The 120395-nt window shown below is 46.2% G+C and overlaps 11 protein-coding genes and 1 long non-coding RNA gene across 29 annotated transcripts; 9 read left to right on the top strand and 3 right to left on the bottom strand.

The window, feature by feature from the left end:
- The first annotated feature begins 7315 nt into the window (after positions 1-7315).
- On the top strand, positions 7316-8498 carry LOC120959059 (replication protein A 32 kDa subunit). The gene is made up of 4 exons (XM_040382204.2): positions 7316-7413; positions 7499-7720; positions 7805-8231; positions 8306-8498. Exons 1-4 carry the CDS (start codon positions 7401-7403, stop codon positions 8385-8387), a joined length of 744 nt encoding a protein of 247 aa, XP_040238138.1. The 5' UTR covers positions 7316-7400; the 3' UTR covers positions 8388-8498.
- Positions 8499-10422: 1924 nt separating this feature from the next.
- Positions 10423-15372, bottom strand: LOC120956903 (GATOR complex protein Wdr59). 2 transcript variants are annotated; one of them, XM_040378712.2, is made up of 5 exons: positions 13319-15372; positions 12950-13248; positions 12743-12875; positions 11999-12028; positions 10423-11127 (listed from the first exon to the last, which is right to left on the bottom strand). In XM_040378712.2, the coding sequence occupies exons 1-5, from the start codon at positions 15218-15220 to the stop codon at positions 10543-10545; spliced, it is 2949 nt and encodes a 982-aa protein (XP_040234646.2). In that variant the 5' UTR covers positions 15221-15372; the 3' UTR covers positions 10423-10542. The 2 variants fall into 2 exon arrangements, with proteins under 2 accessions (XP_040234646.2, XP_040234647.2); XM_040378713.2 differs by lacking the exon at positions 11999-12028.
- Positions 15373-15602: 230 nt separating this feature from the next.
- On the top strand, positions 15603-17827 carry LOC120958256 (guanine nucleotide-binding protein-like 1). The gene is made up of 4 exons (XM_040380919.2): positions 15603-15804; positions 15899-16251; positions 16316-16462; positions 16550-17827. The coding sequence occupies exons 1-4, from the start codon at positions 15726-15728 to the stop codon at positions 17732-17734; spliced, it is 1764 nt and encodes a 587-aa protein (XP_040236853.2). The 5' UTR covers positions 15603-15725; the 3' UTR covers positions 17735-17827.
- A 733-nt stretch (positions 17828-18560) lies between these two features.
- On the top strand, positions 18561-21082 carry LOC120956992 (40S ribosomal protein S5). The gene is made up of 5 exons (XM_040378885.2): positions 18561-18669; positions 19363-19561; positions 19678-20016; positions 20326-20424; positions 20625-21082. The coding sequence occupies exons 2-5, from the start codon at positions 19367-19369 to the stop codon at positions 20691-20693; spliced, it is 702 nt and encodes a 233-aa protein (XP_040234819.2). The 5' UTR covers positions 18561-18669; positions 19363-19366; the 3' UTR covers positions 20694-21082.
- Positions 21083-25283: 4201 nt separating this feature from the next.
- Positions 25284-27289, top strand: LOC120956993 (uncharacterized). Its single transcript, XR_005751886.2, has 4 exons — positions 25284-25644; positions 25944-26036; positions 26296-26358; positions 26593-27289. It is a non-coding gene; the product is annotated as an uncharacterized LOC120956993 (long non-coding RNA).
- Positions 27284-42486, bottom strand: LOC120957711 (keratin, type I cytoskeletal 9). 10 transcript variants are annotated; one of them, XR_007452512.1, is made up of 6 exons: positions 42343-42485; positions 33685-34199; positions 33418-33602; positions 32873-33347; positions 29122-32252; positions 27284-28929 (listed from the first exon to the last, which is right to left on the bottom strand). XR_007452512.1 is itself a non-coding variant. In XM_049608130.1 (6 exons), exons 1-6 carry the CDS (start codon positions 42391-42393, stop codon positions 28902-28904), a joined length of 1836 nt encoding a protein of 611 aa, XP_049464087.1. In that variant the 5' UTR covers positions 42394-42486; the 3' UTR covers positions 27284-28901. The 10 variants fall into 10 exon arrangements, 9 of the variants coding, with proteins under 9 accessions (XP_049464087.1, XP_040235985.2, XP_040235984.2 ...); XM_049608130.1 differs by having other exon boundaries at positions 31665-32249; positions 33418-33599; positions 42343-42486; XM_040380051.2 differs by having other exon boundaries at positions 27284-29315; positions 31665-32252; positions 42343-42484.
- Positions 42487-42888: 402 nt separating this feature from the next.
- Positions 42889-44951, top strand: LOC120957969 (dnaJ homolog shv). Its single transcript, XM_040380462.2, has 3 exons — positions 42889-43250; positions 43339-44204; positions 44290-44951. The coding sequence occupies exons 1-3, from the start codon at positions 43102-43104 to the stop codon at positions 44352-44354; spliced, it is 1080 nt and encodes a 359-aa protein (XP_040236396.1). The 5' UTR covers positions 42889-43101; the 3' UTR covers positions 44355-44951.
- An 877-nt stretch (positions 44952-45828) lies between these two features.
- LOC120959108 (uncharacterized) lies at positions 45829-52751 on the top strand. The gene is made up of 3 exons (XM_040382277.2): positions 45829-47358; positions 50255-51054; positions 51121-52751. The coding sequence occupies exons 1-3, from the start codon at positions 47342-47344 to the stop codon at positions 52377-52379; spliced, it is 2076 nt and encodes a 691-aa protein (XP_040238211.2). The 5' UTR covers positions 45829-47341; the 3' UTR covers positions 52380-52751.
- A 187-nt stretch (positions 52752-52938) lies between these two features.
- LOC120955639 (rRNA-processing protein UTP23 homolog) lies at positions 52939-53974 on the top strand. Its single transcript, XM_040376686.2, has 2 exons — positions 52939-53151; positions 53244-53974. Exons 1-2 carry the CDS (start codon positions 53032-53034, stop codon positions 53919-53921), a joined length of 798 nt encoding a protein of 265 aa, XP_040232620.2. The 5' UTR covers positions 52939-53031; the 3' UTR covers positions 53922-53974.
- LOC120955637 (enhancer of mRNA-decapping protein 4 homolog) lies at positions 53943-61574 on the bottom strand. 3 transcript variants are annotated; one of them, XM_040376683.2, is made up of 9 exons: positions 60551-61574; positions 60278-60483; positions 58563-60200; positions 57479-58132; positions 57061-57363; positions 55896-56989; positions 55662-55827; positions 55047-55584; positions 53943-54963 (listed from the first exon to the last, which is right to left on the bottom strand). In XM_040376683.2, exons 1-9 carry the CDS (start codon positions 60775-60777, stop codon positions 54774-54776), a joined length of 5016 nt encoding a protein of 1671 aa, XP_040232617.2. In that variant the 5' UTR covers positions 60778-61574; the 3' UTR covers positions 53943-54773. The 3 variants fall into 3 exon arrangements, with proteins under 3 accessions (XP_040232617.2, XP_040232618.2, XP_040232619.2); XM_040376684.2 differs by having other exon boundaries at positions 57479-58129; XM_040376685.2 differs by lacking the exon at positions 57479-58132 and having other exon boundaries at positions 60551-61573.
- Positions 61575-65758: 4184 nt separating this feature from the next.
- On the top strand, positions 65759-93293 carry LOC120956394 (protein PALS2). Of its 6 annotated transcripts, XM_040377824.2 has the most exons (10): positions 71336-71567; positions 72815-72890; positions 76463-76584; positions 89449-90117; positions 90783-91040; positions 91112-91322; positions 91402-91572; positions 91636-91799; positions 92000-92074; positions 92191-93293. In XM_040377824.2, exons 2-10 carry the CDS (start codon positions 72848-72850, stop codon positions 92365-92367), a joined length of 1890 nt encoding a protein of 629 aa, XP_040233758.2. In that variant the 5' UTR covers positions 71336-71567; positions 72815-72847; the 3' UTR covers positions 92368-93293. The 6 variants fall into 6 exon arrangements, with proteins under 6 accessions (XP_040233753.2, XP_040233754.2, XP_040233756.2 ...); XM_040377819.2 differs by lacking the exons at positions 71336-71567; positions 72815-72890 and adding an exon at positions 65759-66394; XM_040377820.2 differs by lacking the exons at positions 71336-71567; positions 72815-72890 and adding an exon at positions 65767-66394 and having other exon boundaries at positions 89449-90075.
- On the top strand, positions 81080-85565 carry LOC120956395 (uncharacterized). Its single transcript, XM_040377825.2, has 2 exons — positions 81080-81188; positions 84296-85565. The coding sequence occupies exon 2, from the start codon at positions 84331-84333 to the stop codon at positions 85117-85119; it is 789 nt and encodes a 262-aa protein (XP_040233759.2). The 5' UTR covers positions 81080-81188; positions 84296-84330; the 3' UTR covers positions 85120-85565.
- Positions 93294-120395: the final 27102 nt, after the last annotated feature.

Here is a 120395-nt window from a genome sequence, read left to right as displayed (position 1 = left end):
GAGCTCCTCCCTCTTGTGCCAACATCGCTGGAAAGCGGGGTGGGGGAGGGAGGAGACACCCAATTTTACTACTCTAATCGTGCCCAGCTCCAGCACGGTGGGAATCCGATGCACTTCGGTGCACTTCGATGCGTGCTGCTGCTTAGCGGGACCACCCGATCGTCAGCCGTTGTTCCTCGATCGTCTCGATCGGTTTACGCAAAACGCATGTAAACCTCCGCCCCAGCTATCGCTCCTGTTGTATAATGATGAGTGTATGTGCTTGAAAGAGGGGAGCTTCTTACACCTCCTCCTCTACACACACGCACAAAATCTCGACGTAAAACAAACAAATCGTTTTTACAAATCTCAAACCCCCGAAGGTGGGTCGTCTAGCGGCGAAAAGAAAGGCGTTAAAGTTTTGCGAACGCGCGTTGAACGCGCGACTCTGCGGCAATGGTACAAAATCGTGCCCAGTGATGTGGGAAAACCTGGGGGAGGGAGGCGTTTTGCATCTCGAGCAAACGGAGCATCCAAAAGGACGCCCATTCCCGTTCTTGGCCAGCCCTTTTGCTGGCTGTTTGCAGTGCCTGCCATCCCGGACTCGTTCGGCTCGAAAGGGGACCACGGTTAGATAGTTAATCGAATCGTTTTGCAAATTTCGCTCGCTTCCAGCCTAGTCTTGGTCTTGGTAGTGGAAAAGGTTAGGATGATACCGAAACGAATCGTCATCGTCCCTGGTTCGCCTGGAGTTTGTATTCAAGGGGCAATCTTTTCTTTGTTTTTTTTTCCTTGTGTTTTGAGAAAGAAGACTTTCTTTTCCTGCAATCATAACTACTATTCTTTAAATCCTAAAATTATTATAATGAAAGCTTTGTTTAAAATATCTAGTAATAGATTAAATGCTCAAATATTAGGTTGCGCTATTGTAAGACGACCATGTGTCCTAGGAACTATTAGTAAAACTATTGTTGAGTTCGATTGTCCAGTATCATTCTCATAACATCTTCATTTTTTAACTTTTTTTTCATATTCCATCAAATTTCACATTGAGAATTTAGTCTTCAGGAAGGGAGAGCTTGCAGCTCCTAAGGAGGATCTTTTTTCCTCCACTCTGATCACCTGCCTCGGCCAAAGAAACGGCGAAGATACAAAATAACAGTTTATTAGCGACAAATGGACCATAATTTCATTACCCAAAACGATCCCCCACGATCCTCCCGAGGTCCCAGATTGCTTTCTAAATCAATTGCTGCGCCTAGTCGCCGACCAACTGCAGCTAGGGGAGCATCAATTTCCTTCTTTCTCCTCCTTTTTTGGTACCTTTTCCACTTTTCTACTCCCACGAACAAAAACCAAGCTCCTTTGCTATCGTACGCCCCTAGATTTTTGTTTCTACCTCACCTACAGCAACAAAATCAACAATCCATTTTCCGGTTCATTGATTTTTATAACTCTATTTACAAATTTGCCCGCGAATCGTTTCCTCAATCCACTTGGCTATCCTCCTTCTTCCGAAGCGATAAGCGCCTTTTATTTACTTAAGATCGAATCCATCCGATAGTGTGCCGAGCCAAAGAAAGCCTACCAACTCTGTAATCTTGTGCCGATGAAAGCCCATGCGCGCAACGGTCCCCGTTCGATCCTGGCCCGGAAGGCAGAACACGGGAAGAACGCGGACAACGGTTTGAATCTCCACCCATAACGGCCGCCGGCCGTTCGATTCGTGGCGCAGTGTCGATACACACAAACGGATCCGATAATCTTACCTCTTCCCCCATCTTCCCCAGAGCTGGCTCGCTGGTTCTCTGGAAGTAAAAGTTGGGGCGATCACCGCTTATCGCCACATCTATAGATCATCTTTGCGCGCGGCCGGCCACCGCGATCGCATAAAATGGGCTAGTCGCAAGCGAAGGGAAGCAAATAGAAGAGGTCTAATGCTCTGATAGAGCGAGGAAAGGCTTTTCAATGTGCACTTTTCAATGCACAATTGGCCGCACTACACACCTGCCCAACCGGTTAAAGCGGCAGCAGAAGTAAGAAGAAATTTCCTTACAACCCGTCCGGTGTTTTGCATTGAGCTGCATTAGTTAATAAGCCAAACACAACCCCAATCAACGTGTCCATGCCGCAGTACTGCACCATCTGCGTGCTGCACTGCGGGTTCTAAATATAGCATTAAAACTGAGACACCCAAACACTCACTCCCGCGGTGCACCGCGGCGCGTACACATTTCCCGGATTTGTTGTGATTATGTCACGCGCTTACGCCGCATCTTGCACAGCTCCCCGCGCCACTTCAATGTGGCATGTGTGCATCATTATGTTGGCACATTTGTATTTGCAGTGGCAGAAGAAAAAAAACAGAAAAACACTCCTCAATGTTTTGTGTCTAGGTGAGTCGTGAACTAAAACGGAACGATCGTGTCGGACGGATGGACGCGGACGGACGAAGTCCTCGACGCTCTCTATTGCTATCATTAAAAGTTTATTGTGTCAATTAGTGATTGCAAATTTTCCTCCCCGTTTCATCCACCGAACCAGGGCCGGACGAACGCGGTGAGACTGATTTATGGCGCAGACAACCTTTCTTACTGCTGCTTCCATCAAAAACGCGGCGCGCGCGCAACAAGATCGATGTTGTTTGGATGGAGTTTTTTGTCATGGTGGTGTGATGAACTGTGCGCGACAATGCGAGCAAGGGAAGACACGAGATTGCTGGTTTTGTTTATGCATTTTTGATGAGCGAAATGATGGACAGGACATGGTTTAGAGGGGCTTTGGGTTTGTGTGTGAGTGTGTTCTACTACGGTAGTGCTGATTTCACCAGAACAAAATTGGTATTTGTTTTGGGAAAGGCAAAGTGTGATGACGACGAATCTTGTTAGTGGTCGTATAGTATGATCTTTTGACACTACAACCAGCGGTACACTGTGCTCTTATTGGGTGTGCAACGCTCGATCACAGCGTAAGCCCCATTGTTTAATCGATAGCACGGAGGACAGCTGCGAAGACGATCTTAGTTCGAATCCCCTCTTTCTAAGTTGAATTTTAATTACTTATTGACTTCAATAAAAGATTCGTAAATATCATTCTGATCCATGCCGAAGACCATATAGAGCTGATCAGAGATGTGTGTACATATTATCATCTTTTATAAATAGTCCTCATAAAAATAATCCAAGAAGCCATCTTTCGTCTGAGGTGTGAAGGTCGTCAACTACCACATATTTTCTCATCTCTTGAAGAAATCCCAAAAATAAACAATCAAATCGGTTTACTACACCACTACTACTAAGCTCCTTCTTTTTTTGCAAAATTGAATCATTAAGATTCTCTATTAATAACATCCAATAAAACCGATTCATTCATAAAGCTTAGCTACTCGTGCGAGAAGCACATTTATATTAATTTCTATACAGTTTATTCCTTTCCGCACTTTACGCTCCAATTCGCCAACAATAAGCTGGCCAATGTATTTCGCCATTGAAGTAGCATTAAATAAAATAAAACTTCAATGCTTTCCTTTCGTCGACCTTGCATTGTACGTGAGTGTGTGTGTGTGTGAGTATAGGGCAACATAATTGAATATTTTCCCCGTTTCCTTCTGCAAGCAGGGGTTATATGCACTCTGCCCTCTGCAGGACTTCTCGCACACAGGGTGGCCGGGGAAAAATAATCATCACGTCACGCACACACACCCGTCGGCCGTCTGCGTTGACCGTCCAGCGCACCACAATCGCATCCGCCATCGATAAGTTATTGTTAATTGGCTGTTTGATTATTTACTACCGTTTCGGGATGGCGCAGGTACTGGTGTGTTTCTACGTGCCCGTTTACTGCTTTAATCGATTTGTGGGGCACTGCCAAATGCATGCTGAGCAGGCACTTACTTCCGAAAGTGTGGAAAGTGGAGTTGATGTGGAGTAATAATGCTGAGGTGCCTTGTGATCGACTGGTTTGTGGGGAAGAATTGGAATGCAGTTCTTAACTTCGGTCGGTGGTTAATTGTAGGCTCTTTCCTCAAGGTGCAATGAAACCATTTTAATAAGCGGTTCCTTATTTGCTCGACACATGCGTGGAGTATGTCCACTGTGATTTCATTGCAACCAGCTTAGTAGTTCTTGTAGTATACCGCTGTCATATTGATTGCATTTAAAGACAAGCGCTTATTGAGGCACAAACAAAAGAGCCCGCAGATGACGAACGAACGTTTAAAACAATCAAACGCACCAAAACACTTCCCCATCGAGCCCGCTCCTTCTGACGGGCTGGAGTTTTATCCCGTGTTCTCTCTACCTTCCAATTGATTAAAAGCACCAAATATGGCTAATAATCTGCACATTAAGCACAACCTTGCACACCCCGCCATGGCGGCACTTATTTTTATTTTGCTCTCTCTCTCTATCTTGCGATTCTTCAATGGCGGCTTCAATTCAACTTGCCTCAAGAAGTTTAAAGAGTCGAGTTGACGACACACACACCAGCCCAAAGAAAGAGACGCTGCAACGCTGAGGGACGCTAATTGATTCCACATTTTTCATCCCACCCGGGGATGGCCCCCAACCTCCCCCTGGGATGGATGGAGCGAACGAACGAAAAAAGATACAAGGAACGCAAAGCATGCGTTCTTCCGCAAAACGCCAAACGGAACGAATTTCACGGGCGGAACGGGCCATTTAACGTCCAAGGGAGTTGCGCGAGCCCTTAAAAACTCCATTTACCCGGTGCCGTGTGTTTCGAACCATTCCGGTTACCTTGAAGTGCGGGCGATGGTATATTTGCGCCTGACCGCGCCTGACATCCATTTACGGGCGGGATGACGTTTAATTTGCCTGCGGTGCCTTCAGCGGGTTGTCTGCAGAATGTAAAGGAAAGGGAGGGGGGGAAAAGGGCAGGACAAGCTGCCTTCCCAAGCTGGTTCACAGCTTGGCAGAGTGTGTGACACGGTTGTGCAAGGTAGAATAGCACATTGGAAGTTTGGAGTGGACGGGTGAAGTCAAAGAACAAGTCAATTAGGCATTGAATTATCGGCTTTGGATCTCGAGCGATCGTGCTGGTATGATCGACAAAGAAGCATAATGTAAGATAAGGGTGAGAAATGTTAGTGGAAGAGAGAAAAAGGGGTGGATTTTGAAGATCTCACTGCAATGAGAATATTCTTTTCGCATCAAAAGACTGCAAAACTCATTATTTTTCATTGATGATCTACTTCTGAGGTCTGTTTTTGTTTAAATTATCAAAAAAGCGCCATCTGTTGAGAAATAGGACAAGTCCATTTTATTAGTAACATCATCTGAAACGTTTTCTTCAATACTTAGTGCTTACTTATGTCGTGAAAATTCCCACAAATCATGCCATGCACGTTTCTTAAGTCCATACACGACAAACACTTGCACAGAAATAGAACCACACCGCAAGGAAACGCAAATCAAACCACCAGATCAAACGAGCTGCCGATAGGTGCACTGGCTGCTGCAGTTTAGTAGCCGCGTAACAATTTATCAACCCAACCGTTCCGATGTTGCGTGTCACCGAGATCATGTCAGCGTGTGAGTAATTTGCGTGCTTCATCCATCCTGCGCTCCCGGTTCCATTGGGTTCCTTCGCTGTGCTATAAAGCGGCCAGATAAATAAAAGAAAATTTGCAACATTATGCGCACGCTGCTTCTCATGAATAATTGTGGTACATGTAGTCAATGTAATTTGGGGCAGAAAGAAAAGCGCGTATTCTTTTTATGGAATATTGTGCACGATCAAAGGCGATCGTGCAACGGCCTGTAGCATCTCTCCCGATTTATTCCCAAATACTAACAAGGTAATATTATGTTATTGCCCTTCTTCTCCAATGCAAACTACTTAATGATGCTCCCTCCCCCCGTCCCCGACACACCACACCCCGCCTAATGGAATGATTTTGTGTCAAAAGCTTAAACATCATTATCTTCACCGTGTAACTGCACTATTATACACCAGTTTCCCCTCCGTAAATCTCACCTCCCCGTATGCAGTCCAATTGGAGGTGACAGTGCATCGGGATAAAATTAATAGCAGCGTGATTAAATGCTTCCAAAGCGTGGAATAGAAACTGATCAACCTCCTCCTGCTCCTCCTCGGCAAAGGGTTGCGCACAAAGTGGAGCACCGGCTATGGCGAGAGCCCGGAAGATTCCTTCTGCTCGTTCCCATATAAATATCGCCGTCCTGACTGGCTTAAGCTAGCGTTTATCTCTCCCTCAACGGGGCACCGTCGGCAAGGTATGTCCAATGTATGCATGTAATGCGTATGTTCCCACCTCGTTGCTCGATCGAACGTTACGGGGGGGGTTTGCATGCAAAGGGGTACGGATTCGGAGGACCGATCGCATCATGATCGTATGAGAGGATCGTGCCGATTTTGTCTGGCTTGGAGTTGCTTCCTTTCCTTCCCTTGCCCCCTTCAAATGACCGATCATCATAAATTAATCTCACTCGAAATGTATTACGCTAATGACGAGACATTCTAATGTACCCGAGCTGGGAATACATATCCTCCTGACACTGTTCCTGGCTGACTCGATTTTGTACGTCGGATCTGCTCGGGCCTGTTTTCTGCCGCACACTACATCGTTGTCGTCTGTACACCTGCAGCTTCCTAGTGGGATGAACGTGAAGCGTTATAAATAATTTTTCCCGATATTACATGCCAACGTCATGATGCAGGCACTGCCAGACAGCACGGCTACAGTCGTGTCGGTTTGCTTTTGCCTTCGCGCGCATACGCTGGACTGGGCAGATGTTCGGTGAGCATAAATTTTGATGCGCGGAATGAACCACCATCGGTTGCACATGCAGACCTTGGGATGCGAAAATTCGATCGTCAGTCGGGAGTGCTAACAAAGAAGCGAAGAGTGTAGCTAAATTACTTCCCTCTGACCGTCTTTTATAAACGCCTGAAGGTATGCAATAAAATTGCATCAAAATAATCGACGCGTTTTCTTTTTGTTTGTTTTTTTTTGCATCAAAAAGCTAATACCAGGCATCAAATAGTACAAAGAGACGACATGTAGAACAAGTGAACATATTTTCTCCAACTGATCATGTGGTCGACAAGACATACGATGCGAAAAGGATTATAACGGCTCATCTAAACAGTTTCAGGTTTCATATATTTTTAGCAAATTTTATAATTTTTGAACTTTTATCAAATTTGTTAAAAAACGAAATTTTCCCTTTTTCTTAAAACGTTACAAAAAACGAAATTTTTGAACGTGACAATTTGCCTTTCCTTTCTTGTGTGCCAAACTGTCATCGCCTTCTTGACAGCCCATTGCACGCTGTCAACGCGCACCGCTCGAACCAACCCGTTTACTCACCGACCTTGTGTTTGGGCGCCAATTCGTGTAAATCCGTGTTGTGTTGTTGTTATCTCTCCTCGCAAAAATGAACGATAGCTGTAAGCCAAATTAACTGTGAATTGTAAAAAAATACGTTAGTTAATTGTGTTTATTTACCTCTTCCCCGTTTGCTTCCTTTTCCAGTTGGTGCCGGTGGATTTAACGCGACCGCGGGCGGCGGCGGTGCGGGAAACGAGAACAAAGCGGAAGGCGTCCTGCCGCTCGTCATCGAGCAGGTGCTGGAATCATCGGACGGAGGCATTTCGCTGTTCGGGCACCAATATGCGATGATTACGCTGGTTGCAATCATCCGCAATGTCGATTACTCCTCCACCAAAGTCACCTACCAGCTGGAAGATCACACAGGTATGTAAGGTGCTGCCGGCAGCCGGGTGGGAAACACCGACAAACCAAGGGACGTTCACGCATTGTTTTCACTTTCCAATGCAGGCCGAATTGATGCACATCTGTGGATAGAGGACGACGGTGTCACCAGCACGCCGAGCATCGTGCCCCAGTCGTACGCTCGCGTGGTTGGGTCGGTGCGCAATCAGGGCGGCTCGAAATCGATCATGATCTTCAAGATCGACCAGATCAACTCCCCGAACGAGGTGACCACCCATCTGCTGGAGGTGCTGCACGCCCGGTACAAGGGCGAGGAGAACAGCAAGCGCAAGGTGGAGGGTGGGTTCGACACGAACGCCAATGCGACCTCGAACGGTGGGTTCATGGAATCGGACTCGGTCGGTGCGTCGCTGGGCCTGAACGGGAAGCAGCTGGCTGTGTACAAAGCGATCAAAAGCCACGTATCTGACATCGGCATTAGCCGCAAGGAGCTGCAAGCCAAATTTTCCCACATCAGTCCCTCGGAGATGCAGTAAGTGCTATGAGTGTAGGATGTAGAGCTTCTGCGGTGGTTGGGTTTAAACGTTTCGTCTCTTTTCTTTGCAGGAGTATCATTGATCATATGGGACAGGAAGGCATGATATACACCACGGTCGATACGGATCATTTCTTCTGTGTGGACGCATAAGAAGCATTTCTTTCGTCGGGGTTTTTTACGCTCTTCTCTCTCTCTCTCTCTCTCATTCCCATCAATAAATAATCACGATATTACTATTTACCACAAAGTTGAATGAAGTATTGTTCTGTGATGTGTGTTGTGAATCGGTTATCGGATGAATGAAGCATCTTATAATAGTACCTGATCTATCAAATCACGGTAGTATAATTTCAATCGACTCTTTTTAAATATTTGCTGATAGGACAGTCTAAATTTACTTTTCTAAAGCAAAACTAACCCAATACCAAGCGAAAGTTCACACAAGAAATTGGAACCTAAATCAAATTCCCTTTTTCCCGTAGCACACGACCCCTGCAATTTAATGGGGAAGTTCCCTTTTTTCGAGCTGTCAGTGACGATGGACGAAAGCGCCGCACACTATCAGCCGGTCCAGCAGCAATCACAACAAACGCTACCTAATTATCATTTTTCGTTTATTTTGAATTGTTTGCGCTGTTCTCCATTCCGCTCCCAGAACAAGTCCAATCTTTTCCAACCCAACTAGAACAAACATGTAGTGATAATAGACGCAACAGCAGGGCGAACTTAGTTCCAAACGTACTTCTCTCGGGCACCAAAACGACACTGCCGCACGATGGTGCTCGCCGCATTGGGCGACTTCATCTACCACTGCTACATGCTGCTGTACTACATCATTCGTGTTAGCACCTTCGTGGGCTATTTACTGTACGATACGCTCAGCAAAATAGGATGGGCCGTGCTGTGGTGTGTGCAGAACGTGTCCGTGTTCGCCGGGATCGTGTACGAAGACAACCATCACCACATCCAGGACGTGCAGACCATCATCGGGGGAACGTCCGATTTCTTCATCAGCAATCTGGTGAAGGTTTGCAGTGCCGTGTGGACAGTCTGCTGCGTGTTCCGAGAAGCGCTGATAAGATGCTGGTCGTTGCTATGGCAAACGGTATGGTGCATCAAACGCAGCCTCGTGCTGATCGGTGAAGCCGTCTGGTTGCTGTTTACCGCTCCGTACCAACTGCTGGTTCTGCTCGATGAGTTGCTGAGCTACGGGACGCAGCAAACTATTCAACTAGCACGAAATACGGCCACGTTTTGTGCCAACGGGGTGGTCGATTTAGTTCACTACACTATCCACGATGTACCGCTGGAATCGGCCCTGGGATTAATGCTTCTCGGACTTATCTACCTCAATCCCGGACCGGCAAAGTGTGTACTGCAGTTTCTTCTGAAAGCTGCCCGCTTCGCATACCGTGTTGGACGTGCAAAGGCACAGCGTGCTCTGGCCACGCTCAATGACAAATTGTCCCGAATCGCTCTAGCGGCGTACATAAGGATTTTGATACCACTTGGAGAGCTCTTGAGGCGCTACCTACACGGGACCTTGCACCTGTTGCGCTACGACAGGATTCGTAGTCTGATTCAGTCGATACCGCTGAACCGAAACATGCTCGAGCTTAGCACTCCCCAAGAAAACCAACACACGGAGCGTAATAATCGTCACGAACCACCAGCAGCACTGCCACCACCACCACCACCACCACCACCACCAAGACGTCGTTCAACGCCCCAGCGTGCGAAGATTGGCTCGTGCATCATCTGCGAAGACGACGATCGGACCATCGTGTTTGTGCCTTGCGGACATCTTTGCGTGTGCAAAGCGTGTGCGCGCAACATAGCCTACTACAATCCAGTGTGCCCGGTGTGCCGGACGCACATCGAGAAGCAGTTGAAGGTGTATCTTTAGGCATGAGGGGGGGAATAGGGATGATAGATTTACATAGGAGGCTCAACATAGGAATTAAGAGTAGGCGATGAAGAGTATGAGCAGGCTCAAGGGATGATTGGATGTGAAAAAGATTACGAAAGACATTAAGATACGGAATACGAGGGTCAGGGGGTGTAAGTATAGCCATTACGAACTCAAATAAATATAAGGATTTATAGAAAGCCATACAAAAGATTCATTATTTTAGTTTTTGTCAGTTAAAATCGTCCCAATCGTAAGAAAAAAGGTGGCCTCATGTTTCATGGTTTTATAAATTGTTATAACAATTTTCTCTATTACAATCAACAACAGTTCATGTATCTCTGTCCCTCTCTACATTTCGATAACAAATTCGGCAAATCTCCCTATCCCTAACCACTACAAATTACAAAGCTTGGAGCTTTTGCTCAAACACGGACAACCGCATCCCGTGGCGCACACATCGTGCCGCTCGAACCATATGCGCATATGCTCGGTGTGTCCGCCGTGCCCACAGTGCAGGCAGGCGTTGGCCGCACCGCGTACCGGCAGCCGGCACAAGCTACAGTACAGCACCGGCTTCTTGCAGGTCGCACAGGCGGGCGCCCCGACCCGGCAGCAGTTCAGGCACTCCGTCACGAACTCGACGCACCGGGGCGTATCGACGTAGCTGGACAGATACTTCAGCACCTTGGCCCGCTGCACCAGCAAACCCCACCGGTACAGCATTTCCGCGTAGCTGCGCTTAAAGTTGTCGTACAGGTAGCGATTGCTGTCGCCCAGCAGGCTGCGATTGATGTCTCCGACGAAACCGATGGACGTCCCGCCGCCGCCGCCGCCGCCACCGCCAGGGCCGAGCCGTATGTCGTCCAGCGAGTCGGACCAGGAGTTGCTGCGCAGATGCTTGAGCTGCTGGGCCAACAGCCAGCCCTGGTGGGAGGAAGGATCCACTGGCAGGATCGTATGGTACGGTGATCCACTAGGCTGCTTGGCCAGCAACGAAAGAGAGGGAATTAAAAAATGGAGGGAAAAACACATATTATTAAACAATTAACAATATTAAACGGGAAAAGCGAACACACACACACACACAAAGGTGATGACAACCAAGGTCATAGAGAGACAACGGAGGGGGGGAAAGCATTTCCAGCACACACAGAAACACATTTACACGGATGGACACGACGAAGCGAAGCGTTCCTTCGAAACCGTTCGTACACCTAAAGCTTTGGGAAAGGCGGTATCCAGCACATTCACAGAGGGGGGATGATTGTTCCTAAAGTCCGGGTTGAAATGTACAATTTTTGAATGTGGTTAGCGGCATTCCGATGAGGCAATGATCACCAGGGGACAAGCACAAACACTCTGCACCGCAGCGCACACCTTCGGCCCTGGAGGGAGAGGGTGGGATTCAGGCACTAAAGGCATACTGCGGCGCGACGGATGGCGAAAGAACACGTTAAACTTTAACACAAAGCACAACGAAGCAACGGAAAACAGCTACAAAGGACAACGAAGCGTGAGACAGGAGCACCCGACCAAGGGCACCAGCACAAGTACCATCCATCATCCCGAAACGAAATCGTAGCATGCTTTGCGCTTCCACCTGTTGGTGGGATGTGTCGCACACAAACGAGACGAACACAGCGAGAGGACGTTCTGTCGAGGAGGGAAGCGTTTTTCTGAAAGAGCTAGGGGCATTAGCAGCAATAATTTCATCATATTTTTGTTTTAGTACAGACGAGCAGCAGCGGGCATAGCGTAAAATTTGGTTTGCTTTTTTGTTTTGTTGCAGTTTTGGATAACAATCACACATTGGCCGGGCGAGAATTGGTATTATATACACCTGATTTACCTTAATTTTTCGATGACCGCTAAGTAAGTGCTATAATGAAGGGTTGAAGGAAAGAAACGGAATTAAAAAGCTAACGGAAAAAGAAAACAAACTACCGCGTACGTGTAGGATTGTCGGCGTTTGGAGGGGGAGGGGAGGATTACACAGGGAATCATCCTACTACCACAAACCCTTGGGTTATTTATACTAGGGAAAGGATAATTCGAGAGGACTCTTTCGGTAAACAAGGAACAAGAAATGAATGAAGGATTAAATGAGGAAGGATGTTCATTTGATGCTACGTTCCGTTCAAATGAATTCATTAGTTAAAATAATATTTAAATGGTAAAACTATAGAATGATTCATTTTATACATCTGTCCTATCGAACGGGAATGTTTAAAAGTTAGTCAAACATTGCATGAAATCTTAATTTTGTCTTTTAGGAAGAACCATGGAACCATGCAAATTATGAAATAAACAAGGAAGACTATGATTCATCCAGGCAGTTCCCCGGTTGGAAAGGAAGTACTATGCCGAAATGGACCATGTATTAGAGGGTATGAGCGTTATCAAACCAACTATCCAAGGCACCCGAGAATTCATGCGCCTATTCTAATTGAAGGGGCTTTGAAAGAGTTACTTAAAGAAGGTTCAATCGGAACCGTTTCACTAAAATGCACCGCGTTTCTTGTTGCATTTGCTTTCGAGCACGATAGACGCGATTGATGACGTTTAAAATAGATCAGCAAAATGATTAACTTACACTTTGGTTAATAGATTTACTGCTCGAGCTGGAGCTCATGGAGAGCTCGAGCGCCGAGGGACAGTGTCGCCCGAACGCACAGCACAGCATGGCGGCCGTCTGCACGTCGTGGATGCGTGCAAAGTGATGAATCCTAAAATAAGGAGAACAGTCTCATTAAAACGTACCTCAAAATGAAACACACTAGAAGAATCAATTACTACTCACAGCGACTCGAGCAGACTCTTGGCGAACGGATTCTGGGCGCACAGCATATCGTCGTCCGTTTCGAAATCCGTGCTCGGCTGGGCGATCATCTCCGCCAGCGACCAGCACTGTACCAGATCGGGTCGGCCGTACCTTTCTGCCGCCGCCCGATTGTGGCGACACATTTCGGCCACGTTCGTCGTGCTGATGATGTAGTTCTCTGCCAGCTCGCGGCTAACGTACAGTATCTTCGACACGTCGTACACGTGCACGGGCGATACGTTGATCTTGACCGACGATCCTCGATGGCGTGATGATTTCTTGTGGTGTGGAGGGGAAGAGAGTTTTAATTGCAACAAACCCGCTATTTAAGACAATTTGTACACTTACCCTGTCCGGTAGGTAAAAGGAGGACGTGCTCGGATCGCGATGGGCGTACAGAATCGGCTGCGAGCCCATCACGTTCCCGAGATAGCCACCGCTCAATGCGGACAGAGCCCTTGGGGTGGTGTTTTGCTGCTTCAAGCTAATGCGCTTGGTGTTGAGCGGCCGTGAGAAGGTCACGAGTATGCCCACCTGGCTGAACCGCACCCCGGACGTCTTGGGAAAGGGCACGCAGGCATCGTGCAGGGCGCTGCTGAGCGCACCCTCTAGCCGCGGTGACTGCAGCCGCAGATGCCGGTCTCCATTGCTGGTGGAGGACTTTTTCAGCTGGTCCACCAGCGCCCGCAAACACTGCTCGAGGCACGTGCGGCCCTTCTTCACCCGCTGGCTAGCGGTCATGCGCAACACCTTCATCAGCGTCAGCGAAAGCGAATCGTCCAGCGACGTGCCCTGGCAGTAGTGAAACTCTGGCACGGTGCCATTGTTCGGGTAGAGCGCAGGGAAGTTGACCTGCAGCATGATCACGTACCCGTTGACGGAGATTCGGACCGTGGCGGTGCGCTTGATCGGATCCAGCACCTCAATGTCGATGTGCGGAATGTTGGGATTCAGCAGCGAAAACTCGTGCTGCAGCGATACCGACGGTTGCTTCTCGCGCATCGGGCTCTTCGGGCAGACGGTCGCCGCGAATTTTCCACCCCCGACAGCGCCACTTGGCACCACGCTGCTGCCGCCGGCGCCACCATTCGTTTCCTCGATCATAAACCCATCGTCATCGTCGGGCGGGAAGCGCTCGCACAGCTTGCGCACCTCCTCGTCGATGCGCCAGATCCGGATCGTCTGGTCGCGCGACCACGTGATCAGCTCGGGATCGTGTATGTCCTTCCGGCCCCAGGCAAAGTCCAGCACCACGTCCGTGTGCCCGACCAACGCGCAAATGGGCGCGTCCTGCTTGGAGTTGTTCCACATCAGGAGACTGTTCTCGCCGCGACCCTGCTGCGGCACGCTGGTCGTAACCAGCCCGTCCGCGAACGGGGTGTACCGGGCCCGCCACACTGGACAGGACGTCGTGATGATTTTCTCCGCCCGCCGCGGGTTGTTGATGTCGAAGTACTTCACCGTACCGTCCTGGCTAGCGGTGGACAGGCTCGTCTCGTGATCGTGGCTCCAGTTGATACCGTGGATGCGCGACAGGTGCGCGGTAATGTACTGTATCGGACACGAACCTTTGCGCTGGTCCCAGATGCGCAGGTCGCCATCGTGCGCCGTGGCGACCAGGTTCCCCGAGACCCGATTAAAGCCCACCTGACTGGCACCGGACATACAGACGGCACTCAGCGACAGTACCGGCTTCCGGGGATCGCGCAGATCCCACAGATGCGTGAACGTGTCGATCGAGCAACTGGCGAGAAGGTGCGGCACCTTCGAGTGCCAGTCGATGTCCGTTATCATTCGGGTGTGCGCTCGAAGCGAGTGCTGCAGGGTCGGCTCACCGGACCGCCACGTGACGACCTCGATCTGCTGGCAGGTGGCGATCGCGCAGTACTCCTGGCTGTGCTGGCAGATGGCCCATTCGGCCGCGGTCACCTCGTACTTGGAGTGGCGCTGAAATTTGCGCAGCCCGCAATCGACCGCCGGATGGTGATGGTCGTCCATCCGCGGGTTGCTCGCGTCCGTCGATTCGTAGTCGCGCAGTGACTGCAGGGCGAGCAGCCGCCGGCCGGCCAACAGTATCCACGAGCCGGTCCAGTCGACGGACATGACGTTGGCTTGCAGGTCGCGGTACTCCCGCACCCAGGAACTTTTGCGCTGCAGGCATAGTGGCTCGCTGCCGACCGCTCCCGCTCCGCCGACGCCGATCAATCCGCCCAAACTGCCGCCCACTCTCGACTCGGTGTATGAGGACATTCTTTTTATGCGTTGTTCTGGATTGAGATGTTTCGCTTTAATCCATCGTTGCAGGAAGTGTGTAGAATTGGTTTCGGAAAAAATGCGCAGCAATTTTGGAGTCCGCGCTGGGTTGTTGTTTATGTTTTTGTCTGTCCGTCTTTTGACAGCTAAAGCGGACATTTTATTTGACAGCTGAGCAGTGTGGTGTAACGGTTGATTTTAAATTCTTCACATAAAAATGCATTGAAATATATATTTTCTGTGAGGAAAAACTCTTTAAAAAATAAATCATATCATTTAACTGAACACCACAGCAGTTTGGTTTGATTTCAGGACTTACTTCCCTTTTTTGTTTGCGTTGCCCAGTGTGGTGTAAGCACGTTGTAAACAAACATGTTTTGACAGGTTCCAAATTTTCCAAAGCCAAAGCAGAAAACGCCGTACAGCAAACACCGGATGCGCAAATACAAGGAAAAATAAAAGCTATTAAAGAAATTCGATTCTCTTCCCATTCTGGTGCATCATGCCGCAAGGAAGGCGCAAGGTAGCTTTCAGTGGAAAACAGAAAAAGCAACAGCTGCTAGCGAAAAAACAGGCGAAAAGTAAGTTTGTTCCGGATGCTATCCTTTCGAGGAAGTTTCTAGAATTGTTTCGGCAAGCCGTGCCGTGATTGCTTCTTCATCTTCCACCACACAGGTAGCACATCGCACAACTTAATACGAAACCTGAAGGATGAGGAGTCGAGCGACATCAGCGAGGATAGCGATATGCCGAGAACGTTCGGGCAGAACATTGAAAAGATCAACCTGCAACCGTTGAAGGATCCGCGCAGCAAAACGAACCGATACGTGCTGCAGTTCCACCGGGAAACGGCGAAGGAACTGCGGGAGATGAAGGAGGAAGCCCGGAAGGGGCTGGTGTATCGCAGCGAGCAGGAGATGGAGCTGGGGGACAACTACTTCCAGCAGTACGATTTCCCCACGCGGCCCAAGTGGACGTACGAGATGTCGAAGGAGCAGCTGGATGGCAACGAGAATCGGTACTTCTTTGTACGTTTGGCGTTTGTGGGTGGCTGGTTCGTGGGTTTTCATGGTTTTCCCTTCCCTTTTGCAGAAGTACGTCACAAAGCTGGAGAAGGATCATTACGACGACATGAAATCGCTGAGCTTCTGTGAGTTGAATTTAGAAACCTGGAGACAGTTGTGGCGTGTGCTAGAGTTGTCGGACATAGTTTTAATCATTGTGGATGCTCGTTTCCCTGTACGTGTGATATTTTCCTGCTCCCGTACTTCACCATCGCGAAGGAAAGGCTCTTTAAATAATCAATGGTTTTCTCTCCCGTAACAGACGCTCATGTTTCCACCTTCGCTTTACAAGTACGTGACGGAGGAGCTCGGCAAGGGAATGATGCTAGTCATCAACAAGATCGACCTGGTGGAAGCGGAAGCGGTACTGGCCTGGAAACGATACTTCGAGCAGAAGTATCCGCAAATCCATGTGGTGCTGTTCACGTCCTACCCTTCGTACAATCTGCGCGGTAAGCAGGAAAGCAAGTACGGCCTGAAAATTCGTCGCCGCCGTGGCCGCATGCGCATGGCGGCGGAAGGAGCGCAGCAGATCTACGACATCTGCCACAAGTACGTCGGCGATGAGGTGGATCTGGGCTCGTGGGAGCAAAAGATTCTCGAAGAACGCAACGCACCGATGGAGGTGGACGGGGACGAGGACGAGAAACTCGTTTCGGAGCGAACGCACGAGGAGGAGAAAGATTTCGCGTTCGAAGAGCACGTCAAGTTTAAGAACGGCGTGCTTACGATCGGGTGCGTCGGCTACCCGAACGTTGGCAAATCGTCCCTGCTGAATGCCGTCATGGGCCGGAAGGTGGTCAGCGTGAGTCGTACGCCGGGCCACACGAAACACTTCCAGACGATCTTCCTCACCAACACGGTACGGTTGTGCGACTGTCCTGGGTTGGTGTTTCCATCCTCAACACCACGTCGGCTGCAGGTGCTGATGGGAAGCTATCCGATCGCGCAGCTGCGCGAACCGTACGCCTCGATTCGGTTTTTGGCCGAGCGGCTCGATCTGGTGCGGCTGCTGTCCCTGAAGCATCCGGAAAGCGATAACGATGAATGGTCCGCGATCGATATTTGTGACGCTTGGGCGATCAAGCGAGGCTTTCTGACGGCCAAAGCTGCCCGGCCGGACACGTACCGAGCGGCCAACAGTATTCTGCGCATGGCGCTGGACGGTAAAATCACGCTCTCGCTGAAACCGATCGGGTATCACCTGGAGAAGGAGAAGCTGGCCACCGATCCGGGGCTGGCACGGGTGAAGGAAATCCAAGCGATCGTCGAGAACGATGGTAACGACGATGAGGACGATTGCTTTTCGGACACGGATACGGAAGACATGGCTGGAGCGAGCAATGACGGCGATAATGAGGAGGATGAAGATCCAAACAGTACAATGTCTCCGCCGGCAGGCTCTAGCAGTGCAAATCCGTTCGATCTGCTCGGTAGTCCCGAGTAGGAAGGGGTTCGATTTCGATTGCAAGTTATGTAAATTATGGTCTGAATCATATTTGTCTCGCTTTTAATAAATGTGTTAAAGTTACTCCGCTTACCTACCTGTTATCAGATGTATGTTTAGGAGTTTTTACAGTACTGTCCGAAATGTGTGGTGGTGGATTATAGATACAGGACGATGCTCTTGTGCGCAGTGCGCACATGTACCGGCAGAAGAAATGTGATCCACAATAATAATTGAATTAATTTGAATAAAGTAAAAGTGAATAGAGTAACGAAAACAGCTTATATTGAAGGCATATTGCGTAACATGAAGCAGGAATGTATATTAAAACTCAAATAAATTACCGAAACATGATCCGCGGATGATAATGTAAAACGGGCACGTGGTGCTGGACAAAAAATGAGATCATTGCTGATTTGCAAAGTAGGAACAAAAAAGGGGAATAAAATGCAAACCCAGATCTGGAAAGGGAATTGGAACTTGGTCGGAAACGGAACTAACTCCAAAAGAAGCAAAACATATTCAATAACTAGCCGGCGTAAAATATCGGTTTAAACATTAGTTACCGGTTTATTCAAAATCTCGGTAAATAGTCGACATAGATATTGCTCCTTCGGAACCGATATATCGACAAAATAAAGGCATTTGCAATGATTTTCATCTAATTATTGAAAAATTAACCACTAATATTAATTTATCATTCTAGCAAACTCCAGTTAATAGCAAACAAATAAAAGAATGATTTTTTTTCATCGAAAATTGCACCGAAATCGACCACTGAGGCGACATTCGGGCGAACGTCATGTCGACCTGCGGGATGTCTTCCTGCCAGCTGTCAGATGGAGCTGCTACCAACATGAAAGTGCTGCTCGGCCCACAGCAAACTGACAAACTCTCTTTCCGGCTAACGCCACTGTAAAACAGACGTGTTGAAAGTAAATAAGATGAAACTTTTTCTATTTTCTCCGGTAAAACGGCACGAATTCGTGACACGGTGCCCCTTTTCCGAACGCGTGAACATTGGCCGTGCAGGGCGTTGTGAAAGTTGCGTGCCGATCGGGCTATTTGATGGTAAAATTTCGTGATAATTTTGTGCCACCGAGAGTGCCGACCGTGAGCTGAGCCACCAACCACTCCTGGGCTCGTCGAAGTTGGTAGGGTGTGGAGTGAGGGGAAGGGGGTTGGTGATGGTGGTAGGCAGAGATGTGCTGAGAGGGTAGGTGAAGACTGTCAGTACGACAGCTCGTTCATTTCCTCCTGGACCATCCTAGCGCACGTGTCGGTGTTCTCTCGAAACCGGCCTTCTAGTTTTGCAGAAGTCTCTTGATGTGCCTTAATATTCATAAGAGATTGTTAAACTTTAAAACGGTCATCAAGTGAGAAGAACAAGTTCACATTACCCCCCTGCACAGTTGAATGTTCGATCGCGTTTGCTGCCACCGTTTTGTGAACGAATTCGTGCCGCGCCGCTTTTTCACACGCGCAACCGCGTGGTTTGTGTGAAAGCAACCGGAAGGTCCATTTTTTTGTTGGGTTATCTTCTGCAACTAACGCAAGCTTGTGTTTGTGTGTGTACGCGCGCGGTGGTTTTCTTTTCTGGTTGTGTTTCGTGAATATTGATCCGATAGCACCATGGCTGACGAAGCATTTGAAAACTTCGATGAGGAGGCGGCGGCACCGCAGGAGATGGACGATGTCGTCCAGGATGATCAGGCAGCGCAGGTCTACGAAGAGGCACCCGTAGTCCAGACTGCCGAGCTTCCCGAGATCAAGCTGTTCGGCCGATGGAGCAGTGATGATATCGATATTTCCGACATTTCCGTTTCGGTGAGTGTGGCGGCGTCGTGTAACCACGTGTTTCACATGTCTCCCATGTCGGGGAAAGCATTTCTCGAGCATATGTAAAATTAAAACTCATTGTATTTTCGCTTTCTTTTCCCCAGGATTATATCGCCGTGAAGGAGAAGCACGCCAAATACCTTCCCCACTCGGCCGGTCGCTATGCTGCCAAGCGTTTCCGCAAGGCCCAGTGCCCGATCGTCGAGCGTCTCACCAACTCGCTGATGATGAAGGGCCGCAACAACGGCAAGAAGCTGAAGGCGGTGCGCATCGTGCGCCACGCGTTCGAGATCATGCATCTACTGACCGGCGAGAACCCGCTGCAGATTGTGGTCCACGCCATCATCAACTCGGGTCCGCGTGAAGACTCCACCCGTATCGGCCGTGCCGGTACCGTCCGTCGTCAGGCCGTCGATGTGTCTCCTCTGCGTCGTGTGAATCAGGTAGGTTGTGTGCGCGCCAGAGTTTTAGCGCAGTAAACAAAATGATCGACCGATGCTAAGGCATATTGGGTAGACTCGATTTCCCCCACGTCTTCTTTCAATTCCAATAGCGTCGGAAAGTGTGCCCTAATTTGCAGGCGGCATGGTCCGCTCGGTTCAGAATTCGTTGAGCTGGCGCGTTGCAAAACGACATCGGCTCAAGGTGTGCCGAGTGATCTGTTACATATTGTCCACGTGTATTAGATTGTTAATTTCGTTCCCATTTCGCTTCACGATTGTTAATGTGTGTCCTCTTTCTCGTTTCCACAGGCTATCTGGCTGCTGTGCACCGGTGCTCGTGAGGCTGCATTCCGTAACATCAAGACGGTTGCCGAATGTTTGGCCGATGAGCTGATCAACGCCGCGAAGGTATGTATTGACCGTAAAATTTCATGCGTCCTCGAAACTCGTTATTAATATTGCTCAATTGTTACGAATTCCTTATTTTCCCCCTTTTGCGTCGTTACTGATCCGTCTTGTAAAATGGGCTTTGTTGCCGCCATTTTCTGTTCCCTTGTGCCGACTCCATGCTTGCTTTGATATCGCTTTGACGACACGCACACCTCCAGGGTTCGTCGAACTCGTACGCCATCAAGAAGAAGGATGAGCTGGAGCGTGTGGCCAAGTCTAACCGATAAGCTGCCCCATGTCACGTCTCATCACTTTTTGTTAGGAGGAGAGGGAAAACCGTTGCTTGTCGGTGGTGGTCCCTTTTTTTTTGGAAGGGCGTGTGTATGTGGATGGTTTTCGTTCTTTTTATCTCCCCGTTAATGTGATCTACGGCGAAAAAGAACGATAGTCTCTCTCCCTGAAACAAACCAACCAGACCGCGGGGGGAAGAAACATGAAGAAGAAGGGTTACGAAAACATCCTGAAACCCGTTCTCATTACCATCTTTGAAGAGAAATGGGATTTTTTTTCTGGAAAAGTGTATTACGCTGTGTGTTTGTGCTTACTCCAACACACATCTATCACCTTTGCAGAAAAGAAGGTGTCAATAAAAATGAAACAGGAAATCCAAAATCTAGCAGGCTTTGTTTTTTTATTGTTGCTTTTATTGCTGTGTACCTTGTAACGATGACGGATCTCGGTGACGCACTTTCGGGAAAGGGGAACTTTCTTTTGTCTCCATTTAGGTCTTGTCGGCGTGTTATTCTGTTGCGAAGAATATCCAACCTCTGGAAACTGCTTATTGTGGACCTGGACTTCTTAGCTTTGCTAAGGTGAGTGTTGTATTTATTTACAATTTTATGAACATTCTCGTATCGTCTTCACGCCCAGCAAAGTTTATTATGCTTTTTCCACCTTCAATTCGACTGGGCAAATGATGTTGCTGGGCAAAAGCATATTCGTTCAAAGGTATCTTGGAGACTTGACTTAATTCAAGACTCTACATCGCAAGTTGTTACGACATTTAAAAATGAATCTGATCATTAAATTGAAGTAAAATGCATGCAAAACATTTTTAACAATTTACTTTTCCCTCTTATTCTATAGATAACCATTTGGATAGCACGGAGCCACGGAATCGGTGAACTGGAATGTCTCTTATGTTTTGATAATAGGTAAGAATTGCTCATGCATTCCTTGTATAATCCCCCCCGTCCTTCGACGTCACATATATAACCATTTGAAGTGAAACTAAATCTTCTTTCACCTCGAAAGGAAAAATGTGACCATAGCAATAGTTGGCGCTTTGCAGGGTATGGATGTGTATCTTCTTTACCCCCCATTAAGTCCAATGACAAAATTTCGACCGACTGCTCCATTATCATTCTGCTGCTATTCTTACAAATACTCATATTATTGTTTGTTCTTTCTTTTGCAGATCAAAAACCAACACAGTCCATCTACTACAAGAGCATTGGAATTCGTTGATGATTTATGTGAAGGTGAGCAATTTTATTAACTTTGACTCTGTCTTAAACTGTCTAAACCAATATTTAAATGATGTTATCATTTTATCAGTTATCCCTGGCTTAAACATAATGCTGATACCTTTTTGAATCTGAAAACTTATTAGATCAGTTTTTATAATCGTGTTGCGTTACCTCGGAGCAGTGTTTCAATATATTTTCTTGTTTTCTTTATATTTTTACAGAAATTAACCGGAATACATATGTTATTGCAAAAATATGCAAAGGTAAGCTTCTTTCTTATATTTATTTCTATTAGTCTTTATTCTCCTTTTATCTTTATTATGATGAGACCTTAACATAATTGATGTACCGCTCCAGGCTGAATCAATTTGATTGATATCAATGTTATACTGAAAATGTGTTCTATTTAACTCCCCCCCCCCCTCCCCCCCTTTATTCTTCCGCCCATTGTGAACTTGTTGTTAATGATGGTTATTTTCTTGTTAATTTACAGTTTCTTGTCGATCTGCTGTGACGTCGAAAGTACTAGCCACTGATTGAGGTAAGCATTCTTTTTACACTGTTTCTCAGTCTGTTTCCTGAAGTATCTTTCTGATGAGACCTTAACATAATTGATGTACCGCTCCAGGCTGAATCAATTTGATTGATATCAATGTTATACTGAAAATTAATTGTATGGCAAATCTCTCCATCCATTCGCTGTTGAAAATGTGTCTAATAGATGTTTTGGTTCTGTTTATTTCCAGTTAGATATCGTTCGCATCTCGCATTAGCTGCTGTATTTGGTGTGCTTGGCGATCAACTGAACAACGCCTTAGAATATTTGGCGTGGTTGGCCAGGATTCGCGATTTGATGGTGGTACAGTAAATGTAAGTTTCATTTTCGCAAAGCTATCACTTTTAGTACACATTGTCCAAATCTCCAGTCAGTCATTTAGGCCACAATACTTGGCTAAATGATCTCCATTATTGGACTACATAAAATGGTATGGAGATCAAAAAGGTTTCTTCTTTTGTCACTTTCCTTACTGGTGACAAAAGATTATTTCGAAGTACCGACAAAATGCACTAGTTTACAAAATCGCACTATAATTGCGACTGTTACGATAATGAGAAGGAACTATTTTTAATATAAGACTTCGTATCTCCGCTTTTAGATTGGACGACCTAACGCAGAGCAATGCTAAGAAGAACTACGAAACCCAATTTTTTGGGGATTGAAATTCAATTCGCATGAAAAAGTGTGCACTCAGGCAACCTACTGGTAAGTTTAATTTGGATAAATTTCGTTTCAGACTAATTTAACCCTATCAGAAGCAATTCTTTACATGATGAACGTAAAACTGAATGAAACCACAATGTTTAAAATAATAATAATATTTTATTTCGATTGGTCTTACTGAATTATGTTCTGTTCATCTCAACTTTACTGGAATTGCAGGTGCAGTTTATTTAATGAATGTATTTTTATTTTTATTTGCCACAGGTTTATCAAAGCATGTTCGAAGGACCGAATCCAAATGACGGTTGAAACGCGATGATTACACATTTTCTATTGCTGCTGTTTATCATTTAAACCGACCCCTTCGTGCATGTTGCTGGCTGAACAATAATGTAAGTTTAAATGCTATTTCTGAATAAACAGACACATCTATATAGCAGAAGCTATACTTCCGGGATGAATTGAAGAACTCAATGAAACCACGATGTTTAAAATAATATTATTTTAGTTCGATTGGTCTTACTGAATTATGTTCTATTCATTTCAATTTGATTGAAAGTAAAGCGTTTAGTTTAATCTATTTATATTTTTTTTATTTGTTTTTACGACAGGTTTATCAAACCCCATGGTTAAACATCGAACACGATTCACTCAACAGACGGTGGAAACACAATGTGTGACACCTTGATTAGATGCCGTGTATGGTCTAAGTGGTATGCTGATTGCAGGAAAATGCGCTGTAAGTTAAAAAGCTAACTCTGAATATAAACAGACACACATTTCTGTATGCGCTTGCACTGTCCATAATCTAATCCAGAAAAGGCAACCTTTTTCATGCCTTATTTTGTTTCGCATGTGGACTAGAGTAAAACACATTATTCTATCCTAATTTATGGGGCTAATGTTTAAATGTTCTTTAAATTGCGGAAAATAATGGGACAGTTATTTTAATTTAAATTTCAAATACGATTGATGTTTGTTATTGGTGCTGTTTGTCTACAATTCTTTTTCTTTGTTTATTTTTTTGTCAGATTACGTACATTACAAAGAATGGTCCGAATGTCTGCAGGTCGCCAAGATGCAATACCATGGAAGGTAAGCATATTGTTAATTACTCTTATCTTAGTCAACTCGTGTTTCCGTCTTCTGTACCCTCGGTATTGTCTCCCTCCATCACGGGATATACCGTTTTATATTTTCGAAGACAATATTAAATTTTGTTACTTCATCCACAGCTACAGTTACTCTCTGGAGTGTGTACTGATACGCTGTCAGATAAAGGCAAACAAATTTAAACTAGCGCGTTAAATTAAATAACGATAACGATCCAGTTCATCTTAAACGTGTGTCTAATTCATTTTTGTTGTATAATTACTTACAGTTGTAAAACATCACGTTTCATACGATACTGGCAACAATTGGTGTGAAATCCGAACTAAAGTGGAATTTTGGTATGCGTTTTGTTGAAGGTGATGCAGTGAAGATGCCATCCAATACACAAGGTACGTTATAACAAAAAAAAATACTTAAATTTGTAAAATCCGTGTTGAGATGATGGTTTTAATATACGCATTTTTGTCTTAAAAATCATGCAGACAAAACAAGTTATTCGGACTTGCCCTATCTGATCATTTTGTTCAGACCAAATATAGAAATCGGAGTAAAATTATCTGTAAATACTAATAAAATCTTTGTCTTGTTCTACGTCCACAGACGCATGGTATTCGGGAGTACTGCATAATTCCAAGGTAAGATCAAATGTAACAAAACTAGCTTATAATTAGCGAAATCGTTTTGAAATGATGGTTTAATATACGCTTTTTTGCCTTAAACATTCGTGCAGACCAAAACAAGTTATTCGGACTTGCCCTATCTGATCAATAACAATTGAAAATATATATCATTGAACCTTCAGAGAGCCTTCTACAGTGATACTTACATTTTCTTATATTTTATGTGGATTCTCATTCATTACAGAGTTTATATCAGTGATACTTACCTGTTATTCATCAGTTCAACGACGCTGCTAAACGACCAAAGTTCTTCATAATCGCACGAAAGCACTAGACGCAGTTAGGGTGGTACATCTGGGAGTGTGCGGGTTACTTGGAAGATTTGATGTAAGTTGAAAAACAAACTTTACTACCTCTGATCTAAAGAAACATCTGTTCTGTACGACTCTTGTACAGTCCATTCTCTAATAAATGAAAGGCAAACTTAGTTCTTTCGTTTTTCGCAAATGGACTAGAGTAAAAGACATTATTCTATCCTAATTTAGAGGTTTCTTGTTTCATACCTTTTAAATTGTGGAAAATAATGTGACATTTCCTCTGCATTGATTAATAGCACTGAGTTACTATGTATTTGTTTCATAAATGTTCTAATAGTTCTCTTCCGCGTTATTTTTTATCTATGTTTCAGATTGGTTTAAATAAATCACTGCATTCAGATTCGCTGTATTCAGATATTGTACAAATGAAATGTCAAGTAAGTTTCGTTTTCATTCTAATCTAATTAACCTCAACCCTATAACCCCTCCCCCCCCCCCCCCTATCTTACGTCCTGAGACGACTAGAGCCGTACGGTTGTATCATCTGGTCGTATGGTCTCAAAGAGGGACAATAGTAATTACCTTTTGGTCCAATATTCTGGCAATGGAAGATGAAAATGCCACGGCCTTTTCTGTGTATCAAAACACATCTATCTCTTTGCCGAAACAGATGAAAAATAGTAAATATCATTAAATCTAACCTTCTTTATATTCTTTTCATTCGTCGCTTTACTAGATGCTGGGATGAAGGTACCATAACTGCAACGGAAGTTGCGATCGTGATTGATCGTGTATCGGTTATTGGAAATCATCTGCTTCATTTTTAAAGGTAAGATTCATATTACTGTATTCAACTTAATTCATCACCAGCCAATCTCATATCTACAATAAAGCGCGCTTAACTTGGTAGATTTTATATGATGAACAATAACTTATCCTTACCTACATTGTCTGAGTGAATCAGTGACAGAGGATCTTTGAACTGAAAATGTCTAGCGCGCTTAGAAACATATTTGCTAACTGGGGTTTGATGATTAGTGTCCAACGAAAATATTAAACGATTTTTTCTTTTCGTTTTCCACTTCTAGGGTCAAACGCGCAGGGTTCCGAAAGGCAAAAGGGGAGCATCTAACAACAAGTGTTTGTGAAAGGTAAGTCAAAGGAGAGCACATCTAAGAGAGTGTGGAACACTAAATGAGTTTTGTTTTATTGATGATAAAAAAGGAACTGGTTTCGCAAAATAATGTAATGAGATACAAATATCATTGATTTAAGCTTCCTTGGCTGTCTGAAAACGTTAACTTATGAAATGTTCCACTATTCTATATATTTGCTATTAGTGTTCAGGTGTTTTAATATGCCATATCGTTCTATATCGTTTTCAGATATGAATGTGTCGTGATGGTGTGGTAATAGTGACAGTTCGAAGAACAGTTTCTAAATGTGAAGGTACTATCAGGTAAGTAATGTGTTGTAATTTGTTCTCTTTGCTCAACTCATCTGATTCAGTTATCGCACATGCTGCTGAACTCTCTGTGACGTGTGAAGTGAGAATGTTTCACCGGCATTAGGTTACAGGGAGTTTCGCAAGCATGCACACAGTATCAGATCTGTTGACCAACACGGTCTTAAATATGTATGATGAAAAAAGTCAATAAAATATTTTACCTCAAAGAAATCATTAAATTATGGTTGTGTGAATCGACTAAGTCGTCCGAAATGTATATTTTTTCTTCATTCGTTTCTTCTCCTTGATTTAACCAATTTCGAAACTCTTGTAACTACAAACTCTACTACACTATATTAATCTACTATAAAACACAGAACGATGATCATGCATTTGTCATCATTTTTAAGTAGAACACACGATCCGCCCTTCACCGTTCGTTTAGATGCGCCCAAGAGCGAGACTTCCTTTCGATTCGATTTATTTTTGTACTATGAAGTAGGTATAAAAGACAATAGAAAAAGAGCTGTATGTGTTGTTGACGTTGTTGTGTTGTAGCTATTTTGCTAGGGCTTGCTTTTTTAAATGTAGGCGAACACTAGCTGAAGAATGGTCCGGGTCACGGGGGGGGGGGGGGGGGGGGGGGGATGGTTTTCAGTGTAAGAAAGGGTAGAAAACGGACGAAGCTCAACGCTCTTTTCTGCACGTTTTATTTCGAAAGCAGCGCAATGCGTGTGTCGCGTGGTGTAGTGGTGTAGTGTGCTGCGTGTAGGTGCGTGCAATGCACAGAACTGCCGCTGTGTGTACATTTTTGGACAGATCTAGTAATCGAGTTTCGTTGAGGAAAAAATGTTAAAGCTCTCTCCTCATGCGGAGATCAATTCAATTCGGGTTGTTGTTGTATCAGTCGAAAAAGCTACAAACTACTCGAGATGGTGGAGGAGAGGGAGTTGGTAATATCTACTAGCACGCTACAGCATTGCGTAGTTTTGTGAGGAGTGTGTGATGATTTCCAACGTATATTTTCAGCAATTTTAGCTTTGATGAGGAATGTTGTAGTTGTTTCGTTGTCGAAGCAAAATGCACGCGCTACGACGCATTGCTCTAGTAAAAATAACACAAGAATTGAGGAAGCAAACTTAGAAATACTCTCTAGTAGTGTAGGAACAAAAGTAGCACTTCCCCATGTGTGCGTGTTCCTCCTCTAGGTGGACAAGTAAGCATGCGCGGATTTGTACATCAGTTCCTACCGGTTTTCATTGCAATTTTGCAGCTGCTTTCTCGTGTTTCATCCAAAATCCAGGAACCAGAAAATTGAGCTCCAGGATACACGATTTAGTAGTGTGTCAGTCTTGTTTTTGCGTTCTTCCTTCCCATTGTTTTCTTGCTGTTGTACACATCCATGGCGCGCATTCTTACTTGCCTATATCCAAACAAAATCAATCATCTGCTAATAAAGAAGGACTTTTTACTACTACACCTACCATAAACCATTACGAACAAATTACTTAGGGATAGAAGCAAAGTAACGATCTTCTTCAATATAGTACTATTAAAAATGCTCTATTGAGTGCTAAACTAAACAACAACGCCTTGTTATAACTGAATGAGAACGATTGCGAACCAATGCTCTTCTGGACTCTCTCTCTCTCCCTTTCTCTCTGTTACGTGCTCTCCACAGAACGCGTGAACCATACACGTCCGTTTTAGCGCAGTAGATTATCCTTTTCTGTTGTTTTTTTTAATTACATTATCATCTCTTACACATTAAATTCACCTAATGTTAGCATTGCTTCCACGTGTTTTCGTGTTTAATGCTGTTTTATTTTGTTAGTTTTACCTTCATTATGCTATTTTAATAAATTAGTTTTCTCTTTTCGTTATTGGATTCATTCGTTTCTATGATTCTGTGTGTGTTGCACATCAATTGCCTATCTCCTCCGACAAAACCACACGCTGTGTTGGCATTGAGTTAAAGTAAGATTTGTCTAGCATGTTTCTCTTCGTCCACGTCCTCTCTCTCTCTCTCTCTCTCTCTCTCTCTCTCTATCTTGCACGATGTTTTCTTCTGCTTTGGTTTAGTGTTGTAATCTTCTCTTCTTTCCTCTGAAACAACTACTGCTCTTCTTATCTTCTCCTTTCTTGATAGCTCGTCTTACTACCTTGCTGTGTATTTCCTGTTGTCTAGTTTTCACCTCTATTCTCTTCTCTATTACTTGTAATCTCAGATTAAACATCATCTAAATTTCATAGCCGTGTCGTTCTATTGTAGCAGCTAAGGAGAAAGAGAGAAAAAAGTAAGACGATGATAAAAAAGAAGAGAAAAATGGAGAAAAAAGAAGAAACAAGAGAAGAATACATGAGAAAAATGAGGGAGTGATGTGTGGTGGCGCACAGCAAAAAGCTGGGTTTTGCGTAAATGGTTTTTGTGTTGCTGCTGCGCGCACGGGGAGAAGGGGGCACGTACTCTGCTGTGAAGAGGTATTGTTTTGCAGGACGAGCAATTGAAATACTATTGAGATGTGATGAGTTAACAGATGAAGGAGACGATACACGATGGTCGAAAGTAGTAGTAGTAGTAGTAGTACTAGTAGTAGTAGTTGGTGGTGATGGTGGTGGGACGAGCAGAGGAGCAAAACCTAGCTGGCGGGCTAGAGGGAACTAAGAAGAGAGGATCGATAGATAATAGAATATACAAGGGAGATAGTAAAAGATCATGGATTAAACACACAGTGTTATGCTAGTTTTTTAAGGGCTTTGCTGTTGGTTTTGGTTAGCAAAACATAATGTGATGTGTGGAGCAGGTTACATCTATAAAACACACATAGCAATTTGATTGTTACACACATCGAACGGAGCAAACGTTTTGGATATATATGGGGGTTTTGTTGGTAAGTAAGAAGAAAGACACATACAGCCTGCTGGCTGGTACACTAACTATACATAGATAGACTTCTAACAAACAGCAGCAAATGCACAACAACACACTACACAACCTTCAGTTACATCAGTGCAGAAGCTCTCTCTCTCTCTAACTAAAGAGCAGCTAAAGGAGCTAAATGGGGGGAAGGCATAACCGGGGATCATCGAGTTCGAGGATATGAAGGAAATGTCGGGGAAACGCAACAATGCAACCGTGTCACTGTGAATGTCACAACACTGTATTAATATTCAAGCCATGCGCACGTGTTTACTACTTCGAATCTTTGGAAGTTAGGAAAATAGGATACTCTTTGTAAATCTAGCTAATCCTAATATCGAGAGAAGTGTGGCGCTAATATTTGCCCGCAATTGTACTGCCATTACAATCTGGCTCTAATATACTTATTATGTATCGATGATATGACTGAATGTTTCTACAGATAAAAAAGAATCACTTTTCGTTTCGTAGTTTAACAGAGAGCTTTTTATTTTACTTACTGGATCGCTTTTTTTATATGATATATACGCCTCACTAGTCTTGAGAATTGAGTACGGAAGGTCTCACGAAAGTGAGCGAGACCTCTAATCAAGAAGAAAAGAAAAGTGTGTTTTTGTGTGTTGTTTGTACTTGTGATATTCGTCTATATATGTAACGATGTCAGGAATGGTCAGATCCTGTGCGTCCTCACACCAGTGAGATTCCTCACACTCTTCTCTGACCACCGATGACGTTAATGTATGTCTGTTATTTGCTAGATAATCGCTATATCATTATTAAACAGCAGGGCTTCTTACATTATTAAAATACTGTGGTTTGTTTTGAACTGTGTGCAAATCTCATATCTAAAAGATCTTGTTCGCTTGTGGGTGCGTTCATCACTACATCTAACCCTATTATCTCTCTTCGCTCCCCGGAACTCCTAACGCGCAAGCAAAATTGACTAAAAGTGTAGCTATTGTTAAGATTAATAAAGATAAGGGAAGTTTTTCTTGTAGAGTAGGTGTACCTACGTGTAGGATGATGACCAAACCCCCACACATCATGCCTTCTTAATGTCTAATGTCTCTCACTCTTTGTATGTACAGCAATGTGTGTGGGACCATGTGGGTGCTCTTATGTGCTTGTGCTCTAGGCATGTAGCTACTCGTCCCCAAACTATCCAAGAAGCAGCTTCTGCTGGCCATTTCTGTCCTATACTGGTTGTTGTGGCATCGTAATGAAACCCTTTCCACTGGTTTTAGTATTGGTCACTCTTGCTCTAGTGGTAGATTGGTCTTCTCCTCCGCTACGCTTGGTCTTCTCCTCTGCTATGTAGTATAACTTCAGAATACTTTTCGTAAAGAGGGGGGGGGGGCGGACTTGACTAATCTCGTTGTGTGGATCACATCCTAGATAACGGCGACACACTGGACAATCTTTGCCTGAAGACAGTTGTGGGGTTACCTCTCAAAGTGAACTTTACTTGGGAAAAAAGGAATGATCTTTTCACCGAAAATGCTGCTACTTTTCTCTCTCTCTCTATCTCTCTCTCTTTCTCTCTCTCTCTCTACTAAGCTATTTGGGTTTTATAATTAGCTCATCCTTAACCTGCAAATCCCTCATCTATTGGTGTCAAAAGTATGCAAAAACTTAATGCCTCAACAAAAACGAACAGAAAAAGAGGCAAACCTATGACGCGCGATAGGAAAGAGGCATGTCACAAAAAGAAGAGCAAATCCAGCCACACACAAAAAACATCTGACGCGCGAATATGGAGCAGATGTGCAAAAAACAAAAACCTTCTCTAAGGGCATAAAGCTATAACCGATCACAAAATCACACATCACATACGAAGAGCAGAAACACACACTCGCACGCACATCACAAAAGTGAAACATAACGAAACATAAAATACAGTGTCTTTGTATGTGTGTGTGTGTGTGTGTGTGTAAGACGAAGTGAGTGTACCATACATCGACAAAAGATAGCAAGAGAGATTAAAAGAGGAAGTAAAAACAGTAACAACGAGTATAGGTAAAAACAACACCAGCTAGTAGTAATCGTACACATCCTTGCGCAACAGCTGCATATAGATGTCTCTACCGTACCTTTCCAGCAGCCGTCGCTTCAGTTCCGGTGGATACGTCACGTAGATGTAGTGTTCGCTCTGTCCCAGCTCACCGAAGTCACCGCCACCGGTTGCCGCGCCGGCTGATGATCCGCCTCCCGCACCACTCGCCGCCAGCGCTGCCGCGGCCGTGCTCGTTGCGGACACATCACCGCCACCGCCGGACGCAGCGATCATTCGAGCAGCGGCGGAACCGCCTGCGGAACCTGCCGCATAGCCGTAGCCACCACCACCGTCGTCGGCCGTCGTGTAGAGCATGGCGGATGCTGAGCCAACACCACCACCCTGGGCCCCGGGGGAAGCATGTATCTGGGGCGTATGCTGAATGTCGTTACTACCGCTCGTGCCCGCGACGAGGTTGTTCAGGCTGGCGGCAGAATGATGGCCACCGTCCTGCAATCGGTAGATGCCGGAACCGCCGCCACCGCCACCGCTGCCGCCCGTTCCCGGTTGTAGGTAGTGCCGTCCGTGGTGCAGTAGATGGCCACCGCCACCACCGCTGCCCGGTGTCGGATGATGGCCTCCGAGCAGTTGTTGGTTGGTCGTGGAAGGACTAAAATCTTCACTGCTGCGCTCGCCATTTCATTTCGAACGAGGAAGGAAGGATCGGTTTTTTTTGGTATGGTGGATAGAGTTCGGTTCATATTTGTGTATCCCAAGGAGATGTGGCGGGTTGTTGTGCCCCAGGTTTATATATATAGACAAAAAGAGGAAGAAGGAAAGATCGATACGTACATATACCAAGAAGAGAAGGATTAAGATAGGTAAAAAATAACAGACAGATGTTGTGGATAGTGAGAGTAAGAAAGGAACAAAAGACGACAGAGAAGAAGAGTTGGACGATCATGGTGGGCACATCATGCACTCGCAAAGTATTCCAAAGAAAGTATCATTGAAGCAACAGAAAAAGAACATTGGTGTAGAGGTGAGGTTGTAGTGGGATACAGCAAGATAAAGAAATGGTTTGCAGCCGCAGGAAGTGGACGAAAAAAGGATATGATGGTGGCGCGTATGTGTGTGTGTGTGTGGGAACCAACATCATAAACTGAATATTAATTATAACAAGCAAATGTGTATGAGAATGATCAGTGATCGTACACTACGCGTGTTTGTGCACTAATGCCGCGCCTACTATGAGCAAATGGAGGATCATGCTGCATCCTCCCAACCAGCCCGCGCGATACTCACTCGAACAGTATCCAGATGATGTAGTAGCAAAGGCAGACGCCCATCGAAAGCACCATCACGAGCACAAACACCAGCCCCCATGGGAAGGGCCGCTGCTCTAGCGGACCGTCCTCCCAGTATCGCTCGCACGTCAAGTACCAGCAGATGGCACGGTTCATCTCCTCCTCCATGCTACGGAAGTCCTCGAGCGAAAGCTGCACCAGCAGCCCGACGATACAGTCGCGCACCAGCACCTCGCAGCGCGTCTTCAGCTGGCCGATCTCTTCCGCATTACAGTTGGCCTTCATGCGCTGCATCTCCGAGAGGCGTTGCTGCTTTCGATCGACCGGTGGCAGCGAGGAGTCGACCAGATTTTGCTCACACTGTGACGTGGCGTTGCTATCGTTCTCCGACTCTTCCTCCTCGTCCTCGTCATCCTCATCGTCCTCCTCTTCATCATCCTCGTCGTCATCATCTTCCACTGGGTTGTCCTTAGCTGGAAAAGAGAAGTGGGAGTTGGAAGCTGTTCTCGCTACACAGTGACTGTAGTCATTTCTAGCACACACCTTCTTTATCTCCCTGACCAGATTTCGATCCTTTCCGACTGCTCTTCGATTTGGTGGCATCGTTCTTGTCGCAGTTATCGGCACCCTTCGTCTGAAGCACTGAGGTTACACCTTGGGGTGGTTGTCGGTTCCGAAACACGTCGTCCCGAATGGTCTGTAGCATCTTCGGCAGCAGTGACTTCCTACTGCAACGGCAAAACACACACACACATGACAACACTTCCAACCAACTCCCCTCTAATCTCATCAACCCCTTTTTGCGCGTACCTTTCCGGAACCTTCGCTACATCCCGCGGCCCTGATGTCGACAGCGCCGTCCGGTACGCGGTCGCCTCACTCCACACCTCAATATCGGTCGAGACGGCATTCGGGTCGCTGCCGAACGCTAGCGTCGCGTCCTTCGCGATCAGCACCTCACAGCGCATCATGTCGCAGTAGTCCGCCAGACAGACGGCATCTTCCGCCGTGTTGATGTTGGTCCGGTGCCGATTCTCGAAGTGCATATCGAGATGCTTCTCCTCGAAGAAGCTCTTGCCGCAGAAACCGCACGTCCACTGGCTCGGCCGGTGCTGCTTTTTGGCGCTCTGCTGCGGCCCGAAGATGTCGCGCAGCGGATGAAACGGACACTCGAGCGGCAGCTTCACCTGGTACTTCTCCAGGATGGGCAGCCAGCGCGAGTGCACGATCTTGCGCACGACGCGCGAGCTTTCGCGGGAGCATGATATCTTGAACACGCTCGGACCGGGCCATGGTATGATGGACAGTAAGCAAATAACTATCACCTGTGGTAAATGTAGGGAGAAATGTAGAGGAAAGAATTCTTAATAGTAAGCTTCAAGAATCAAGGGACTGTGTTGATCAAGTTGTTGATTAAAGAAGTCAGCGTTTAAGATTATTTTGCGCAGAGCTGTCATCACATTTCTTACTCTAAAATCAATTAGTTTGATGATATGATAAACGGCCATTAGAAGTAATCATGAAAGTTAGAGACGCTCAGTACGCCTTGCCTTTTGATTCATTTTAATTAGATTCCTATTGGAATTTAGAAATGCTGGGCTTTAAAAGCTCTAATGGGAGCTTCTGTTGGATTCCTAATGAGAATGTGCAAAAGGGGTACTACTGGGGTACACTTCCCATCACATAAAGTTCACTTCCCGGAAGAAATTGTCAAGAAAGTATCCCAAAATTATGAGAACCCTTGTAAAATCGTTTAAATTAACAATCGAAAACAGAGAAACAACCCAAAAACAACATAAACCGAAAAACAGCACTACATTTTATTCAAATTAAAACTGATACAAAGAACACTCAAAACATCATTAACGTAACACCGCACTGCTGCTACTTCTCCCAGTAATCTTTGTTTCCACTTTCACTTCACCAACACATTGCAATGTGCCGTTCCGCCGATGCGACTGCACAGCGTCTTTCCGCACCGATCACAGTCGGTCGGGAGCACGGGCAGCGGCTTCCGGGGAGGTGAAACGGCAACCACATAGAAGGTGGTAAGCATCATGCTACCCCAAAAGCACAGCTGGTACAGCATCCTCCACGCCACCAGCAAGGGACCCGTGAGACGACAACCAGCATCGGTTTTGGATTGGCTCCTGTCCGATGAAGGCCGATGTTGCTGCTGCATTACTACTGCAACTCCAGCCATTTTTGCATGCCTTGCTCTGAACACTGATAAGGTACTGCTGTTTGTTGATGCTCCTTCCCTCTTCGATTGGGTGTCACGGAGGTTAAAACCCAATCGTCGGCACTCGTCTTACGCAGCTTGGACAGCACGCACCTTGGACAGTATCAGCACGGCGTACGACCTAGTGAACAGGCAACACATTGCATTCTGACAACAACCACACAGACCGACCAAGCAGGCGGTGATCCGAACCGCTGCACTTTCGACGCGTAACTGGTGACCAAGAATCGCAAACGCAATCTACTACACTGACCCAGACCACAACACCGCCCTTCCTAGAGCGAGAAGGTGTAGAACAGTTCACATGCCATACATGCTCGATGATTCCGTGCTGCAGCTTATTTCATCAGAACGGAAGTCAAGTTAGGAGTCCTTCCTCTCTACCGCTGGCTCGTCTGCTGCTGCTGCTGTTTCACAGGCCAACAACAACCATTTACTTTCTCATTAAGCACGACAAAAACGTGCAAAGTACACACACACACACACACACAAAAATGTCAACGCTGTGTAGGGTATAGAGCAGCACACGTTATTAATCGTGCCTGGCAGCGATGAGACCCATCACCACTGGGGCCAACCTTTAGGTGCGTGCAAAAGCGCTACCATTTCACTGTGTGTTGCTTACATGAACAGTGTAATAGGTGCGTCACCTCAGCAGGCTCTAGTGAAGGTAAGTGAAAATACATTTAATTTCTAGTAGTTGCCGCCCTTAAGACGCGTCTACTTCAAACTTCCCAAAAACGAATCTCCATTATTATGCTACGATTGACGCTTGCCGTGAACGATAGGTTCTTTTACAAATGAGGACGCGCTAGGGTAGTTATTAGCCACGGCCACACAATAATATCTCAACATCGCAACTCCTCTCTCTATGTAAATATGTTTCGCACCGACGTCTGTCTCCCCCGGCGGTGAAGGTTTTCGATAAGAAAGAGGCATCCGCTAACCACCATCCTCAAAAAATCCTCTGCTAATGAAACTAACACTCGCCATATTTTAAGCTATCTCTCGTGACTCTCGTCCTCTTCCTGGGCACGCTTCTTGTGGTCATTCTTTTTACGTGGTTTTGGCATTAAATAAAACCAGACCGAAGATGTTATCAGCAGCAGCAGCAGCAGCAGCAGCGTGTAGGGTAGCGGAATTGTGGAGAATAAAAAATAATAACCTCGGCTGTAACCCCGAACCGAGCCCCGAAGAGAAAGGTGGTAAAAAGGGCGAAGAAAATAGTCATAAGACATAAGCTTCCGTGTTCAGGTTCTTTCCCGTTCTGCTGTCCCGGTTCATGTCGTACCGTTTCCGTTTTATGGTTTCTTATTTCGAAAGGGCAACTCGGACCTGGTGGTTCCTCTGTCCGAGTCATCAGTACTGCGCCGCCCAAAATACCTTCATTTATTTTTTTGACACTCATACAGACGAGGGGACCTCCAAAAAGCGTTCTAGTACGTATTCGAGCTATGATTCCAACAGTACAAGAGGGGGTACAACGTTAGTAAGGGAAAATGTTCCTCACTCGTTTCAACCAAACTGCGTTTAACAATCATTAGAACTGTGTCCGCGGTGTGTTCCATGTAGCAAAATAAATAGAGGCCGCCCTCCTGGCTTAAGGCGTTCTAGGTAATTTCTCTTTAACACCTTCAGTGCTTTCATGCTGCGCGTCGCGTCATTATTTGACCCCATCGACTCCGTCGCATGAGTGAAGCGATTTCCCCTTTTTGGTGTAATTCTTCCTGTCAAAATGACGACCACCACCACCTAAGCCCGGCCCCGTCAATGCTAATGAGCTAATGAACGATATGCAAACTCAATCATCTGCTCGATTTACTCCCTCTTCGAGAGAGGGAGATAGGTATTGGGGAAAGGATTTTTTGAAGCCAGTAGTAGGTAGTTGCCGCGGCACTCACCCAACGCCTCCAGCACATCCCCATTAACTTCCGGCATGGGTTTGTATAATAATTTCCCCACATTGAACCGGCTAGTTGGCACGTGTATGAATTCAGGTGGAAAGGTGTTAGATTTGTCATTTGTGCTCTTGTGCCGTTTTACCACTGCTGTTGACTCTATTTTGTGACAAATATATGCTTTTGGTTGTGTAAAGAACTTATAAATTGTTGATTGCTCCCCCATTATGCTATTTACATTGGAGTTAATTTGGGTATAGCGTTAGCGGTGAGCATTGTGTACACTGTTTAGAGAATCCCCAGTGATTGCTCCTTTAAAGACCCAGAGTTTCCCCATCGGTGCGTGCGTGTGTGGGTGAACAAATCGATCAGTAACTAGGTCGACTGGCTGGCAGCCCACTGCCCGATGTGGCCCGACCCTTGTGCTCTCTCTCTCTCTCTCTCTCTCTCTGGCGTGGCAAACACATAAACTCTAGCTAGTTGCTTGATGAACCCCCAACAACGGTCCATATATACTCAGTCACCCAGTCAGTCATTCGCTCGCGCTTCCTTATCCATTATCTAGCTCTTTTTACATTATTTTCACCTTCTTGTTGCAACTACTCCGAAGTGCACTTGGGGGAAGAGAGAGGGAAGGGGGTCAAATTGTTCACTCCTCACACTCTCATCCTGTCGCCGACCGAGCCCGCGCTCTGTGTGTTGTGGCTTCAGAATTGCATGTATAATTTATGCAAACATTCAAATTGCTCAGTAAATGCCGCATAGTAAAAACGGCGAGAGTGGTCTTTTTTCTTGCTTTCTTACAACGCTGTAAACTTCTTCTACCCAAAGCAAAAGTGTACCACCTTTTCAACGGTACGGTCGCTATACGAGCAGGTCGGTGCGTTGCACTTGTGCACCAGGCAGTGGTTGGGAGGGGGCGACTTACAGCGATAAGGGCATCGTGTGATTTTTTCAAACGTGCTGAAAGCACGGTTTTCTAGGCGCGCGCGAGAAAGATTAAACGAGAAAAAAAGAACGTTCACTGGAAGGAGGAAGTTTCGCGTAATTTGCTCCTTTTGATTATAGTAGCGCTAGGAGTTTTTGCACGGGAGTGGGCAAAAAGAGGCCATCAAAAGGGCATTTTTACCGGGTCATGAATGTTTTTTTCTTCTGTTTTACTGTTGGTAGAAAATTGAAATATTATCATTCAATTGGTTGTTAAAAACAATCAATCCGTCGACCATGATAAACAGCGGCAACAGCGATTGTATTCCTCGAACTGCTGTGAGGTGTATTATTTCAAGGTTGAATTGGATTCTTTTTTCATTCCAATTTGTGGTTAAAAGGCCTGAACCAAAACCAAAACATGTATTGCTTATCAATTTTTGGGGCACCTTGGGAAGTGTTTTTGATAAAGATATTCAAAATTGCTCTACAATCACAGTGTGTGCAGTGAGCTTCATCACGTTGAACTTTCCAAGAATAGAGCAACAGTTGGCGAAGCTCACACAGAATACAGCCAGCTTGATAGGCAAATGGACAAACCAGACGAAAACTACATAAACTAGGGGAAGTAGAGCCCAGATATCCGTCACTTATTGGTCGACTCATAGCAGGATATACCTTCGAATTGATATCTTAAATATCAAAAGATTTAAAATAAAAAAAAAACTTTACATTACCAACTAAGCTCCTTTCACATTTATTGATCAGATGAGGCGGACTCCTACTTGGCGTAACACGTCCAACGCGAACACGCCGGCCTATATAGGCTTTCGGCTTTATTCAGTACTACGCAGCCAGATACTCAAGTCCTTGGCTACGGGGGACGGTCCATTCTAGACTTGAACCCACGACAGGCATGTTGTTAAGTCGTGTGGGTTGATGACTGTACCATTGAACCGCCCTGAGAAGGGGACCGTTCTGGTAGATGAGGCTACAACCTATTCTGATAAAACTTATGCCAGGAATTGTGTGGAAAAGGGCATATGAGAAACATCCCTCAATTCGATTCCAACTGAAACATTCATCAGACAGCCTTAGAATTTCTTCAAACCTTCCATTGCTTTTACAGGGCCTATTGATTTCCTTCCACTGTGTACAACATTGTATCAAAGTGGCAGGTGGCAGACCCACTAACACGCGTTCCTCAACTTCGACCAAGTAGTACAATACAGTACACCCCCGCCGCAAACACATCAGCAATCTATTATTTATGTCGGACATTTGACCTAAAAGAAAAATCGAACCGCACACGAAACACATCATCCACTTTCACTCCTTCGTTTAGAGCCTCAAACACACACACCGAAAAGGGTAAAAAAACACACAAACTCAGCAAACTTAGCAACCGGAAAACGGCAAACCGGAACCGGAACAGCCAGCTATCCCAAAATCATCTAACCCCAGCGTGGAGCGCGAATAATAGTGCGAATTTCCTGTCCGGCGTACGATCTCGCGAAGTACTGGAAATAGTCGCGTGCGTGTGTGTGTGTGTGTGTGTGTCTACGAAACCAACACTACAGCTGGGGCAAGAAACTATTCAGAAACTATGTGGCATTGTGGTCTTGCTTTATGTCTCACTCGTTGGGCCTCTCCATCTCCCTCTCTTTTGCTGTACATCTCTTCCTAAGGACGATGACAAGAAATCGATTTGGTTGTGTGGTTCCCAAAACCACGAACCTCTTATGTATATGTATATATTGGTCGATTGCGTTTTTTCCCTCTTACCACCCAGTGGGAGGAGTGACGTATTCTGGCAGTTCTATTTCTATAATCATAGTGCCATACTGGACTCACCCCCCACCCACTTCAATCACCATCTTGACGTTGCGTTAATTTCTCTCCAGTTCGTTTCGTGCCAGCCAGAAGACGAACCCCATTTTTCGATACATTTTGATCGTTTTAATTTCCAAACCAACCCAAACACGAAACCAAGGGCTTGGGCCAGTTTGCGTGCTTGTGACAGATTCCTGATTGGAGGAGAAGCAGGGATGTGGGGTCAGAGCAGCGGAAAGCTAAAAATAATTAATTTGAAATCAAAACTGAAGTCCCCGCGTAATCTGGGCGGGATGTGAAGTTGTCTCCCATGGGGAGGAGCGATACGCGGTCGTCCGGACATGATCCGCGCTGGGTGGTGATGGTGGTGGTGGTGGAACTATATACAAAATTTACGACTTTTCCGGAATCGATCCAATGTCCCAATATGCCTGCCACACATAGCTCCGTCCGGATGCGTGTGAGCTCCGTCGTCGGTTCGTTTTAGGCCACAGTTTTAGCGGCTTATTTGCCTCAATCCACTCATAAATCTTCCGCACGGAGGGTCCGTCTGGTGTAGTGTACAAGCCGGACGGCTACCCCATCGAGAGGAGGAAAAGGACGACCCCTCCGATTTGCGTACGAGCGCGCCACGAAGCACTAATGTCGTCTGTCCCTCACTGGGTGGATAGTTTTTCGACTTTGTTCCCTCATTTTCCATATTGTCCAAACTTTGAAGGCTTTTTCGGAGACCCCTCCTCGTCAAGCTTCATTTCATGCATTATCATCTACAGCGAGATGTATTTCCGGGGGCTCTAAAAAACAGAGAAGCAGACGGGAGAAGATGCGGTCACAACAAATTTGGCTGCCATCCATAATGAGGACCGGGTTTTTTTTTTGCTGGTGTGTCCTACGCGAAAAAGGCCACGCCGGGTTTATGTCCTGCACGTCCTGGCATCTTCTTAGCCAACTTGGCGGCGCTAAATCTTGCCCCGCAACATCACTTTATCACTTTTTATGTACTTTTACTTCGCTGCCTCTGAGGGACCTTGCTCGTTTCGGACAGCTGGTGCCTTCTTTGCTTCATTTTACAAGCTGCCAACTTCTCGATGCGCTGCGCTGCTACTTGGATCAACAATTAAGAAAGTTTTTGGCAGCGCCCGAGGATCCGGTCAGTTACTAGAGTTACTGGCAGTGGTATTGGTGGTGGTGTTACTACTATTCTACTACCACTACCGAAACACCAAACACCACGTCCCTACTGCGATTGCAATCTATTCAACAGTTTATTATGCACAGTAATCCTTACATCCGCGAACGGTGGGGAGAACTTGTGGGCCTGTTACCGGCTACCTGTTAAAGTTTTGGCAAGGTCCGTCGAAGCACCACCGCGAAATTCACCATTTATATAAATTGAATGGCGCGGTGGGTAGAAAGCCCTTTTTTTGCGGATTAAGCGAAGCCACAAAGCATGAAAAGGGAAAACGGCACGTTTTTCTTTTACCTTTGCTTTTACAACAAGCTCTCAAGTTGTCTCTCGCTCTCTTTCTTTTTCTCACGTTCAACCCTTGCTTAGCACGGACGGGGTGGAAAATGAAGTTAACAAGAGTGGGAGAGTGCGCTAGAGATAGAGTGGTCCTGCTTTGTCGCACGGTTGTGCAAGGACGAGGGGTTGTTAAATGGCCATTTGCATGATGATGTGGGCAGGTGGGTGGGTGGGTTGGTGAGGTGGGTTGATTATTGATATGAAATTCAATGAATCGGAACATGTCTAACTAGAAGCTTAGTAGGTGTAGTATTTGTGTAAAGGTGTGTGTGTGCGCATATTTTTCTCACACCGTCTCGTTCCATCCCTCGTATTCTTGTTTCTTCTCTTACCTCGATATTAATCGATTTAGTCCACATTCATAATCCTCTTTCATAAATGATTGGGACGAAAATGTGCGAAGACCGCTCTGCCGGGGAAAGAGAGGGAGTGAGAAAGGGCAACGGGGTTCCCTGTTCGTGTAAAGGGGACGTCGGAAAGGGTGGAGGAAATGATTTACTATTAATCCTTAGCCGAGTGCAGACAGCCGACTACATAATCAGTCGCGGGCCGACACTTTACTATTTCACCACCTCACTTTGCGCTGGACACTTTTCTTTATTTTTCACTTGCACACACACGCACACGTTTTTGCACTTTGATTGATTCACTTGGGAGCACTCATTGCGGAACAGCAGCACCACTTCTCGCTTTTCTAGCAGGAAGATGGAACACTTTACACCGAAATTCACTAATCACAATCCGTCAAAGGCATTGCGGGGTTTGCCTTCGGGGTCGGGGTCCCCTACCTGTGTTGCGGACGCGACTATAATTACACTACGGGGGAAAAAAACTCGGTCCTCCGGTACGGCTTCTTGCTCTCTGCAGTATCTTTTCCCTCCCCCCTTCACACACACACAGACTCAGTTAACACAGTTTGCAGCAACAGCAGCAGTGGTTAGTACTGCCAGAGCGCAGCAGGTCGATTAGAAGCACGTACGACACGGTGCAAATGGGCCTCTTCCAATGGAATGGTACGGTTGTGTGTTACAGCGCAAACTTACCATCACCACCGCCAGTGACAGGAGAGTGTCCTTGCGCAGAAAGGACCTCATTTCCTGCAAACGCCACCAGAAAGCGGCACTTTTTGACGTTAGAGCACAGGGGACCGAGATGGGGCGAACGGGGCCCGTTTGCAACGCCGCCGATAACTTACGAAACGAAATTGTCCCAATGTCCCATGGATTGCTGCGATAAAGTTTATCGTTTTTTGGAGAAAGGAAGTCTTGGTTGGCGTTTTGGTCGTTGCACAAGTTGACTTTACGAACTGAAGTTAAAAAATGTTTTTATTTATGGACGAAGCGACAGAAATAACGGGAAACATTTTTTTAAATGTAAACCGAACTATTACAATTAATGAAACGGACAAATTTGCTGGAATTAATATTCAAAATGCAAAACATTCCGATCACGTTTTTCATTGTGCTTCTTCGAAAACCCTGTTTCGTGTCAAAAATCGTACTTTTCGAACACCGTCTGCCCACCCTGAACGTTGACGTTTCGCGACGTCCGACGTTTGACAGCCGCTCGACCAATCAGAAAGCACCAGCTAAATGCTAAACAAAAAGGGAAAAAATAGGTACACCACGCCGCACTGATTCACTGTGATAGAAGTGGGCAAAGCTGTAATCACTGTTTCTAAATGAATTTGTGAAGCAAAAGTGCATTTATTTGTGCAAAATCAGCTGCGGCGCGTGTCCTGTATCGAGGCGCTTCAACTAAAGGCAGACAGGGGTAGAAAGAGTGAGAGACAGAGCGCAAATATGAGGACGTTCGATTTTTGCTTCACACTGCTCGTCGGCGCCGCCGTTCTGCTGCTCGTTGCTGACGATGCACTTGCCGGACGGGACTTTTACAAAATACTGGGCCTGCGGAAAACGGCCAGCAAGAACGATGTGAAAAAAGCGTACAGGTGAGTGTGCCGACTTCCTGCTGCGAGTGTCCATTTCCCGTTATCTCCGGGTTTTGCTGACGTGTTCCGTTTTTCCGTGTCATTGCAGAAAGCTAGCGAAGGAGCTCCATCCCGACAAAAACAAAGACGATCCGGATGCGTCGCAAAAGTTCCAAGATCTCGGTGCCGCGTACGAGGTCCTGTCCGACGATGACAAGCGCAAGCTGTACGATCGGTGCGGCGAGGAGTGCGTGAAGAAGGAGGGCATGATGGACAATACCGATCCGTTCGCGCAGTTTTTCGGCGACTTTGGGTTCGGGTTCGGCGGGCAGGAGCAGCGGGAAACGCCACGCGGCGCCAACATCGTGATGGACCTGCACGTCACGCTCGAGGAGCTGTACAGCGGGAACTTTGTGGAGATAACGCGCAACAAGCCGGTGATGAAGCCGGCGTCCGGCACGCGCAAGTGCAACTGCCGGCAGGAGATGGTGACGCGCAATCTGGGCCCGGGCCGGTTCCAGATGATGCAGCAGACGGTGTGCGACGAGTGCCCGAACGTGAAGCTCGTGAACGAGGAGCGCACGATCGAGATCGAGATCGAGCCGGGCATGGAGAATGGGCAGGAAACGCGATTCTCGGGCGAAGGTGAACCCCACATGGATGGGGAGCCGGGCGATTTGATACTGAAGATAAAGACCGTCCCGCACACCCGGTTCGAACGGAGGGGCGATGATCTGTACACGAACATTACGATCAGCTTGCAGGATGCGCTCGTTGGCTTTACGCTCGACATTGTGCACCTGGACGGACACAAGGTGACGGTGACGAGGGAGAAGGTGACGTGGCCGGGCGCTAGAATACGCAAGAACGGAGAGGGTATGCCGAACTACGAGAACAACAACCTGCACGGCACGCTGTACATTACGTTCGACGTGGAGTTCCCCAAGTCGCAGCTAACCGATACGGAGAAAGAAGGTAAATTTCACTTTCAGCGGGGTTTCGGTTGAGTAATTTGGGAGTTTGAAGGTTTATTAACAATTTCTTTCTCCTTTTTTTGCAGACATCAAGAACCTCCTGAACCAACCCTCCAACAACCGGGTATACAACGGGCTAAGATACTCATAAGAAAGGAAACACGTCAAACCCCGATCGGAACAATTGATGTGTTCGCAATTAGGAAACGGTTGTGGCGGAGGGGGGTTTTATTCTGTAAACTCACCCTCCCAACCAACCCAATCAACACGAAAATAGGCTGATAACAAATTTAGTGTTTGCTACAATTAGAACAAAACGCCCTCACGGGGGGGGCGTGATGATCACAAGGGCGTATCTCTGCATTACGTTTGCTTTTGAAGCAGTCGTAAGCCCCGCGACTGTGCATTATGCTACTCTCCGATGTTCAGTGAAGTGAACAATTAGAATTTTCAACCTCTCCCCTTTTTTCATTCTCCCCGTCCTTTCCTCCCCCTCCTCTCTGTGACTCTTTCGGAGATTGCTGGACCGTTTTTGTGTCTCACCTCTCTGCTAGATGGTATATTTATTTTGTTTTCTCACTGGTTTCCATTTATTCCCTTTTTCTTCTTCTTCCACCCAATGCAACAATGAACGAACGAACTATTTTGCTCTCCATCCTGTGTTCTTGTAAGACGAATTTGTACATATGAGTTGTGTCAATAAAACAATATCGACCAAAAAAATTATGTATTTGAAAAAACCTCCAAACGAACAGTCTAATATCTTTCAATGTAGAGTCCTGATGCATGAGAAATGAAGAAAATAGTGATACAATGGATAAGAATTTGCTTTTGATAATCGGTTTATTTCATTCATGGATTTTTTAAATTACAGCTGTTTTACTATTAATACCCTTTAATTAATATTCTTAATCTATTCCTCAAATTCAGAACCATTACAAAAGTTTTATGTTTAACAGAAAGTCTTTTTGATATGAAATTTTGGATCCTTCTTCCTGTGCTCCAATCCGGCTTTCAAACGATTTCAAACGCAGAAAACGGTTCCCCTTGAACAGGAAACCAATTACGGGCACCGGCTCTGGCCCTGGCAGCATGGTGGCTCTGCCATACTGCCGGAATTACGGACCGCTTGCTGCATACATTTTCCGCACAATACGCCCGAGAAATGAATTGGCCGGAAATAATGTGACGATTGCAACATCGCCTAATGCTCTAGTGCTTCTTTCCATTCCTAATCGTCCTACACACAGTCCCAAGGTCGTCCAGGATATTGGGGTGGACGGACGGTTGGACCGTTTTCGCTGGATTGCACATAAAAGGGCGCTTTTGAAGCCGCTCGTGCACCGCGCGTGTACATGTATGTGTTTGTTTTCAAAACAAAACACCCCGTTTCTTTCTCCAGCTCTAAACCATCCTCTTCTTCAAGGGGCGGGGGTGTCATCTCCTCCTCCAAGTGTGTCATACCATCCCCTTTCCTCCATGAAATGTTCAATAGTTCCGGTTCACGAATACCGTGTCGTTGGTGTCGTGTTGGTCGTGAGCCACGACTTCCTCTCCAACAAAAGAGAGAGAGAGAGAATGTGAGAGAATTCACCATCTCTTCCATTGGAATGTTACCATGACGATACGCGTTCTCCGTTTTCGCATGGATTCTCCCATGGCACCAGTCACGGATGCTGTGGATGCTTCGATCTTCTGCTTGGCGAAGTCTCCTAAGCTCTCGCAGCGCAAACTCCACCAGGGTTCCGGTTTGCCGTCTCGGAGGGGGTGTGAAGCTCGAGAGAGCACCATCGGCACATAAATTCCAGCATTTGTGTGTTCACTCTCGCTTTTTCTTATTTTTTTTTGTTGCTTTCGTTACACGACGGAGATTTTGAAGGGCGACTCCGTACGGTGGAGGCGCATGGTGATCACGTTTATGGGAAGGGATATATAAGCAGGAAGGGAGCGGTGGGGTCGGTGCTGGGATATGATAAAAATCTCCTGAATCTCTCTGCAAATCACTCATATCGGGGCAAGCTCAGCTTCAGTCACTAAAGTACCGTCAGCGCTGCCGGGTACGGATGGTACAGCTCCTAGTAGCCCTTGGAAACGTGTGAGTGCGTCCCTTTTCTCTCTGTGTTGGTGTATGTATTTGTGTGTGTTTATCCATTACAAATAGACAAAAAGAAAAGGGATTTTATTGTGTGTAAAAGATTGCTTCATCTATTCAATGTGCGTTTTGTGTAAAGTCCTTGCGCGTGGACCAACACCCGCCCCGCGGGGTGCCGAAGGGACGTCATGGCGTGGCCGTACAATGTGCAGGAAGCGCTAATGAAGCGTATCCATTCCTGCTTCATTGCACTGGCCACTGGGACACACTCTCGCCAGGCTCAAGGATAATGACACTCCGCCTGTGGAGAAAACGCGTGAAGCAATTGGTGGAAAATATGAGCCATAACAAACATCAATAAAAGATACACAATGTTTGCGACACGAGAGCACTAATTGGAACACTGGTACCCGGGAGGAAGTGACACAATGCTATCGCATGAAAAGAACAAGTCGTCCTGCTGCTCCTGTAACATCGGTGTGAGGTGAAAAACGAGAAAACGGGCATAGTGATCCGAACCCATCGGATACACGCACTCGTAGCTGGAAATACAATCCCACCGGATGCTACTACTACTACTTCTGCTACTGCCGTCGTCGCCATCAGTCAGTGAGATGTGCCTCGTGACCCCTTTTCCGGCGCTAGAATTGAATTAAAATTCAATCCGAAAGGATTTGCTTCGGGGGCAGGAACCAGAACCGGATAAAAAAAGGAGTTTCCCTAACGACGCTGTGTTTGAGCCCTACGGGGCTACGGAGAATCTGGGAATGCCAATAAGCCGTGATGCATCCTTCGTGAGCGACCAAGGCAAATAGTGTCGGATGTCGTTAGTTTAGAAGCAAACAAAAAAGAAAAGAAAGTTACTCAAAAGAAAATAGAGAAAAACACTCCAGCTCCAGAGTTGCTCCACCGGAAGAGCTCTGATCGTGTGCCCTTCGGGTGGAGGCGCCCAGAAGTTCGTTCAGGAGCAAAACTACGAGCCTTTCGCACACACACGCGTACGTACCCTCGTCGGCCAGGCGTCAACAACCTCCGTTCGCGTCGGGATGGCTGAGAAAACAAGGTAAGCAGATAAGCTCTGCCAGCGAGTAGAGTAGAGCCAAAGTGCAAACATCTGCGCTTCCCGGTAATGAATCGTAAAGGCGGAGGAAAACGGATTGATGAAACTTTCTTCTCGGTTTGGGAGATGAGTTTTTTTTATTGCGCGTTTATTTTAAATATATTAAGGAAAAAAGAATCATTTCGAGATTCTGCATAGCTGCAGCACATTAGAAATGCTAATAATGATAATTTTGTGATAGAAATTTAATGAAAAATCATTCACCTACTTCCTTCACTTTCTCACTTCCAATTCAATCAAAATGAAGATATTCCCAGGCACCAATCCAAAATCCATATCAATCAATTTTCGCCCATTCAATTAATGACTGCCTAATGAAGTAGCAGCGCCCATTGAAAGCACTAAGCCCCAAGGTAGCGCCGTACGTCGCAATCTGCTAATCCTTTTCCATCTCATCATTTTCCATCCCTGCCTTTGATCTGCTGCGATAAAGCTTCCTCTGTTCGCTGATTAATTGAGGACGCTTCGCTTTGTGCCTTCGTTTAACGTCACAAGCAGCACAAGCAGCAGTCGTTATTAATCGCTTTATGTAATGCCCATGGTGGTACCTTGGGAAAGGGTAGTTTAAATTGCAATTGTCAAGGCATATCGGTGCCAAAGCCGGAACAAATCGTCAACAAACACCCTATCTCGTTCCAATTACAATGTGCCAAATGGAAGCCAATCGGAGCCAGAGCTTGATTGGCCCGTGAGCTATCAAGAAACCCCGTGGTCGTTTATTCAATCGAGCAAAACCGATGAGCTTTGCGGCAGCTGTGCCAACACCATACCAACAACATGCCATGTTCGCGCCTACTCAGACGAAACGTGGTGATGGATGTGGCGAAGCACGTGGTGTTGGAAGCATGCTTCCAATTACCTTGAAGAGGGAGTGATGCAGCAGGCGCTGGAACGGAAGATTTCACACCTGAAGACACACTACGAGCACCGGGGGATGAGCCCGGGATTGCAGTGGGAAATGTGAAATTGAATTCACATAATTGCCTTTTATTAATTAACGTATAAACGAATGGTGCTATGTCTAGATCTCTGGGTAAAGGGACACTCCGACGGATCTGTGTGTCCCCACTGCGATTGGGCAATAAATCTAGGTTTATGGCTTTGTTGCAGGGTTGTTAGGATTCGGTCACCCTGCCCAGGCCTTCGGGAAACTGTGTGTGTTGGAACAGACAGATTGGGAGGGATCCGTTTTTTTGGCACAATTTAGCTTACCTTATCCGAATACGGTTCCATATCGGTATGTACGAAGCAGCAGGGCAAAGAAAAGGGGTTTTCTTAGCACATCAGCCAGTAAGAACCAGGCCAAAAGCCCCCCGACAGACACGAAAAACATGAAAATTGGAACATGACTTGGACCCGGTCCAAACGGGGAGGAAAGTTTACTGATTTATTGGCTGGGCACACGGGGCTGGGACATAGTTGAACAATAGTTTGCCGAGAGGAGCCGGTGGAGCCAGACCGAGAAAGCGGGGTAGTGTTTTACGTGATTCTTCCCACTATAGTTGCCATGATTAAGTGCTTTGTCGTCCGGCCATCGTCAAGGGTTCGGTGACCGAAAATAACAATCAATTTCATGTTGGGAAAAGATAAGAGGAAAATACTTACAAACTTACTTTCAAAGTGTGGTAAATGTAAGGGCAGGACATGTATGACCAGATGAGATGGGTTGCAGAAGATTGTCCCCATACATTGTGGCATAATAGCATACAAGGTCATGCTTGTCTGTCTTATACAAATCTTCATAGACTTCTTGGTACCACGTAAACCCCGCATGTTCAAGTCGTTGAGAATAGAACCGGTCCGGTATTGTTGAAGCCAGTGCATCTGTCTAATAGAACACCGAGTCATCTGATGGAGGAATGGTTAGAACTCCTACTAGAAGGAGTTCTCTTCGACACATATTTCTTGCACAAGGTTGTTTACTTGGAATCGACTTCAAAAGTGCGTTCTTGTTAGTAGAACCGCTACTGGTGCCATTATCAGATTGGTCTTAGTCTCGTTTATCTGCAATCCGAGATTGTATGCCACCTGCTCGATCCCTTGGTAGGCTTTAGACTGCATAGGAGATTCGCAGTCCTACTATGAGGTCTATATTATCAGCGTATGTTAGGGCCTGGGTTGATAGGTAGAAGATGATTTCCTAAGTTGGAATTGGAGACAGGCAAACCTAGTAGTCTTCTTCTCCTTCTTCTATTTGGCGTAACGTCCTACGCGGACATGCCGGCTTATATAGGCTTTCCGCGACTTAATTAATTACCACGCAGTAGGCTATAAGTCAATCCTTGCTACGGGGGGACGGGTTCATTCTAGGCTTGAACCCATGAACCCATGACGGGCATGTTATTGAGTCGTTCGAGTTGACGACTGTACCACGGGATCGCCTGTTCCCTGTTGAGAAGTAGTAAAAGGCTCTTTTTATAGAGACTTTGAACCGATTGGCCTCATTCGCCTCATTGCGGGAAGTGATCATTTTGGTGCGCTGATGATAAAACTGTTACTATATTGGATCTTATGTGACGCGAAGTGATTCCTATAGCACCGTTATTGTACACCCTAATAGGACATGGAATCTAATTGGAAGTATAATCTAATTGACAGATTCCAGTAAGCGGAAATCAAAAAAAGCTCATTACGCTCATATAATTTTATCCTGGCTATACTATCATGTGCGGTTTTGAACTGTATGAAGAGATGGTACGTGGTATTATTATATGTCTGTATTCGGCCATCTTCTCCATTATCTACCGCATGGTAAAGATCATTCGATTTCCCTTCATGTACTTTAATTGCACTGCCAAGCCTTTCCCATGGTCATCTCAACCACTTCGTCTCATTTCAGCTTTGCACACCGCTACCGATCGACCCACAGCGTGCATCACTACAAACCCCTCCTGCCCACCGACCGCAGGATGGGCCCGATACGCAAAAAGAAAACCCGCTTCAAGGTGCTGCTCATGATGGGGACCGTTTTCGCCTGTCTGCTGTACGCGATCGAGCGCCCCTTCTGGTGGGACTACGACGCACTGGAGGCTCCGCTCTGGAACGAAGCGCTCGAAACGCGTGACGACGAGCAACACTTCAACTACAACAGCTCGTACTTTGTCAACACGGTCGGCTGCAAGATGCCGAGCTTTCCGGTAACGAACGCGCAGATACAGAAGTTTGTCGAGCGGCCGGAACCGATCGAGTGTGTGCCGGCCCTGCTGGAGGCGGACGAACGGTGGATCTGGTTTCAGCTGTCGATGGAGGACATTGAGCGCCATTACAACGTGACGAATGCGAGCATGATACAGTGTTGCGTGCGGTCGTTCGAACGGTTGACCGACCAGGAGGAGCATCAGGTGGGCAACGAGAGTTGTTTCGACTATCCGGAGCGGTACGATGCGCGGGAGGAAGAGTTCGCGATGGTGAATTGTCATCACGTGGGGCTGAAGGACCCGTTCTACTGGGACTACTTTGCGTTTGTGCCGCCGGGGAAGAGGGCGGTTGAGGAGCGATTGAAAACGGCCAGAAGGGAAGGGTTGGCCGAAGGTGAACAGCGGCTGAATGTGATGATACTGGGGATTGATGCGGTTTCGCGACTGAATCTACACCGCCAGATGAATCAAACGACCGACTATCTACTAAACACCTTAAATGGTAAGTGCTGCTTCCTTCTCTATCTAATCTAGCTACTAAACTACTGCTTTCTTTTCCACCCGACAGGCATTGAGATGTTCGGTTACAACAAAGTGGGTGACAATACATTTCCCAACATGGTGCCGGCCCTAACCGGCCTGGACATCGAGGAGCTCGGTGCAGCATGTCTTCCAAATGCCAGCAGTACCTTTGACCTGTGTCAGTTCGTGTGGAACAAGTTCGGCGAGGCCGGCTACCGGACGGTCTACGCCGAGGACAGCTCGGCGATGGGCACGTTCAACTACGGCAAGAAGGGCTTTCGCCGCCAGCCGACCGACTACTATCTGCACAACTTTTTCCGCCAGATGGAATCGAGCGTCGGCTACAACAAGAAGCTGAACGCGAAACTGTGCTTGGGCGGGCGGAATCCGACCCGCGTGCTGCTGGACTATGCGCGAAAGATCGTCAAAACGTTCGGTGCGTCGGAGCCGGTGTTTTCGTTGCTGTGGGGCGTCGGCATGACGCACGATTTCTTCAACAATCCAGCCCTGATCGACGATGACTATCGGCAGGTGCTGGAGTTTATGCAGGAAGAGCATCGGCACTATCTGAACCGCACGGTGCTAATTCTGATGAGCGATCACGGCATACGGTGGGGCTCGTTCCGCAACACCTACCAGGGCATGATGGAGGAACGGCAGCCGTTTCTGATCTTCGTACTGCCGGCGTGGTTTCGTCGCGAGTATCCCGCCGCTTACCACAATCTGCGAAGGAACCGATTGCGGCTCACGACACACTTTGATCTGTATGAAACGTTGAAAGAGTTTCTCGATATGTCCGGATTGCGGACTGGGTCGATTCGTGAGCGAACGGAAGAGCTGCTGGAAGCGAAACCTATCCCACGGGGGATTAGTTTGTTTCTGCCTGTACCTACCACGCGGACCTGTGAGGATGCGGGTATTGCTCCGCACTGGTGTACCTGTCACGATCATAAACCGCTGCCGAAGAACGATCATCAGGTGATACAGGCGGCACGGTTCGCCGTCGAGCGGGTGAATCATCTGCTGCTGGAGTACCCGCAGTGCAGCGTGCTGCATCTGAACTCGATCGACGATGCGAGCGTGGGCATGTCGCCGGAGAACATCACGGCCAAGCACAAGTTTAGCGACATCAGCGTGCGGTTCGTGACGAAACCGGGGGACGGTGAGTTCGAGGCGACGGTACGGATCGATTCGAACAACGATAGCTTCCTGACCGGGACGGTCAGCCGTACGAATCTGTACGGCAAGCAGAGCTTCTGTGTCGACGACTATCGGTTGAAGCTGTATTGCTTCTGTGGAATTTAGAGGGTGAATAGGGTGCAGAAGTATTCCAGTTATAGATAGACCTAGTTCCGTTGCGGATGGGTTGAAAAGAGCTAGCTTTAGAATAGGCGTTAAACGATCAAGCAAAATCAAACCAAGAATTGGGGGGAAGGGGCTCCACTGGGAAATACAAGTGATAGTGTAGAGATACGAGATTTCCACTTACCATTTTTAAGCCTCACCCTTTTTCTTACTACGAAGGTAGGGTGGGTGAGCTAATGAGGAAGATAGAGAGGGCGTATTACCAAAAAGTGTACAATGTATATTTGTTATTTGATTTTCTCCATTTTTGTATTGTGCTTCCGTTGTATAACACGGTAAATAAATAAAGAGAAAAGTATTATTTTAAAATGACATCCGATGTGTGTGCTGTTTCTTGTTGAGAAGCTTGAAAATTGTGTTTTTATTTACTAAAAGATTAAAATGTAACGTATAAAAATACTTACAAATTTGAAATCACCGCACGGCTTCCCACTGTGCAGCACTTGCGCCTAAAAAGTCGATGAAACGTCAAAACGACACACGGCACACGGATAATCCGTTTGTTGTGTTTTCGGCGCGTGCAACACCCAGTCTTCGCTGCCGTCGGGGAAAAGATCGCCTAAAACACACCGAAAAGCGCTCCTAATTCACAATGAAAATCACCAAACACAAGAAAACTCGTAAGTATATGAGTTTTTACATCAACAACTTTGGATTTCGCGAACCACTGCTCGTGCTGATCGATGGAAGCTTTTGCCATGCAGCGTACAAGGTACCGGATCCCCGTTTCCGTTCCTCAAACAACGTGCTTTTGCTATTTCGTTTTGTAATTATTAACTCACCTCATTATTAAAACTCTTCCAGATCCGCCTGCAAATAGAAGAGCAGCTAAAAAAGTACTTCCAGTGTGAGGTAAAGCCCATCGTCACGGCATGCATCATCACCGAGACGGACAATCTCGGACCGGGCTTCACCGGCACCAGTCAGCTGTTGAAGAAATTCCTCGTACATCGCTGCGGCCACGAGAAGCGACCGCTCGACGGTTCGTCCTGCATCAAATCCATGACCAAATCGTGCCACTACATCGTTGCCACGCAGGACCGAGCGCTGCAGGAGTGGGTCCGCGAGCATCCGGGTATACCGCTTTTCTACCTGCACAATGCATCCGTCCCCACGCTGGTGCAACCGTCGGAAGCTCACCGTCAGGCGGCTGCGGAAGGGCAGAAGAATCGGGTAGGCATTCGTGAACTTGATCAGCAAACGATACAAAAGCTAAAAGTGAAGGAAGGGCTCGTTACGCCCGAATCGAACGGTGGCCCCAAGAAGAAGCGAAAGGTGAAAAACCCCAACCCGCTGTCGTGTAAAAAGCCCAAAAAGATGAAAAAGGGGGTGGAAGGAAAGGGGACGCCGTCGGAGAGCAAGCCACCCACCGTGGGGGAGGGTGGAGTGGTAAAGAAAAAGAGCAGAAAGCGCATCAAGCTGCCGAAACACGTCATCGAGCATCTGAAAGCCGGCAACGGTGGTGGTGCTGGGGCGTCATAAATGTAAGCAAAAACTGTAAAATAAAATTCGGCAATTAAAGCTCATTTAATTGACTCATCGTTGTTTTTTTGTGTGTTTTCTGGTGTTGGAGTATGGACACAGTTTTATTATCGAAGGTTTTCAATTTGATTTGCGTTTATTACAAACTAAAGTAAATCCGCGGATGGATGATGATTGTTTCTTTCTATCGTCTCGACATTTACACGACACAGCGACAAAGTGGTGTGTGTGTAGTGCTGCTACTACACACGAACATCCGTTTCCTATTCCGGTGTTAGAGTGGGGATTTTTACGTGGGTGTGGTGTGACAACGAGGGTGGGGGGGGAGGGGGGGGGGTGAGAAACATAGAAGGGGCTGACGACATGGAATGACGCTCGACAGCATGCAATTGTGCTGCGCGATGCAGTGTGTGTGTAGATGAGCGCGCTTTTATAGTCAGTAAGGGTAAAAAAGATCAAAAAGTGTCAAATGGAAGTATAACAAAGCACGATTTCAAATAGAATTTGCAAACGATCGAACGAAAAGGTAGTTAAATAAGTGTCAAAATTGTACTTAAAAGTAGAACACGGACAGGATGAATCCTAAAAATGGGACTGAGTTCACGATTAGTTCCCCTTGGGATGGGGTGTGTTGGTCATGTCTTTTTTCATCTAAGAAGGGATTGTGTGTGTGTGTGAAAGGTGTAAAATTTGAATTGATTTGATTGCTTTGTGGGGGGCTTACGACGGGGGATGGGACCTCTCCTCGCTATCTTCTCTCTCCCTCTCTCTCTCTTTGAATGTGCTCTTTCAGGTGCCGTCAGTCTTGATTCTACCGTTGGTTACCGCTGATTGCCGCTACTTGAACAGGTATCAGGTATTCTTGAAGCCAATGTACTGCGCGGCAATGACCAGCATCTTCAGGCTGGTGCAGAGCGGGTTCTGTGGGTTCGCGGTCATAAACTTCTGACAGTTGCTGATCAGCTCCATGATCACCTTCGGCGAGTGTTCCTTCGTGATCGGATCCTGAAAGTCTAGATTGACGATTGCATCGGACAAGTACCTGCAAGGGGAGCAAAATAAGACGTTAACATACATAAACAATCCTTTTTGGCGATTCGTTGCCACCCTTCAATCCACACTCACTTGTGCTTCAGTTCATTGTGGTTTGCCATGTCGGCGGAAATTTGCTGTATGAGCGACAGCAGCACGGTTTGCTCGAGCGGGCACGGATTGAACACCTGCTTGTGGTCGGCCCGCTCGAGCAGAAACTCCACCAGGCTCAGATCGTTCGACAGCAGCGCCTTGTGGAAGGCTTTGTTGATCTGGCCCCCGTTCAGGTACTGCTTGATCTGGTCCTGCACGTCCATGTTGCTCGGGGCGGGCGTTTGGGCCTGCGAGCGCACCACCGACAGGACGGAGTCTTCCAGCGAGGACGCCTGTGCCTCGAAGCCCTTCTCGATCTCCTGCCGGATGTGTTCGCGCACCGACCGGAGCAGCGACGCGTGCAGCCCGCGCATATCCTTCTCGATCGTTTCGCGCAGCGCCCGCACGGTCGCTATCGTCGTTTGGTCGGCCGTCGTGCTGAGCTCCTTCGGCAGCTGCCGGACGCTTTCCACCAGCTCGCCGGTACGGTCCTGCATCTTCCCTATGCCCTCCAGGTGTTTGTCGACCTTTTGTATGACTGGAAAGATACCGAGGGGGAAATGAAACCATCAAGCACTTGCTAGAGCGAACGAAATTGAGAGTGACGGGACTTACGTTCCAGTATGCCGTACGAGAAGGCTTTGCTCATCTGTCGGAACAGTTCTTCACATTGTTTGCTGTAGCTGGGCAGGATCACCTCGCGCAGCGATGCGTGGTACACGTCGTACAGCACCGTCCGCATGCCTGTCTGTATGGCCGTGGACATTGCCTTCATGACAGGCTGAAAGAAAAATGGATTTTTTTTTACAATTTGCTCCATCAACAAGCACATTCCCCCTTCACGCTTACCTCACTTCGCACCGTGCGCTGAATCGAGTCCCGGATGGCGCCTTCGTTGGTGCGCAGCTTTTCCGCCAGATCCGCGGCGACGGCACGCTGCACCATGTCCAGCTTGCCGTTAATCGCGGGCAGCAGCTTCTGCTGCATCTCCTGCACGATCGCCTGCAGCAGACGGCCCTGCAGCTGCGCAATCATCGCCTGAGGTAGGTGCGTTAGGGTTTCGGCGATGCGGGCCTGCTGATTGTTGAAGCAGCTCACCAGCGTCTGCTCCATCTTGAGCGAGTGCTGCACCAGCAGCCCGGACAGTTGCGTTTCGATCGTTTTCGGCAGCGTCTGGTTGAACCGGTTCATCGTGGCACTGTTCTTGCGCTGCTCCTCCACCCGGGTCTTCTTCATCGCGTCCAGCTGCACGTTCAGCTGCTCGATCTGGCGCGACTGTGCCACCATGAGGTCCATCATGCGGTCCAGCTTGCTGCTCAGCTCGGCAATTTGCTTCGAAGAGTCGGGCACGTGCACGATGGTCGGTGGTGCCGTCGTAACAACGTCCTTTCCAACCGCCGGCACATCCGTCGGTACGGACGACGGCCAAAAGCCGGACACGGAAGGCTCATCGTTCGGTTCCACCTTCGCGCTTTCCTCACCTGGACTGTCGCGGAGCAGGGCGGAGGACTTTCTTTTCACCGAAACTTCCTCCCGCTCGGTGGTGGGGTCTGCTGTCGGTTCCTTCAGGGCGGACGCTGCCACCGTTGCCTTTTCTGCGGACAACAACACGCTAGCGTCTGCCACATCCGGCTCCGGATCTTTCTCGTCCACCACCTCCTCGTCCGCATTGTCGTTGGTACCGTTTGGTACCACAACTACCACGCCGTCCTCTTCATCGAACCGGTCGGCCACGTTCACCACACCTTCCTCTTCGTCGTCTTCCTCCTCCTCCTCCTCGTCGTAATCGTCCTTCCGCTCGACGCACGAGTACAGGAACAGATCCTCGACCATGCTGATGACCGGTCCCTTGGTCGACATGATTTGCTGCACCTCCCGGCTTGGGCTCGAACCGCCGCTAGCAAGCATCTCCGCCGATGGCATCGGTGGTACCGTTGGAGCATCTGTAAAAGAACAGCGTAGAAGACGTTTTAGAAACTTACCCCGGACTGTCTCGTTGACAAATTCTCCCTACCTGTAACGCTATCCTCCTCCATATTATTGCCTGGCCCGTTGGTGGAATTTCGATGCTTCGCCTTACCGGCTGCCGCACTATCGTCGGCCGCTTCCGAGCGATTCTTCACCATGTTCACGAACGCTTCCAGTGCGTCCGTCGTCGGCATTGTGGTGGGCTGCGTGACCTGCTGGCCAGCAGACGCCACCATATCCGCAACCGACGCTGGCGGCTGCTGCTGTTGATGTTGTTTAGTGGCTTTGGCCAGCATAAACAGGGTGCTGAGTACGTCCGGATTGACGGTTTCGTCGCTTTTGATTTTTTCTAAAACAGAAATTTATACATTAATCACTTCTAGTGTCCGCAAAACGCACAATAGGAAGACGCTTATACGCCTTCTGTTTTAATTTAAACACAAATAATCCATTAAATTAACTACCTCGAACCGTCGGCGGTTCTGCTTCGTCAAGTGTAAGTATTTTCGTAAAATGTTCCATCGTCAGTGACGTCCCCGAGACGCTAATGACGGCGCCATCCGGTTGACCTACTGCGCCCGTCCCGTGGCCCTGCGGCTGCTTTCTGCTCTTGCCCTGCTCGACCACCGTGCTGCCGTTGGCCAGCGCAAACTGGGCCCTCTTCACAGGTCCCTTCTTCTTGCCCTGCTTGACCACCGGCTTCGGCTCGGCGTCCGTGTCTTCCTCATCCCCATCCTCATCGTCCGGATCGTCGGTAATGTCGGTAATGACCCGCTCGGAACCGGCCACCGAGGCAACGCTGGTGTTGCCACCGCCTTCCTCCTCTTCCTCTTCCTGCTCATCGTCGCTTGAGGCGCCACCACTGTCGCTAGACGACACGCTACCGTTCGCGCTGGCCGTGCTCGTGACGGACGAGCTGGCGGCCTTCCTGACACCGGTCGTGGTGGCGGTGGTGTTGGTCGTAACCGTCGTGTTGACCGGTTGTGCACCCCGGCCCCGCCTTCGCCCTCCCGTGGGGGCCGTTCGCCGATCGTACTGATTCATGATCGTTTCCATTTCGGGGTAGGGCAGCTCCGAAAGGTTGATAATGCGCACGTCTTTCACGCTCTCCTTGCCTGCTGCAGCGTCAGAGAAGGGGGAACGAAACGGAGGGGGAAAACATGGCATCGTTACCAAGTGTCATTTTTTCGACCGAAAGGGATCGTTAATGAAAGGAGCAGAGGGACATTGTGTTTGTCTTTTCCTTTCATACAAATCAAAGCTAATGTATACAAAACATAACTACAACAATAGCTTCCAGGAAGTACAAACAATAAATAACATAAATGTCCGCAAGAAAACTAAACGCACACAAGGGTAACTCTTCAACTCGTAACCCTCTACGGTACGTTACATTTGAACCATAATACGTTTTACTTTGCAAAGCTAACTAAAAGAACGAATAACTGAGCTACAAGTACTCAACACATAATACAAACAGTTTAATTTCTAAATAACATCTACAAAACAATACAAAAAACAAATGTGATAAATGTATGGTCATCTTACCTGATCTGGTAGCGCTGCCCGGTGTGCTGAAGGAGTCCGGTGTCATAAGATTCACTTTGTTGCTGCTACTGGCCGGCGTCGTAGGTCCACTCGTACCACCAACGTTAGTTCCCTCCGCCGAAGAGTTTGCCGTGCGGATGGATACAAACACGTCGTTTAACTTCTGAGCCGCTTCGGCCATTTTCAGCGCTATGGGGTTATTGCTATCATCCTCCTCCTCCTCCTCTTCGACATTGTCCGATTCGTTGTTCAGCGTGCCTTGCGCACCGTTCTTCCCATCTACCTTCTTGCCCTTCGCTGCCGTTTCGTCCAGCAAACGATCATCCTCCTCCGAAGGGCCATGCGACACATTGTTGTCCGTGGTTTCGTTGGAAGCGGAAGACGAAACGGACGACGAGTTGCCCGTGCTTTCCGTTGCCTCCGCATCATCCCGGACCGGGTCGTCCGTTAGCTCTTTCGTCAGCGGTTCACTTTCACTGTCCGGAATGGCTTCGTACATGAGCGTACAGTCCTGCAGGTTGTTCGGCTGCACGAGGAACATACGAATCATGACACACTTCGGTGACGCCTGCTCGTCGTCCTCGTCGTCGTCGTAGTCGCCGTACTTCGAGTTGCCGGCCGCCGCGTACAGTATCGAAAAGCCAAGCACCGATGCCGACAGCGGGTACTCCGCAATCGAAACAATGTACGGCTGCACGATCGAGCGTGTGCCGCCCTTGGAGAGGGTCGGCTTGTTCGGTTCGCTTTCCGCCGACGAGCCCGCCGACTGTCCCTTGCGCACCTGCAGCACGTAGATCTGGCGCGTGCTGCGCTCGGTCAGCACCAGGTACGTGGAGGATATGTCGATTTCCGCCTTGAAGTGGAGCGACGCCTCGACCGGCGACGTCAGCCGGACCGTCTGCAGACACTCCCAGGACTCGCAGCACCACACCTTAATCTCGGCGTTGTTTTCCGCGCACGTGATCGCGTGCTTCCAGATCGTCTTGTTGTTGACCGTTTCGGTGTAGTTGTCCAGGAAGAAGAAGCTCGTGATCGGCTTGCCGTCGTGCGGTTTCCACAGGTGCAGCCGCCGGGGGGACCGATCGTTCGCGTGCTGGTACACCTGGTAGAACCGGATGAGACCGTCGCTCGAGCTGAGCGCGAGCGTGGTACCGTCGTCGGAAAACACGCTGCCGGTGATGGTGGCTTCGCCATCGTTCGCCTTAAACCCGCCCTCCTCGATGTCGGACGCTTTCAGGTCGGTCGTATCGATGTACGATTTCGTCAGCACGCTAATACTGTAGCACTGGAAGGTGGAACCGCGCGTCCACACGAGCAGTTGCTTCGCAAACTCGTCGTTAAAGTCGGTACCGTCGCCCAGGTACGGGCACCACGTGATGCGATCGCAGATCGGCACGTGCCCCTCGAGCGGGTCGACGATTTTCACCTTCAGCGCGGTGGTCACCTTCTCGCCCTTCACCAGCACCTGGTGCACGTGCAGGGTCGTCCGTTCGATGATGCCGAGCAGACATTCGGTGGTGCTGTTGTGCGAGAACTGCAGATCCAGTATCTCGTCCGACAGGCCCTTGATCAGCCCCCGTTCGGGCAGGTCCAGATGAGCTACCCGGACCATACCTTCGCTCTTCGACTGCTTCGTTACTGTTGGGAGGTGAAAAGAGGCGCAGATTGGTTAGTGGCGGGGGAGAAAAAAGGAAAAACCTGAAGCAGTACTGTACCTCGAATCGAGTAAGCCAGCAGATAGCAATCCTTGTGGCAGGCTATCAACCGGCCCGGGTAGTTTTTCTGTTCCCATTTGAAGTTGACCACGTTGACCAGCTTGATCTTCGAACTGCCACGGTCATGTTTGCCCTCGGTACACACGACTGTGATGTTCTTATCGGTGGTCTTGAAGGAATGTTGACTATCGTCCGCATTGAATACGCTGCAAAGAAATAGAGCACGATGCCATTAGGATCGAAAACTGCGGCAGCAAAAAAGGGACAACTTACAACTTCTTGCTGCCGCTCGCGACGGTAGAGACGGTTCGGTCGGTGGTTTCCATGGTGAACTCAAGGCGCTCTAGCAAGGACGATGATATATGGTTCAATAAAGGAGCTGACTGGTGCTGCTGCTGCTGCTGTTCTGTGTGTGCAGGATCTGCTAAATATCGGCGCAAATAAACGCGTTGCAACAACCGAGACAACTCAACTGTGGTGATGATGGCCAAAATTAGCATAACATCATGGGGGGTCAGCACATAAAAAATGTAACACAATCTTCACTGAATGCAGGTCTGGAGTTGTCTTCCTTCGTCGAGTGAGGTTCGCTTATGAGGATGGCGCTACGCGATAATGAATGATTACGGCGCTTGTCTCACAATCTCACGTACGTAGTTGTGCACACTACTATACACTGCGTGGAAGGAATTGTTTCTAAAACATTGATTTTCTTTAACCCCCAAGCGCGCTCTGTCTCTCTCTCTCTTTCTCTACGGTCACGGAAGGGTTCGTCGCCTTTCGCGGGGTGACCGAGAGGTGTGGCGGCGATGGTGAAACGAAAAGAAAACAACAAAAAACGAAGAAGAAACTAGGGAAAGCACTTCTCCAGTTAGTCGGGGGGAGCTAAAAAACTGCTTCCACTGCAGATAGTCCGTTTGTGCCGATTTTGTTTTTTTTCTCTTGGTTTCTTCCTACACTCTATTAAACGAAACACTTTTACTACGCGCTGCTTTACTACGCGATAGATGCGTTCTTCTTCGTCTCCAGTATCCTTTCCTTTCGGAGTCCGTCGAGCCCGGCGGAACCTTTTTGCTGGGGGCGGAACGGGCACACGCAGTAGGGTAAAACAAATACACACGCGATGCAGAGGGTCGCTCGCTAAAATGCGCCCCGCGGGAAACGGATACGGATGTGACACGAAATGTGAACGGGTGGGGCGGGGGGATATATTATATTTCCCGAGATTGCAATTCCCGGTTCGTCCGAACGCTTCGATTTTTTCAGCAAAAAAATAAATGCAAAAAATAGCTTTTTCTGCTGCTGTCATCACTGTCAAGGTGAAATGGGTACCCAAGCAGAGTGGCCAGATTATTTTGGCGGTTTTCGGTAGGCGCATCAAAATTTTATCGGTAGTTTTCGGTAGGAGTTAAAGCACCGACAAACCGACGTGACACTTCGAACAAAATGAGCTTCAAAAGATGCCTCCTTATTTCAAATGAAAATACGTTAAACACTAGCGCCATCTCTATAATGATTCGCTTACTACACTGACACAGAGAAGAAACTGCTAAATCCCCTTTTTGTTTTACTTCGCAAATTCCAATGCGTATTGTTTTATGTACTGCTCACATCTTTTGCATTGATTTGGAAACTTATAAAATGATTTTCCTGGATGTTTTGTCCAATAATTCTCACAAAATATTGCCTGACACTTCCTTCGCAATTTGTATTTAGAAAAGTTGTTTACATCGAAGCAGCAGTGAACACAGCTTACTTTGACAGAAGTGATCGCCTCACTGGTAAATGAAAGTAGGGGAAAGCGGGGCAAAATGGGCATGTTAAGCAGTTAACTGAATATTCCATTGAATATGCCACAAAACACAATTATTCATGCATTATTGTATGCCTCCACTATTTATCTATGGATTAAAATTGCCACATAGAATGAAAACAACTTAAAATCATGAAAACAGTGTAAAATAAAAGTTGATGTTTTACGAGAAGCTATTTTGACACGCGGGGTAAAATGGACATAGCCCTGGGGCAAAATGGGCATATGTAAACAAACTGTGAAACGTCAAAACACTGGGGTAAAATGGGCCACAACAACTGCGCTTAGGTAATGGTCTATGCTTTTGCGCACCGTTTCGTGAATTGTATTTTCGTTCTATCTTTTGTTTTGCTGGTCAGGAAAGCCCTTAAAATTCTTCCAAAAATATGTTATCAAAATTAAAACAGTTTTTACACGTTTAAATCTACAAAATCGATTCTTTTGAAGCTGTGTCTGTTATCATTATTGAGGCGACAAATACAACACCATAGCCTCACCAAACGCCATTTGTCAAAAGTATCTGCCCATTTTGCCCCAAGCGTAACTGCCCATTTTGCCCCACGTGAAGCATTTTTGTATTTTATGTTATATTAGTAAAAATACGCATTCGATCGCCTTGCTTTCTTCAGACAAATTGTATAGAAATATCATATCTTTAATAATATATAATGTAAAACTTCAACGCATCCCTGTGACACTGGGTTAAGCTTATTTTCGAAGTGACAAAAATTACATCAATATGCTACTAAACCTTATTTTGCACTTTTCTTGGTTATTTGTTGTGTTAGGGTTATGAAACTTACATGGTGTTCATAAAACACTCTAATGAATACATTTTGAGCATTGGAAAGTAGCTTTGTAGTCAAATAATGCTTAAATAGAGGGTGCCCATTTTGCCCCACATGCCCATTTTGCCCCGCTTTCCCCTACTTTTGTGTGGGACACTTTTGTAACGCCAGTGTCACGTCGGTTTGTCGGTGGTTAAAGATTATTTCGGTAGTTTTCGGTAGGCTTTAAAGTGTTGAGCGGGGGGGGGGGGAGAGGTTGTCGGAGATGGAAGCTAATCTGTCCCATGAAGAGCAGCACGAGAAAATAACATCTTTCATTTATTTAAAGGAGATAGTTTAGATTTGGTTAACAGCGGTCACATGAGGCCTTTCTGAAGTGTCGATCGGAAAATTGTACTAGGGAATTTAACCCAACAAATGATTGGGACGCTCTAGCAGCATTCGAACGCGATATCGAACATGAAAAATATATGGGATTTTACATGTTCGATGTGATTACCCACAAATCGAACATGTGAAGTCCAATACATTTTTCATGTTCGATGTCGTATTCTATTGCTGCTAGAGCGCCGGGTTACATTATCTGTCAAATTGCATATAAAATTTTATCAGCGCGTTCGACTTCATGAAGTGCAGACACGGGCCTTAGTTGTCTCTGTTGAAGTTCTGGTTCTGGTTGCTAGTGATTTCCATATAGAGTTTAATACATTAAGTGATTTGGGAAGTGGTAATATGACTTTTTGGTCAGTACAGGCGGTCCCCGAGATACACGGTTAATGAGGACCGAAAACGGCCGCAAAATACCGCGTATCTCGAATTTCCGCGTAAGTCGAATCTCGTGATTTCCAGCTAAAATATCACTAATTTTTGTGTAATTTTGCAAGTAGGGGGCGGTTTCAGTCACTTTATGAATTATTTGATTTGATTCTGACTGAATATAATAACCTTTTGAAATAGTTTTTAACATTCGATCGAAACGGAAATTATTTGGCAATTTACAATTGATGTGTCAAATCAGTACAATTTGCTCAAAGAACTGTCAAATTTAGAAAACCGCGTATCTCCGAATCCGCGTATAAGAGGTACCGTGTATCTCGGGGACCGCCTGTATTACGAAAAAATCTGTGATTTTCGGTAGGATAAATGAAAATTCGGTAGTTTTAGGGGGCTCATCTGTGAATCGGTAGGCATATCAAAAATCGGTAGGAATCAAGGATAATGTATTTAGAAGGTTGATTTTTATCGCTTTTGCTGGGCGACATTGTGGGGGACATCTGTCATTCTCTGCATACAAATTTCATTACCCCGCACCAGCCCTCCTCGATTTTCATACCGGAGCCCCCGGAAGAGAAAGGTCAAGTCGAGAAATGTCATTTTGCTCTGAACAACTTCACCTTGTCATTTATAACACCTTGGTAGGAATACAGATAAATCGGTATTTCTGGTCACTCTGTACCCAAGTAACAAATCGGTACCGCGTCAGTTGACACGCTATCAGCGGGCTGGGCGGAATTGAAGGAACATATTTTTATGTTATTTCTATTATCGTTTTTAAACCAATTGACAATTGACAAAAAGTTGTTCAAACCCAGCAATTAACACATCATCAATGTATGTCCATTTACTGTTGTTTCAATAATATTTGTTCAGATCCTGGTATCGCTATTGAAATGTAGATGGCGCTAGCGCTGATGGTTTGAAAATGTCGTTTGGGTAGAATGAATGTGATTTGAAACTCGTTTTTTTCGAGTCACGTTTTTCATATCGGGAACCAATTGGGTGATGAAGAAAGAAGATAACATAAAGGGATAAATCATTTAATCGCTGTATTCCGGAACCTAACGTAATCATGAAATATACAATATTTTAGAAAATGAATATTAGCGAAAACATTAGCAACAAATAAGACATGAAAAAGAAAAGCAAGGATCGGAGGAATAATAAGATGAAGATGATTTGCAAGTACATAAAGAAGTTTTACCTTTGATGCCGATTGAATCATTAATCAACCTCCACCATGTGCATTGCTCCATATGGCGGCGCAATACACCTTCCGTGCGGATACCGCGGGACTCTACGCGAACAACCTTCGCCAGCCCACTATCAGTCAACCGTTCGAGGTAGAACCAAACGGTGTTGACCACAGCCAAACGCTCCTGGCTCCGCAGTTACATAAAAAACGATCGATTCTGCGTGGAAACTCTGGCAACATTTTTTCCGATTTCCCGGCTATTGTTAGTTGGCGCGCTTCGGTTCCATGGAGACGATGCGCGATGGCGACGGCTTGAAGTTGTTTGGTTAGGTGAAGAGCGACCCACCAAACACACTACTCATCCGTGTGTGTTGCGTTGTGTTACGTTGTGTGGTGGCTTTGAAACCATAAATGTAATTAGCATGTCCAGAGCTACGATACGGGAGCGTTTTTAAGAATGGACGTTGTGTAAAGCATCGGTGTGCGGTGTTTATTAGTAGACCTTGGAAGGGTCCGTAGTATCGTCATGCGTTTCGGTCAGGCCAGTCAGTGGTTGCGCCGGGTGGGTTTGTGTGTACCACATTGTCTTCGATTGTCGGCTAACGACTAGAAGGCCCAACTAGTTGTCGGCAATACGCAGCAGTGACATCGAGTGTGCGTTGGAAGTTCAAGCATCGTTGGTTCTAATTGACGGTGCGAAGTGAACAACATTGGGCGTCTTTGTTGTTGAGCGCTTGCTATGAGCGTGCAAAGAAGAAGGGTGCTCTGCAAACAGTGCTATATGCGTCGTCAGTGTGTTAATAGCCCTAGAACCTAGCAAAACGATATTGCAATATTACGACACAAAAGTAGTGCCTTGAGTGAGTGTATCGTAAGGGAATCATATTGAAAGTATTTTTTTTAAGTACAATTAGCAGTATTGAAGTGGTGAAATTAGCATTTTACAGTTCAGTGAACTTGTGTGTGTCGTTCATGGCGTGACAGTTGTTAAGGCGCAAGTGTACATCGTCTCTCCCTTACTCAACCGCTTTTGGTGCACACCACACACGTGTGATTGCATGCAAATATGGTGCACCTTTATCAGACGACGACCGCACCGCAACCGTCCCCGAAGACGGCTACGAAGCCGGCCAGCTTTATGGCCAGCCTGAAGGGTCTGTTTTTCCGCACCAACCAGTCGAAACCGAGCACCGAAGGTCCGAACACTCGCCCCAAATCGCTGTGGACCCGCAGCTCGGCACCGCAAGCACCGATTGCCTCGCCCGAGTCGGGAAGTGAACCATCGTCGCTAGTGTTGCCCCGCGTACCGGAAGCGCCCATCCAGCCGCTGACCGTACACCGCACCGTAACGATACAGCTGCCCCACCACGGGGACAATCGGTACGACATCCGGAGCGAGACCGGCGGCAAGGATCGAAGGCGTGCCAAGGCAGCGATCAAACCCGTCAAGCGGCGCTCCTTCGGCAAACGCATCAACAACCTGTGGAGCAACTTTGGTCTGCTGCGAAGTTCGGAGAAAATCGTGGAGTTTGCCAACGGTCACGGTGAGTCAGAGGGGTGATTTTTGTTATTGCTGTTGCTGTTTTTGTTGTGTTGAAAGCAATTTAATTTCCTCGCGCCATTGGGAACCAATCGAGTAAATCATCCTTTTTTTCACACCTTCCGCATCGCGCATTGGGCGTCTCCATCCGAGTGTGCGGCGAGGCGGCAATGCGGGAGTGTCGGTTGCTATTCGCGATGAACTATTGGCACAGCTGTGCCGAGCGAGCATGGGTTTCTTGGATGTCTTCGATGTGTCTGCAGCTTAGCATTCAGCGGCAGATATCGATTGTGTGTGGTTTATTTACTTGCATACTGCCGGAGGTGCGGCGCGTGTGTATACACATCCTCGGTGTTGGGTCTGCGGTATTATTAGAACACGCCGCAATTTGTCTATGTTTTCCGTTGCTATTCCGTAGCAAAAAATCAATCCACCGCTTGATGAAGATTCGCGGCTTATCCATTTGTCTGATTAGTCGATATTAAGCGAAGGTGGATGGGAGTGGGAGGGTTGCAGATTGAGTCGTTGTTTCGTGCACAATGGAATGCAGGAGGGGATTGTCAGCGAAATTTCCAGGTGCAAATGGAACCCGCGTGTTTCGGCGCAGTAAATGGGAAAGAGCAAACTGATGACTATCGTACGGTTCTACTTGTACAGTCAATGCAAGCAGGGCTGATGGATTGGGTTTGAATGATTATCTACGAGTCTTGTGGGAATAGAAGAAATAGGTCATCATAGGTGGAAATCTCTTGCATGTCTAAATGGTTTAAGACACACGTTCAAAATACAGAAAAGAAAATCCATGCAGTCCTTCACCACCAAGAACGCATAAGAAATATGTAAAAAACACTATCGAAGGGTCTTTTCCAGCCCCAACATTCCTCGGGGTATAAAGGGACGCATAATGAACACGCGGGTGCGCGTGTGAGTTTGTGTGTTATGAAATATAATGGATTTTTTGTTCACCTTTCCCCCCCACGCTATTCTATTGCACACACACACACACACACTCACACACTGTTTACTACGCCGACAGCAAACAGAGCCCTCACTGCACGTGCTGCCGTCGATTGACCTGGAAAACAGGTGAATGAACGAAACCGACCCTTTCCACATGTGTCTACGCTCTGGCATCGCCCCTCTTGTCACTCAAAATTCCCTGGTGACGTGGTTTTTTGTGACATTATTCAAACCCCTCTGTTATGCCCTTACTGATGAGGTCCTTGCGTGTAAAAAAACTCCTCCCTTTGGTTGCGTTGTTTCGCTTCCAGCAAGCAAAGACCACAAAGCGAACGAGGGGAGCGAAAACCTCCATGCCGTCATTCGATGCGTTTAGACATGGGTGTTGATTACTGTGCGGGCACTCTTTTTCACCTGAGTCACTCACACCTGGTGAGTGTTCGGTGATGCAACGCGCCCAAGGCCCCGCTCACGAACCATCTCACCACGTGGGGACTTTCGAGTTGCTCCGAAGGCATATTTCCCTCTTGATCTCTCTCACCCCTAAAGGTCCCTCTCTCCAACAACAACCGGTTATGGTACGCTTCCCGAACGGCTTGGTGGCGTGAAACCCCCTACTCTCCCTGCTCCCTCTGCTTGCAAACCCCCGCACACATTCCACGGCCATAACGTTCTGGCGGGTCTCTCCCGGGAGCCCGTAAGGTCCGAGCAAGAGTGAGGCTTCCGTTGGCTGTGGGCTTGCCGACCGTCCGTCAGTTGTGGCGGTGTTGTTGAACTCGCTCGATCAGCGTCGAGCGGGCCCGCGTGCGAGTGTTGGTGGCTGCGATCGGTGGAATCGCTTTGGAAGCGAAAACATCCCGCGTATAAGCGTAAGCAAACCGTGCATACAGAATACAAAAAAAAAAAACCTGTCCGACGAGTCCGACGCGATAAAGTGTTTCTATTCAGCTGGTAGCAGGGGTGAGAGAGAATTTTTGCACGATCAGAGCAGTTCTGGCATCACTGCGATCGGTGGTGATCGATTAAGCTGCGCGTTAGGTGCAGTGTGTTGTATGTGTGTGCGCTAAAATTAAGTTAAATGTGTAAGCGAAAGGAAGCAACAAAAAAGAGCAAAATATAATTTTCGTGGAAATGTCGTGAATGGAAAGAGGGAGGAGGAAAACTCTTGCAATAACGGTCGAAAATTGATGGCATTTCTGTCAACAGCTTCCGAACGTTTGGGCGGGTTGAGCCCCAGGTTCCCCCAGGTTTCGTGTGTTTGTGGACCTCTTTGTGCAGTTGCTGTCTGTGCTGTCGGTGTGTGGGATGGAAGTGTGATTATTGAGTTTTCAGTGCGCCAGAAGTGATCGTGATGCTGCAGACAGTGTCTCCGGTTGTGTTGTTTTACCAGAAAATTAATGTCACCATATGACCTGAGGAACACACACTGGGTGGAAATTCCGAGCGAAAACGATCATTAACGACCATCCGGACCTGGCGATGAAGATGTTGTGCAGGAAACATCCTGAAAACGATCGCCAGACAAGACACACGTGTCTTGGAGCGCATCTCCGCTGTGCTCCACACTAATGTACTCCAAATGTTGCAACACTGTGACCCACTGTGAGGGACATTCCTGAGCAGCCAGGGGCAGGTGCATGCGTCATAGGAAGGAACGTTATTGGCAACCGTCAATCAACTGTCCCACCTCGGTGCATATACTTTCATCCCCGCGTCGACACTCGAGTCCACTTAATGCATTTCCCCCCTTTCCCGGCAGATGGCGCGGTGCGAGCGAGCGGAATCGATTAAGCAAATTAAACTCCCATCCATCTATCTATGATTTCCGGATAATTTAAGATTACGGCTCACTGCCGTCCAATCGATTAATTTTACTACTGTCTGTGCGCCGGCTAGCCGGTTTCTGCCCTTCTGCACACTCGAACACACACACACACACCCGCGCTTCTACCGTCCAAGTCCAAGAGCTGTTCGGTGATTTATGGAGCAAAGTAGTGTACGGCGGAACCTAGGCCTGTCCGCCTGATGCATGCCGCGTGGTGTAAAAGAACGCGAAAGTCCAAAGTCTTGGCGCGATACACATACAGCCCCCCCCCGCTCTGCTGGTATACGGGAGTGCAGTGGGCGTATTCCGTTGAACGGTTCGTTTATTTTTGCATTTTGTATTTTTCTTCCCAACGCTCTCTCTCTCTTTTCCTCCCTGTTTCTTCCTCTCTCCGGATGAACAGAGCTAGAAATGGTAATTCATACTGTCATATTTAATTCACGACTTGACCGACTCCCACATACTGCCCGCGTGCGTGCGTCTTGAGAATTGAAATTGAGCTCCCCAGCAGGGGGGGGGGGGGGGGGTTTGGTTCTGGACAACCAGTGGCCGATGCACAACAACGTTCTCGTGTTACGCCGATTGGAAACTGGAGATTGTGCAGTTGTTTCGGAAACGGTGAAATGATCTTCATGCAAGCCGCAGTGAAATCGTCCGTTTTCGGTCGAATGGAACGGAAGTATGCAGCAGTCCGGAGTGTGGTCTGGTTTCGTAAAGAAAGTGTGGCTTTAAAAGAGGCCCTAAAGAAAGAAGGAGCTCGCTTTGTGGTAGAAGTGCTTTAAAGAAATGCCGGCGTGCTATTTATCATGTCTGTTTTGTCATGTGTCGAGCTATGTCTTGGGGGGGAGGAGAGAAGACTGCATAATGTGATGAAAAATCGGTGACAGTTGCAGTAAGGCCCTCAGTGGCGGGGACTGTAAACGATCTGATTATGCAAAACATATGAGGAAGTGGTTTTGGTTAGTGGGTGAGAAGGGGCGAAACACAATGATAACAGCGATAGAGAAAGGGCTTCAAATTTGGGTCAGTTTTTGTTCAAATGGAATGGAAATGCAAACTGTCTGGATTAGTAGCATTGATAGCTAGCTTTTAATATACTTGATTCTGTTGGTCAATTAGTAAGCTTATATTTTCCAATTATGTGCAAAGATTATCTCTTATAAGAAGTCGTAACAAGTGTTTGATAAAATTCTTATTAAAGTGTCTTCAACGAAAAACTCTAATGGAAATCTCAAATGACAACCTTCTATTACTAATTCCCTTTATCAAATTAAATCACCCAACGTTAATCGATCTTTAAGCCTGCGATTGTTTGCAAACTTCTCGCACCAAAACATTAAAAACAATGTTCCTTTCCCTGTATTATCCCAGTGGTCCCTCCTAACCCTCCATTTGTTGCTTATTTGTTCGCGTTAGCCACACAGTCAATGCCTTAGTACATCGTCCAACGGGTGTTAGTTTACCCACATGTCAAAACACGCTGTTTGACAAGCAGGAAGAAGATCGTCCCGAACAGACCAACCGATCAGAAAGCAAACGTTTTTTTGCCACCAATGCTGGTCCAGCCTGGTGGAAATGGGAGTGCTGGGGGCTTGGAGGTGGAAAAAGGGAACATTGTTTACCTTCAAATTGTTCGCAAACACGCTGTTGTTTGATTTGTGCCCCCTCCTGGTGGTGGAAAACCAGCGCAAGGGAAAACGGGAACATGTGTGTGTGCGAATGTAAACACATTTGTCGTCATCGATAATTTCCACTCGCCGGCGATGGTGGTGGTCGCTAGCTTTTCGACCGGCCTGGGGCATTGGAGGTTTGGTGTGGGGAGGGCACAGATTGCTCGCTTTCTTGTTCTTGCGCGATTACGCTCTCGCAATTCTTACGCTCAAACCTCACATCTTAACCCATTTCCTCGTACGAGCGCGTGTGTGTCGTCACCGATCGGCATGGCATGGGTTGGGGGGGAAAACTCAAGCAAGGAAAATGCTCTCACTCACCGTATCGTTCGCAGTTCGCACTCTCCGCCGGTGGCACGATCTCGCAAACACTTTCTTCCTCATCTCAGCGCGTCCGAGCTGTGTGACGTCACGGATGCACGGACGGTTTCGGACGGCAGGCCCGCTTTTTCGCCCGCTTACACCAAATTCATGCGACCGCGCGGACACGATCCGCAGTTGACGATAGTGCGCGGCCGAGCAAGCATTGTACACGCGTGTCGGTGCCGGTTCCGTCTAGCTCGCGCCTTGAGAGGCGGAAAGCCGACGACGACGACGACGACGTTTGCAGCAACGGTTCCGACCGGAGTGGGTGTGCGTGTGTGTATGTACGTGACAGGTCACCAACAATCGCCTACGGATTTCAGAAAATTCCTCTTCCTCAGCACAACCCAGCGGCACAAGTGCGTGATTTTTTGTTTTTTCGGGTGAAGTGTTTTTGTCGGTGGCGCTCTTATTTTTCGGCTCTTATTAGTGTGTGTGTGCGTAGTTTTTGTGTGTGGTTCTGTACGTAAAATTTCCCTGGTCGCTTGGTAGAATAGCAAGCTTGGTGGCGCGCACACGGTTTTGTGACACCTTCGGGGCCGCCGTGAGCTAGGACACGTTTTGTTGTTTGTACACTTATGGCATGTTTCGAATAGCACATTTGTTACATACATTGGCCGCTTTTTTCCTTCTTCTTTAATTTTCTTTGAGAGTTCGGTGAGCAATCGTTTGCGCCAGACATTTGTCACGCTGGGAATGAACGTTCAAAACGCGGCCGGGATTAGCGGAAGTCGATCGGTCGTGGCGGTTTGGACCCGTTTGGTCGGTCGCAAACAATTGCTCATGAACAGACAACACTTCCACACTTTTCTGCTAGAGCTCATTAAGTGCGTTCCTTTATTTTTAGTCGTTTGAATCACTTGCCTGCTTGAGCGGTGGGAGAGAGTCATTTAAGAACGAGTCACCGGTTTCTGTTCTTCTGTAGGCTAGGCTTTTCTATTTCATTACGCACCACCGTATTTCTGGTTTGTTATCTCAATCCACTCTCGCTCTTTCTCTACTTAATATGTGCCAAAAACGAAGTGCGCTCAAGTGATCGTTTCGGCTTTGTAACATATGTTTTCCATCAGAATGACCCGTCCCACCGGGCACGGTTCGGTTTAATGTGTAAGCTTGTACGACATCGAAAGGGATTAGTGTTTTTGGGCGTAAAATTTTATGTGCTGCATCCTCTCGTCGCTTCCCGGTTTTCGTTTCGTGCATGATCTTGGTATGATGAATGTGTGTTTTGTTGTGTTGTTGTGCTGTAGTAGTGTGGTTTTATTTTTAAGCTAATTTAATTAATTTACGTTTATTGAAACCGACAAGACAAATAATGTGAAGAATGTGTGTTCTTAAAAATGAATTTAAATTGTAATATTAATGTTTGTGCTTAATGGTTTCCCAAGAACAAGTTATTATTTTGTGGCAATTGCTTATTAATTTTGTTGCTCGTTATCAGTGTGCCAGCAATTAATCGGTTGTGAATGAAATTTAGTGTGCCCGCTTGCTCCACCTTCACCGAACTGCAATTTTGTGCACTTTAACTTTTTGTCGTCCGTTCAAATTGTGCCCCACCATTCATGCTCACCTTCACCGCGCCACGATGGTTCGATTCGGCAAAAAGGAAACCACCGACAAACGGCAGCTGCTGGCCAGCATGGACTCGATGCATCGATACGGCAGCACCAAGCTTGACAACGGTAAGTGTGCGGCATTCCGGAATGGGAAGAATACCGCGATTCATATCTGGTTAGCATCCTTTCCCTTGCGAAACGGTAGAACCATCTCGAACAAGTGCTTGCGTGTGTGTGTGTCATCCGTACTAAGACACTGTGTCGAAGGGCACCTTTTTCCGCCCCGTACTGTCCATTCCTGTCTTCCGTGAGGCGCCCATCGAGTGGCGGAGAGTGAAAATGAAAATAGAAAGTACATTTCAACGCCGGTCCAAATATCGTTTTTCCGCACTGAGGTCGCCGCCCGAGGTTCCTGTGGTAACGAATTCATTACGATATTTTCGGGTACTGGGAGGGAGGGCGGACACACGGCGGTGGTGGTGGTGTGTTCGAATTCTTGCTGAGGCCTAGAGCTGTCTAGCCCCGTTGTGTTAAGCGGCCGTGGTTCCCGTGAGGTTCAGCAAGACGCGCTAATGATGACGACGGGTTTGTTCTTTCGACCGCTCCTTTCCACTATCGCCTCGGCTTTCGGCTGTCTGACACCAAAACGCAGGGAGCTTAAAGGGATTCTATCTTCCAATTCTTCCGTCTGGTGTGCTTCAATCGCTGAATCGCTGTGATCGCCGATTTTGGGGGATCTGCAATTTTTCAAGTGCTCCCTTTAATGTTCCCTCTAAGGCCCGCGCCGCGCACCGCGATGGCGTGTATCTGTGAGTGAGATTTGATTTAATTGATTAGTAAATGCCGCTTTCGAAAGGGGGGTGGTTAATGGGAGCTGGTGTGTGCGCACAAGTGTGCTGTACGAAGCGAGCGGAGGTTTTATTTCGTGGTCTGCAAATGGATGTGTAGGCAATTAAATTAGACATGCTCGGGTTTTATTGGCCCAATGATGATGGGCTGCCTGGCAGCAAGGGGAGCGTGTTGTTTGCAAGATGCGCGTTTTTTTGGGATGGTTAGGTTTCGTGCACTTGTACGAGGGAGAGAGGAACAATAAGCTGTGTTTGGGTTGGTGGGAAGCCGTCGCTAACGAACGTGAATTAAAACAGTTCGAAAGTTGAAGCATAATGATTTGCAAACCTATTTCCATGAGAAAGCAGATGAAACTATCTCTGTTGGTTTTGGAAACAAAAATTGGTAATGATTTTGAAATTTTTAGAAAAGTCATGCAAACAATTAGTGATGAAGGTTGTAAAAATGCCATAAAAATTAAAATATAATTGTAAATGTATTGTAAACTATTCTAACCAATGGACAAGAGACAGGGCAACAGAAGACATGCTAAAAATAAACTGAAAATTGTATTTGACAGGTACATCATATCCCAAACATGTTAAACCAAGAACAAATCTGTAGAAGCAGAAAGTAAAGCAGTAAAGAGACAAAAAGCTTTGAATAAAATCAAACCTAAATGGCTCGCATTATCATACATTGAACAGCGTCACATCTAGATAGATGCCCCATAAACCCTGCGAGAAAAAAGAGCATCCTTTTTATCCATTTTTTATCCACTCAACTTGTGATGCTTAAATTGAGGCGTTACTTAACACATCAATTTGCGCTAACCCATAAATTCGTACCCAAAACACACTAAAAGTGTCTACCCCCGTACACGGCTGCTGCATCATAGACGCACATTTTCGCATAAGTTAGCGTATTAGCGCGACCGTAGACCATACGTCGACAGCGGTCGACGGGTGGTGACGACGACGACGACGACGACTACGATTTGTTTGACCCCGTGAGCGCATGATGTTGCGCTAGATCACGGATCAGCTCATGACAACCGCTCGGCGCGTAAGTAGAGCCAAATCGTAAATCGCCAAACGCCGGGTTGAGCGACCGGGATTGGCGACCATGGCAGCAGAAGCCGCAAAGGCAAGAAAATATGCACCAGCAGAAATGTGTGAAAGCCGGATTATTATCACACCGACCGTTTGCTGGGGGTTTAGAACGGTGTGGGGTGGTTTATTTTGTTTTTTTCGGCTCTGCTGGTTGCTATTGCTGCGCCGTATCTCATACACACAAACCAATAAAAAGAAATCTTACCACGGAGATGAAAAATGTTATAAACAAACCATCACTTCTTGGCGTTACGCCGGCACTTGCAGTGGGAGAGGGGTGTCATGCGCTCCCACATTTTACTGCTCGCGGTTCAAAACGAGGCCGATTACGGCGAAACGTTAACACTGCGGCGAGGATGACTACTCGGGGAGGCACATGCTAAGCTCAATTGCAGTAACTTTTCCAACCTTTTTTTCTCCCTTTCTCTGCTTGTTCCTTAACCAATGTTCTTTAAAACCGCACTGCAATCGGTCGTCACCGTCATTGGTTGGCTTTTTTTGGGGGAGGAAGGTGTTTATTTGTACGAAGGAAATATTGTAATTTAAAGACAACAACATGAGCATTGGAGTACGTGGGGGTGAGTTTTGGAGTAGGTCTGGATGGTAAGAAGCGCGTCGTTTTGGTGCGCTTGTCGTAGCTGGTGGTCCACAGGGGTTTGTAGATCAAACGGCCAGGGAGGATATGCGCTTATAGATAAATATTATTATGAATAGCATCTTCAAAGTGTCGGGTGGAATGATTTGTTTGGCTTTAAACTATCCGGGGGCGTTGAAAGGAGCAGAACGAGCGCAAACAGTTTCGGAATCACATGTGAAACATTGGGAAAACCGGGGAAAATAAGAGACCAATAATTGGCTCGTTTGTTCGCAGTTAGGACGCAGAATTGGTTTTTAAGTCTTTGTTGAAATAATATGATTTAATCTATTTTCCAAGCATTGCAATTATTTAGTCTTTTCCTTTTTCTTCAAGTTTCTTTTCATAATGTTTCGGTTTTATTGAATAAGCAAAAGGCTTCTCATATGATCATATTCTCTTGCTAATCTTCCTAATACTTTGTTACTCCATTCACACCCATTTAATGTATTTTATTACCTATTCTCAATGTTTCCTTACGTACAAGTAAATGGTTTCAAATTTTTATTGACTTCCACGCTATTCCCCTTACGCGATGCGTATGTGCGCTTACTCCCGCAAGCAGCTGTAACTTTGTAGCAAACCGACCGTTAATGCCAATCCCTCTAAGCTCTTCCTTAACGTTCTCCCTTTTGCCGCCGGTCTTACGTCTGCTTGGCTCATCCATTTGCTAGCACCATAAAGCCGTTGGGTGTAAAACTTTGGATCTACTTCCCCCTGAATACGGTGTCTTGGTGTACCATATCCGCTCGTTAGGCCGTATGTTTCTCGCCTTAAGGACACACGAACGCATCAGAAAGGTAATGGGGCAATTACACAATTTCCCCCGAAACCTAGAGTGTGCGATCATAAAGCGATAGAAAGAATGTCCCAATAAAATTGGAACGCATCTCGCCACGGAATAAGGAGGAGTGGTTCGAGGTGATTTGACCTTATATTTGGTTTTATTCTTCGCTTGGAAGTGGGCGACGCTCAGACAATGATTAGTGGATGGTTAGCAGTAAAATCTAACAACTAAATACATTGAGCCACAAAGCCGGAAACGGTGCTCGTTACAAGGTGGATTGATTTGTCGTGCTTAATCTTATGTCTTTTCCCAATTTTGTTTGTCGGTATCGTTTCAGCTGCCTTTCAACACGTGCGGGAAAATTTGACCGATCTCAATGGGCGCTCGGAGGCGAACGAAACGGATCTGGTATTTCTGCAAGGAATACTGGCCAATCCAGCCGTTACGCAGTTGATTAAGGTAGGTGTACACGTGTTTTGGTTGTTTGTCTGGAGGAAGAAGGTACCATTCGGCACCAGATGTTCAGCAGGGTAATTGAATAACTTAGCGCACACATACGCAGGAGGGTGTGTATTTTGTGTAGGTTTCACACAGTTTTTTTTTGCTCCAGCACTCTATACGCACATTGGCATTGGTCCTGGGGGACAGCTTCAACCGAGGACCTTACGTGAGGGGTTTTTTTTCTTTTCGGGGGCCTAATAACGTCCCAAGCTGACCGACCACAGGCCGCTAGCGCATGAGGAAATAGGTTGTTTATTTTCACTAATTGGATTGGCTGCAGAGCCAATTTCGCTGCACATAAAGTGTGGCGCGGTTAATTGGTCGAGTGACACATATTTCCCCGTTCCCTGAAATTGACCTCCCGACGTGTGGTCGAGATGCTGCGTGGCCGAAACGGGAGGGATTTTTTGGAGCAAGTTTGATGCAACTCTTCGAGAGGCGTTTGTTGGCTGGGGCGGAAAACTCAAACCACACTGTGTCAGCAGTGTGCCGAACGGTCCGACATGGGATGAAATGTGGTCGTTACGTGCCTGAGGGAGCGTAAATTGGCTGACGGGTTGATGCGTGTAAATGTGCGTCGGAAAGCTAATTGGTCATGAATCAGTGACCTTCCATCACCCTGGCGTAGTGTTCGCGTTTGACTCCAGCACTGAGGTTAGCCGTACTCATTGATGAATTGCAATTAAATCAGATTGGTTTAAATTGGTTTAGTCGGGGAGGAAGAAGCGGTTTTGAAAGAGATCTACAAAGTGTACAAGCACCGTGGAGGAATAGGCTAAAGAAAGGTGGTTGTGAGTTTCTTTGTCTTTGTAAGATTTATCAATTAATAGAACGATACTATCCTCAGCGAAGACTATTACAAATTTGCTATCATGCCAAGAAGAATACTTTTTCTTACCTTACGAGGATGTAAGACCCTAAATGCCTGACTATTGTGTTAATAACTTGCTTTGAAACACTTAAAATTGATATTTAATACCACAGCGTGTGTTCATTAGCTGCCTAGCCGAATTTCTCTCTTTTTGTTTCGCCAAGCAACGCGCACCAAAAGGGTCTACAGATTGGTCGTAGAACATATGAGAGAATAACCTTCCAAAAGAATGTTTTTAATTTCCGAGCCGCAAAAAAAGGAAAAACAAAACAACAACTTGTTTCAATTTCGTTACACCGAGCCACTTCTTGCTCAACCGACCGGAAAAGGACCGCCTTGTTTCTTCTGATCTAAACTAATGAACTTATTCCCACCGAAGCAGGCGCCCCGGTAAGCCCGCTCTTGGAATGAAAGTCTGCATCACGAACCTTCCCGCAAAAAAAGCCAAACCAAAACCCGCCCCAGCACGAGCATTCCTCCAGCCTGGGTTAACAAAAAGCGCTGCACCCCAAATAACGACGACGACGACGACGACGGCGGTCGTACACAACGCACTTTTGAGCAACTCATTTTCTCATCGCTGATGAGCTCCACAATCTTGGGGAGTTTTAAAAACCGGTTCCACAACAACAAAAAATCGTTAACGTTGTTCGCTTTCGTCTGGGTGGCTGTCCGGGGTTTCGGGCGTGGTGTGTGTGTGTGTTTTGGGGTGCACCATAAGCCTTTTATGTTTGTGGTTGCGATGTTTGCCGAAATTCAAAAAAAGGGCTGCGAGTTGAGTTGCAGCCGGCTTAAGCCTGCCAAAACCCACACAATCAAAACGTTAAACCCGTAGTGTATCTGCTTGTGTGTGTGTAGGAATCTTTCTTTGGAGAAGCGCAGAGAATCTTTTCTGTGGTGGAGATGTTGTTTAAGTTTGGAAATGACATCAGAGCTTCTAACAGCGGTTAGTTTGTGTGAGTTGGAGTGAGTTGAGTGAAAGCTTATCATGTTGGTTCTGTTGGATTAGTTTACGCCTTGCTGGCGGCAAAAGATGACCTAAAAGCAAAACATACCAAGTCACGTGAACCTAATTAACACTTGGTTTAGGCGTTACGGCAAGTGAAAACAGCCCTAAAGCCCTTTCAGCCCATCGCTCATCAAATAAAAGGTAAGTTTCACGCTCCCTTCATACGATCTGTTAAGAGGATTTGATTACTCGAGTTGCATTGTGAAATAGGTGCTGTTTGTGGAAACATTTATCCACCGGTGAAAAGTGTCTCGGAGTCTGTATCGACGCGTTACGGTGTTCAGACACCCGTGGCGACGAAATGTGGTCACGGAGATTTAGTTTCGCGCAACGGCGTTTATGTGGTTTCTCTGTGCGCTTATGCAATCTGGACGGAATTAAGATCGGAGTTGTTTTCACTTTTGTTTCATAATGTCAAGCATAGCTGCACCGAAACGATTCCGGCGTTTCTCTAGCTGCAATTGCATCCTATTACCGTACATCGTGAAAGGTTGGCTCATTGTATCTGCACCTCACAAAGAATGTGTCCGTAATACGCCTGTCTGGGAATTTCGGAACGATGTTTTAATGGCCCATGGTAGCTTCGTCCCAAGTCTACGCTCGGGACTCATTGGCTACATCATTAACTTTGTCATGTTTACGGTGTCAGGCTTCTCCAACGGCACACGCTTGTCTACATGCCGCCCGTGATCATAGCATATTTATAAAACAATTAATCAGTCCAACGAACGTTTAAAAGGTGACGAAGCGCGACCATAGGTACATTTGTTCGAAATGTATCGTTGCCAGTTAGTTTGTCCCAGTGGGGGTTTCCGATGCTGTGGCACTGATCAAAACACCTGTTGCGGAGGGATTCAGCGCGATTGAAGTGGACAGGCACCGCATGCGCTATGCTTTATGGATGCGCTGAGGAACGTGCCAGTGGCAATTCGCTTATTATGTCCCATAATTGCCACTGGCACGTCGTCATCAGGCAAGAGTCGCGGGTGTACGGAAAGAAAAACATCGTCTCACCCACGCGGCCGCATCGTCATAGATAGCAAGACGATCGTCGGCCTGAGCGTTAGTCTTGACCTGCGGCACCTCTGCGCGAACAAACAATCTCTTATTGCTCTCTTCCCCTCCCCAGGGCGGGTTTTCTTGAGTGGGAAGTATGCCTTGATTCGCCTGAACGATCAAGTGCTGATGTTTTCTTTGTACAGGCTGATGAGCGCGATCGTCTGGCGCTGCGGTGTGGAGCATCACTCGAACGTTCCCTCTCGTGCCGCTGGTCTCCCACTGTCGTGTCGTGTGGAGTTTGCTGACCAATGTTGTTCTATTTCTCATTTCTGTGCACGACGCTTGAGCAATGATGTGTGTTCTGTTTCCGTCCGTCTCGTGTACGGCTCGAGTGAGACTCGACGTTAGAATGCATCACTGACGTATGCGCACGGGCACGGGTACGGGTGTTTCGTCATCGTTCATGAACGAATCGTTCGATCGCACGAAAACCTGTTGATGGTGAGAATATGCATATTTATCGAGTGGATGTTTCATAAGAAGCTATTGAGAGAGAGATGAATGCATTTGAGTGTGTGTATGTGCATCGTCAGTACTGTTTCTATGGCCCGTACGAATAGATCTTGTCTGACTAATGAGGGAGGTTATATTGAAAATTCATACAGGATAGATGTGTGATGTCTCTGTCTATATATTATGTCAAAGTTATAATAATAAGAATTATAATTATCATTTAGAAATCAAGTTGATCTTTTCACCTAAAGAAATGTTCTGTGCAAATGGATCTTTTATGTGCATCATATAAATATAATTAAAAACATTAATTCATATATAAATTGAGTGAAATACGCAACTGTACCGGTCTGAACCACTAAACATGATGATCATTCAACAAATACACACCAACGAAAAATACCTTTACAGGCTTCTCTTCTCTTTCACGGTATCCATCACACGCAAACAGTGCCACCGGTTATGTTTGATGGTATTCTCCCCCAACATTAAAACCAACCCCTTACGTTAGCTGCACAGCATACTCACCACGGCGAGCGGCCAAGCGCTCGAATTCACCACGAGAGCACCACAAACAGCGAAACATTCGTGCCGAAGCGAAAGAGCATCTCTTCGCAGCGTACCACTCAGTGGTATCTCACGCGCTGGCTAGCATTTCGAAACGGTCAAACCGTTAGGAGCGGGTACGTGTTGAGTTCATTTGCGCGAGAACCATTCACGCTGCTAGTTGCGTGTGCTACGGGTGCGGTATTACAACGCGGCAACCTCAGCTCATTAAATTCACCCCCCCTTGGGATATATCTCCCCCCCCCTACTTCGGTTTGTGTCACGGTGTGTTTGTGGTGCGTGTCACGCTTGACGGTGCTTGCCGTACGATCACGGTGTGCGTGGTGACAGTACAGACAGAGCCGAGTGAATTGTGAAGATCTGCATACATATCGGTGCGCTGTGTGAGTTGGCAGACTCTGGTGGTGTCTAGGTGTATACGGTGTTTTTCGTGACCGGTTGCCATCGGCGACGGGTGATTCATAGTTGCGCATAGAGAGGGCAACACCAAGCAGCGGCAGTCCAGAAAATCGATATCACAGGGAAGAAAGCAGCAGTGCACAGTACCATCGAACGAACGACAGCAGACGACTGCGGCCCATCGAAAAGGAGGTTAAATTTAAGGTGTGTACCGTGTGGCCGATTTGCGTGTTGCGAGTCGCCCTTTCCCGAGGGAGAAGAGCTACAGACGTTTTGTGGCTTTCCCCTGGCTTTTCCTCCAGTATGTAAGTGATGGTGTATTGGGGGAAAACGCGGGTGGAAAACAAACAGAACCTCTCGACATACCAAAGCTTCGTTAATGTGAGTTGCATATCGTACAGGAATAGGCTAGTGTTGGGCAAAACGTGGTAATGGAATTGTGATGATTGAATTGGAAAACCAGGCATTGGGAAGAATAGCGAAACAAAATTTCCCCCAACCTGGGAATGGGAACGATGCAAGAGAAACCCTCCACTGACCGTAAAGGGTCATTATGATTCAAAATGGCCTCCACCAGAAGTGAGTCGTCTGTCAGCAGCGTTACCTGTACGCAACGCAATAAAGGGTTGTTTTCTCCCCACTTGCAGGGGGTCTCTGTTTTCAGTGAAAACGCATGGATAAGAAAATTGTTTTTGCATACAAAAAAAAAAAAACTGCCAAACAGCGTAACACTGAGTCACCAAAGTCATTCCAAGGGAACAGAGCGAGAGAGAACGGAAAAAATCCGAGGTATCCACCCATAATTAGCGCCCAGCCGTTCGCAACAGTATAGGTGCGATCTTCCAAGTTGGGGCCCGAGCAAAACGGGTCGTCGCCGTCGTCGTGCGTCGTCGTAAGCTCAACCTCGATCGCATCATTTCGCGTCAACTTCTGTGAGGGAGTACGCGTCTGTGTGTGTGTGTGTGAGAGAGAGAGAGAGAAAGAGAGAAACTAAAACCGAAAGGGAGAACGTCTTGTACGATCGCCTTTCTGCCTTTTGTGGCCAGTTGTTATGGTGCTGTGCCTTCCAAGGTACGCGCTACGAAGCCAAGAAGGCAAACGGTGCGCGCGTTCGCGTATTCTCAACGCATCTCGGGATGAGAAGTGCGCGAGAGTGAGCGACCGGGCGGTAAAGCCGGCGGTGTTGTTTACGTGCTGACTTCGGTCTTCGGCTGACATGATGGAAGCGGCCTCCATGTCCATTCTCTCGTTGAAGTCTCGCTCGGGTTTGTGTAGCTGGAGGGGGTGTGCAGGGGAGGGAGATTTGCCGAGGGTTGCGCCGGAGGGTTGTTGGAGGTGAAAACAAAGCGATCGTAACACTGTGAGGAAACCTTCACACAGATGCGCGCTCTAATGGGATGGGGTTTGCTGGAGCTGGAGCTTGAGGGATGAGAAAACCTGTTTTGTGCCGGACAGCTCGTTCTTTGTGTTGGAGACTCGACGCCACCAACACCGGCACAGTGGTGCTGTACAGCATAAGCAAAGACGCGCCCTGTTGCGGTGGAGAAGCTTATGCTGGAGCAGCGATCTCTGTGCGGAAGAGGTGCAGTTTGCAACGATCGCATACTAACACACACACACCATCATTAGAGGGTGTAAAGAAAAAAAAAACGCAGAAAGAACAGCAACACATCCGTTGCAGGGGTAGCAAAAACGTGTAGTTACACCGCATATTTTCACTAACATGAGCTTTTGTTTTCTTCTTATTGTTGCGTAATGATAAAAAGCACAAGCGTTTCACTTTTACCTGCTATCGGCGAGGCGCATTCCTGGTGCCGACGTGAGCGGAAAAGGCGTGGAGCGTGGTGTTTAGATTTATTGGTAAACAATTAGCTACCATTTATAGGGGTGTTGCTGTTGTGTGGGCAGGGTGGTAATTGCAAACTGCCTCATCCATCGAACAGGGTGACACGATTTGAGAGCCGGTTGAATGTATTCAATTTTGAGTTTTTCTTCACCTACGAGGCAATGCAGTGCCTTCTCGGCTCTGGGAAACGACCATTGGCGAGTGTGTGGGTTTATAATGTGGCAGATAAGATACTGGAGGTGCCATAAAAGAGATAGTTTTATCGGTGATTTAATTCAATCCGCGACATTTATCCGTACTTGCGTTGGGATATTGAATGCTACTGTGCTGGGTCTTTGCGTTTATCGCTCACTTGACAGCGTACAAGTGTTTTTTTTTTATTTCGCAGAAGCTTGTTAGAGGGACAAGCTTAAATAAACTCCCCACGCCAATAAATACTCGTTAGCGTCCTTCCAGTGTTTGCTAAGCTGGCTTTAAGCTTATTTGCTTGTAAAAATACCAATTCCAAAAATACTGGCACAAATTCCATCCTGTATGTAACTCACGTTAACGAAGCGACTACTTAATATGCGCGGCTGTGTAGCCCCGCACTAACCTCAAAATGGCACAAACGTATGTACACGAACTGCAACGGCAAAACGAACCGCTCGAAAGAACGACGACACGAACCGATGCGATGACGAGAAATTTCAACATATGAACATTGACCAAAATTGAGCTAACGAAGGGTGTAAACAGTGGCTGCAGCTGTAAATAGGAACAGCAAATAGGGAAGATATTAAAAGTAAAGAAAAATAGTAACAGCTTAGTAGAAAAAGAGCAGCGAATGGCAAATAAAAGTATGGACACACGCGCATTGTTCTGAATCAAAATGGCACAAGACATACATTTCCGAGCAAACTTTCACCTCTGGCGTGCGGCTTTATTTTGATTTTTTTTGTTACTTTTTATTACATTATCGTTCTTCCTTGCGTTACCGTAGCGTGCAGTGTTTAGTTAGTTTGTTTTAACGTTAATGTGTTTTCCCACCCCTGTCGCCGCTAGTGTAGCTTGAAATTTCTCGTTTGATCGATTAAATGTCTCGTTCGTTCGGGTTCAACGCTCGCAAGTGATGAGCTTGTTTTTTGTGCCATTTTTCTTTTTCTCTTGATGTTCCAAGATACTACCTTTTCCCCCTTTCAAACTGAATGATTGAATAGGAAAGTTTACTGCAAAAGTAAAACCAAAGCATAACAAAAAATAGTAAATAGTACGTCAATGGGAGTTCAGTCTTCCGGATTGCCGGTAGATGTCGCGCCTGCTCGCGTGCATGTCAAGTGTCAAGTTCATGGTGTGAAATTTCTCGTGAAAGCGTCGCAAACAGCGTTGTGGTTTTGCACAATCGTGTGACATTTTAAGGTTGTACTGAGAAGCTTAAGAACAAAAAGCTCAATGTTTGTAACACTGACCGTTCCGTTCCTTGCAGTGTGACCACCCAGAGCTGCCTAAACGTGCCGCACAATGAACTACGGACGCAAAACGCCGTCGACGTACCGGTCGACACCGTCGGTATACTCGCACATTACCAGCCGATCGCAATCCAATCTGCACTCGCAGCGATCGCGCTCGATGAAGTCCGTCATGGTGCCCTGGTACCAAAAGCCGCTCCTGCACAACAACAAATATCTGGACATTCAGCGCGGCGCCTTCATCATGGGCCTGTTCTCGATCTTCGTGGCGATCTTCACGATCGGTACGGCCGTGTTTGACATCTACTGCCTGGCGCTGGCAGCGCCGGGCTCGTCCCACTACGGCTACTACATCATCTCGTACGAGTTTGTGTACGTGGGCAATGTGCACGTGCGCAATGCGCTGATGGTGGCCGCCCTGTTCTCGCTGATCGGTGGGCTGGTCGTGCTGGTGACGAGCATCATGCTGGTGCACGCGTTGCGCAAGGAGTACGAATCGAAGATCGTCCCCTGGCTGTGGTCGTTTGCCATCTTTACGCTGTTCCGGCTGCTGGCGTTCCTGTTCTTCTCGATCGTGAACGATCTGATCTTCGCGTACAACATACTGATCACACTGATCTGGAGCGTCATCATCGTGGCGTCCCTGTACGGCTGGCTGATGGTGTACTCACTCTACCTGGAGCTGGCCGATCTGACGAAGCTGGAAGATCTGGCGCACCTGCGAATGGGTACGATGCAATCGCTGAACGCGTCCGTAGCGCACTCGCTGGCCGGTTCGCGACCAACGACACCGCACAGTACCGTCTCGACTATGCCGGTCGGCGACACGAAATTCATTTAGAAAGCCATCTATCCGACAATGGTTCGACATTAGCCGTCCGTACATTCCGTCCACGTCGCAAAAGCGACACAACCCTCCGTACAAATTGAAAAAAACGAGGACGACCAACCGCCAGTCTTGATAAGGGAAAACGTATCATTAGTTAAGCGCACAAAACAATCGAAGCACAGGTGTGTGTTTGTGTGCTAGTGCTGGGCAGAATTAGAAGTGCCTGGTTTCGAACCGACCCGAATCGAAAACGAAGCAGTCTTTTTTTTTATTAAACGTTTAGTTTCGTAACCGTAAAAAATAGCTCGTAAGACAGTTTTAATGTGCGGTGACTTCACTTCTTCGGCGATGGCGCAGGTTCGTCTCCTCGTCAACGTCAAAGAGAGGGAAGTGGCCAGCTAACGTTTTGTTTTAAACATTCCACAGTGATCAATAAATTATTGATTTCTCGTATCGAATATTATGAGTTATTTTTGTGTTATTTTTTCTTCGTGTCTTCATTTTTCGTATTTTTGTTTATTTTTGTTCTTTCTTCTTTTCGTTTTGTTCACCTCACGCGCTCACTCAAGCGTAGGAATTCCTTCACTGCTGGGGTGTTTGTTCGTGGGTGTTTTAAAAAAGGTTCTAGTCTTCCCTTTTTTTTGTGACCTTCCACCCGAAACGTTCATTCACCCCTAAGCTTCTGGCGGGCGGTGAAGAAACGATTCTGTCGTTATGGTGACTTTCTCTAGCATAGCTTATTCCAGTTTCTTCACTTACGGTTCGTTACCATGCTTTACAACGTGTGTGTTTCTTGTGTTTTTTTGGTTTGTTGTTTATTAGGGGTTTCCTTCAGGGAGTCAAAGCGTGCCTAAAACAGAAGATCTAGGGAGCGTTGACCTGCATTGTTACCTTTTCGGAGCAGCAAGAGAAACACGCTCAGGTGTTACGGTGTTCTTATCTATGAGGTGACATCTCTTTTGAAACATCTGTTGTGTGGTGGAATTTGAAAGAGTTTGTCGTGCTGTGGTAGAGACGATAAAAATAACCTACATTTTATTGTTCTTACTTACTATGCTTCTGTTGTACAAATCACTCTATTTCAACTGAATTTGACGTCACGTGATGACCTTCTATGAAGTGGCCGGACAACAATATGATTGCCATAAAGCTTCGGGCGACAGAACGTTATCCCTTTCTACATTGCGCACGGTATCCTTCGGTGGGCACTTTCAAATGCATAGGTAATCGCTGCAGCCCACAGGTAGAAGGGAAGAGCGTAAATAGAGCACCGTGAAGACATTGGCGCGAGGTTATGCTGTGTGGTAAAGTCACCACCGATCGCCAGGAGAATGGAATTCAGCTGCATTTTCAATTAGCAGCACCGTACGTCAGCACCGGCCGGTCGCTCCCCCAGCTACAGGCAACGGCACCACGGTGTAAACGATCAGCGTCGCATTAATGCCGTTTGTTGTTCTACCGTTTGCGGTGCATTAGCATACTGGTTTGTTACTTAATAATGCGCTTTAAATGGAGCTCAGAATAGCATGGCGTTCTTGTGCGAGATTACCCTTGACGCGCCGTTACGAGAGCGAGTCATTGGGAATGGGATTGTTGGGTTTCCTATTTGCAGGTTCATGGTTAATGGTGGTGTCTTGGGTTCTTGATTTCTAGCAAAACCTAGATCCAGTATCTTTGCCAGTCAGTTATGTTCATTATTTGGTACGTTTCATGTTGACAGTCACAAACAGAATAACAAACGACTCGCTCATGGAACGTGTTCCATGGTGACGCTACTTTCTGGAGTGACTTCCCCACACACCACAAACAAATACGATTCGGTTACTTCGCGCAACCAACGCCCCTAGCCGATTGGATGCATCACACCGATAGGCAGATAGGCATCGGACGTAATACAACCGCCCGAAGTCATAAAACAAGGTGGGAGGTTTGTCTGGTCGATAGTTGGAAGGTTTGGGGTTGTGGTTAGGTGGTGGTGGTGTTTTCGTCCGAAGCTCGTAAACCGCCCCTGACGGGTGGAGTGTGCTTCCATCAGACATGACCTAGAAACCTGGCACGAGCGGGCCAAGAACCCGTCTTCGTTGAGTTTATTCCCCGGACAGGCCGGAAAGGCCAGTTCCCGGTAGGTTGTCGAGCGAAACGCAGCAAGTACGGCTGAGTGTGTGTGTGCGTTTTGAAGCTGAAGCTGTTGTGCTTTCTACAACCGTCATCCGTCATACAATACGGCGGAAGATCATTCCGGCAGACTTTCACGGCAGCAGTTGAGAGGTCTCGGGAAGATCAGCAATATCCCTTCGATCGAGTGTGAGTGGTTGTGGTGTTGTGTTTCTGTGGAAGAGGCAGTACGGTGGAGAGTAGGGGGAGCTTTTCGTTTGCATTGGGCCCTTTAAGTGAAAGCGCATACAAGTATCAAAAGTTGTTCCCTTCCTTGGGCAAACTCTCGGCAACCGAAGCCAGCGTCGCTGGAGCTCCATTGTTCGCATTCCCTTTCTTTTCGTGCACCGAGGGATGGATGAATTGTTCGTCTGCGCTTTTAATGTATCTTTCGGCCGATGCAGCGAAGGAACATCACAAAGCGGAAGCGTGGAAGGTCAAAGAAATTAGGAATAGTGACTTGCCAGCCAGCTTAGGGGCGACTGTAGGTGTGTGAGTGAGAGAGGTTGCATGGTTGCTTACATTCCTCTTCGAGCGAAGATGCAGACGAAGCATAAACCATCATGTAACAAATTATGAAGAGAGGTGTTAAAATATGAATCTAGATGTGAAGGGAATAGTGAAGAGCTAAAGATTCATCAGGTGTTGTCTTGGGACTTTCCTTAGACATCTTCAGCACTGGCTTTCATTTTTAAAATAAGGGTGCGTGGTGTTGAATAATTAGGATAATGTTCCGACCGGATTTTTCGAGCGGAAGTGCCTACCCGTACGGGAATTCATCACTCGTCGAGCCAGAGTTAATGAATATGACTGACAATGATGTGTTAATATTCCGGCTTCTGTGGGGATTTAAAGATGATGTACCGAGCCCTTTAAATTGTCTATTTCCTCAGGGTATTTAAATTATCGCCTCGTCCCATAATCGGTCTACGTTGCTACGGTAATGTTGAAAAACATTCATAGAAACAAGTTTTAATTAACTTGCATTGCTAGTCTTCGTTCACAGTTGTTCAACATTGCTTCAAAGTTAGTTTGAGCATTGTTTTTCTATGCTCTATCCAAAACAACAATAGACAAAGTACACATAGCATGAGGCAGTAAATCAAAAACTTTTCGGTGTAAATGTCCATGCCCTTACCTACGATTGGCATGATAATTGAAATTGTTTTCGAAGTTAGGTGTAACCCTCCCTTCACCCTCGTAGCGTGTTTAATTGCCATTTAACATACATTTGCATGCATGTACATTGGAGTGCGATTGTATGATTTTAGATGCACTTACAGCACAAAATCACCCTACATCGTGTTGAAACGTTTCAGTTATCGTTTGGGCGTGTTTGCAAGAGGTTTAGCAGCTTTGGAGTTATCCTGTTTCACTGTGTTCAGGACCATCAGGGGTTGGTAAGAATACAGTTTTTTTTAATTTGCAACGTGCTTCCGAGAGATGGTGTGACAATGTATTCCTATACACCGATATTACATTACTTTGCGAAATTCCCGCTTTCAATGGGGAGGGAAGCACGTAGGGAGTCACCTTTTGCTCTCTACTGTTGATTAAGTGTAGTACCGCTGCATCAAAACAATTGAATCGGTATGATTCATCCACTCCGTTCTGAGCGACTGATCCGTGCCACCGTGTTCCACCGTTCCACCATCTCGCGAACATTCTGTTCGCCTCCAATTAGAAACGATTCATTTGGAACTGTCTTTGACAAGCGCGTGCTCGGGCAACGAGTGTGTCAATTGCACTACGCGCACCAAACAACCTCGATCGTACGTATCACGTACGTGTGCGTATGTTTGAGTGATCAGCGACCACATGTCGCTGCGGATACATGTGCGCACTAGGTGGGGCACCACGGTGTACTGCATCGCATACCACACAACATTGCGTCACCTTGATCATACAGAAAGCTCTCACACAAACACTGATAGAAGCGCACGGTAAGATTCGAAATCGTGAGCAAGTGGTTGTGTGTTGTCACGAGGGTTTTATCCCACCTTCGAAAACCCACCCCGTGTAGTGGGGCTGATCGACGGCTCTGGTAGTGAATGGTACTATAGTACAACGATTGCACTCACACGGCATAGCTGCGTTCAGTTGCGCCCTCCTCTGTTCGTGAGTATCTTTACAGATTGTGCTAAAAGGTGTGTTTTTCTTCTTCTTGTGTGTTCCCCGCGAAAACAGATCCAAGACAAACTCGAGGAAGCACCAGCGCCACTGCATCCAGTGCGAGTGGACAACGCGCCCCTACTGAAGGAGGTGATCGATCGCTGTAGCCTGTCGAGGAATCCGCACGCCCGTGAGCTCGCTCGCATCTTCCGCTATCCACACTTTCGCGCCCTGCTCGAAGCGCACGACGAGATCGGTGAGACGCAGCTCGAAAAGCTAAAGCATCCCCCCACGTCCGCCACGTCCAGCCCGGGTGGCAACAGTCAGTACCACCAGGCCAGCCCATCCAGCGAGACAGTCGACGGGTCCGGTGTGGAGCTGCTCACCATCAACGATATGCCCGGGGAAACGATCAAGATGGTCGGGATCCGGAGAAATCCGGACGAACCGCTCGGCCTGACGGTGGAGGTCGACGAGCACAATCAGCTGGTGGTGGCCCGAATCATCGCGGGCGGCATGATCGATCGGCAGGGGCTGCTCCATCCGGGCGACGTCATACTGGAGGTGAACGGGGTGCCCGTGACCACGCCCGAGGAGCTGCAGGGCGAGATCTCGGTCGCGAAGGAGTCGGTAACGTTGAAGATTGGGCCGAGCGTCGAGGAGGAGATGAAATCTGCCCGCATCACCATGGCCGGTGGACAGGTAAAGAATGGAAGAAATTTAGACTCGGGCAAGAAGCTGACGGTAAGTGGAGTGTTTTACGCCTTTACTGGCTTTTCTTTATTGGTTTTAAGTTTTAGTTAGTGTTTAGTTACGCTGTAGCTTTTAGTTTCGTACCTCTGTGTGCTTGTGGCACCGACGCTGTACTAACTGGTTTCCTTTGTGTGTGTTTGTTTGCTCTGTTTGTCTCTCGTTAACCTTGTTTAAATAGATCAGCGTTTGCGATTCGTTGAAGTGTGGTTTTAGTTTTGTGAGTTGGAAGCATTTATTTGCCAATTTTCCCTATCAGTTTGTTGGCTGCTTTTGTGTGTTCAGTTTGAAATTTGTGTTTACATTTGAGTTATGTTTTCCGTTTGCCTTATGTGTTCAAACGTGAACGTCAGCAAAGACCTCCTAACAAGCTATAGAGTGGACGTTTGTCGTTACGGAAGTCTCACCACGCGTCTCTGGCACCCGTTCTGTACCCACAGCCACGCTAAAAGTGCACTTCATCGATGTTGCAATGTATGTACAATGTAGTATGTAGTGTCGCGCAGGATCTAGCACCAGCCATACTCAGGACTTACATTCACAGATAAACCAAAAAAGCTAGTTGATAGGATACTTGTAGGGCTGGCAGAAAACGTGTTGCTTCCCAATTTACTCTAATCGTATTTGTTCTACGCTCTCGATTGTTACTCAATTTTCAGTGTTATATGCGGGCCCTGTTCGATTACGACCCAAATGAGGACAATCTGTTACCGTGCAAGGAGATTGGGCTGACGTTTTTGCGCGGTGACATACTGCAGATTATCAACGTGAAGGATCCAAACTGGTGGCAGGCGAAGCATGCGGGAGAGGATGGACCAACGGGGCTCATACCGTCCCAGGAGCTGGAGGAACGCCGACAGGCGTACGTACCTCCGGAGGCAGATTTCGTGCATAAGATAGGCATTTGTGGAACAAGGGTAAGTGTCAATGCGTGGAGTGTTTATATGAGAAGCAAAGAAGTTTATTAAAGCGTGTCATTTCTTTGCAGATTTCAAAGAAAAAGCGAAAGATACTGTACAAAACGAAGCAGAATAGCGAGTTCGATAAGGCGGATCTGATGCTGTACGAGGAAGTTACCAAAATGCCACCATTCAAGCGGAAGACACTGGTGTTGGTGGGCGTGGCCGGAGTTGGACGACGAACGCTAAAGAACCGACTGATCAACAGCGATCCGGATAAGTTTGGATCAGTACTGCCGCGTATGTATTGGACATATGATTCATTGGATCTCCAAAAAACATAATGTTAACTGTCATATGCTTTGCCCATTGCTTACAGACACTTCACGTCAACCGCGACCGCTGGAGGAGTCGGGCAAGGCCTACTGGTTTACCGATCGTGAAGAAATGGAGCAAGAGATCCGGGAGAACAAGTTCTTGGAGTTTGGTGAGCATAATGGTAATCTGTACGGTACCCATCTGGATTCGATTCGTGACGTTATCCGGCAAGGTTAGTATTTTGGTGATCGATCTGTGTAATCATGGTGCTAACTGGCGTCCATCCCGATTTCAGGTAAAATGTGTGTACTAGATTGTTCACCGGCAGCACTGAAGACTCTGCACAACAGTCCCGAGTTTATGCCGTTCGTGTTGTTTATTGCGGCACCGGGAATGGAGCAGCTAAAGCTGCTGTACTCCGAGCGCAGATCGGCCAGTGGATCGACGAGGAACTTGCATGTAAGAATCGATTTTTCTATTAGCAAAAGTTTGAATGTTTGTGTTTTTATGGATGTGTTTCACGCAACACTACAAACAAAACATATTTAAACCCACAAACACGTACCGTTTTTCTGTGTGTCGTTGTATGCTGCATGATAACTAATTGCTCGCTTTTCTGGTGTGGTCGTGGTATGTTTCTTTTCTGTTCATGCTTCCAGTTTGATCGTCAAAGCTCTATACGCTTCAGCTCCCGTCGTGCAAAGACTCTGGAATCGTTGGCATCGCTGTATGAGGTAATATTCAAATGTCCCAGCATGATCGTGCATAAGTGATTTGATGTTTATCGAAAAATTGTTGTGTGGTTTAATATAGTTTCATCGGATAATAATGGTTTTTTCCCTTCTCGTAGGACGATGATTTGATATCGGCGGTCGAGGAGAGTGCACTGCTCCAGCGAAAGTACGACAAGTACCTGGACATGGTCATTGTGAACGAAGACTTCGATGACACATTCCGCCAGGTGACGGAAGCGCTAGAGCAGCTGTCACACGAGCACCAGTGGGTCCCGGTAAACTGGATCTACTAGACTCCATGCGTCCGTCCATTCGGATGCAGATCTGCAAAACAAAATGTGTTCAAATCATTCGGCTTGCAAAGAAACAAATGGAAATCCTTGATCGATACAAGTAACAGTTCAAATAGCCATATAGCAATGCATTCATTCAGCTTCGTTCGCTGCCCTTTAGATAGGCTCGGCAATAGAAACGGTATTCTTTTCCAGGACATTCACGCCACGGCGGGAGCAATCGTTGCAACCCTCCCCTTTTAAAGACTCTTTACACTCCAGATGCCTTATCAAACATTATAACAATATATGAAGGTGTAAACATTGTTCTCTCGAGCGCTTTACATGTGCAAAACCCTTGTCTGAAAAATGGCGCCGGGTATATTTATCATGCAATCATCACGGATCACGGAAAACCGCGCTAGTACTATCAACCACCACAACGATATCTGCACGATCTTAATCCATCCTCTTAGCTGATTAGCGTAACGCCTTTGATGTTTTAGTATTTTTCTAGCGTGTAAGGTCAGAGTCGAATTCGTCCATTTTCTTTTATTTCGTACTGTTCATTTTAAACCATGAAGGAATCGAGGACACAACTCACGTGTGCTGCTGGAGGGCGGCGTGTGCAGCAGCTGCACAGCGCGAGGTTTTTTAGACGTATGGTATTTCTTAATGAGTAAGATGAGTTTTATTCGTTTACGTTTTGCCTTCTGTAGGTCGTTCGTTCCCGGTACCGTCCTCTCTTTTGCGTTGTGAATGAAACGATACGGTTAGTAAGATAGTAGAAAATCGAACGAGAGAGTGATTGCGAATCCTCTCGCTAGCTGCTAGCCTGTAAGCGCCGATATGAATGGTTTAAACTGTTTGTTTATGAAATCTGTTGTAGCATTTCATTGAATTTTATATGTTATGCGAGAAATAAAAAATTAGAAGTGTATGTGAAAGCGATGTTTTTGATTGCTGTAAGCTTTTGAGGGGAATCGATGATGTTTAGATATTTGTAGACTGTTCTGGTTGAGTAGCACTGGTTGACAGCGCCATCTATTAAACTTCCCCAGACACAAACCAAACGCCTGATTGTATGCAATATATCATAATCGGTGCACGCCCTTGGACAGTTTCAGTTGACGTAAATTTAAATTTGTTGAAGGATTAGATTAATTTATGATATTTTAAAAGGCCTCAAGAGTTTTTTCTTTTAGATTTGTTAAATTACTATTGAGTGGCTAACTACCAAGAACAATTATTGCATTTTTACCCTTCATTTGTTCAATAATGCAACCATTTCCAGGGTTCGTTGTACTGGACTGCTTAAAGTATTGATTAAAAAAGATCCCACATGCCACACATTCAATTCAATGCTAGACCACTCTCAACAAACAAGTTCATCGCCACTATCCACTACACACACACACACACCCACTCTGGGCAACCAAATTGACTCAATCAGCTCTTCCACCGAACCGGCGCAACCATACCAAAATTCGCTGATTATCCGGTCCGGCCAAGGGCTCCGGGGTTCGGGTTCCGATGGGGCTCGTTGTGATAATTAAAGCAATCGATAAATTGAATCGGCATTCAGGTTGCCGGTTCACCGAGCAACCGTAGTTGCAGGAGGATAATTTCAAGAACTTAATTAGAATCCACTTGTTAGTGCTTTGAGACCTGGCTGGCCGAGGCCGGGGTTGGAATTTCACGGTCATATGCGAGCTGTGCGTGTTCGTATGGTGTTTGTCTTGCGCTCTATTGATAATATTAAAGCAACTAAAGATCAATCGCTCATCTTGGGAGTAAATTGTGAGAGCGGGGATTTATGGAATTAAACCAAGCACTGTGCGTTGTGTGGCGGTGATGTGAGCTTAATTGGCAATAAGCTTTTGCATAATGCAATAAGGTACGTATAGCGCAGCGCTACGGCGTATCTGTAGGGAATGCAGCAAAGACAAAAAAGGCAGGATGCTCAAAGTGCGACGGGACCGGGATTTGAAGCGATTCGATCCGGAACCGTTTTTAATCAATTAGCAATCTAATGACACTATAATTTGAGCATGCACTAATGAAACGTGTTCCAGCAGTCCCCGGGGGTACGATCGTGACTGCAATCGGGGTTTCGGGTTGAAATTTCAGTTCCAGTCTTCTAGTTAGAGAACCGAGGCGAGAGAAAGAGCGAATGACTGTGGAAAAAATCCACATTTTACTCTGCCACTACGGTTGAATATTGAACCAATTTAAACCCCGAAAACAGCGAACCAACCCGTTTGTCCTGCGGCTAGCAAATGTGTCATTTAAACTGTGCTGCCCAGGGCAGGGCGACGTTCGGCATCCTCATTGCTCACATATGCGCACGTTCCCATCCGCAACGGGGTTGTATCCATTTCATTGCTCATCTAACGATGAGCGTGTTTTAAAAACGGGCGTTTTTGTTTTGTTTTCCCGAGCTGCAAGTTCCAGTTTGCATCAGAGCCCCCCCCCCCCCCCGTATGACATTCCCCGTCCAAAGGGGCTCATGCTCGTTGCAATGATGCTGCTGCAGGGGTGCCAGCACCGGCCAGCAAAAAAGAAAACCTTTTCCGACACTATTAATTCCCTTTTTCCTGGCACTGGGGGGTTTTTTTTGTCCTCTCCCAGCACGGGATGGTACCGGGGAGGGAGAAGAAAAGGTTTTCACGGTTCAGACCGCAAAGAGCGAAAGTTGAGAGGTTGCCAGATGACGTCCTCATCACCGGGATGAGGACAAATTCCAAGTGGAACATGAACTCGTCATAGACCGCCTTCCAAGCGAGCGTTTGTGCCTCCTGCTCCCCCCCTGTCCGGGATGTCACACCCCGGGGTTTAAGAGGCGCACACCGAGGCGTACCGGCCAAGACCAAGGCGATATTTGCTCTAACGCTTTGTTTTGCTCGTTGCGTTTCATGTTTCGTTTCTATGTTGTTCCTTGCCCATTCTCAAGCCTCCGCCGTGCTGCTAGCCTCCGTGCTCTTCTGGCTCTACCTGGTCATTTTCGCTTGCTCACTTTTTACCCAGGGTGCGCACTTTTATATCATCTAGAGTTTTGTGATGGAATTTGGACGGCACGGGACTTTTGAGATGGAAGGTGTTTTTCTTTTTGCCGCTACCGCTCTACCACGGGAGATGTTCTAGAATACGAAGCGGGTGTAGCGGTGCGGTACGGAGGCATGGAAAACAAACGGTAGCTTGTTAAGGGTGGGTAAGCGGTAAGTGTGAGCGATGCAGGAGAAAGAGGAGTCAAATGGCTCAATGTCATCACCGACCGAGGGGAACACGGACTATGACGTTCATATCCTGCAGTTGACAGATGAAAGACATCCCGGGACCCGGGTTGGCACCACTTGTGTCGAGCAAAAAAATAGAAAAAAAGAAAAGAGCTCGCAAAAGCTTGAAAAGATGAATTTGAGTGCAGAGAATGTGGCGCGTTCGTTGTGCGTCTTTTTTTTTTTGGGTATGCTGTTGCTTTGTGGTTTTGCTTGAGCGCACTCTCCTGCTCTCGGTGGAATGCTTTCAGGTCGCAGAAGGTCTTAATGTCTTGACGATTTCTGTCTATCCTGTGGGAAGGCGCTCAAATTAAGCCCCAGATGTGATGGAGCTGATGGTTTTGTTTTCCCTCTCTCTCTCTCTCTTTCTCTGGGATGAACAGGGAAAAAAATTCGTTCACATTATTAGTAGCGATCGAGCGATTGGCACACAATGAAAAGTCCATTAACGCGGGTGGGAAGAATGTTAAAATCGAGCAGGAGAAAATTGAAATACTTGACACACGTGTGGGTTGTTTGGTTTGCTGTCAGAATGTAAGCAATTGTTCACATCCATTGAGAACAAATGAACAGAAAGTGATTAAACAGCTACTGGAAGTGTAGCGCCTGAAGGTATGCAATATGTTTTTTGAACGTTGACACGATTTTGTGGTGAGCAATGTGACTCTAATTTTAGTATCATTCATTTATTAGTTTGTCAAGTATTCTGAAGCTTCTTGAAACACTCTCACAACAATAATTAACATGGAAAAGAATTTCAATAATTTTGCAATAAATGGCTATTGTTTTCGAAAACACTGGATTTGCTAATATGCATTTTGTTGTGTCGTGTTGTGCAGAGAAGAAAGAAGATCCAATCCATTAGCAAACCCTTCCATAAAACTGTTGTTCAAACATAAAGAGTTGCTTGTTAAATGTCTGCTTAATTCAATTGACAACAAAGAGGCGAGGCTTTTGGACAGCCGATTGCTCTCCGTGGGGTGAGAATTCAAAGAAGGATTTCACAAATGGAATGAAACGTGAGATACTTTCTAAGGACTGTAGGGACTATAGTATAGAACAGAGCAAAATTTTAAACTAACCAAATCGAAATGCCATTTAAACGAGCTTCAACCAAATAAGACATTGCCCGACATCCAACAGATTTAGAACAAAAATACGCGCAATTAGGAAAAGAGAGTATTCAACCTATATTTATGAGTATCCTTCCGAACAACGGTTTTAGCATTTTATCGTCATTCCCATTCCAGAGCGCCGGAAAACACGTAAATTGTGCAATTTGCATGGTTTTGAATTAATTAGATCTCATTATCATGCCATTTATCTCTGCCCATATCTCTTCGGCGGTAACATTTTGGGCCACGATTTCTTCTGCGCTTAAAGAAGAGCTTTACAACTCCCTTACCTTCTTCTTTGTCTTGTTTGTGGCGCTGTGTTGGGAGAACGCAGTTTTTGCCCCTGTTAGGTTTTTGTAGGAAATAAAACGAAAAGAAAACATGACAACCAGTACCGGTACCAGTTTCGTAACAGTTTGCTCCAGGGGTTTCCGGCTCCTTCGGTGCAATTATCTTGAGAGCTGCTTGCCGATGACGTGAAAGATGTAGTAATATCTTCGCAGAACAAATGCGAAACGGTGGAAAAGTTCGGCCCGGTTCGGCTGGCTGCGCGGCCACCTCCGAGAAGGGAACGTTCGAACGCTCGCTAATAGTCTTTAGTTTCGAGCGACTTCACAAGCGTAAGCGGCTGTACCACGAACCAAGTGCAGGGTAGATTCTTCGTTTGACTTTGAAATCATTTCTTTTTTTTTTGGTTGCAATCGATGAGCATGAGAAGACTACATTGGGGCGCATCCAGGGTCTAGACAGACACAGTGGGGGTGTTAATTGTGAACCATTGAAGCGTTGCGGTTCACATTTTCCACCCCGCCGAGCAGTGGGGTGGAAACATAGAGTAGATTGAAAAATAAAACCTTCTTTTCAATTGTGCTTGAAAGATTGGCAGCAAGTCGGTTGCAGTTTGCTGAAGTTTTCGTGAGTTTTGAAAGCTTTTGTGTAGTCAAGCGATTGCTGGGAAAAGGGCAACCTACAAGGGCTTTTCAGTGGTTGAGTGCACTCACAGTGAGTTGGATGGGAAGTTCGATTTTTGAGAAAGTGCAATCCGATTCTTCATATAACCTTACAATTGATACACTTATAGAGATCGAATTATTTGCTTCATTTTCTCAGTACGGCACATAATAAACAATCACATCACATTCATTGACATCGGAGAAGTATGATAAATGGGAGCTTTCTTAATTAAGGATTTGCAACGCCACCTTTGATTTCGTTCCGCTCCACAAGCAGCATACTTCACTCGGGTCAAATGCGAGGAATAGTAGACGCCATTTGAATATCGCACATAAAAATGATCGCAAACAAGATGGACGGAGCCGGGATGAGAGGAGATAATAAATTTCAACACCCGATCATCAATCTTCAACCCATCCGAGTAAGACATCTCCACCACCAATCTCCACCACCCATCCAGGAGGTGGTGGTAGTTCGATTATCCGCACCGGCAACGGTTGCAGATTGGTCGAGGTTTCCGGAGAGCGCTTTTTCCAAAAGGCAACCTATCCATTCGTCACCATCAATAATGATATAAATGAATGGTAGGGTAACAATTGGTCGATGGAAGAAAAATGATCTTTACTGTCTGGCAGGGTTTCCGTGATGATGATGATGAGGATGATGGTGGTAGGGCTAGGGCTAGGGGCAAGTATGCTGCTCGCAATGCTCGGAAACTCGGATTTGGTTCGTTGTCTAGTTGATGGGTTGAGCAGGGTTTCGAGGGTTTTCGGTCTAAATTGAGGATTTTGTGGCCCCGAAATTCCCACTTTATTAAATGGCATTTGTGATGGGATGTGCATGAGAATGGATAGCCTTGGTGGGAGTATATTATTCAACATGACGGTGGGGTGGGGTTCCTTGTCATTGATAGCAAATTGTCCCAATTTTGGATTGTTTCGATTAAGGACCATGGACCCTTAAAGGGAGAAAACTTGACTGAGAGTAAAAAGCACATTCAGCTTTCATGTTAGTAATTCACTGTCAATGCCATCGCAAAACGACACCGCAGGAGATTGTTTTCATATTGCTTCATAATGCTCCCACTGCATCCAGCACTGACTGCGGGAGCCCATTATTCTCTTGGGATCAAACGGCTTCACACGCTTATGGCTGGAACTGTGGGTTTTGGAAGTCGCTCCCTGTCTGCCCGCCCGATTTATTGCTGAACACTTCAAATGAACAGTCGAGTCATAATTTGAACGAACTGACATACCTCCCCGGTGCATGGTATTTGAGCAGGAATTTTCAATAAACAGTGCTAGTGGGAAGTACAAAAAAAGTCTGTTATGTTATGGTTGATTAATTCGATGATATTGGCCAACAAAATGGGTTGATGAAAATTTAATTTATATTTTGTTGGATGCACTATATGAACAATTTAAATGATTTAGTTATGATTAAAAATAGTTAAATCAATTTTACCGCATTCGTATGAATTTTAACTTAAAAAGCTATATCCACATCCCGGTTTTGTACGCCGAAATGATAAACTGCAGCACCCGCCAAATTTGTGGTGCCCAAATAGCATACACACAGCCGCGATCCACACGAATTCCTATCCGCAAAATCATACATGTGTGCTGTTACGCAGTGCAACCATGTCGTGTTGCGTTGGTGGTGAGTCTGCTGTTCGGGAAATCGAACGCTTTCACCGTTAATGCAACCAGCAAGAATGTTCGGAAGATCGGAACAATAATCATGCCGGTATAATACCATTTCCAGTAAGATAGAATTGGTTCGCAGAGTTTCGAGCGAATTAGTAAGAGCGCATCGGGTGGAACAGTAGAATCGCTAACTAACACCGGTGCGACTCGTGTTAGCAGCAGATGAGCAAAGCTTTCCCCGTTTTCACAGCGCAGTGTCATTGGAATTGGTTTTGTTTGTCGGTAAATTACTAGCAACGGGCAACGCTTCTCGTGTGTGTGTGTGTGTGTGATGCCCAAACCCCGGAAAGCTCGAATTGGAATTAATGATGCAGTTAAGTTGGCATTTTGGAGTTGGTCGCCAACGGTCGTTGGTCGAGTTGGAATATCAGCTTAACCGACACGGGCTATCAAGTTGATGGGTGTGCCGTTTCCGTGAAGTGAGAAACGCTATCGACGGGTTGTGTTCCGAGGCAACTATTACCGCTCAGACATGGTAAAGTTCTGCGAACTGTGGGGGCACTAAGCTGCACAGCTTGAGTGGTGAATTACATTTCGGTGTTCGGGACGCATATCTGAGTAATTTAGTTGATTGAGAATTCGTGGTGAGTTTTGTCGGTGCACGAAGGCCGCTTTACAGAGGATACTATGAAAATCACCTACATGTGAACGTGTGGAACGTATTAAACAGTTTTTGATTTGTTGTTGTTTACTTGTTTTAAGTACTCTTCACTCAACAGCAAGTGGCTGTCACTTGAAGTAGTGGTTGTAAACACATAAAAGAGCAATTGTGGGCTACTTTCAACGAGTGCTTTGAGGTGTATTTCGTTCCATACAACGATATAACGATTTAATAGTTGAGAAATGTCGATTCAGTTTCAAAATAATGGAAGAAATTTAAAATGAAGCCATTTTGTGATAAATAATCAGGGATTTAAAAGGTTCGGCAATTAAGCGACGTAATCTATCAACATGATTAAACACAGTAAATATCACTAGTGACCACCGGTTGGCTTTATCGCTGATGAAACAATCTCTGACTTTTGTACGGTGCTCAAAACCCGCACCGTTGCGTGAAACTATGAGGCGATTAAGTTATGTGACTGTATGCCACACTGCAACACATTCCTTCAAATAGGAACGACAGCAAAAAAAAAAAAAACTGGGCCAAAAATGCGCCATTACCCCCAAACGCAATTGACACGGCACCGTTCGGATTGATGTGAAATCAATTTTTATCGATGCCGATCACCGTGAACGTACAACATGAATCATCAATTATTCAGTTAATTGCATAAACCCATTAATGATCGGTTGACACCAATCGTGACCGATGGTGGACCGTGCAAAAAGTTTGAACCTTCGTGCAATTAAACAGCTTTCATGATTTGTGACGTGTTTGGGGTGTTTTTTTCTTCTTCTTCTTCGTTGGTTCGCATCTGTTGATTCATCAGCAGCGGTCATCAGCATTGCCTGGTAGTGGTAAAGTCAATTGTAAAGTCAATCGGCAGTTCCATCTTAGCCTGACAGCTGCTTTCTAATTAATTCCGGCGTCAAGCGGGAAAGTGAAAAGTATACAAAAGCTTGCTTGGGAATAAAAATGCACGATTTTATTTGTGAATGCTTTCAAGCCCCTGCTAGTCCGTTTCAATAATGAAGTCGTCCGATTTGGACGTTGGAGCGCTGACGCTTATCTTTCCACAACGGAAGATTACTTATTGATGAGCTGTCAACGCTGTCACGCGCTGGTCGCGTTGGCTGTGAGAAAAGTTTGTGAGAAAAGGCGCAATCTGTCAGGGTTGCCGTGGTAAGGAATGACCTATTTTGGGGTGTTAATCACTGGCTGACGCAGAGTGGTGCGAGCGGCCGTTTGGTGATTGAGTTTCCAGTTCGCCCTGGTTGGGGAAGGGATGGGACACAGCAGCCGCAGCTGAGACAAGGGAAAAAGCTCATTATTTCTCGTGTATATAGTGCTAAAAGCGAAACGTTGAAGTAACGAGCTCATTTAGCACACATTTAGAGTAATAGCTTGGGGAACGGGCGCCCGCGCGCTCTCTGTTTGTTTCGCAATGCAATGAATTAAGCAAACTCTCGTTTACGGTCGAAGCGCGCGAACAGCGGTGGAGTAAAGAAATTGGAAAGTTTGGGGCGAACGGTTCGGTTACTTGGGGGGGGGGGGGGGGGGGGGGGGGGCTGGCGGTGTAGCACTGTTTGCGCGCGCTAAACAATGCATGAGCTGTACAACCATGCGCCGAGTTGGTTGTGTTGGTCTATTTACGTGCGGAAATTAAATTGTTACTGAAACGAAGGGGGTTTCTTTTCCAGCGAAAAGAGCCGTTTGTACCGTGCGCGTAGCTGGAAGCTATTCGAGATGGGGCTGCATCCGGTTGTGTGTGCGGCTGGAACGAATATGATTGGTCCGAGGAAAAAAGGGGTATGGAGACGCCTAGTAGTTTGTGAAGATAAGTAACAAATACGATTTTACAGCGAAACGGAAACCACCCATCAGGACGCACAGAAGTTAATACAGTTTGTTGTCAGTTTAGAAACGCTTTAAGTCAGTTCAGTCACCCGGGCACCGTATCTCGCACGACCAGCAGCACAGTACTTTGTTAGAGTGGCTCTCTGTTGCTTCGCCGTAGTGGCTGGATACGCAAGTTAGCCTCGTGTGTGCGGGTGACAATGTAGCGCGATGCAACCGTCAACCGTCATATTTCATTTTTATGGATGCTACTTCGGAGCACGGTATCACGTGGTCTGGTGCCCTCTGGTTCGCCGTGCACCGGTGTACTAGTGCTGGGGTTGGGAAACAGTGTCTTCACGGGTTACGGTTGCATCACGTCGGAGTGTAGATATGAGTGATTGTTACGATTGTAACCAAAGTGTCCTTCGAGCCAAGCGGGAAAGGGAGCATTTTTCCTGACGTTGGGCATACTGTTGTTTGTTTATTGCTGGACGTGCGTTTTGGGATGGTTTTTTGGATAAGGAATGAAGTGATTTTGAGCTTGTTTTGTAGCCAAACATAAATGTTGTTGGTATTATTTCCCGAAAAGTATACGTGGAAACAAAGTAGAATTTTGAATCAAACAACTGAGTACATGGAACTTTGTATTTAATTCTTTTGAATGTGTTTTTTTGTATTTAATTCTCTTTTCATTGGCTGCTATCTTATCTCTTTTTTTTAAATTGTAATTAACATCCTCCGGTTTATGAGGTTTCACATTCACGAGGAACGGTTTATTTTATTCCACGTTTTGTTTCCTCGTCGCTGGTACTGCTTTGTTTTGTTGTTTTATCTTCGGGGAAAATCAATTAGCAAAAAGATAGCCGCTACATCTGTTACCAACAGACGTCCGAACGTATTACGTTTCAACGCTTTTTGTTCCATCGAGCATTGTTTTACAATTTGTATGGCGGGTTATTTTAATGGTTGTGTAAACTGTTCACTCGTTTTTGTGACTGCTTTTAGTATTGATTTTTGTTTCATTTGTTTTTTTTTTTGGTTTTCTTTTCACCAATCGGGTTTAATCGTGCAACAAAACAAGCTCACATGTTATTGCACTTTTGCAAAACAAACATAAAAAAACTGTTGTTCTAGTGTACTGATGTTGATGTATGCAGCAAAAAAGTATATACCAGTTATTCAATTTCCTCGCTAATTCCACGCTTTTTGATGCGTATGTCTGCTGTACGATTATTTGCATTGTTGTATTTCTCGTTGTTTTATCGATCGCTAAGAAAAAAAGCTCTATTGTTTGGATTAAAACGTTTGTAGCAGTATCAATAAACTTTTTCAGAAAATGTTTTAATCTCCTATTTTATGCCACGGAATGAAAATAATGCTAATATCACAATCGTAAAGTATTGCGCAATTTGGCAAAAGCTTCTGCAAACCTCGTTCGCCCTTTCCAAGCTGTGCCGAGTTTTATTGAAATGGGTCATTCCTGTTTTTTTGGTTGTTGTTTTTGCTATCCCATCCATCCCGAACAAATCAATTCAAGCAAAAAGACAGAACATATTAAAACATTGCTCGGTTCAGATAAAATGAATTTATTGCAACACAAACTATCACGATAGTCTCGTTTCCCACTCCGCCTGCAGCCCTCACTCTCTCACTTTGCTTGATCTGTATGCCGCAGGAACGATTTTGGTCGCTTTTTTACCCCCCTACCCCCAATTGAAGCATAACATTGCGTATTGGAACATGTTAGAATGGTGCGGTTCGATGCCGATGCCTACATTGGTCACGTACCGTGTGATGATGAATAGTTATTGCACTTGCTGATGTTGCGAGTGTGCGACTGGGAATGTTTTATTGATATCAATTAATTCCACAAATGTTTAGCTGTGTGCGTTTTCTTTTTCAATTGGCTGGTAGGAGGGAAAACAAAAAAAAATGCACAAAAAAGGAGTAGTTTAGTTGTTGGATTGTATGGTTGGCTTAGCACAGTTCCATGCTCTAGTTGCATGTGCGTGAGTTTGTATGATATTTTTTGTTTGTGTTTAATAACTAAAACATGGACAAATCGATGTTTGGTTGCATGGGAAAGTAAGGAAAATCGTGTCTACACACATTTCCGACGAATCATTTTACTAGATTATACGGCCCAGCCTCATCCACAGCTCCAAACGAAGAAGCAGAAAGCCGTCTCGAAGCAGGGCGAGAATAAATTCTCGGAAATGTACATGTCACCCGAAGCGCCCTATGCCATCTGTGCCCGAGAAAGGGCAACATACTACACACACATTCAAAAAAAAAAGCGAAAAAGCGTAAGAGCAAATTGCAAACGCATTAAAACCGATCGCATGTTTCGAAAATAGAACCAGCGCCTGTGCCTGACACTTTTCATACAACTCTCCAGCACGGTGGCGAGGTGGGGATGGGGCTGTGCGGGAGAGCCAGGGGAGTGCGATGTCGTCGGTGGACCGTTTTCTCACCAATTCAATTGAAAATGTGCCTTATTGAACTCGCGACATTCAATTAGTTTCGTCAAAATGGCCCTCCGGTACGAAATGAGCACAACACGCGCTGCGCTACGAAGGGAAGGGTCTCTCTGTTCATCGCGCCTAAACGGGCACCAGAACCGCTCGCCAGACATTCGATCCCGCTGGAAGGCAACGCACCGCTTCCGGGCCATGCCGCGATGAAGGCAGACGGGCAACGGGCAAGTTAATTGAATTTTACGAACCGTCACGACAAATCCGTGACGAGCACATGAAAGAGGATCTTTTGCCCCGCGCCCCAGGCATCGATGGCCCGGAGGGGGACGGGGGGACGGGGACGAGTTTTGATTGTATCTCTCGCAATGGCGCACGCAGGGCTGCTGCTTCACGGCATTCCTGGTCTGCGTACATTGTTGCGATGTAGGCAAGAACGCGACGGTCAATATCAGCGTACCGTCAGCTGGTTTCAGTTACCGCTACCGAGGAGGAAGAGAGAGGGAGGGAGAGAGAGAGATAGGAGGCATGGAGTTTTACGGGGAAAACCGATGCTTCTCACCCGAAAACAGACACTGTGAATGATTTAATGAGAAAATTAATCGCGATCAGATGAATTACCACGGAAAGGTGAGACGATGGTTTTGGTTGTTTGTGTGTGTGTGTTTTTTTGCTTCTTTTCGTTTCGTATTCGATTTGTTGCGTGTTTTCTGATGACGTTAAATGAGAAGCGATGCTGCAGGCTTGGAATGAGTTGCTCGCCCGGAGTTACTTCAACAGGGATGAATGAGGTTACCGGATCTTCAAGGATGGTGGTGGTGGGCTTTTTGTTTGCGTTGATCGGTGGCAGCCTGAAAGATGAGCGTGGAAAATGGAGACGAGTGAATGGGAATCGAAACGAATTGAATCGTAGCTGCAACGGGAGATTCATTACAAAGGAAACAAAAGCGGGCTGCCGGTGGATCGATCGATAGATAATTAATGAAAAATGGTGAGTAATGTGAGATGAAGCATGTTTGTGGCATGCACTGTATGAAAGGTAAGTGAGGGTTTGAGTCTGTTTTCTGAAATTCGAAAGCAATGAAACTGTTGCTCTTTTTATTTGTAGAAAATAACTTTTATTTAAACAATTATAGTTTAGTCTTTTAAAGGGTTCTTTTTGGAGTTTGAATGCTTATGTACTGATATAATACAATATCAACAACAGGATCTAGAACTGATTGCAAGCACTACACTTTCACATGATTCAACTAGCAATTAAGCAATCATTTGACATTTATATTTAAGCGTCACCATTTATCGTTTGATTGTTAAACCGTTGTGAAAGCCACTTCCGACGACCAGCCGGCCAGCTAGCTCCACCGCACAAATCTCAGCCGCACCTAACCACCATCGCCATCGTAAGGGCGCACCCGCAATCTGTGCGAAGCACAATAAAATTCATAGCAAAGCTTAATTGAGTGTTAATTTTTCAAACTGAAAATTGCATTTGGCCAGCACTGAAATGTTCGCTCAGCGCTCAGCTGGTACCCAGTGGCCGCAAAAGCTTGTACCGGACTCGCTCGGACTCGCATACCGGCGCGTATCCGTACGTAGTAATTGCAATGTGGTGTATACGTTACATCCATTTCACTTCCCATTTTTGCCTGGCCAGGCACCGCTGGACGGATGTTGGGGCATTCTTTTTTTGTTTAAACAACAGTGCGGTTGTTGAGCACGTACGCCGTGGCGCTCATGGTTTTTGTTTTGGCCGTTGCTGTACAACGGGAAGGAGAAGCGACCAGCGGGCAAAGGCACTAAACAAAATGGGGGAAAAGTGGGGGGCAATAAATTGTTTCTTCGTGTGGAAACTATGAAAGTATGATGCTGGGTTTTGCGCACTACTGCTGTGATCATGTTGCTCGGCAGCGTTACGGTCGTACGTGCGGTGGAGAGATAATGTAATTGGTAATTATTTTTGAACCGATTTGCACCGATAGGGTTGCAAGCGCAACATTGCGTCTTACGTCTTACGGCAGACGTTGGTTTTATGGGGTGAAACCACTCAGCTTCGGCCGTGCATGCTGACATGCAACATCTTACAAAACCTTTAGAACCGTTGTGTAGTTTGTTATTTGAACATGAAACTTTCTCCAAATAATAACCACACCGTACAGCTGTGAGAGGAAAGTTTTTGTGCAAAACATGTTTAATTACATCAAAACCTTTCCGATTGCTCCGAGACCCAATGAAGTGTACGGAATGTGAGATCCCGAAGCTAGTTTGATGGGAACGCCAAAAGTACAGCGCAGAATTAAGGTCTACCAAATAGTTTCAAAACGGAAAGTTTTGAGGCTGCATAACATAACTACAGCATTCACTGCACAGCAAAAGATAGCAGGTACGGGTAAAGAATGTTATAACGTGACGTTTGCTCATGCACAAACAAGAACAAGTTGCTCCAAAACTGGGTGAAAAGTTCTGCCAGTACAAAACCACAGACTGTGTGTTGCAGATTTGAATGGATTTAAGACGTGCAACGTTTCTGTTCGTTTGCAGTTCAGGCAGAAGATTCAAAAGTATAAACAATCTGGGTGGAGTGGTTGGTATAAGTTTCAGTCCTATCTGCATGATGTGGGATGAATGGGGAAGCTTAGACGATGCAAATGCAAACAATTGACCTGTGGTTTGATTTCATTCTACGTTTCATTAGTCTAAGTGTGAAGTTATAGTACAAAGATGCTACATAGCTTTATTCTGGAATCGAACTAAAACTTTGTATTGTGGCTTGGTCTAGAAGGGTATCTCATATTGGGGCCCTTTCCGTTTTAAGTTTGTAGGCTGAAATTATCGCCTGTCAGCTGTTTGCATTGTACAGCAGTTTTCGAGCAGCCGACTAAGGCGGCGCTCTGGATCGGATCTGGATCGAACGAGACAAACAAACACGACTTTGTTGGATAGGTGCTCTGTCAGCTGTTCGATGTCTTATAGACCTGTCATGATGCACTGCAATACGCCTATATTTCATCTCGAAAATGAAGCATTTTCATAGTTTAAATGAATATCCAGCTGCAGGGGGAAGATTCAACAAATAATTTACTAGTTATTCACATCAATAATAACATAAAAAATCTTTCAAATTTAATATTGAAAAATGTAGACAAACGTCGACGCCAAAACACATACAGTGCATACACACGCATTATGTACACGTAATAGTTTTATACGTTTCAAACATGTATATTTCATGTTATAATTCATTGTGAAGCATAACAATCATTCTTGACAACTATTTTAAATGTTTTGCTTACAACTTTATGAAGAAAAAGAGAAAAAAACATAAACTAATTTGAAGATGTTCCGAATTGAATTATATCTCCTGTAGCTATGAAGCGTTTGACAGTCAAGGTACTGACAGCACAGGTGGGTATCGAACATGACAGACAGTATCAACTGACATGTTCGACTCGATGTTTGTTTTGTTTGTTTGTGTCTGACAGTGCACCTCCATATAATTATATGCGTTTGTTCGAGTCGGAAGTCGTGTTCGATTGGTGCCAGAGCGCCGCTCACGTGGGTGTAATATACAGGTGGGCTTATCCCAAGGTGCATGTATTTAGAAGGCTGATTTTTATTGCTTCTGCTTCTGAATAAAGATTTTAGGAGTGTTTTGTGTATTTGTCAAGCCTCCAGGAAGCCTATTTGAGTAAAAGTGTTCACCCGTCCTGTGTAAAGGTAATGTTCAAATATGGTTATAAAAAACATGCTATGAGATCACCCGGACTACATACTCTTTGATTGTAGATTCCACCACCTAATCTCTTAAATGCACCTTGGGATAAATGAAAACACCACCTTGTTTTGCCATTTTTTTCGAGCAGGTGCTCGAATATAATTCTAGTTTTGAGACTGAAGACTGAAAATCGAGGGCTAGTTTTGTGTGCGGTTTTGTATGGAGTGTTTACATGATTTCAGTCTCCAACTGTCAAACTCCATGTAAAAAAGCTGACTAGAATCGAGAAGGGCCCCATTATTTCATTCAAAACTGTTGATGCAATGCTGCGTGTCACTTTAATGTTTTGCTGTGTCACGTGAAAACATGAAACAACAACAAAATGCTAAAAATAACAAATAATGTCAATGCCGAAATTGAAACCTTCGCTAATCGGTACCGCGAAGCTGCTTACCGAAGATTTCAATTAGTTAGTTCCTTAAGCCCCGTAATTTAAATGTAAAAAGTAGCCATTAAATGCGACTTATTGTATTCATTCCAAGCCAACCGGGTGGGGTTAAATTTGCTGTTCACAGGCAAGTCGAGAAATTAATTCCAGCTCCATGTTTTCCTAATCTCGGGCCCGGCCTCGGAAGGCTTTACTTTCGCACTGCCTAATGTAAAAGGTTCCGGGAAAGTGGCTACCGGCTAGCTTAAGCTACTCCCTTTTAAATCCATTCCCCCCATGCATGTACCCCGCTGTTAGGTGGTCAAGTATTTGTCCTGCCCTTAATCCCGACTTCATACAAACACACAGACCCTCTCGGATAAAACACCCGGTTACAAACAACGGAACGGAAAACGGTGGCTTTCTTAACGCTCCAATCTCCACGAAAAGCGGCACTAGTCCTATTTATTAATCAGAGTTTGCATTTACATCCGACGCATGATGGCGTCTAGGTAGGGCAAAGCTCTCACCCACCCACCCACTCGGCACGTATCCAGAAAAGGGGCATGTGTGTGCGTGTGTGTGTGTGTAAGTGTCACGGAGGCTACATAAATGTGGTGGCGTGCTTGTACTCACGTTTGACCCGGCGCTTGTGGGAACATACACGCCCGCGCAAGACTCGCCGACTCGCTCGGAATGAAAGTCGGATGAAAAACGGGACTCACATTTTCACGGGCGCACCGGAACAGAGGGGGGGGGGAGGGGGGAGCATTATTTATTCATGCCCAGTATAAATATGGTTCCATATTCACGTCCGACACCTACGTCAGGAAGCTGAATGGAGCAAAAGACCGGAAAACCGAGCGGGAGTTTTCACCTTTTGTTAGGCGTACGCAAACAAGGGGGAGGGGGGGGGGGGAATTTCGAAAAAAGGGGGGAAAAAGAAAACAATATTTTCTTTTTAGCTTGGTAGATTAAATGAGTGTGTGTGTATGTGTTATGTATGTGTGTGTGTTTTCCTACATACCAGACGTCATGGGTTTGTTTGGTACAGTGTTTTCGTTGATTTTTTAGCCTAAAAATGTCTCCTTTGAATGCGTGAGCTCGTTTGTGAGTGTCGTTTTTATGGTGTATTATCAATTCTAAAATGGTTTCTTGTTTTGGTGGTGTTTTTGTGCGTTAGTAAGCCGCTTAGTGTACGGTGGTCACGCGTAAATACGACGAAAGAATGGAGTTAATTCTTCCTTTCTTTCTTTAATAATGAAAGAGAAGCATGCAAATGGAATGCCGGAGAAGGAAAGGCAAGAACTGATCAAATGCAAATGACTCGTTGACTGAAATCGTTGACTGTATGTCTTCCTCATCCCTAGCTCTTGATTGAACAGCCATGGAAAAATGTCGACCGCTTTTCCATTCCCGGAAGAACAAAGATAGTAACAAAGGAAAGAGCTGGCAAAGGGTTAGCAGAGGCAATGATTGAATTTAGATAAAGTAGTAAACCCCCCCCCCCCCCCCTGCACTGAACGCTGTGAGAAAGTGGCTGTGTAAGAATCCATCACGCTGTCGTTTAATTAGAAATTTGGAGCACTTTAACTCGACTCAAAAGTGAGCCTGTTTCCGCATTTCCAAAGCGTACAATCTAGCCGAAAACTGGCAGCCATCCACCTGCTTTACACACGCGCCAGCGTTATCTACGTGGAACGAGCCAACACACAACTTTGACTTCCCGTGTTCGTGTTCGTAATCCATTATGAAGCGCCAGCTAAAGTTCCGGGATTGTGTTCGCGGTTGCCGGTTGATTGACTGATGCGCATGGGCGGGCGGTGGAAGCTGTTGCATTATTTGGAACCATCACCGTAATTGTTCGCAGGAAGGGTTGTGATGCTGCTGCTACTGCTGCTGCACACGATGCGGGGTGTTATGAGAAGATCTCGCAAGCTGCTACCGCTGAATCGGTCTCAAGAGCCGGGTTCATCTTCAGACAAACTTTAGACGGAACTCTTTCAGCTGTCACCGGTGTCACGGGTGGAGGCGCCCGACGCGCAAGTTGACATTTATGAGCAGATGAAGATGCTTTAGAATTGCAGCTAGAATGAGCGGAAAGATCGAGCTGGACTGAAAATCGTCCGGATGGCTGGTTTGCGTTGGTTTATTGAAACCTAAAATAAGGAACAATCGTGCCAGTAATGTGCCATATCCCACCCCTAAAAGACGACTCTTAACATTTAAGTGCAGTTTGTACAGTTGCTCTGAAAGTAATTAGCAGCCGTAAAAAGGAGGGTTTGGCCCATTACGGGAAGGTTCGTCTTTATCAGCAGCTCTAATTGATTGTGATAATCCTAGTTTTGCATAATGGAGCTACTTTTTTGGGGGGACCGAGGAACTGAGAGCAAGGAAAATGATCTTCACTCTGAGTGCCGTGGCCGTGGTGTTGCTAGCGATGACCAACTAATCATAGCGTATTATCATAATGTTCCCACTGTCCAACTTATTGTCCGTTGTATACAACCGAACCTTTAATTCTATGTCCCCCTTCATTCTGCCGAGAATGGGCCAGTCACTTTGCTTGGGGCTTTGCTTTGCGACACAAAGGAGGGAGGTGGTGCAAAACTTTTAGACAATTAACATTAATTTCGGTTTGACCAAGGCCCGGTATCTCACGATGACAGGGCGTGTGTAGCACAGTTCTTACTGTGTCTCTTTTCCTGTAGTTGGTAAGAACTTTCTCACCCCACTAAGGATGGCTCTATGCGCTAACATTAGGGATAGCAAAAGCGGCAAAGCAGAGCAAACGTTTGAAAGCGCCTCACAACGTGAGACTTTTCGTCGGTATCTTCTCGGCTACTTCGATCTCGTCTTGCAGGCTCAAAGCAGCAAAGTAGAGGAGAAAGCTCTTTAGCCCACAGAACAATTGGCCACTGTTTTGTACAGCTCGTTTGAAAGCCATTTTAGATCAGGGGAAAGGGGAAGGAGGGCAGCAAAGCACCAACCCGCCCAACAAGTACGGTGCGGGCGGCAATGGAATCGACCTAATTTTGTGCAGCGCCCACCTTAGCTCAAACAAGGAGATCAAAGTTTTAACAAAGTTATTCAATTTCATTTTCGGGCACATTCTGCACGCAGACAGGAGGGAATTTTGGGGGAAGCGATGTTCTTAGTCCGCTAACGTGAAAAGGGATAACAAGTGAAACGATAAAAAAAGAACTTTTAAGGAAGCAGCATTTAAAGGAACAACGTTTTCCGGTCAGGTAGGTGGAAAGGTACACACGTATACACATACCCATTCGCCGGTTTGCTCAGCTCATCTCTCCCAGGTGGACAACACCTTTCTGCAGTTCTGCTCCGAAACGTGGGTGGGCGAACTTTTTCTGTTCCCTTTTACTGCACGTGCACGATCCGGAGAGGCTGTCCTTTTTTGTTACTAGCTCGTAGGTTGATGGGCAAAGTTTGATAAAATTTATGACAAAACCCATCGTGTGCGAGTGGTTGTGCGGAAGTATTTCTCAATAAAAGTTTGCTACCGCGTGAGAGCTTTGTGGCCAGTGTTTTGTGCCAGTGTTGTGCTGTACACGGTGCCGTACCGTGGGCTTGGGGCTTTCTGCGTGATCAGTATCGTTTAATGGTGTCTCCGAAATCGCTTAACGGTTAGGAAAAATTAGCGGTGGCTGAATTTGAGGTAGATAGTTTAGTTGGAATGTTCGTTGTCATAGATAATGTGTATGAAATATTGGAAGGTTTTACGTATATACATCTATTTAGGTACTTCAGTGCCCATACCTGATTATCCGTTTTCTTCCTAATTAAAAACTTCAAGGATAAACATGTTTGGAACAGGAAAACAGTACCCCTTTTCCACATTTTTACTACTACAAGCAAAGATCCAAATGAAAGACGTGTTCGACTATATTTGTACATTCACTTGAGCTAACATCAATAACGTAATTACTAGCAGCAGGTGTGAAATAGGAAATTGATCTTAAAAATGGTGTTAAGCAGGTGGAGAAAAGTGCACGGTTTTATCTCCAATATTTTAGGGATCGTTTTAATATGTTTCTGTTTTCATTTAAACTGTTTGATAAACATGAATAAACAAATTGGAAAACGTATCTGTGTAGAAAAGCGATGAAAATGTACTTAAAGCTAATGATTAATGGTCAGTGAATTAAGTCATCCCCTTTTCAAGACTCTCCCCCCTCACAAACAATCCGCACTTAATGAAGTCTAAAATGTAATAAACGATGTGAAGATTTATGAATTTATTAAATTACACTTGAGCGTACTCTCCGGTTGATCTTGATTTGTGGTCAAAACCAAGACGTACTTGTGGACAGCATGAATATTAATAGCGCTGGTGCGTAATAGCATCCCGAGCACTGCGGCCGACCAACGAAACAATAACGGATGCGCACAGTCTGTTTCTTCATCTTTTCAAATGTAATTTGTTTTGGTCCTGTTGTGTTCGACTCTCTCTCTCTCTGCTTGCGGCTTTGTATCGTTCGCATGGCCAAATTTAATGTCTACCACTGTCTTGCTGTTAGGCAATGCGAACGATTTGCGACGACTATAAACAAGAAATTATGCCCCGGCTCGGCATTCCCCGACTGGGGTGAATGATAAATCCTTATCCCGTTTGATTTCCATTTCCGCCCATTTCCTTACGGTCCGGATCGGTGGGGACGCTAAAATAAACAGCTCACCCAAAGCACGCGAAAGTACAAGGGACATCCTCAGTAATGGTGATAACGATGAAATGTCCAACCGTTTTCGGCGGGTCTGGTCGTAAGCAAAAGTAGGTCCAACAGGTTCACAGCGATCATGCTCTCTCTTGGTTATATTAATTCATAAATTACTTGATGGCTTGCACAGGGTGTGGGTGTGGGCAGCAAAGTACAGGGAAGGGAGCACAATGTCTGACACTGATGAAGGCGGGCTTCAAACAGTCCCATGTGGTGCACTTTTCTCGTCCTGTTAGGTGACAGAAACGGACGTCGGGCACACACACAAACACAGAGCGGAACCCCCAAAATAGCACTTCAGCGTGACCGCTTGAAAAAGTGCGAAGAAGTTAAATAAGCTATAAGTTTTCATCAAAAAAGTGTCCTGGGAGAAAAACGCGACGATGCTGATGGACGGAAATGACTGCTTCTTGAGTGAGGTGGGAAGGCCCTGGGGTGCTGGAGCTAGGTAGTTCCCCATTTCAACGAGTGTGCGGACTTGGGCGGGAACCGATGGGAAACTTTTTATGTGCGCGTTGAAAAGTTTTCCATTTGTGGCCCTGGGAGAGTTGGCGAACATGGTGCCGGGCCATGTCCCATTCGTTCCCAATTTCGGTGGTCGTAATTCACTTGAAACTTGTTTGGAAGCCCATTTCAGGCTGCGGTCACTAAAAGTGCCACCGGTAAAGTGAAAGTGGAAGCTGTGGGTTCGGTGTGTAGTTTTTCCTAAAAAGGGGACAAACATACGAATGGCTGTTTTGTTGGTTAATGTGACGGGATCAGGTTGGGGCCAGCTGGGATGGGGGATGGCTTTCACTTTTAATCGAATAAATCGTAATGGAATAGGCTTGGAGAGTCTTTTGTAAAGGTGGTTAGTGTTAGTTGTGAATTAAGTAATCTTTTAGGGACTTATTTTTGGCTCTTTTTATTGCAAAAGTATCTATAATTTACAAAAATAATATAGATAAATGAATTATACAAAAGAAACCATCACATTATGTGAGGTGATATTGATTGATTAATTTATGTCATATTATTGGGATCATATTTGAGTAATGACGCCTTGCAGTTGACAATGTTTGATCCGTATCTGTATAACGCATTGCACTGACACCCGTTAGTACACAGCTTTTTGTGTTTGTGTTTACAAAACACGCTTAAGGAGTAAGGACCGTTTCTCTACCATTGCTTTTCTTGTCAGATTGTTTGCCTTTTTTCAATATTTGTGTTGACATGAATGTCATCAATCTGCAAGTGACAGTAGAAAAGAACACACAAAGGACGGAAAAAAAGTTAGCAATAAACCTGGGATAAAAGATCTTTTCTGTCAACAGGAGCGACAATAGATTATGATAGTTTTCCAGCAGTGGCACATCTCACCCCCTATCTCTTTTCCCTTTCGTTTCTTTGTCAAACAAACTCTCTCTCTCACTCTCTATCTATCTTGTGCTAGAATTAGAAAAGTCTTCATTTCCAATCCATTCCGCCCGAGCCGGAGCCAATCGAAACAGGCGGCTTCCGCAGCATGGTGGCGTTATTGGATCGACCGGATACATTCCTCCGGGGAATTTGTGCAGCATCCTACTTCCGGCGCTTTAGCTATCCTCTTAGCCAACTTTATCAGAAGCGATTGCTGCAAGTTAAGTACCTCATGCAGAGCGAATCGGAAACGACCGAGAAAAACGAGTCCATTTTTGCCACCGCGTCTTTGCCCGCTTTTCCCCCGCCCTATTCCTATGTGAGTAAGCAGTACTTTTGGATTGAGTGAGAGACAGAGAGAGAGAGGGAGGTAGAAAAAAAAAACGGTGGCGACTAAAAAAGGTGGAGATTTATGATTCGAACGCAAACGCGAACGTTGGGAGCTCGGTATAAGTGTATCTCGATTTGATTTATTGATTGGATTTCTCCGGTGGGGCTTGGCTGTTTAGATTGCTACTTCCCTTTTGTTGGGCCAGAACACACACCCACACACACACACACACACAGACGCCCATTTGCCACGAGGCGTGCTGAGATTGATTGGTGTGCCCGGATAAGAGGACGCGGGAGCACCTGGGAGCGCAAAAGTTTGCTCGCAGTTCGATTGTTCGCTGCTTATCTGGCAGCGCATTTCATTGCAATAAAGTCGTGGGAAAATTCTGGGAAGTGCGGGTAATTTGATGATGCTTGATTTGGGGTGATTGTTTGGTATGATATTATGGCGCCGATGTGCGTAACGAATGCGATGGTGGGTGTGGGATGGGAAAGCTCAAGGAAAGACAAAACGCCCATACGATTATGATAGCAGTGCAATAAAATATACTTACCGATAAAGAAGCAATATAGCTCGAGAGGTGTGTTTGATTTATGTGATTTGCGTAAAGTGAAAGAGCATGGCGGTAAGAGTTTATTCGAAGGGTTTAAAGGGTTGCAGTGAGACGAAATGTTCTATAATGGTTGAAAATGTCTGTTTTGTTATTTGATTTATTTATTAAAGCATATTTGAGCTTATGACGAAGCTCATGTTGAGAGAAAGTATGACGAATAAATCATTCTGTAATGACATTATGTTTTTTTGGGCTATATATCTCATAGCCTAGTGTTAAGCTGACAGATGAAATATGAGAAAAATACAAAAAAATCTTTATTTTAAATAAAATTACTGTTCAGGTCTTGAAACGAGTCTGTACATTCCATCCGAACGACTCCCAATTCCTAGATAAACTCTGACACCTCGGTGAAAAGAATAATATTGCCAAAAAAAGAAAGCTTTTACCAACACAAAGCTCATTGTCACCAGTCCTCATCACCAAATAATGCTGATGCTTTCGTTTCGTTTCGAATCCATTGGCTGCAGAACCCGAAGCACCCGAGATAATCCCTGAGTCTGAAGCTAAGCTGCAGCAGCTCGGAAAGCCAAGCCCCTGTTTAATCATTGCCAGCGGTCATACGCTGCAAAGCTGATTGACTATCTCTGTTCCATGCGCATAGGATGGACACGCATTGCTGCAGTGCAAAGTCCAGTAGCAGCAGTCTGGTGTGCAGAACGGTCTGCTGATAGGGGATAATGGTTGACCTGGGGGTTAGCAAATGCTCCAAAGTCCAGCGTCAGAGTGTGTGGTCAACTGAAAAGCAATGACTTTGGCAGACTTTGGATTATTGTCTGGCGAAGAAAAGAACTGTCGGCCCTGCAGACGACAAAGGTAGTTAGTTTTTAGTTAAATGGGCGAATGTTTTGTTTTGTTTGTATAAATTTCTTTTGTCTTTGGTGCTGAGAGACACAATAGCCTTAAATAGCGTTGCATAAATAGGATGATTTTGTAAGATAAAAAACTGTGGCAATCTTTCATGTAATAACCTAAAATTAAACGCCTTCATGCACGTGTCAGAATATAATGGATGAATGTACGGAATTTCATAATAATAGAGCGTATGCTCAACAGCAACAAGTATGAGTCTAGCTGCGTCAATGTGTTTATTTTAACTACCAATGCGTATCTTTCAATCCGCTTATGAAAATGTTTGCAATGCTTACCGAAAAGTAGGAAGTGGACGTTTCTGGTGTTGTGTAAGGAATGTATGGCTATTAGAGGTAGGACTGTAGTACGAGCTTAGCTGGGAAATGTAGCTACATTCTTTTAGGTTCAGATTCATGAAATACGCAATAACTGTTTCACATACTTTCGACAACAGCAACTTTCTATGCAGCCATTCCTATAAAAATTCTTGTTGAAAGGATCTTGTCATCTTGTGATAAAGAAGGATTAAAAGTGTTGCTATGATATGGAGACTATTGATCGGTTTCTCGTAAGGGGTTAAGCCTTTCAGTGTTGGGTGTCGTTACAAACTGATTGTGGGTGTTGATAGGCTCCATCACCTTTACGTCACCTTCAAAATCCACTCCATGATAAGAGATTGTTCTGGGGAATAATATCACGATTACGATTTTTGGTAAGATTTTATGCGGCTCCTAACCTGCTTTGTGTTTGATGTAAGCAACATGTTCCCAGAAGCGTGTCCAAGTAAAAGGATTCTATGAATTTTATCTGGTAATTAAAGTAAAGACATAACCAACCAGTCCAACCCATCATCTTAGGCTTTCCGAGTTCTCTGGAACCGAATGAGTGAAGCCTGCAAAACGAAATAATATAAGGATTAAGTCGTAACGTACAGGCCAGCGGGTTGGCAGAAAAACGGGTCCCCAAGTCGAACAGTAACAGTGGCAAATGTCATTATGCGATAATGTGCGTCCATCTTCAGACGGAATAATTAATCTCTGCCTCACGTGCGAATGGGAGCATCCGTTTATGTGATTACATTTCAACGAGGCAACACAGCCAAAAAGCATTTCTGTGTACTTGGTATCGGTGTGGGGGGGGGGGGGGGGGAAGAGTGGCTGCAGATATTTAATTTGTCCGGGAAAAGGACACAACGTGTGCACACGAGTGTCGTGCGGCATTAAGCGTAGCACGCGTGAAGATGCAAACAGAATGCAAACAGGGTCTGCGGTACGCGGAGGTCCACAAAATACTATCCCGTGTTGCACTGTGACACTGAGGGCGGTTGGATGCTCGGCTTGGCTGGTAATGTTATAATATTCCCGGTAATCAAATGTGACACACATCGATGCAAAACCCGATTGTGCTGTAGTGCAGCGAACGCGAGCGAGTTTGATTCGGACCGTGTGCTGACAGGCAGCAGTGCCGAAAGCGAGAAACGCACAAAACATTGGCTTCATAATGAATTTATAGCCTGACACCTGACGTTGAGGTGAGCTTGTTGCTGACGGCTGCTGACGGTGGCAGTGTGGTACGGCAAATGGTACGAAACGTGTTGTTTATTGAACGCACGCATCGTACGTAAATAATGCTGTGCGTGAGTGTATATGGGCAAGAATTTATTTGCGTATCAGGGGACATAAGCTTATGCCTTCCAACTTTCAAACTGAATGTTATGAGTAGTAACACATTGGAAGAAACTGTCTTACGGTGTAGTGTTTGTAATAGTTTAATAAATTCAATATTAAAAACCCCTCTCCTACAGTAAGTTCGAGGTTTGTTTGGAGTGGTTTAGCTTTAAAAGGGCACTCAGTGTAGCGTACATTAAAAGCAATGCCAAATTGAATTCAACTAATTAACATAAACAAGTTTGGCAACATTCACTGTCTGACTGTTTGCCAGCATCAGCTCCGCTCGAGTTTCAAGACGATCGTCTGCGCTAACTTTAATAGCATAATAAATAGTTTAGATCCTTCCACTAGCACCGCTTTCTCCCAAGTTCAACCAACCGATCCTTGGCAGAGGTTGTTTTGAAGAGAAACATTTGTGTTGCACCTGTCTAATGGTCGACACTCCTCGGTACCTCCATTCCATCTGGGATACATTCCACCTTCCTCTGCCAGTGATTACGAGCAAGCAAAGATGTAGTACACTTTACCCCACTCTTCAATCCCGGGGGTGAGGTTGCAAATGGCTGGTTTTGGGCAATGCGCTCTGCAGAAGGTTGACTTTGGTGAGAAATGTTCACATCACCCGTCATACACTCGTGGTACACTGAACTTAAGCTTTCAGGGAGAGATTTTCGGAACGAAGGAGCAGCAATGATTTGCCCCTTTTTCTCCAGTAACTGCAGTCACTTGCCCGACCGTTCCCGGTGCTGGATGATGGACACTTTTGTACACAGCGTCTGACGGTGCAAAGTAGTAAACACGTTTCGGCTCCATCAATCAAGAACGGCTACATGTGTGTGTGTGTGTTACTGAGGCTGCTGAATGAGACTCTTTGCGAGTGTTCGGCTGTATTTTGCACAGTCTGACCGTCGTTTTGTGTACCCGTCGTTGCTTTTAGCGAATGAAAAGAGATTACCCATGCAGTGGGGAGCGAAAAGGGTAAAAAACCGAACGGGTTAAACCTTAGTGAGTTAAATCTTTGTACGGTGCAGTGAAGAGCTACCCAGCGTACGATGGATCATGGTAATAGGTAGAAATGCATAAGTGCAATGCCGTTTTGGGGTTGTGTTCAATTTGATAAATTGATTCCCATTCAGTTTTCTGGGAGGGGGCAGGCAATGTAAAGGTAAAGTTTGCATGATTCATGTAAAGAGCATTGAGTTCGACGGCATCTGGATTCGGCAAATCAGCCCACATGTTCGATCTTTTCCATTGAATTGATAATACTGCAATCGACATGTGAGACGAGGTAACGATAATGTAACGTTTGTACTGACTTCTTGGAATGAAATGGCATGGGTAGACGGGAGTAGGATTGGATTAATGCGGTGCAACGTTTTAAGTGAGGTTTTGTAGCTCATTTTTATTTCAAAAAATTAGAGCTCAGTTTATATTTGCAGTTAATTGCAGCCCTATTGATAGTAAAAAATGATGATCTCTATCATAAAAAACAGTAAAGTGCTCCCCAAAGGCAGCGGAAAGTTAACGGGAAACGCATAAGCTAAACTCATTCCCTTTTTTAATGAACAATCTATGATGATCCGCTGCCCGTAAACTGTTATCATCGGCAGGGTTCCGATGTTTATGCACCTTTTTGCTGCGGGCTCTGGTGCCCATATTTTCATTAAAAGTGTGCGAGTAAAAGGTTGCCCCAAAGCAAAGGCGAAGAAAGTAATCCAACCAAAACGGTGTTTTACGGCTATATCGACCAGGGACTAGAGTTATTATTTTTTGCTGTTTTTTTTTGGCATCAGCGAAAGCATCTTCACCCGAAGGCACACCTGCAGCCCATCAAAGGCCACGTGGCACAAGTTAACGGGTGAAGAAACAATGGTGGCAGTTTACGCGGGACTGCGTTGACGGGACGGCGGGTGCGTAACTAGATCACCAGCGGAACACTGGAACACCCGGAACACGTTAAATAACGCACCGAAAAGCGGACGGACGACACTTTCCCATCAATTAGGTTTAATTGTGATCGAAGATGATGGTGTTGCTTCCAGGAAGGCTCAAGGATATCAGGTGTGATAGGATGACCGTGCTAATGGATGGAGCGGGGGGCAATTGGGAGGTGATTGGAGAAGCTCGGAAGTGAGGTTAATGAAAGGAGAGCTTTTGTTGATGGTGTGAACTAGTGGGAGAGCTGAAGCGAGTGAGAGTGAGATAAACGAAACACGACCGAGATGACAAGATGTGTTCCTTGAGAAAGGATGAGAAGTTGCAGCAGCTCCATATCCGTGCGATGGTGGTCTTGAAGTGGCAAGTGATTAAAAGTTAGTCGCCCGGTACGAGTTATTATTA

This window comes from Anopheles coluzzii, chromosome 3 (assembly GCF_943734685.1).
Source record: "Anopheles coluzzii chromosome 3, AcolN3, whole genome shotgun sequence".
Classification (NCBI taxonomy): domain Eukaryota; kingdom Metazoa; phylum Arthropoda; class Insecta; order Diptera; family Culicidae; genus Anopheles; species Anopheles coluzzii.
The sequence above is the reverse complement of the archived record's forward strand: the minus strand, read 5'-3'. Positions and strand labels throughout refer to the sequence as shown.

Excerpts from the sequence above, each read along its gene's own strand:
- LOC120959108 (XM_040382277.2), top strand. Across the intron at positions 51,055-51,120 it reads TCTACTAAACACCTTAAATG|GCATTGAGATGTTCGGTTAC; the intron begins GTAAGTGCTGCT and ends TCCACCCGACAG.
- LOC120956395 (XM_040377825.2), top strand. The coding sequence starts at position 84,331 with ATGAACTACGGACGCAAAACGCCGTCGACGTACCGGTCGACACCGTCG.
- LOC120957711 (XM_040380046.2), bottom strand. The coding sequence starts at position 42,393 with ATGAGGTCCTTTCTGCGCAAGGACACTCTCCTGTCACTGGCGGTGGTG. Across the intron at positions 33,348-33,417 it reads TGGTCAGGGAGATAAAGAAG|CTAAGGACAACCCAGTGGAA; the intron begins GTGTGTGCTAGA and ends TCTCTTTTCCAG. Across the intron at positions 32,253-32,872 it reads ATCATCTGGATACTGTTCGA|CAGTGAAGATTTTAGTCCTT; the intron begins GTGAGTATCGCG and ends TGGCGAGCGCAG.
- LOC120955637 (XM_040376683.2), bottom strand. The coding sequence starts at position 60,777 with ATGCTAATTTTGGCCATCATCACCACAGTTGAGTTGTCTCGGTTGTTG. Across the intron at positions 60,484-60,550 it reads GCGAGCGGCAGCAAGAAGTT|CGTATTCAATGCGGACGATA; the intron begins GTAAGTTGTCCC and ends ATTTCTTTGCAG. Across the intron at positions 60,201-60,277 it reads GCTGGCTTACTCGATTCGAG|TAACGAAGCAGTCGAAGAGC; the intron begins GTACAGTACTGC and ends ACCTCCCAACAG.
- LOC120959059 (XM_040382204.2), top strand. Across the intron at positions 7,721-7,804 it reads CCAGCTGGAAGATCACACAG|GCCGAATTGATGCACATCTG; the intron begins GTATGTAAGGTG and ends TTTCCAATGCAG. Across the intron at positions 8,232-8,305 it reads ATCAGTCCCTCGGAGATGCA|GAGTATCATTGATCATATGG; the intron begins GTAAGTGCTATG and ends TTTTCTTTGCAG.
- LOC120956992 (XM_040378885.2), top strand. The coding sequence starts at position 19,367 with ATGGCTGACGAAGCATTTGAAAACTTCGATGAGGAGGCGGCGGCACCG. Across the intron at positions 19,562-19,677 it reads TTTCCGACATTTCCGTTTCG|GATTATATCGCCGTGAAGGA; the intron begins GTGAGTGTGGCG and ends TCTTTTCCCCAG. Across the intron at positions 20,017-20,325 it reads CTCTGCGTCGTGTGAATCAG|GCTATCTGGCTGCTGTGCAC; the intron begins GTAGGTTGTGTG and ends TCGTTTCCACAG.
- LOC120955639 (XM_040376686.2), top strand. The coding sequence starts at position 53,032 with ATGAAAATCACCAAACACAAGAAAACTCGTAAGTATATGAGTTTTTAC. Across the intron at positions 53,152-53,243 it reads TTTGCCATGCAGCGTACAAG|ATCCGCCTGCAAATAGAAGA; the intron begins GTACCGGATCCC and ends AAACTCTTCCAG.
- LOC120958256 (XM_040380919.2), top strand. The coding sequence starts at position 15,726 with ATGCCGCAAGGAAGGCGCAAGGTAGCTTTCAGTGGAAAACAGAAAAAG. Across the intron at positions 16,252-16,315 it reads ACGAGAATCGGTACTTCTTT|AAGTACGTCACAAAGCTGGA; the intron begins GTACGTTTGGCG and ends TCCCTTTTGCAG. Across the intron at positions 16,463-16,549 it reads TTGTGGATGCTCGTTTCCCT|ACGCTCATGTTTCCACCTTC; the intron begins GTACGTGTGATA and ends CTCCCGTAACAG.
- LOC120956903 (XM_040378712.2), bottom strand. The coding sequence starts at position 15,220 with ATGTCCTCATACACCGAGTCGAGAGTGGGCGGCAGTTTGGGCGGATTG. Across the intron at positions 13,249-13,318 it reads CCTTTTACCTACCGGACAGG|AAATCATCACGCCATCGAGG; the intron begins GTAAGTGTACAA and ends CCACACCACAAG. Across the intron at positions 12,029-12,742 it reads GTAAATCTATTAACCAAAGT|CACTTACTTAGCGGTCATCG; the intron begins GTAAGTTAATCA and ends CCTTCATTATAG.
- LOC120956394 (XM_040377819.2), top strand. The coding sequence starts at position 65,917 with ATGGTGCACCTTTATCAGACGACGACCGCACCGCAACCGTCCCCGAAG. Across the intron at positions 91,323-91,401 it reads GTTTGGATCAGTACTGCCGC|ACACTTCACGTCAACCGCGA; the intron begins GTATGTATTGGA and ends CATTGCTTACAG. Across the intron at positions 91,800-91,999 it reads GATCGACGAGGAACTTGCAT|TTTGATCGTCAAAGCTCTAT; the intron begins GTAAGAATCGAT and ends TCATGCTTCCAG.
- LOC120957969 (XM_040380462.2), top strand. The coding sequence starts at position 43,102 with ATGAGGACGTTCGATTTTTGCTTCACACTGCTCGTCGGCGCCGCCGTT. Across the intron at positions 43,251-43,338 it reads GATGTGAAAAAAGCGTACAG|AAAGCTAGCGAAGGAGCTCC; the intron begins GTGAGTGTGCCG and ends GTGTCATTGCAG. Across the intron at positions 44,205-44,289 it reads AACCGATACGGAGAAAGAAG|ACATCAAGAACCTCCTGAAC; the intron begins GTAAATTTCACT and ends CTTTTTTTGCAG.